This window comes from Phalacrocorax carbo, chromosome 11 (assembly GCF_963921805.1).
Source record: "Phalacrocorax carbo chromosome 11, bPhaCar2.1, whole genome shotgun sequence".
NCBI classification, from domain to species: domain Eukaryota; kingdom Metazoa; phylum Chordata; class Aves; order Suliformes; family Phalacrocoracidae; genus Phalacrocorax; species Phalacrocorax carbo.
The window spans coordinates 10,158,216-10,280,957 of record NC_087523.1 but is presented as its reverse complement, the minus strand read 5'-3'; the positions used below and the strand labels follow the sequence as shown (position 1 = coordinate 10,280,957).

Here is a 122,742-nt window from a genome sequence, read left to right as displayed (position 1 = left end):
AAAGCAATGCTGAACTCGGCCACTAACATGATGCTAATGCTTTTAAATGTAACAACATTAGCCATAGACATGGCAGAATTGATTTATCAGGCGCAGGGAAAGCTGCTGTATGCTTGGGGGGTTTTTTTGTCTGCCTTTAGCAATTTGCTGCGTGCATGTTCAGGAAAATGTTGGAAAATGGCCACTCTTAAGACTTGATTCAAAGTGAACTTGCGAGTGTAAGTGAATGCTAAGCTGCTGTCTTCCGAAGCAAACTTGCATGCTGTATTTTTACTGTTATATCAAGCAATGCAAATTTATGTGTATTGTTAATGTCTGTTTCTGTGTTTTTTCTCTCTAGTTACATGTGTATATATACGATAGATACCTTGTTTGTTTGAGAACTGCTTATAAGCGCACAGCCTCATTTTATGAATGTGGGAACAAACCAGAAGGCTGTAGGGAGCTGTTGGCTAGGTCAGAGGAATTGGTACTGGAGTCGTGGTTCCAGGTTCTTTATGCTAATGGCTGTAGCTGCTACTTCTGCTTTCCCAGTGTTTTGCTAATAGCATTGGCCTGCTGCCGAGATGCTGTGGAGGCTTTTCAGTTTGTGTGATTAGAAACTGGTCATTTTTTCCTGTATGTGCTTTAGTGACAGTACCGCAGGTTTCCGTGTGGAAATCTGATCAGAAAACGATGCTAAGTAAATGGAGCACGAAAAACTAGCCAAGTGTTAAGTACAGAAGAACAGACAAAAGGCCATTCAGAAAAGGACCTGAATACTTGTTTAAGCCTGCGGGTAAATTTTTCTTTAACTGCAGTAAGTGACGAGGGTATGCTTAGAGTTGTGGAGATAAATTTGTGCTTCCAATAACTGTAACTGGTTTGACTTCTATAGGGTTCATGCATAAATTTAAGCATATCCTTAAGTACTCTCCTGAATAAAGGCTGTCACGTTACGGCGATTATCAGAGCAGCTTGTTACAGAATCACACAATACTCGAGGTTCAGGGAGACCTCTGGAGATCTAGTCCATGCCCTGCTCAACCGGGGTCAGAGCAAGTTGCACAGGACCATGTCCAGCTGGGCTTTTAGTATCTCTAGGGATGCAGTCCCTGGACACTCTGCAGTTTCCCTGTCCCAGTGTTTGGGCCTCATAGTGTTTTCCTGTTGTCTTTCAGTCTTCCACTTACTTCCTCAGGTTGCGTATCTAAATGTCCCAAGCCATTTCTGTCTTTTTAGTCCTACTGGGCTTTGCATAGGTGAATTTGTGTCTAAGTTGTTCTGTTCTTCAGCAGGCTCTGTTTTCATGGAAATAACTGCTAAATGGTCTCACACAAAGCCGGGGTCAGTGTTGATCGGTGTCTTTAACAGTCACTTCATTTTCATCTCTGGCTTTTAGTTGTTTTTAGCCTTAAGGCTTAGATTCATGGAAAGACCTTGTGCAATATTTTCTCAAACTCAGCACTGCTGGAGTTTCCTCTAAACCGTTGTCAGTTCAAAGGTTCAACAGCTGGGGTCCTCCTGAACTCTTGCGGTGTGTACCTGCTCGGGAAAAACTTCTAAAAGTTATTACAAATTCAGTATGTTCTTATTGAGGTTACACTTCGTTCTGAACCTTAGTATCTACAGTGCTACTCTCTACTTTGATTTGCTTTGGGGAAATTTGTGAAAGGTGGATTTTGAGACTGTGGTGGTGTTTTTTCCCCAGATTACATGATGAGCTGGTAGGTTTTATGCTTCTACCCACAGTGATTTTTCTAGTACTGGAGGTGAGCACAGTGTCAAACGTTCTGTATTCCCTAGTGTGTGTACTGTAGCTGCTGGGGTTGTCTGAGGAGGACAACCAAAAATGGGTAATAGTACTCTAGTTCTGTCATCTGCCACAGGAGTAGGTAAACTTCTTACTTGCCACGAATGATGTCAGTGTATTCCCAGTTATTATTTGGCTTCCTACTTCTCTTCTATAACAGAAACAAGTAATAATCGATGAGTGAATGTGTTCATTTACTTAAATTGAAATTTGTTTTTCTTTTTTCTCATAGTAAACCACTGGGTATTTGTGCTTAAAGCAGTCAAGCTTAGAAAAAATGTCATTTCAAATGAGAAAGGCTAATTCAGAGCAGAAACAGACCTTAGACCTGTTGTACTTTGAAGGAAGAAAAACCCTCAGGAACACTCCTATCAAATGTTGCTGGGTGTTTAAAATCATTAAGATTAGGTGGGCTTTTTTCTTAACTCAAAAGATATGTCAGCCGATAGGCGGAGGTGCTTTTGGATCTCATTGTGATAGACAAAATTAATCGGGCACTGGACTGGAAGTTAGTGGTTGCCTGAGGAGCAATGATCATGGCCTGAATAGATTCGGTGTGAAACAGCCAGTAACCTTGACAGCTGATGCTTCAGAATGGGTACTCTGCTTAAGCTGAGGAAAACCACAAAGAAAATTGATCATGGGAGCAAAGCTGTTATCGAAATGGAATCTTTGCTCGGGTCTGTCCTGCCATTGCTGCTCTCTGGGCATCTTTGCTCATTTGGACCTTTCCTGATACTCAAATTCTATTCTTAAACAAGAAAAGCTTTTAAACAAAACACAACATTTTCAATTTTTGGTGCACCTGGCTGTTGCGTGTAATCATAAATAAATTTGTGTGATGTAGGATACAGTCTGAAGAGGCCAACCACACGAGGTGCTGGGCTAATTCAAAGCACTGAACAACTTTTAAGTCAGGTACAGACGCAGACAACAGGCTGGTGTTCTTCTATTCCATCATCTGGTTTTGAAACCAGATTTTTTAATGACGAAAGACCATTAACCTTTGGCTCCAATGCCAACCCAGGGAATTCTTAAAAGACTTTCAGAATCCAGGTAGCATTTGACAGTCCCTCTGTAATGTGAATTTAACGTCAGGCAATAGCAGGCTATCTCCTCTAAGCTAACCTTTGATTTTCTTGATTAAGAATCTAATCCATGAATCTGTTTTCACAAGTGTGAAAAGCCTTTAGTTACATTACCCGGCTCAGTGGGGCTTGTGCTCGACACTTGGGTGCCTTGAGAATAACATCTGCCCAACACATCCTGAAGAACCAAAGCATGTTGTCATCTGTGAAGCATGAAAGATCATGGGCAAAAAATAAAGCCACATCAGTGCTGTCGGCAGGTGGAGTTAACCTCATCAGAACTCCTCATGTGAGAACAGCCATCTTGTGAGACATGGGTGGGAGCTGCTGTCACACCTGCAAAAGTGCTCTGCTTTAGTTTAGGACAGTCAGTTCTGCTGATGCCACTGAAGCTAGGGACATTTTTGTCTCTGGAAGGAGAGATGGCTGCCTGCAAGAATTCACTGCACTGCCATGCATAGGAAAACCCCAACCAGCCATCACTGTTCTACCTCTGAGGAAAGATGTGGAAAGCTTGGGAGGGTAGTGGGGGTGCTAGCCAAGATTTAATTCCTGCATGTGGAAAAGTGGCTCAGCAGTGACGTGGAGCTCCAGAATAAATATGCATTAGAGCTTCTTTTAGGCCAGACCACGTAGCACCTGTTCTGCCTACAGTTCCCTCAGTGATTAGCAGGCTTCCGAATACTGTGATAGAACCAGGTCCCTAAATCAACCAGTTCTTCATGCCTACTTGACCTCTCTTACTTCGGGGCTTGGCCAAACATTTGCCTGGTCTTCAAGGTGAAGACAAAGCATTGACCTGGCAGGGAAGAGCTCTGTAATGGATCTAGTGTAATACAGACATCCTGGAGGGTCACATTTACACACGGCATTCAGAAAACAGAATTGGAAAGGCCCAGACCGCTCCCCAGGCTGCCACGGGCACAACCTCAACTGCTGGTGTATGTGTTCCTGCACAAGGAGCAGGAGATCCACACAGTTGCCCTTGTAGCTCCTTGCTTTTGCTGTCTGGAAACGGATATTCAGGAGCAGTAACACAGTTCAGAAATTTTGAAAAGGTGAGAGGTTCTTACATTGGCCTGATTTAAGTGAAGTACTTCATCCTGTAGAGCATATTGCGAAATAGATTTATTTGAACGATGGTGACCCCTTCGCACTGTTTTCCAGTTAGCCTAGCGTATCTGTGCAAGGAAACAAACACCAAGGAGATTTTACCACTTTTTTTCTTCTGCCTTTTCACACAGACTTGCCCTGTAAAATACTGGGCTGAAAGCAGGCAGCAACAGCATTTTGACCTCAAGTGGGATATCCAGCAGTTGTGTATATCCTCCTCTTAATTGCCGTTGTCTTTGAGCTAGAGAGATGCTCATGGGAGTTGTGTGAGATCTTAATAATCCTCATGTGTGGCAGTTACTGTAAATGATCGTTAAAGGCTTCAAGCAGAGGAAGATAAATAGGGGAGTACTCATAAGCTGGATTCTGCTTTATTACTGTACAGCTCCACTTCTTAAGCCAAACCCTGTTTTTCATACCATCGCTCCCATCTGCTTAGCTGTAATCCAGGATGCAGAAAAGAGAGCCAACACAAAGAGCGTTTCTAGCAGTTCAAAGGAGGTGATCTTTCCCCTCTGCTCAGTGCGCAGTGCTGGGTTCCCCAGTGCGAGGGAGAAATGGATATACTGGAGAGAGTCCAGCAAAGGGCTGTGCAGATGATTAAGAGCTTGGAGCATCTGATGCATGGGGAGAGCCTGAGGGAGCTGGGGCTGTTGAGCTTGGAAAAGAGGTGGCTCAGGGGGATCTTATCCATGTGTATAAATTCCTGACGGAGTAAAGACAACCGATGCAGACTCTTCTCGGTGGTATCCAGCAGAAAGACAGGAGGCGATGGGCACAACTGAAATATAGGAAATCCCATTTAAACCTAAGAAACAGCGGGGTTTGGTTTGGTTTGGGTTTTTTCCTGTCAGGCTGGTCAAACACTATAACAGACCCAAACCTCTGCCCCTGAAGTGTTCCCTGGTGGGCTCAATTTACCACAAGTCGTTCTCTTTCTGGAAAACATGCATCTTTGTAACACTCTGCTCCCTAGGGCTGGGGATGTACCCTGCATGGACAGTGAGACAGCCGAGGCAGGGCAGTTGCTGCTGCGTATGACTGTGTTTGTGAAGAACTGGTGTAGGCAGCAGCTCTGCAGTAGCTGTTGGTGCCCTCCGCTTGTACGGTGAGCCCAGCAGGTTCCCGCTGACCCGCACCAGCAGCCATGTCTTGACCCCCTCTCCTCCACCATCAGGGTGTACAGAATACGTGAAGTGGTTAGGGAAGATTTTATCTCTGTCGGTTCTCTGTGGCAGAAGAAAAAAAAATTCTCATAAGAAAAATTAAGAAGGGGGAATTTAGAGACATACTGGAGTAGCTGTCCATCTAATTTGTAGTTCTGTACCTGAAAATAGTTAACACCAGGTGTTTCAGAAGCAGCATGTCTTTCGGTTTCATTTGCTTAAATCACATTTTATGACAAGGTATCTTATTTTCCAGGAACTAAACCTTGGGAGACCTTTGATTTGTTGTACTTCCACAAAATAGAAAAATCTGGTGGCCACTGGGCCATTATCGTCTCTTTAAGGCTTGTAGTGAAGCTAAGGACAGCATGGCACATCAAAGGGATTCACCATTACTGGTGTACTTCTTAGTACTACTTTGCTGGCCCTTGGTGCGAGGAGGATTTAGCCATGGTCCCTGCAGGCCCTTGAATGCCCTTCGATGGCGGTGGGTGCTGGTGGGAGCTCGCAGGCCCCAGCAGCAGCCGCGGCCACTGCGCTGCCGTGACTCCCACCCACGGGAGCTGAGGCGGGTGAGCGCAGGCAGCGCAGCGGCGTGTGCTCTGCTGAGGGCTGGTGCCCTTCTGGGAAAGGCCGTGTTGGGCTTGGCATTCCTCCCGCCTCCGGGGAGCCGTGCCCACGCAATCCTGGGCAAGTCAGCAGAGGGCAGCCCTTCAACAGCAAGGACTTCGTAGCCCTGAGTTCGGCATCGGTTCCCTGCTGCACAGCTGGAGCATGCTCCCTCCACTGGCATGGAGAAGCCAACGAGTAGCTGCGCATTGAGTCCCATGGACCTCTAGGAGCAAGTGAGGCGAGCCAGCGGGCAGGACCGGCGGCGCATCGGGGTTAACAGCGGCAGCTGTGGAGTCCGAACGGCTGCTCCTGCCATATCCAGCCTTGCGCGGTGTTTGTAACTCTTCTGCTGCCACAGCCGGACTCTGCGCGCGCCAGAAGTGCTGGCTGGCTGCGTGTATAGCTAAGGAACAAAGTCTAATCACATTAGATTTCATACTGATTTCTATATACTAAAAACTAGGATTTTCCTTGCTTTGACAGGAGGCATGATCTGTACTAAAAGCATTGCTTAAGGAGTTCTTCACTTGTGGACCTGGAGCAGTCTGTGTTTTGGCATTGTTATATAGGTAAGTGTTTTTCTGGGATAGGCCCATTTGCAGGTGATAAAAAGACCCACAGATAAGCAGTGAAGGCAGTGCAAAACAGAGTATTATTCTCTAATGATATTAAGGGCCTTTTATCTTGCATGGCTTGTGAGAAATGAAATCCTAAACCTGCCACTAACCCAACTCCTTTGGGAAGTTTTCGGAGCTGGTCCAGGAGTACCCTACATATGGTTCCAGACCTTATATCAGGATCAGCTGCAGACTGATAACGTTAGCCAGAAAAAATGGATTCTTCCTTAATGCATCCTCTACGCTATAGTGGTACTGGTGAGTGGGAAGGATTCCACCAACAGTCTAATACAATGTCCCCTGCAAATTTTTTTTTCTTGTAGTCTGTCCTGTCACCAGATCAGGGGAGGAGGTGGCAGGAGAGCTGTTTTGCCCATGTTGGCCACACCTTCCAGTGTGTTTCTTCACTGGTCATTGCAAGCTGGTGCTGCTGCTCACCCTCTGATCAGCCAGGCAGGCGTGGATGCCCCGATGGCTGGGGAAGCAAACCCCAGATGGTCTGAAGGCTGGAATGGATGTGGTTAAGAATTTAACATTCCAGAAAGTCGTCTGAAGATGCGTATGTCTCCTTTTGCAGTTACCTTGGGTTGCCTGGCTTTGCTGTTTTCTCTGGGAAAATTAAGATTTCAGGGGTGAAAAGATTGTCTGTAGTGTGGCATCATCCCTCCCTTCCTTTCAAATCTCTTCCTTGGCTTTGGGCTGAAGTAACCTGAACAGCTCTTCACCCACACCCTGATATTGTGGGTTTTCACCATCAACACACGTAATGCAAAACAGTGAAATTTCCAGTTTTTTCTAGTGTCTTGTCATTAATTCCATGCTTGCTGTAGGATGGTTCAGGTTTTTTGAAGTTGACAGCCAAAGTCAAAAGCTGCTACAGGCTGGGAGCTTTGGATCAGCCAAGAGTTCCCTTTTGCCTGTGAACTCCATGTTGTTTCAGCAGATCCACTTTTCTTTTGTTGATTTCACTGAATTGATATTTGTTTTATTGAAGTTTCCTGTTGGGTGGGTCATAAAGCCTGGCCAGTAGCAAAGCGCGTTTCTACTGAATTTGATTCTTTCCTCAGAAAGAGGAATTCCCTGTCTGAACTTGATAAGCAGAGTGTGACAGACAAAGGAAGCGTGAAGAGCTGCCTGTCCTAAAGACAGCCTGCGGCACAGATTCTTTCTTTCTTCAGAGAATCTGGTGTTCATTGCTGTTGCTGGGCTTCCCATAAATGCATGTGCCTGGGAAAAGGGCAGTGAATCCATCAGCTGTAGCCTATCAGCTGGAGAGCCTGGTGCTCGGGGGTCTTGGTTGAATCTGCTAAAGGCAAAAGAGAATCTGCAGTTATGTTTATGTTTTGGAAAGGCCTGGGATTGAAATGACATCAGGGACCTCAAGGCTGTAGCCTCAACAAAGAGGTGAAAGCGTTAGCACAGCTGAGTCTGTGAGTTCCCCACTGAACTAGAAAGATTGGTTATCTGAGGCAGTGCAATTCCTCAGCACCTCAGCATGTTCTTGGGTGCCTTTCTTATGCAGATGAACCATTACTGGCCTTTCTTCCCCGTGAAAAAGGAGACGAAAGCCACAATCCTTGCAGCCTTGGGCTTGTCTTGTCACAGTGGTGCTGTTGTCTTGCCTTAATACTCTTTGTGCTTGAGATTCTTATTCTGATGTTTAGACTTCCTGAGAGGGAGCCGCAGCTTTTCTGCATGTTGTTTTCATGTGATGTGTCCTTCCCATTGCTTCTATTTTCCTTTTTTTTTTTTTTCATGCTTAGCTCCAAAAAAACAGCGTCACTGTTCACTGGTCTTCCATGGCTGCTTAGGTCAGTTGAGTGGGATGCTGATGGGCAGCTGCTCGGGTGCAGCCCCTTGCTGGCACCAAACCAAGCTCATAACCTTAGTAGCAACTTTTTGCTTCTGACTGGATAAACGGGGGTGGGTGCTCTAGCGGCGATTTTATGTCTTGTCAAGTGACCTGTCACCACACTCTTCTCCTCAACCCCTTGGCAAACACTCCAGCTCTTGGAGCTGTTCCTAATGTTGCAAACTGAAGGCAGAAACGGCACCGCCGTAAGCGCCGGCCTCTGTTCGTTGGTGGTGTGCTGGCTTGCACTCTCCTGCAGTGCCCGGCCTGTTGCGAGGAGCCGCAGGGGCCAGGGGCTCTCTCCAGCCGGCAGGACGAACGGGGCTACCCCGCTCAGTGACAAGCATCGTGTGTTACCTGTCCTCTCGCGCCCAGGAGAATGAACCTGGTGATTTTACTTACCAGTATAGTCGTAGCCCGGCTCATCGCAGTGCCGTTGCTGGGCTGTATGGTGTGACGATTTGAAGTGGTTGGTAAAACCTCTGCAAGAATGTGCATGGGTGCGGGGATAAGGAAGTGAGCCTCAGAGCGCTGCAGCTGGAATTGTGCGTCACAACCATTTTTTTGCTTCTTAATTTAGACAGAATTGGAAAAGCTTTGTGTTTGTGAAAATGCTAATTCTCCAGCTCATAAACTCTTTTTTCCCTGTCCCTCATCTAATAGAGATTTGCTAATTAACAATAAACCTTTAGATTTGGTTTGCCTCTGGTGTAAAATATCAAAGCCATGTTTAATATGAAGGGGTATCTGCTGCCTCTTCAGTGAACTGCTAAAAAGCAGAACAATAACTGGCTTGCATGCTTTAGAAGTCACAAATAACATTTTGAATGGTTTGGATCATAATAGCTGTATTCATTGCCCCCCACAGATTGGCTCTCGTAATCGAAACAATTTCTCTATATGTTGTGTGACTTACGGCATGCCTGTAATTCCAATGAAGTCCTTGTAGATAGTATTTAATCAGCCGTATGCCACAACGTGCGTAATGCCTTAAGAGTACGACTACAGGGCAACTCTACCCAATTCAGTATCTTGCTGCGAAGACACAGCACAGAATAAAATAAGTAAAAAAGATTAAAGCCTTACTTTTCAATGTGCAAAACAGGAACGATAGATGGCTCTACTTTTATTATCATTTCAAAATCAGCATCCTTCAAAACAGTGCACCATGACAAAGTAACAGGACTAGGAATTAACCAGTCCTGAAGAACCTTCCTTCTTGCTTTTGCAGCCGGCCGGGCACATGGGATCACGGCCTCTATAATGAAAGCGCTTTCGTACAGCAGACCCTATCGGCTGGAGATGCTCAGTAGTAAGACCTTGCCTTGGCTCCAGCTCAGCCGTGCAGGGACGCGCCGTGGGCAAAGCTGGGCGGCGACCATCCCCCCCCAAACGGCCGGTGCCCCACTGGGCACGCTGGGGCCGCTGTGAGCGGTGTCCGTAAGTTCGGCGCGCCCCTGCTGGGCCGACGGGAGCTGCGCCCCCCGCAGCCGGGGCGGGCGTGCGGCCCGGAGGGGGAGCGGGGCGGCCGGGCCCGGGGCGGCACCTGCTGCGGGGACAAAGCGGGGCCGGGCCGGGGGCCGGGGCGGGCCGAGCGGGGCCCCTCCCCGGCCCGGCCCCGCCCCGCCGCGCCCGCCGGCAGGGAGTGCTACCCGCCGCTGGGCTCGGCTCGCCTGGGCTCGGCTCGCCTGGGCTCGGCTCGCCTGGGCTCGGCTCGCTTGGGCTCGGCTCGGCGCGGCCCCGCAGCGGTGGGCGCGGGCCATGTCGCCATGTCGGAAGTGAGGAAGTTCACGAAGCGGCTCAGCAAGCCGGGCACGGCCGCCGAGCTGCGGCAGAGCGTCTCGGAGGCGGTGCGCAGCTCCTTCGTCCTGGTGAGCGCGGCGGGGATCGCGGGGCGCCGCGGCCGGGAGCCCCTCCTGGCCCGGCCCGGCGGGGCCGCGGGCGGCCGGCGGGGAGACGCCCGGCGGCGGCTGGGGAAGGGGCAGAGGCGGGCAGGGGACGCGCGGAGCGGGGGAAGAGGAAGAGGAAGGGGCTGGGCAGGGGCTGGAGAAGGGGGGCAGAGCTGGGGATGCGCTGGGCACGGCCGGGCGGGGGCCGGGGAGCGCTGGGTGAGGGGTGGGCAGGGCGCAGAGGCAAAATCTCCTCCGCGGGTTCCCCTCCGGATGTGTTGTGTCACGGCATCCCGCCTTCCACCCCGCTTGGCACCTGCCGTCGCCGCGCCCGCCCGAGCGCGGCTCAGGCGTGAGGATCGCAGGGAGCCGGTGCTGTCACCGCCTGGGTTAGCTGGCGCTTGTGTGGTGGGAGCAGGAATCACTGAGGATCTGTCTGTGCCGGGCATCGAGCAAACGTGGCGGAGCTCACCCCGCATAGGGTGCGGGCGGCGGAAAACTGGCAAATAAATAGGGCAGGACTGAAGGGCACGGCCTGGCAAGGTGGGACAGAGGCACGGGCAGCGGCATAGACCAGGAATCCGGTGTATCCCGGGAGTCACGCTCAAACGTCTGGGGCGAAAGTTGCGTGCTCTGGCAGATGCGTTTCATCCCTGCGTGTGGGATGCTGCAGCAGGTTGTCTTTGTTGTGTTTGCAGCTGTGCAAACGTTAGCTGCTGTACCCTGGGTGGATGCTGGGGTCAGTCCAGAGCTTCCCTGGGCTTTGTTGGATGTATTTCACTGTTGCTCATTGAATTACTCTAGCGTGTAATCAACTTTGACCTTGACTTTGATGGAAGGTTAGTCAATGGGATATGCGGAAAGTGCAGTGCAAGTTCAGTGAATAATTCCTGTTAGTTCTCTACTGTCAGATTAAATGGCATGTGCTGTTAAATAAATGGAGGCTTTTAAACAGTTCTTTTAAAAACAGAGTTTTCTTGTAAACTTCCTGATTTCTAAAGCTGAAAAAAGCCATGATGATAATCCAGTCTGATTTCCTAGTGCCATGGCTGTTGCTTCCAACGTGCAGTTGTTCAGGGATCCTTACAGGCTCCCACGTGATTTGCTTTCCCTTTTTCATCAACAATACATCGGGACAAATGCTTTGTGGAAGCTGATGGAACCTCTCATTAAAAATGAAATTGTTTGTATAGGACCTGAAGAGCTTGGTATCCTACAGGCAAATGGTTCCTTGGTGCCTGTGCCAGGTGCCTTCTGTCAAAAAGGGAAGGAATGGGTGGGACTGCAGATGAAAATAAATAAAACCTTGACAGCAACCCAAAGGAGGCGGCAAGGTCCAGCATCCTTCAGCAGCTGCTCTCTTTCTGAACCTCTCTAGGGTTTCATTGTCCACACCATCCCTGCCAACTTCTTCCTCTTTCTGACAGGCAAATCCCCCAGAGCTGCTGTGCTGCTTAGGGTGTTTGCAGCCAAGCGCCGGAGGAGGCTGAGGGCAGGTGTCTCTGAGTCCTGGGTCTTGGCAGAGTTTCCTGCTTTTGACAGTTCAGCAGCAAGGGATAAATCCCAGCACTTCTGCACCACTAGGAAGAGCCGTAAGACACTGCAGTGTTGAGGGAGTGAGGAAGGAGGTGGCATAAGCTTATAGGACCATCTCAGATGGCCCTTTGGCCACCCTCAGTGATGAAGGATGAGGTTTGTGCTTTCCACATTGCTCTAAGAAAAAGGTGGTTCCTCTCCATCTACCAGGTCATCGTCCTTTTGAGGAAGGGATGTCTATGTGCTGGTGTGCTGGCTGTTGGGAGGGTGGAGAGGGCACTGGGGAAATGACGGCGGGGAGTGGTGGGGAGAGGTGGAGACTGAAAAGCCATAGTTTCTGATCCTGCTCCCATGGTAAGGCTCAGCCTTGGTGCTGCTGAGCATGGTGTGACCGCATCCTGTCTGTTCCCTCCTTGCCGTGGGTAGAGTGGGGGAGACCAAAGGCCCTGGCATCAGGTGTGTGCCAGCAGGCTGCAGTCCCAGCTCTGCCTCACCCTGGGGCAGTGCCGAGCTCCCCGGTGCCCCTGGGAGGCAGGGGGTGGTCATTGAGTACAGGGGGAGCAGGGGCTGGTGCTCAGGAAGTGGATGGAGCAGGCTGGCAGCATGCGGTGTGTTGGGAGCTGGGGTGTTCTGGCAGTGTGAAGCAGACTGGAGTGGCACTAGGGACCTTGCTCAGCAGGACCCCATCCCCTTCATGCAGCCTGGACACAGCAGGTGATGATAAGTCAATAAAAGTATGTGACTAGTTTAATATTCCCCAAGACCCTGGGGACACCCTGCTCGTCCCTCGGTGATCCTGTCAGGTACCTTGTCTGTGTGCTTGCCTTGCAATCGTAACTGAAACCACGGGTATCTGTGGTGGTGAGCATGGGTGAGATGAAGGGGTGGGGAGCAGAGCTAATGCTGTGGGTACCAGAGCACGCTACTCCAGCAGCAGGAGCAGTGGGCACTATAGGGTTCTTTCAATGTGTAGATTGAGCTCGGCATTTGGGGCATTCAAGGCACTCCCTCAAGACAAGGAACTGTCTGGAGTAAGAAGCCATTTGTGGTCAGTGAATGAAATACTAGTAAATGAAAACGTCTCAGTGAGAAAAGCCTTTAACGTCATGGAAGTGGTCAGCTTGTACGGAGCCATAATTTGTGCGTTAAAGGAGACGCATCTCCAGCCAGGAGTGCTGTGCTCTTGAACAGCCAGCCTGAGCAAGCGTGATGTCTGGTATGATGCAGCTCCAAACTGCTCTCCTGCAGGTGCAGTGAAGCATATGTCATTTTATTTCTGTTCCTGGTTTTCCATTTATGCTTGTCTAGCACCAGGAGAATATTTACACTTCTCTTTAGTTTGCAAAGCTGGAGTAAAGTTGGTGGGAGTTTGGTTGGTGACTTCTGGCAGGGCTTTGCTCCTTCGTGCTTGTGAAAGGGAAGCGTTAGATACGGTGGTGGTCGGACATCAGCGGCACAGGGGGTACCTGTGTCCCACCCATTGCCCTTTGAACCAGCTGCTAGGATGCAGTCAGTGCTGCTCCTGTCATGGTATGAATGGAGCTGTAGCAGCGAAAGCAAGCATGGTCTGCGGAGGGGAGCTCAGAGGTACTTCAGTCCCTGTGGATGGGGAAGGATGGCTTTCACTTGGGGCTGTTTTGTTTCCTCTTACTGCACTGGCGTTCACAGTGTCCCGGCTGTTGTCTGGCCTTGCATCATGTTCACAGATGGGCTCTGTGAGGGAGGTCTTGGCGAGGAAAAAGAGTTCAGCGGGAATCCCTTGAAAGCATGCACAGCCCTGCGGAGCAGAGTTGGGAGCACCGGGGTTGCCGCAGGCAGAGAACCCTGGTTCTCTTTGCGCACTTTTCTCTGCTAAGCTGTAGGACAGATTGTATCAGTTTCAGCTTTGAATGGTCCCTGATGTGTGCTCCTGGTTATAACTCATGGACCGAGTTTTGGCAGAATAACTGATAAACAAGGTCACTGTTTAAATAAACAGACAAATTCAGCAAAAATATTAAGTTGACAGGTGGGATAAATGATACTCTAAAAGATGAAGGAAAGTTTTTAAATCAGGTTAAAGAGAGGAACAGTCAAAGCCTAAGTGTGATAACTTAAACAATTCTTAACAAGAGTTCATCTGCAGCTTAAACCTTGGGGCACCAACAGTAAAATACTGTGTTAGAAGTGCAACTTCAGAGCCAGAGTGCAAAGTGCTGATGATACCTGGGAGAAACATCTAGGCTAGACCTCAAGGAGAGCAGCCAGGGACCTTTGGCAGTGGATAGGCATGGGTGATTTTGGCTCAGACCTTCAGAGCAATTTCCCTCCTCCCATCCTCTCCACGTGCAGGATGTTGCTGAGTATTAACAGGGAAGTTACGCGGCAAGGCAGGAGACGCCCGCACCGAGATGCTGGCCAGCGTGGGACCTGGGCAGCCGCGGGAGCCTGAGGCGGAGCTCAGGCCTTGCCAGCAGGATGCACACACATGCTCTGCTGTGCGGTCCCTGGTGTCTGGTGCAGGTGCCTGTGCACCTCTCCTTCACCCCATCTTTGCTTTCCCCCAGAAAGTGTTGTGGGGCATTGTAGAGTTCAGCAGTTCAAGAGCGCACGTGCGTGTGAATGGGATCTGTAATCTTGGGCCTTGTGGCACTGCCAGGAAAATAGAAAAGGCTCTTCGTTCTGCCTCAGGACCTGAATCAGTTGCACATGGTCACTCGTTTCCCTGTGTGGATGTAAGGCCAAGGCTGAGCCTCCCTGTGCCTCCCCTCTCTTTGGGAGCGATGTGCCTGGCAGCGGCCGGGCCCCGGCAAGGAGAGGGCTGTCTTAAGCCTGTTGCAAGTTTTCCAAAGGTGTCATTATCTGTGTCATGATAGAGAAATAAAATGTGTGGGAGACATGAGATCAGAGGGGCGAGCAGTTGACAAAACCCAGACAGTCCATTTTCCCACAGTGCTGCCCAAACGAGTCATCTGGTGGCAATTTTAAGTCTCCCACAATTACTCTGATTTTCTTTAGATCATTTCTATACAGATTAACTAAAGATACATTTACTGCTTCACCATAGAGATTTACAAAGGATTCAGACCCAGAGCATCTTATCTGAGAAGGAGCAACTGCAAAGGATTTGCCCGCATTGAGTGCCAGCCAGCCCAGTGGTGCATCCCCGGGCACCCCAAGGTACAGCTTGGTGGCACCCAGGCACGCTCACATCTCCTGGCCACACATCTGCCAGCACATGAACTCCCAGCAGTTACGGTGTGGGAGAACCTCTGCCTGCAAACAGCTGCATCGATTCCTGCCATACAGAGGTATTCAAACCGAGTGTCTGCTCTCCTGTGTTATGTGGTGCTGTGGGATGTGCTCCCTGAAACCTCGTGGTGAGATGGCGGGCAGCATGCCAGGAGAAGATGGGTTTTGTTTGATCCTGGCTGGGCTGGGCTTGTATGGGTGGCTCAGTTTCAGGCAGATGCAAAAAAGATGAAAAGCTCCTTAATGGTGATATTAAGAAGATTTTGACTGGAAGCAAAAAGGCATTTTGTTCTTTCTGTGGTTTCTTTTCAGCTTAAACTATATTATTAGTGTCTGAATTTATGCTCATGCTGAGGAAATCAGCTTTCTGCATAGAATCCGTTTTAATAAGCTAAATTCACTTTGATCAGTGTGAAGACTTTATATGTATCGTTTGTAAGTGATCTTGGTGCTCAAGAGAGACACAGAATATATTCATGTTCCCCCTCGGGTGTAGTCAATACGCTGTGTTTGCATAATTTACATAGAAAAGGAGACATATATGAGACATGGGAGGAAATTCTGCCCCTGCGTAAGTGGGTGGGAGTTTTGCTGTTGGTTCAGCCAGGGCAGGTTTTGCCTGCTGCGGCAGGGTGCCTTCGGAGTCAGCCAGGGCAGCTCGCTCGAGTGACTTCTGTGGAAGTGCTTACAGAGAAATTATTGCTCACAGGGGCTTCTTCAAGAAAACACTTTAATACATTCTTAAAGTTAATCACATGCTTTCCTGAACTGGGGCTCGTGTGCTGTAAGGGGCTGAATTTAGCTCAGCGCTGGCTGAGTGCTGTGGCACGGCCCTGGGCAGCATGCGCTGTGGACGTGGCCTGGCTTGCTCCTGCCTGAGCACACACTGGTTGTGCAGTGGATGAAGGGCACCGTTTTATGGAGAGGAGCAAGGCCCCAGGTACGCTGTGCAGCTGTCTGGGGCCACTTAGCAAATCTCTGGCATGTCTCCTACTGACCCAGTCCAGAACAGATGAAGCAACACCTTGCTCCCCCATGCATGCCTGTGCGCTGAGGGGTGGGTACTATAGCATAAGCTGTAGTCAATGCATCCATTTCTTGAGGTTTTTGGAGGCTACAAAAGGTTTTTTATGGGCGCTAAATCTTACCCTTCCCAAGGCATCATTTCAATATACGTGTCCTTCTGCCCGTTATGGGAAAGCTCTGGGAAGAGAGGAAAGCATCCAGCCCTTACATGCGTGTGCATATACCTCTTATCACATTTTGCTAGCCACACGGTCGGGGTTTTAGCACTTGCTGGGCAAGGCTGAGCGTGGTTTGTTCTGTGCCAGGGACAGCGTCATGAAAATGCAGGTGTCCCTGCATTGACAGCATCTGCCCCAACCCGCCACCGTCAATGCAGTGAAATGTTTAGAACAGATGGTTCTTGTTGGTGCCTGCAGCTAATGCCAGCAATGCAGTTGGGGATTTGGTGCTCTCAAAATCCAGTTTGGGCTTTGTTTCAGCCTATTCTGGTATCTGGAGATATTTGCAGAGACCCCACCCCAGGACCGGGAGTTTTTAGCCTGGACTCCCTGCTATAGTGCATATTGTAGCACCATTTTATATATGCAGCTTGGTGGCTCGTACAGCATTTCACTTAGCCCTTTGCACGCTGATTTATTATCTCTAATGGTGCAAAATTACACAAAGCTTTTGACATTTCTGTGGCCTGAGAATGCAAGTCACAGTCACACACAGCAGCTGAACAGCAGCCAGGCTTGGGGCACACGTGTGCTTTGGCATCCCTGGTTAATTGGCCTCCTCACTCCTGTTCTGTCCAAGGAAGAAAAAGGTAGTTTCATACGCCTTTGTGGGTATTGCTGTCATCTCAGAAATGCTGGAGTATGTTTCCCTGCCACCATGTCCCTCCATCCCTTTCATTCCCTTAAAAACTACAAATCAAAGCTCTCCATTGCTGGCTCCTCTTTCCTTCAGCACATCCCTGACTTATCTTTACAGCTTTTTCCTGCCTCCTGCTGCTTCTCTAATGGGGTCAGGTCTGCTCGTTCCTGACCCCTTCCTCACCCCTCTCTCCTTTCTTGCTGAAATGCAATTTTTTCTCTCCCCTATTAATATCCCCTGCCATGGGGCGGTCCCTGGGGAGCCTCTGCAGCTGGAAGGAGACCCTGCCTGTTTTGTTCCACAGCGCTCCCTGCTCCATCGTCCTGCTCCTGGCTCTGTACCAGGTGACATCCCCACCACAGCCCGCTCCCTTCATCCCCGGGGCAGGGACACTGCACGGGTGCAGCCAGACAGACAACACCGCTCCTGTGCAGTATTAGGACCTGGTCATGTCAAAGTGCCGTACGTTGCTCTCTGTAACAGCCACCACGTTTTGGCGGTGGTCAGGAGCCCGAGACGTGGGTTGGAGCTGCGCTGCAGTGTCTGTGTGGGGCAGGGCACGTCTCCCAGCAGGTCTGGAGATAGCCATGGCTCAGGATGGCGGCTGGCCCTGCGCCTGCCCGGGCTCTGCCAGCCTGCCAAGCCTGCCGCTCTGTGGCTCAGCTCTCGGGGACACAAGGTTAGCTGGAGCCAGGACTTGAGGAAAGCATGTCAGCTGGAAGGGGGTGGAGGAGCACAGGGAGATGAGAGGCTTGGCAGGGTCTGGGTTTGTGATAGAGGCAGGTAGAAAAGGCACAGTCAGGAGAGAAAAAAGGAGCCTCCATCTCTTGGAGGGAGATGATGGTACTGGCAGGGTGGACTGAATGCCCACAAAGCTGGTTTTTGGGAGGCAAACCCAGCTGCCAACAGACAGCCTCTTTCTGTCGCAGTTTGGGGGTCCAGGAAAATTGGGTTCCAGTCAGACAGGTTTCCCTCGGAGTTCTGCCTTTTCCTCGGTGCCTGGGGAGCCCTCAGCACTCCCTTGTCCCTTTGCATAATGCTGGAGCTTGTGTGGAGGTCATCATCTGGGGGAAACTTTGAGGTGCTTCTGTCAAACAGCAGCATTTGGTCTGCGGGTGGGTTGAAGCGCTGCAGAGCCCGTCCACAGGCCCTCCTGCGTTTGCAGGGGAGAAAAGGGTTTAACTTTACGGCCGTCTGCAGCCATCTGCACCTGCACCTGATACCTGCAGCCTGAGGACGAGAGCATAGATGGGGGCTGAAGCAAACAACTTCCTGAGCTAGTTAAGCCGCTGCTGACATCTCTGGGGTTTGACTTCACTGCTGGGGGTGTTTGCTGAATTGCTAAGGCAACCCAAAACCATCTCGCGACTTCCTGCTCTGTTTTTCCCCCGTGTTGTATATGGGCTTGGGCAAGTTGCTTCACTGTTGCTTGGCTCAGTTTGTGCCCCAGCAAAGCTGAGGAGCGTTTCGCCTGCTCGCCTTCAGGGAGGGGCTGTGCAGTTGGCTTGGCCTGCACACAAGTGGTTTCTTGAGTGAAAAACAAGAGTTTTTAAGAGCAGGCAGGAAAGGGAGGGGTTCTGCTTACGTGCAATTAATTGCTTTAAGATGTTCTGAAGCTGGCTATTCTGGAACTGGATGCTAAATATAAAACTGATACTACATAAATAAATTATGAAATACCAGTGACATCTGAAAAGCACTTTGGGATGCTACAGTTAAGAACTTATATAAATAACATGTATTATTGTTGTTGTAATTACTGTTTTCCTTTTTTAGCATGCCTGTGCTTACAGAATGTTTTGAGAAGTCATATCTGGCAGAAATTCAGCTGTCCTGTAGAAACCAGTACCCTTTTGCCAATTTCTATTAATGTTGTTATTTTCAGAGGAGAAAATCAAAGCAGTGCCATGTTTCCATATCTCTCATACTCTGCGGCAGATGCTCAGCTGGATGCAGGTGCAGCTCTGCTGACATAGAGCTACGCCGACCCCTCCCTCTGCTCCTCGTGCAGAAGGGCTGGATTTGAGCCAGGCTGTACCTGTGCAGGCAGGGACACGCGAGACTTCAGGTGGTGTGTCTGGGGCTGGAGATGCCATAGCAGTCTGTGCTGAGCTCTCAGTGGTGCCTCTTGCACAGGAGCAGCGGGTGATCCTGAGGAAGGTCAGGGCACAGGGTCAAGGGTACCGAAAGCGATGTCAGATGCTTGCCCTACCTCTGCAGCATTAGGGCTGGATCACCTCGAGTGTGTGCTTATGCCAGAGCTGGGGCCATGCCCCAGCTACCGCTCGCCTCTGATGGTGCTTTTCTTATTGACCCTGCGCTTGTTCAGGGAGACCTTATTTTCAGAGGCGACATGTGAAGGTGAAGTGCCCATGGGCTGGAGCGGCAGCGCTGCCTCGCAGCCTGGGCCACTCGCAGGCTGGCTGTGAGCTCCCGCTGCTTCAGTGCAGCACAGCCTCTTTCTGACGGCTGTTCCCTTCGCTTAAGTGATCGTGCAAGAATCTCAAGCCTTCAGGAGAAGACAGCATTCATCACCCTCATTTCAAAATGTGATCTGCTAAAGGCTCTAAAGTGTGGAGTCCACTTCTCCTAATAAGTGGAAGGGAAATGAAAAGCCATATGTTGATTATCCCGACTTCCTGTCATTTCCAAGCCAGTTTGAAGATGTTTCAAGGCCTGACTTAGTTTTATTTGCCAGCCCTAAGCAGTAATGACAGGTAAATGTGTGTATGTCTACACTGACATCAACTTTTTGACTATTCCTTCAAGCCTTCTCCCAAGCCGGTGTCTTGCACTGGTGCTGCACCACTCTCAGAGACAGCGCTGATAATGGCCAACACTTGTTTTGTCACTAGAGAATTGGGTGTTAAATTGAAAAAGGAAACATCCAAGTTGCAAAACACCCGGAACCTGGTCTGCCCTTCTTAGTGCTTAGTGAGATTCTGCTGCCACCCAGGGCCATCGAGGCAGGAGGAGAGAGGTGTGGCTTGATGAGATGCTTTTGCACAGGACTTGAGCGGGGTGGATGGAAGTGCAGGAGAGAGGGTAGGCTCTTGCTTAGTGCTTTCGGATGGAAAGCGTGAGTCATTTTCACTGCAAGTGTTTTCTTGCAGGGTGCCAGAACTGCGCACCCATCCTCCCCTTCCCCGCCACATGACTTTTTTTTTTATCTGAGAGATCCTGTCAGAGGCAGCCATCTCCATTTAACATGGAGCAGGAGGAAAGAGGGGTACAACAGCCTCGTACTGTGTTTCAGAGCTGGAGCGTGGCACAGACTGGCACATAACTCCTGCATGGAGATGGGACCATGGGGGCTCTCACCCAGACCCCTATCTAATGAGACCCTGGAAATGATGTACTTGCAGCTGTGTCTCCTGCTGTCCAGCCGCTGGGCTCCCTTAGCCCTGTGTACCCACTTCTGGGTGTAAAAGAGACAAAGCAAGTCCTGCAGCTTGTTCTGGGAGTGCTGGAAGAGAGAGTCTGCTAGCCTGGACCAGAGCTGGGGAAACATTTCTTTACAGGGTATAGGATGAGCACTGCAGGGGAAAAAGGAGATGCTGCGGTATCCTGCTGAAGGCATCACCTAACAACTCCTCGGGGAGCCCACACTGCCCGAACGAGAATCTGTTTGGTGCTGGGAGAGGAGAGCCCTCAGAGAGCTGGTGTGCCGCAGATCTGCTCCTGTGTGTTGGTCTGGCCCATGTAAGCCTGTGTCCTGCTTTCTTCTTTCTGCTCTGGGCCACAGAGTATCCACACGCATCCATGTGCTGCGAGCATCCGTGTAAGGCAGTGCTGCCAGCTTTGCTCTGGGTTGCAGCTTTTGGGTGAGCAGGCAGTGGGGCGCAGGATGGACTGCCCTGCCTGTTGGGCAGGCACATTGGAGCTGTCAGGAATGGTGCTGTTTCAGAGGTTGCTGGCCTGCTGCCTGTGGGAGGGCTGTGCAGAGCATTGCTCTGAGCCATGTTGGCACCCAATCTCACCCCGTCAGGCCCCTTTTTCTCACCTCATCCTTCTTCCCTTCCTGGTTGCCCACAGGGCTCCTCTCTGCAGTGCACGCCTATTCCGCCATCCACTCTTGGCCTCCCTGTCCCCATCTCCCACCTCTCACAGCTGCACAGCCCCAGCCTTTCCACAAGCCCCGCTTCCTATGACATTGTCTCTGGGCTTACCTGCCTCCAGCACAACCCCATCCTCACTGAGCAAAACCTGCATCCCACATCCCACCTGTCCCTGCACCACCTTGGACCAGTTCCTGACACCCTCTCCCTGCTTTTCCTGATCCTCCTCCTTCTCAGAAGGTTTTCCTCCCTTGGCTTTTCACAAAATGCTCAGTGTGTTTGCACGTCCATCCTGCAGCCCGGGCAGATGTTTCCCCTGTGGTCTCAAGCTCAGTGTTTTTGTCCCTTCAGCTGAGCCAGGATTCCTGTCTGGGCATTCCTCTTGTGTTTTTAAACTTCATTCTCTCTGGCCAGTATAAAAATAGTTTTGGCCTGCTCATACCTAGGTTTATTGACTATTTTTCATCCTTGTGGTTTTATCATAGCCCATCGCTGCATCTTCCCCTGGGCCCTGACGTTACATCCAGCTGGGTGCTGGGTTCGCAGCAGGCTCGTGGGCACAAGCCCTGTCACTTGGTGAAGGCTACTCCACTGCCTCCCTTCTGATTTCCTCCCAAAATGTGGCTTTGTTGAGAAGCCCACAAACCTTGGCAGCAGCAAGGCTGCGTCGTGCTGTGGCTGCTGCCATGTGTGCTGACTCACACTGGCTCCCTGTTTGCCCTCCCTGCCCCGTTTCTGTTTCCACCTCTGCCCTCTCTCCTGTGCTTTGATTGCAAAGTCTTTGGGGCAGAGACTTTATTCTGGCTTTGCCCAGGGTTATGGTGGTTCCAGGCACTGGAGCGCCAAGCTCAGTGTTTCCCACTTCTCATTGTTCTTTCTTATACCCAGGTTCCTGGAATGATGAATTATGTGTGAATCTCAGCTTTTTTTTTTTTAAATTAAGCCTTCCTGCAAGCTTGAATTAGAGCGTGTAAATGGTATCAGACAGCAGTGCAGGAACTGGGGGCAGAAAAAGTGAAGAGTCACAAACGTGCTGTTTTTTAAAAAAAAAAAAAAAGGTATTGAAGACCACACAATTTGAGAGAGCCCTGACCTGAGATCTTTGAATCCCTGGCTTTGGAAAGCCTTTTCTATGGGTAGAAATTCCTTAGTTCCATGTGCCCATACAGGTTGCCAAGTGAATTTTCTCAGTTCCCAGGCACCATTTAAGTTCTCCCATGCACTGTCAGGTTTCATGAACAAAATAAAAAATGGGGAGCTCTCTTCGCTGGCTGCGAGGTGTCTTCGCATCTCCAGATAGAGCATTGCGGTAGGAAGTGATCCCTCTCTGTCCTGGGCTGTTGCCAGCCTTGGCATTGATGTGACCGTGACTAGTATGTCCAAAGGGTAGTTGTATGCTTCCTTTTTTTGCCCCCCTTTAGTTTTTAATCAAGACCCCAGACTGACTTTGCCTCCTATTTTCTGTGTATATCACCCACTTGGTCCTTTGGGATTTGTTTAAAATTCAGGCTTTGCCAGGCTTTCCACATAAGTGTATTACAGGTTTGTGAGGCAGCAAATAGGCTGAAAAATGCTCTCTAAATTTCGGGGAAGAGTTGTACGGCCTGAGGCAATACATCTATATATACATGTGGTCGGTGCTATTTCCTCTTCTTTCTTTAGCTAAAGAAGCATCGCTTTTAATATTCGGATCACTCGTGTCTCTCTAGCTGCTTTGTGAGTGTGGATGCATGTGCTGGGTAGAGCCTCATTTCTGAGGAAGTGAGAAAACACCAAGTCCCGGGAGCTGCCAAACCCACAAGTCTTTCAGTGGAAGGCACGGAGGAAGCATTGCACGGCTGGCTGCGCCAGGCAGGGATGGAGCAGCGTGTGTGTGTGTGTGTGCTGGCTGTTAGTGCCGTGAGAAGCAGAAGTCGAGCATGGTGCAGCTCTTGTGCTGGGCTGGCGGTTGCTCTGGGCTTGGCTTCCGCAACGGGAAACGTGCGCTGGTAGCCGCCATGGAGCTTGTGTCAATGCAAAGGGACGAGCAAATGGGTTAAAGCAGAGCCAGACCAGCCGGGCTTGCCATTTTCTCTGGATTATCATTTTAAATGAGAGTCAGCCTGAAAGGAATGAAAATACAAAAATTTTCTTACAGTTTTCCTTTGGCCGCTGTTTTGAAAAAATCCTCAAATGAAACATTTTTCCTTGACTTTCTGTACATTTACATCAGTCGGATCATACCTGTTGTCATTCTGCAAGAAAAGGATCTCAGAAAAACATTAATCATATACTTGTAACAAAAACATTAGCACGTTTGTATGGTATACACATGCAGGACACCAGAGATGGGTGGCTGCTGGTTTTCAGGCAATAGAAGTTTAGAATAGAAATGGCCTTGCCTGTACTTCCCCACATGGATATCTCCAGCTGTCGTTGTGAACCTTTGTTCACAGCAAGCAAACATAAGAAATTTTATAAGCTTTGCAAATGGATACAGAAAGGTGACAATCTAACTTCCGACTTCTTAAGATTTTTCCCTCTTCGTTAATGGGTAATTCCCTTGCTAAACCTTTCCTTCAAACTCTCTCTGGTGGTTTCTCTCCAGCGGGGGTTTGTGCTCACGCTGGCAGAGGGTGTTGGGCAAGCAGGGCACTGAGGAGGCCTCCCCTTTACTTGGGGTTTTCCTTGTGCCAGGCTCCCTGTGCTCACGCTTGGCCAAAGGCAGAGCCTTGCGTTGGTGTTTGTGGGCATGTTTCTGTTGAAGTAATTTCATTGAATTTCCTGTTAAAATGCCAGCCAACTTGCTTGTTGGTGGAGAGTCAATACTCTAATAGATAGGCTGTTGTTTTGCCTGTGCTGTTGTCCAAGGGGAGCCTCGTGACTCAGCCTGGATGGGGGCTCGAGCACGGCAGACAACCCTCTTCCTCGTGCTCCACATGACCCTGTGCTCAGGGGAGCGGAGGGACAGAAAGAGCAATGTGTGTTTTGGGGAACGGCCTGGTGCGTGGGCCTTGAACCAGTGATTTTTTTTAAGAGAGGTGAATAGGCATATCCGGGACGGTACGCTGCTCTCCTGTTGTTTTTGTTTAAAATCATATTTATCTTTTTTCCCCCTGTGACGTGTTTCCTACGGGTCTTGATTTTTATCCCAGCACAGTGGGTTGCAGTGTGCTTTGGACTGGGAACGCTCGCGGTGCTGCAACCGCGGGGGCCGTGGGAGAAGGCAGCTCACCCCCACCTGCCCACAGTGTTGTGCAACAGGTCGGAGGAACCCGAGGAGCATCACAGCGCACCCGTTTGCCTACCGTGGGTAAATAGCTGCTGCGTGTATGCCAGAGACAGGATTGCTTTGACAGCACTGCACATCTTTTCCTGCAGGAATGGGTTGATTTTGTTGCTGGGCTGGCAGCACTTCATTGTACTTGGATATTGGCTTTCCCTGTGGAGGAATTTGCGGTTTCTAAGACTCTAATTGCTTTAGTGTAATAGTTTTTCCTCTGCTTTCATAATGACTTCGGTGAGTGCCATCTGCTGTTGTGACAGCACTGGGCAGTGCAAGGCTGAGCTCTGGACCCTGGGAGGTGTGTGCTTTAACCAAGCTCATCAGAAAAACTAAGACTTTCAAATCTGATTTTCAGGGCCTAAATTTTTTTCTCCAGCCCTGTTGGGACATTGGGTGTCAGGGTAGGCCAAAGGGTGAACAATATTTGCAACAGCTCCCTCCTTATTCTGCAGGTCTGTTTGTGGGGACACGGGCATGCCTGGCCCTGCTGGGCAGCCAGCATGGTTTGGGATGGATGGAGGAGTCTCTGCTTCCTCGATGGCAGGCAGGGAACAGGCCACATCCTTTTGTGAGCAGTGCTTTGCTTGCAAACAGCTTGACCTACATCTTTTAGCTTCACTTTAGAAACGTTGCTGTGGTTCGTGTTGTGGCCTGTGACAGCCTGGCTGCATCGTGCTGGGTGCGAGCATGGCCGGCGTAACGCGGTGCCGTGCGGGCCACGGAGGGCTGCTGTGTGCTGAAACAGGGAAACCGCACAGCCTGGCTAAGGAGAGCTCTTGGGACTGCAGTTCTAACAGCCCCAGAGGAGAACTGTCTGTCTGCGGGTGCTGCAAAGCCCACCTGGGTGGCAGCTCTCTGCAGCCCTGCGGGCGCACATCCCTCACCTCCTGGAACTCCCTGGGTCATTGGCCCCACGCCCTCGGCCTCAGCATGGCTCACAGAATGCAGATCAGAGCACCAGCCTGCACAACACCTTTCATCCAATATCACTAAATCCACAAGAGTGGAAGTGCTGTAGTGAATTATTTTAAGGAGCTTTCTCATATCTGCGGTGGGCAGCGCTGTCCAGGTTTTGAAGACTGTCATGTGAGGGTGTGGGGACCTTTTCAGTCCTTACGCTTTAATTATCATCAAATCCCAGGAGGGTCACTGCCAGGGCTTTGTCTTGCTGGTCATCAGAGATGTCAAAGTTAGAAAAGAAATGTTATCAAAACCCCAACTTTTAAAAAGAACAACTTTAGAAACAGAGTCCCAGTTTCAGGACCATTTTGCAAAATAAAAGAGCACTAAAAATATTGTGTAATTGGAACAGTCGAGTTCTGCATACCCAAAGCCACTATATAATGCCATAGCGATGTGAAAGGCTCTTAGAGGGAATCTAATTTACTGTTACAGCTGCTGCCAGGGTGAGGTGAGACACAGAGTTGGTCTAAGCAGTGCTGAGGCTCATAGTGCTCCTCTAACCAGCTTACGCTGCTGAGTTTTGCTGGAATTGCTGCGGTAATTAGCAGCAAGAAAGTAAATTGGACAGGTCAGTAGAAGGACATACGCCTGGTCTATAGGGTTCTGCCTTGTCTCATGATGTGGCTGAGCTTTGGGAACGCCATGGGAGAGCAACTCATGAATGCCCTGTTAATTCTCATTAATTTGCTAAGGTTGGAAAATTTTCAGAAGTGTGTAGTGTTATCCTGAAATAAGACCAGTGTTTCAGATGATTAACCAAATTCAATTAAGCATTTAAAGAGCACGAGACTAACTGAGAGAAAATGGGTTCCTTTTCTCTGTCTACCTGTTGGGTTTTTAGGACTCCTATTTTTGAGATGATCTCTTTCTTTCTTATGAGATTTCAGTGCACCTCGGGCCCTGGATGCAGGAGCAAGAGGTGCTCCACGTGCGGTGAGGCTGGCAGCTCACAGCACTGGGGCTGGCAGCGTTCACCACCCCATGCCCCAAACCCCCCATGGCCGGGGGAACTGGGCAGCAGCGCCCAGCCATGCTGGCACACGGTGTGGGCTCGCTGCTGAGTGACCTTTTTTTCCCCCACCGGTAATCTGGTGGGCTTCTCCCGCAATGGCTGCAGGGCTTCTGCTAGTGCTGACACTGAGGCTTGCGAGGTTTCTCTCGGGACTGTGCAAACAGCGAAGCAAAGTTTCCAGAGAGCGATTAAGAGGGGACTGCTTTAGATATCTGAGTTAATCCATGCTGGATTCCTGCAGCATAGAAAAGAGACATTCTGAACACAAAACTGTCTGGAGCAGGAGGTGTATTTTCCCTAGCCAAGAGCGAGAGCTTTGTGGACAGCCAGAAGCACAGCAGGGTGGTAGTGCTGAAATTGCTCCGCCCAGAGGCTTGCATGGGACCCAGGCGTCGCTTACATTAGTAAAACAGGCCTTAATCGCACATAGGCTCTGTGTTGTCCTCCATCAGAGAGATGCTGGAATGTCATTCTGCTGCTGGTTTGCAGGCCTGGGAAACACGGCATGAAAGGTACCTGCCTTGCATTTCTGAAGTGCTGTGGGGAAAGGCTTTCATCTCGGTTTTGCTTTCTGGATGTATTAAAAGCTTACCAGTTTTGCACCTGGGACAAAGGAATGGCCTCTGCTCCGTGGGGCTGGTCCTTTGGGTGAGAGAAGCCAGAGGCAGCCTAAGAGAGGCAACCGCCTTTGCTGCGCCAGCCCGATGGACCATCCAGGTCTGCTCCAGACTCTGGATTTTTATTCTCTTTTTACCATGTACCAGAGTAGGGCAAAAAAAGGAAGGAAATTATTTTTTCAATTCTTTGATTTTTTTTTTAAAGGTGCTGGTGTATGAGAAGATATCACCATACAAACATTTTCTGCAACGTTTCATAAAAATATTAAAACAAGATTAAAATATGACCATCCGCAAATAGCTCTTGCCTGGTGCCGTTACCCCCTCTTGTGACAACTGCCTCCCCAGAGTCCCAGCTCCTCTTCAATGCAGGAGAATGCTCAGCTGTCGCTAAAGCAAAACCCTGGCTCACGTTTGCTGCAAAGGGCTTGAAAACGTTCCTTAATGCATCCCAGAGACTCTGGAGCTAAAGGCACGGGACAGAAACCCTTTGGCTATGACTGTTTTTGGAAGGGCAATATGGATTTCTTGGCTTATCTCACACCTCCTAGGCAATACTGGGCTGTTTGGACGCTTGGTGGTGCAGCAGTTCACCCCATGGTGTCACATTGTGCTGAGCTTTTGATCCTCATTTTGGAATAATTTTCTCATGCTACAGGTTTTGTTGTCTTCAGCGAGAGACCTTGTGCCGATCTCATTTTTAACTCAGGGAGCATGCTACATGCAACACCATTCAGCTGGGGGGTGAAGTTTGCTGCTGATGGGGAAGCATCCAGCGTTCCTCTTCTGAGGGTGGAGAGCCCAAACACACCAACATGCAAGGGTGTTATCACCAGGGACACATGCCATCTAGGCATCACGAGGCTGCTGGAAGGGTTTCGTAAGCGCTGTTCGTGGCACAGCCAGGCATCAACAGCCTTTTTGACTTAAAACAGTGCTAAGTTGCTGTATCCAAATTTGCTTCCTCTTTTATTATGACCATTCACACACAGAGTCATGGGTTTGCTTTTGGTGTGAAGTTTTAATTTTCACAACTGCAGTGCTAAGTGCCTGGCTCTTGCTTATAAAATCTGAAGTCTGGGGCTGGGCAGCTGAGATGATGTTTTCCTACATCAGAAGTTTGTAGTTTTTCTCATATTTTTTTAAGTTCTGATTTCTGGACTTGTAACACGGACAAAAGTACTGCAATAGCCGACATAATGGCATTCTCCTAATAGTTTTTACTCATGACTCCAGGGATGTTGGAGAAGTTCATTTCGCTTCCCAGAAATGTAAGTCAGAGGAAAACCAGGCCCCAGATTTTTCCAGCCTTCAGCTGTGGCTGAGGTGTGATTTATGGAGAGGGCTTTCCTGCCTTTCCAGAGGGATGCTGCTCTTCCTTCCACGGGGCGAGATTCCTGCGCTGGAGGTCATAGTTTGCTCTGATCTCACCAGCAGCGTGTTTCCGGAGAGAGCACAACTCTCATCAGCTCCTCTAGCAAAACCATCTTCAAGATGAGTGGAGCCAGTGTGGGAGGCCTTATTTCTTCTGAGCTGTACGGGCGAGCTGCTCGTACGTAAAGACGCTGAAGCTTGCAGCTGTTAAAGCTGTGGGCTGTCCAGGATTTCTTGCTCCATTAAGAAATTAGAGACTGTGCTTGGACCAGAGTAGCACAGTGCTTTGTTTCTTCCCATAGCTTATTACCAGGAAGAAATAAATTAACCCCTCATTTCCCTCTCTGCAAAACATGCACATTGGTGTTTACCTGTGTCTCGTGAGTATCAGTGCTGAATTCATGAGCAGTCCATTGGTAACACAGTTTGAAACTGTCACACTAAATTAAACACAATATGTTGGTTATTTAGTACATATTATGTATGTAAATTTTATAATCTTCTATTTTTCCTGCAGGAAAAAACCAAAGTGGTTGAACCCTTGGACTATGAGAACGTGATCCTTCAACGCAAAGTTCAGATCTACAGTGATCCCCTCCGGGACCTGCTGATATTTCCCATCGAAGATGTATCTGTGAGTTTGTGCTGGCTGTTTCCCATGTTTGAGTCTCACTCATCTCCAGTGCTGCTTACCTTGGAAAATTTCCACTGTTAACCACATGTTAATTTTGGCTGCATTACTGACACACAAAACCAAGATGACCCCCTGGCGATTTGGGCCCACCACATTTATTTAAAGCAAGTGTCAAGCCCTGAAGACCCAGTTTGCACCAAAATCATGTTCTCCTTTTCCCTGCAGATCTCAGTCATCAGTCGACAGAGGAGGACTGTCCAGTCTACAGTGCCAGAAGACGCTCTAAAGAAAGCTCAGAGTCTCTTTGTCAAAGAGGTAGGGGCAAAGGCCGCACAACGCCTGCCTTCAGCACTTTCTCGCTTAGGCAAGATGCTCTGCTGTAGCTTCTGGTCTGCAAGGCTGCAGATCACTTAGCTTTTCCTGCGTGGGAAGCACCGGTCACTGGCAGACTGGCCACATGAGAGAGTTCTCGCATGTGCCTCTTGTGTGGTGCTTCTCTCCAGTGAGTTTCGTACGCAGCAAGACAAGGCCTGTGGGCCTTGCACCGCTTGCCCGAGCGGCAGGGTTCGGGGTGTGCAGCAGGGCAGGGGGTGGGCTGCACAGCCTCCCCGCAGCATCCTGAGTGCCACGGGCTTGTTCTGTAAAGTGCCCCTTTCTAGGACCATTCCCTCCAAGTGCAGTGAAGCTAAATGCCAAGCAACGGTTGATGTCAAGTTAGAGGCACTACATTTCCGAGGGCAGAAAATGGGAGCTTTCTGGAAAACAGTCCCCTCCCAAGTCACTACTTTTTTTTTAAAGCCTTGGAGCAATGTAAATATAAAATCAGTAGCTGCATGGCAGGCCAGGTGCTATGTGATTTTGTCTCTGTGCTGGAAAGGTTCCTTATGAAATTCTGTACTGCAATGCAAAACAAGTGAGGCAGCTTGTTCAGACCCTTTCTACTTGTGCTTACCTCACCCAGCAGCCTGTAGCCTTTCAGACTTGTGCAAGGTTTTGTTCTGCTTGGCCTAGCTTTCAAAGAGCTGTATTGTTTTCCTTTCAGTGCATTAAAACCTACAGCTCAGACTGGCACGTGGTAAACTACAAGTATGAGGAATACTCAGGAGACTTCCGGATGTTGCCCTGGTAAGCGCCGCGCTCCCTTGGAATACTAATGCCTGGTCACAGGACTGGGGCTTGGTCAGGCTTAGGAGAAACAGGAAAAACCACCCTTTTCCCTGATGCCTGTCCCATGAGCAGCGTACGGTGCAGAGGTTTGTCACTCTGAAGATTAGAGAGCCAGGGGTTTGTGTTATCACACCGTTGTCGCTCAGCTGCCTCAGGGAGATGCTGACAGTATTGCCGACGTGGGTCGTTACTTCGCATCCTGTCCACCAGCGTGCAAACAGCCCCCTCCATCTGGGATGAGGGCGGACTGCAGTCTGGGCATGTGGCAGGATAAATAGCGTTGGCAGTGCTCATCCTGAATCAGGAGCCTTGTTGTCCCCTGGGCTGGTGTTCCCTGCGTGCTAGGCACAGTGTTCCCATGCTGAGCAGAACCTCTTTGTGCCCCCTGTCACTGAGATGTTGCTTTACAACTTCAGTCCGGTGGCGTAGTATGGCTATTAAGGCTGGCAGTGCTGGAGAGTTACGTGCTCTGAAGTGCTGGGCTGTGCCAGTGATTCCAGTCCCAAAGCTAATCAGGTTTTTCAGACAGGCGTATACGTCTTGGATTTCTGCTGGATTGTTATTTTCTCAGTGGTGGCGCCTGCTCTGCCCTCACTCCCCATGCTCTGTGCATGTCTAGACCACTGTTCTAGCTGTGCGCTGGCAGCTTGTTAAATGCTTTCTCTTGTTAATTGGCTGAAGTAGGTCTGTTGTGAAGATATTGCAGGGAAGTGAAGCAGCAATGGGACAACACTGTTGATCAAATTATATTAAAATTTGTGAATAACCTTGCAGTTAGATGTGGCTTCTTTTTTAGCAAGATGGAAGATAGACTGGCCTGCTGCATCTCTGTGTTGCATAGACGCAAGTCTGCAAAAACTCTGCAGAATTAGACAGCTAACATGGAGAAAGCTAATTATGTACCTCTTGTGCTTCATTTCTTTGAAATGCACTCATCAGAAGTTAGTTTTTGCTGGCTGTAGGTCCCTTGAAATCTGTCTTCTGCACGAGGACAGTTCTGCTGTGCTCTGTAGTCTGCAGTTTGGCTGTTGCTTCTGGATCCAGCACCAGCTGCTGGCTCGGAGGACGCTTGTTTCCCAGTCATTAAAAATGAAAATGTGTTGTGATTTCAGCAAATCCTTTAGGCCAGACAAGATTCCAAGCCATGTGTTTGAAATTGATGAAGACTTCGAAAAGGATGAGGTAAGGAAAATTATTCTTTTTTTTTTTTTACATATTCCGCTCTAAAATCTGTTAAAAAGCAGAATTCACAAAGCAAAGTCAGAATTCAGTTCCCAGGAATGGTTTCCTGGTGAGATGCATCATACTGTGAAGATAGGACCAAAACTGAGACAGTGATTTATTTCAAGGTATGACAGGATAATCTCTTGGACCTAAGGGTCTCCTGAATTATCTGGAAGATTAGCCATAATATTTCTCATGGCTTTTTCCCTTGAAACAGTGCAGCAGCAGAAGGAGAAAAGAACAAAAAAAAGGAAAAGAAAGAGGAAAAAAGGGAGCCAAACATTTACCAAGTAAAACTCTTCATGTCCAGAATTAAAAATGGGCAATTTGTTTTTCAACTACACCATGATGCCAGGGTCCTCCTTTTAAAAAGTTCTGTGCTCTGCCTCAAAACCTGCAATTCTTAATCGGTCACTTCTATCCGTAATATGCACGGTGTGTCAGTGCTGCCCTGTATATACTGTGCGAATGTTCAGAGGTGTTTCCTTCCTCTGGAAGTTGCCAGGTTTGTGCTCACCTGGTTGCAGGGAAGATTTGCAGCCCTGGAGCTCTTCCCTGGGGGTGAGCTGGGGACTCTGACAGTTGGGACATCTCAAACCTGGTGGTTGTTTTGGATGATGCAGGTGCCGTGCTTCCCTGTGCATAAAGCCTTTTCTACAAAAGGGAGGGGTAGCGTTTTTTCTGTCTCAGGTTCCATGTGAAGCTTAATCCACACCTGTGACATTAAGAAGTTTTAGTTTTCCATGGGAAGAGTTTAGCTGAACGGTTTGAAATCGCATGGCACCAAGATGCTGCTGGCGAGAGGCTTACAGGGGAAAAGGGAAGTTTCTTGCAGAGCTGAAGATTTGAAGGGGCTGTTTCATGCATGTTTCTCACAATTGCTGTGTATGTCCCAGCACACCTCAAGTCTGGACTGGGATGGCTTCTTTGTAAATGGAAGTGTATTTCCAAGTTTGGCCTCAATTTTTTCTGGCTGTGTTTTTGGTTTGCATTACATCGTTAAGTTGAACTGTTTCCTCTGTAATAATATCTAATTTGGCCTGGAGACAGAGCTGTGCACTATGTTATAAGCATGCCTCTGAAAAAAATAAAAGGGCAAAAATATCCTACAAAAATCTGGAGACCTTTTTTCTTCTGGTCAGTGTCCCAAATACTCAAACAAGTGAAGTTGCTAAGGTTGGCTGCGGAAGAGTATTCCCAGTGCTTTGGCGGACATTTTGGCATTTATCTCATCTGGCATGGCCATATCTAAAGGATTCTGTTACAGTTTCCTGATGGAGCATTTACATTAGAATTATGTAATGGAAATTGAAGTAAAAGAAATCTCTTGATAAAAAAAGACGAACCGTTATAAAGGAGAAATCATGGGTTGTTTTATGCAAGGAAATAAAGCATTAGGCAATTTACTTTGTCATTGGAATTTTGACAAGAGCGAAAACCTGCTATTTGGGATGCAGGAGATTATATAAACCAGTCTCTTCATAGCTCACCAGCAGACAGTCCAGGTCCGCCTGTGCTGCTGAGTCACTGGAAGTCCCAGAGCACCTTTTTTTCACCAGCCTGGAATCTCATTTCCCTCCCTCCGCCATGGAGGTCTCAGTTAGGTAGGGATGGATGGCCGTCCTCCCTTTCTGGGACCGGGGGACAGGAGCAAAGATGGGAATCCCAGCTGGTAGGCCAAGAACAGCCTGCTGGGGTCACCTGAAACTTTTTGTTTTGATAAACTTGAAACCTGTCGGTTACATTTCAGCTACTGGGCTTCGGTGGGTTTTGCCTGAATTTAAAATGGAGAGTGGATTTATACAAAAGGAAATGACAAAATAAGTCTGGTGTTCTGCATTTTGCAACTTTCTGAACAGAGCATTTTGAAAATTTCCTTCGTCCACAGGTTTTTGAAATACTGCCTAAGAACTGACATGCATTTCCTCATTGCAAAACTGCTATGCAGCCCTATCAGCGTAGATGTAATCTTTCTTGTTTAGAGGTGACCCAAACTAGCCTGTTTTGCCTCTTTCTTAGACAGAGATAACCCTGATTTTTTTTGTGATAACACTGTACGTGTTACATGTATGTTCTGCATTGCTGTAGTTAAACCTGTATTGCCCGCCAGGGCGTCCAAGGGGAATTTTGTGTGGGAGGCAGTTCACCTGACCTCCTCTTTTTCTCTTTTTCTCGCTTTCAGGATTCCTCGTCCCTGTGCTCCCAGAAGGGTGGTGTGATAAAGCAAGGCTGGCTGCACAAAGCAAATGTAAATAGCACGATCACTGTTACCATGAAGGTGAGTTTGATCCAGTGTTATGTTAATCGTGGACGAGGCATGAGGTTAAGTTCAGACCACATCTCTAAAGCTAGCGGGAGTGCAATGGGTGAGTTTGGATGGGCATCCATCCCTCTCGTAGAGTGTCCTAAGGTGGACTGGAAAACCCAGTCTGGTAACAGCTTTTGACCCTTCCCTCCCCAGAATATAAGACCGATGCACTTCATATCACAGCAGGCAAGCTGAACAAAAAGGCGAAGCATGTAAACCAAGATTGTTTTCTGAATCAGCAGCTGAGGCCCAGAAGAGGAAGGCAATTTAAATAACTGAAACAGCTGCCTTGCAAAGAAGACTTTCTGAATTGATAGTTTCCTTGCTGGTAGGAAATATGTATGGAGCCCAGCTTTAAATTGAAATGACAAGCCTTTACGTTAAAAGCAGGGGTGATATCGTTGAGGAGATGGAGCAGTACTGACTTAGAAGCAACAGCTGCATTATCTCCTGTTCTCTGCTGTATGTAATCCTGTGTGACATTGCTTAGATTTTGCAATGGAGGTTTTTAATAGTTCCACCACCGGTTTTTGCTGTGGCAATGAGCCTGTCTGTTCCACCAAGCAGCTGCCTTGTTACAGCATAGAGAGAATATTAGGGAGTTATGCTCAACTGTGCAGCTGAAGGATGGCTTCAGTGAGGCTGCTTTATAAGGATATTAATAAATCTCAAAAAGCTTACTTGTTCTGAGGCTTGATTCAATATGTTTTCACGAGAAATGGAACAGGACTGTTCATAGGGCTAATTTTAATTTGTGTTTTAAAATGACTACTCATGAGCTTAAAGGTGATAGACAGAACAGGGTTTTCTGATCCTTTGCTTTTCTGAGCAGCAAGGTTGAAGCCATTTCTGCTTCTGTAACTTCTGGAGGAGGTATCATACATGCTCCAAGCAGTTAGTTGGGTCTGTTCTCAACTGAGCTTCTTGTGGTACTGTTGGCCTCAGTGCCCAGCACCTCAGACCCACCTTCAGAGATGTTATCCGAACTACACTGGCTTCAATTCAGTTAATAAGACCCACAAAGTCTCTTGTGAAACTCAGATATCAAAGTACGGAAAATCAGCAGCCATTTTCTGAGCTGGTCCTGGCCACTTCTGTGTCTTACAAAACACCTCCTAAGGTATGTGTGAGAAATCTGAGGACTTTGAAAGTCTTCAGCCTTATAGCCTCTTTGAGAGGCTGCCATGCTATTCCAGAAGCAGATGCACTCATCTTTTGGGTGCTGGTTCTTTCATTGCTGTGATGTGCTGAGCCGTTGGTACCTCACACTGTTGCTAAGCATGTGCAGAGTGTATTTTGTGGAGAGCCAGCCCATGAACAAACTGTAATTAGGCTACAGCTGCCAACCTTCATTTCAGAGTAACCTTTCCTTTGCAGAGAACTTCTCTGGTTTGACCCAGCTCTCTTGCTGACTGTTTCGCAATGTGTCGGTGTGCTGCGCTACAACCACGGTGTCAGGATTTTCTCTCTTTCTTTTATCTCTGCCCAGATGGACTTCCCCAGTTCTCTAGCCATCCCTCTGCAATTGCAGTGCTCACCAACAGCGTCTGTAGAGGATGTTCCCTCTGCTCCTAGGTTTATATTATTTATTTCAAATGATCATAGTCTTCTGACTTCTTCCTGACAGCAGTGCTTACAAGGGGGGGAAGATCACGGGAATAGTGTTTGCTGCTTGCTTCTGCTTTTCCTTTTGAACAGAATTCAGAAGATGCAAATGGTTTAGCATGAAATCCCACACCCATGAGGGATATCAAACCTTGTAATATGGTAGAGAGAGAATTATCATGGGTTTCTGTAGCATCCACTGCCAAAGTTTGAGAGATTGATTCAGTGAAGTGCTAAATCAGTGTTTTAAGCTGGCTTAATCTTAGCATACTTAGATTTCCATGTATTTTTATGCTTTGTTGAACTAAGGTTTAGTTAAACCTTTAAAGCTTAAAGCTTGACACCCCCTGGAGCATATCTACAGCTAACTACTCATTTAAATGATGCCAAAGGTTACCTTTCAGAGGGCTTAGGTTACCGTTCAGAGCACGATGCCTCCTTCTAGTTCTGTGCAAGTGAAGGTTTTATTGAGCATGTGCTAGTGTCAGTAACGATGGGAGCAGGAAATTACTAGTAGTCTCCTATCTGGGATGAAAAATTCTGTGTTTATTTGTAAATCTTCCAGATATACAGAATGGTGGAAATACTCACAGTGCCGCTTCCCAGGCTTCCTTTGTAATTCTCCTAACACAGATATCCAGGAACTGTGAAATAAACCCTGCTCCTTACAGACCTGACAGCATATGGTGCTACCATAATTGCTGCCAAAATGTTCTTCTGAACTATAGTCTAGTGCCTTTTGGCTGGCAAGCATGAAGGAAGATGTTCTGAGATACTGGAGAGCTTTTGTTCATAAAAATCAGTAGCTTGAACATAGAAACACTTCTCCCAAACTTACTGCTTTTTGAAGTGAAAATTGAACACTAAGCCAAAGCCTTCTCATGAAAATAAGTTTGTATATTAACAGAAAACCAAATAAAGAAGTTGAATGGATTACAGTGCCCCTTGGCTTGTGTTTGAGTGCTAGGAATTTCCATGTCTGTTCCAAAGTCTTCCAGAGAATTGCTTTGTAATTCTAAATGAGGTCTTTATCAAAAAGGCTCTGGAAATACCTGCTCTAGGGTGGGATGATGTGCTGATCTGAATTTATCATGCTGCATTACTTCGTAAAGATAAATGAGGCTGGAGCCAGCTGAGAGGCGAGCTGGAAGCCCTGGGGCTTTGCTTTAGATGGGCGAACTTAAAATAACAACAAGGACATTAAAATTAAAAATGATGATGAAATCTCTCTTCATAAAAACAAGTCATACTCAAAGGAGTGAATCTGCAACACTCCAGGGTCATCAGTGTTTCTTTTTACAGTATCGTCTCAATAGCAGGAGGGCAGATATCGAAACCGTGGCTGTGGTTTGTAATATACAAGAGAGTGAATACTTGCACGAGTAAGACTTTGTACTTTTGCAGGTATTCAAGAGGAGGTATTTTTACTTGTCACAACTCACAGATGGCTCCTATATTCTTAATTCCTACAAAGATGAGAAAATTTCAAAAGAATCCAAAGGCTGTATTTTCTTGGACGCTTGTAATGACGTTGTTCAGGTAGGTGTGCTTTCTGCATGGCTGTACACGGGCTTACGCATTGCTAGCTCCGAGACAGACACGCTCTCCGCTGGTCTGTACCATCGAGGGGTAAAGGCATGGATTTACAAACTAACCCAGGGCTGGTTTGCTCTGTCAGCTAATCTGTTTAAAAAGGCAGGCAAGGCATTTCATGAGGGTGCTATACTTTTGGCCAGGAAGACAGCAAGTGGAAGAACTGCTGTCAGATTAAAATGGAAGCATTTCATCGTTACCTCATCTGCTGTCTCCCTGCTCTGTCCATCTTCTTTACCTGGTTATTGTAGGTCAGGTCCCTTCCAAGACACCCTAAGGGTTGAAGCCAGTAAGTAATTGCTGTGACTTAGTCTTGAGCACCTTCCTCCTCTGTTTGCTGCTCACACCAGCTTCTTGTTTCTTAACTTAGGTACCAATAGGTCTATGCAAACATGCAGCCCTTTGGGACTTAGCACCTGCAAAGGGCTCGTAAGGTTTTAGGAGCAGGTATTTGTACAGGGCTTAAACCTGGCTTTGCTTTGTTATGCTGAGAGTGAAGCGCAGCAGTGGATTGCTGCTGTGCCTTCTGCCGTTGCTGTCCCTGCAGAAGCTTCAAGCACCGAGAGTGGTGGAGCTGATAGAAGGCATCTTAAATTACTCTTGGTGGTTTGTTTCAGCATGGATGACTCAGAGCTGTGCATTTCTGTTTATCCTTCTGAACACAGTAAAAGCAGTAATGCACACAACTCAGTGATGTACAGGATGTACTTCCCAAGCTGCATCAGATTTGCCTTGGCTTCTGTTGGAAAGTGCTGTGTACAGGCCGGAAGAGCCCAGAAAAATTGCATTGAACCACTTGCTTTTAAGATGGATGCCTCTAAGTGTCCTGGAGTGCAACATTACTTACTGTGTCAGACAAATCCAGTTCCTGGCTTCTCTTGGGTGAATATTAAAGGTCTAACTACATAAGAAGGAGCTTGCTTCTGCTCCTCAGTGCAATGTCTGTGGTTCAGTCTGGTTTTCTTCCACTGTCAGAGTAGCTGGCAACCATGGGGTCATATACTGCTTGATTGCAGCTGAGAAGCCTGTTCAGGACATTAGTTGGGAGAGTCCCTTGGGAGGCAGTCCCGAAGGGCAAAGGGGTCCGGGAAGGCTGGTCTTTCTTCAAGAACAAAGCTTAAAGGCGCAGGAGCAGGCTGTCCCCAAGCGCCACAAGACGAACCAGCAGGGAAGGCAACCGGCCTGGCTGAACAGGGAGCTTTTGCTGGTACTGAGGAAAAAAAGGAGAGGTTATCACTTTTGGAAGAAGGGACAGGCAACTCAAGAAGAGTACAGAGACTTCGTTAGGTCACGCAGAGAGAAAATTAGAAAGGCAAAAGCCCAGCTAGGACTCAGTCTGGCCACTGTTGTAAGGGATAACAAAAAGTGTTTTTACAAATATGTCAACAAAAAGAGACCAAGGAGAATCTCCATCCTTTATTGGATGCAGGGGGGAACATTGCCACCAAGGATGAGGAAAAGGCTGAGGTACTAAATGCCTTCATTGTCTCAGTCTTTAATAGTCAGACCAGTTATCCCTGGGGTATTCAGCCCCCTTGAGCTGGAAGACAGGGGCAGAATGAACCCCCCATAATCCAAGAGGAAGCAGTTTATGACCTGCAGCTCCACCTGGACACTCACAAGTCTATGGGGCCGGATGGGATCCACCCGAGAGTAATGAGGGGGATGGTGGAGGAGCTCGCCAAACCACTCTCCATCATTTACCAGCAGTCCTGGTTAACAGGGGAGGTCCCAGATAACTGCAGGCTTGCCGATGGGTTGCCCATCTACAAGAAGGGCCGGAAGGAAGATCTGGGGAACTACAGGCCAGTCAGCCTGACCTCGGTCCCGGGGAAGATTATGGGGTGGTTCATCTAGAGTGAGCTCACCAGGCACGTGCAGGACAACCGGGGGATCAGGCCCAGCCAGCACGGCTTCACAAAAGGCAGGTGCTGCCTGAGCAACCTGATCTCCTTCTATGACAGGGTGACCCGCCTAGTGGGTGAAGGAAAGGCTATGGATGTTGTCTGCCTGGACTTCAGTAAAGCCTTTGACACTGTCTCCCACAGCATCCTCATGGCTCAGACAGGTGTACTCTTTGCTGGGTAAAAAACTGGCTGGATGGCCGAGCCCAGAGAGTTGTGGTGAAGGGAGCTGGATCCAGTTGGCGGCCAGTCACGAGCGGGGTTGCCCAAGGCTCAGTTTTGGGGCCAGTCTTGTTTAATAACTTTATCAACGATCTGGATGAGGGTATCGAGTGCACCCTCAGTAAGCTTGCAGACGACACCAAGTTGGGCAGGAGTGTTGATCTGCTTGAGGGCAGGAAGGCTCTGCAGAGGGACCTGGACAGGCTGGATCGATGGGCCGAGGCCAATCATATAGGGTTTAACAAGGCCAAGTGCCAAGTCCTGCACTTGGGTCACAACAACCCAACACAACGCTCCAGGCCTCGGGCAGAGTGGCTGGAGAGCTGCCTGGCAGAGAAGGCCCTGGGGGTGTTGGCTGACAGCCGGCTGGGCATGAGCCAGCAGCGCCCAGGTGGCCAAGGAGGCCACCAGCCCCCGGGCTTGTGTCAGCACTGGTGTGGCCAGCAGGAGCAGGGCAGCAATCGTGCCCCTGTGCTCAGCACTGTGAGGCTGCGCCTCGAATATTGTGTTCAGTTTTGGGCCCCTCAGGACAAGGAGGACATTGAGGTGCTGGAGCGTGTCCAGAGAAGGACAGTGAAGCTGGTGAAGGGTCTGGAGAGCAGGTCTTACAAGGAGCAGCTGATGGAGCTGTGGGGGTTTAGCGTGGAGAAGATGAGGCTGAGGGGAGACCTTATCGCTTATTGCTCTCTACAACTACCTGAAAGGAGGCTGTAGTGAGGTGGGTGTTGGTCTCTTCTCCCAAGTTACTAGACAGAACAAGATGAAACAGCTTCAGGCTGCATCAGAGGAGGTTTAGATTGGATATTAGGAAAAATTTCTTAAGGGAAGGAGTGGTCAGGCGTTGGAACAGGCTGCGCAGAGCGGTGGTGGAGTCCCCATCCCTGGGGGTGTTCAAAAAACACAGATGTTGCACTTCAGGAGATGGTTTAGGAGGCCTGGGGGTGTTGGCTGACGGTTGGACTTGATGATCTTAGAGGTCTTTTCCAACCTTAATGATTCTGTGATTCTATAATTCTCTTCTATGATTACTGCAGGAGAGGTGCTGTGTCAAGGAGGGTGCTTATGTCGTATTTCATGGTATTTCAGTTCAGGATGCTTTCACAGATAGGAGCCTTACAGTGCATACTGTGCTGAGTCATTGAGAAAAATGTAATACAAATCTTTCTCTTTCTTCTTTGTTCAGTGTCCTAAAATGCGCCGTTATGCATTTGAACTCAAGACAATAGACAAGTACAGCCACTATCTTGCAGCTGAGACTGAGCAGGAGATGGAAGAGTGGCTGGTAACTCTGAGAAAGATCATTCAGAGCAATACTGAGAGTTTGGGGCAAGAGAAGAAAGATACTGTGGAATCTGTGCAAGGTCAGTTTATAAACAAACACCTACCTTCACCCTTCTCCAGGAGGATGCAAGCAGTGTGCCTGGAAAAGTGTATACTTTTCTTTCTGGATTAATAGCAAGAATTGTGGCTGACACATGATATCGTGCAAAAGGGCTTGGTATAATGTAGGCAATAGTTGAAGGAATAAAAGTGGAGGGAAACGTGACCCTTCCTCCGGGTGGGAAAATCCATGGCAAGGTTTCAAGACTCCTGGAAAATTGGCTCTGTGCTGAAGTTCTGCTTTGGAGAGACCTAGCTGGTGTAATAGTACACTCTGGTACTAGTAATGTATGGAAAAATCTTACTCCTGAGGAATGGAAAAGTCTCCATAAACTGTTTCTGTGCTCTTGTAAGGAAATATTGCAGGATGCTTTCTGGCAGAGTGGTGCTCCTGCAGTTGTTTTGAAATCTGGTTTTTGTGTCCTTGCAGATGATGAATCAAGCATGCAGGGAAAATCGGAGAACATCCTGGAGAGCCTGGAGAGGAGCATGCATCCAGAGCTGATGAAGGTATTGTGTTTGCAGAGATGGCTCTCCCAGCCCAAAGCTAGTTCTCTCCACCATGTCTATAAAAGGGGTTTTCCACTTTCTGTGTCTTCAGCTCTGGGGCAGCTGGGCAGGCACCAAGTGGTGCTGGGGTCTCTGTTATCTCATCTGCCTGTCCCTTAGATGGAGCTCCATGGTGCTCACCTCCAAGTGTGAGGCCCTGAAGGAAGAACCAGGCCTAGAGTGAATTAAGGGCTGTTGTGGTCAGTACTGCTCATTCCTGCTCAGCAGGGGTGACCATACTGGCCAAGGGACAGTTAGGCGGCAACCGCCTCCTATATGTTCCAGAGTGTGCTTGTCTACTTCTGCCTGCTTTCTCGTTTGGCAGAGAAACATGGCTTTGCTGACGTTGCACCATGTTGGTTACTACAGCTGAGAAATTTTGCATTGTCTCATGTATCACAAAGGGAACCTGGAAAATATTTATTTTGTTTTGCTTCCATTCTTTGCCTATAATGAATGTTTGCCTCTGTGTGGCAGGCAGTAATATCAATGCTTTCCTTTGTCCTAGTACGGAAGAGAAACAGATCAGCTGAACAAACTGAGTAGGAATGATGGAAGACAAAACCTCTTTTCTTTTGACCCAGAAGTCCAGGTAAACATTCCCATGTTTGTGAATGTGAGGTTTTGCTCTCTGTAAAAGCTCCCTTGGTGTTGTGCCTCTGCTGTTCCCTTGTGTGGCCACAGTGTTCACCTGCAGAAGCAGTGTGTTTTTCAGTGGGTTGGAAAACAGAAGTGCAGCCCGTGTCCCTGTCAGTGAGAGCTGAACAAGATGCCAATGCCCAGGTGATAACTCAAATAGAGGGGAGACTCACAGCAGCCCCACACATGGGCTCCCTCCAGCTTTGCTGGCTTCTGTATGATGCGTCTCGATGTTGCTGGATTTCAGACCCATCATCTGGGCCTCTGGGAGGTTCTCATGGTTGCAGAGCCATAGAAGTGGTATTGCAAGGACACCTGCAACACTGCGTGGGCTCAGCACGTCTGGAGTAGGGAGCGGTGGTGTTAAAGACTATGACAGGGGTTTACCGGGAGAGCCTCAGTCTTCAGGGAGTTTTCAAATGTAGGGGACATACAAACAGAAAAAAACAACATATGATGTTCTAATGCATTGGAGTAGGGTTTCATTGACCCTTGGCTTGTTTTTTTCTTGGCTTTGACATCTTTGCTGAGCTCTCTGTCAAGGTCCAGGTTTGGGATTTCAGTGGAACGAGCTGCAATTGTTAACACAGTTCTAGAGAATTGTTCCAAGTTATTTCAGTTTCTGGTTCTCTTGGCATGCTTTGGCTTGTTCACACCTGTGAAAAAGATCATTCTGGTTTAACAAGGAAGTGTAATTAGTCTTTAAAGGGTTTAGTTGTACAAAATGAGCTTTTCTCTTGGCACTTCTTTAAGGTCTTTAACAAGAAGATAAGCATCCAGGAGGTTGGGGGTTTTTCTTGGTTTTTTTAAAGAGAAGCTTTGAGAAGTTTCCTATATTCTATCCAGATAATAAAAATCAAAATATTATTCAGTACAGAGCATCTGAGATCTATTTTTTTATCTAATCAAATGGTTAGGCTGAATTCGCTGCCCGCCCTCTATACCCAGAGCTCTTCATTCTGGCGTGGGTCAGTCAGCTCTGCTATAAGTCACTGCCACAGTCAGTGCTGGTGTGTACGTGCGTGCTTGTATGCCTGGTGCTAACGGAACTGGGAGCAGGAACATATACCTGCAATGTACTTTCCTCATTGAAAGGAGATAGGGGAAACAATGGGAAGTTTCCCAGGATCAGATTAACAATTGCAGCCTATTTTGCTGAATTACTTGATCATGAGATATCAGTGCCCTAAGTTTGGCATGCAATTTCTGCAGGATTTGAGGGGGAAAAGCGAACAGGGCTGCCAGGTTGTCACTGAGAGGTATGCTGGTATTTAGGAGTGTTTGGCAGCTCCGTGTCCCCAGTGCCCAGTATGACGGGTATGGCGAAGGCCGAGGGTCCTTATCTGGCTGATGGTATTTTGGTCGCGTACATGTCTGCTCTTGGGAAGGGCAGATGTCGAGGCACAGAATAGGCATGGGTGTTCTGGCTTAGGAAGGAGGTGATTATAATTGAGACTGGATTTCCCAGCCTTCTCTGCAGACAGTCTTTGTTGTTTCTAACCACACCGGTTATTGCTGTGCATCTAGAAATGCCTTCCAGTTTGAGATTATGTTCATGACCCAAATGGCGAGTGCCTTCTCTCTATTTCAGGCACAGGGACCATCTTTTAAACTAGTTAAATATTCAAAGAGGAAGATACTTTTCTGAGTGTAACAACGGCTTATGTTCCACTTTCTTCCCCAAGCTCTAAATGGTGTTTGGGAAGATCCCCAGGGTTACAGCAAAGCAGGAAGGAACTGAGATCATACTGAGGTTTAGTTTTCTGTGCTCTACAAACCAGATTGCTAAAAATTGATACATCCCCGTGAATTCATGTCTTGAACACATTTGTGTAACATCACCAAATGGCACTCATTTGTGAATGTCTTGTACCTTTCGTACCACTTTAAAAAAAAAATTGGTTAAGATAGCATTGGCTGTAATGTGATCCCTTAACATTATTCAGGAGGTTATTTTCTTTTTTAATGACACCAGATTTGTTTGTTTGCTGTCTAGAGGCTAGACTTCTCGGGGATCGAGCCAGATGTGAAGCCGTTTGAGGAAAAGTGCAGCAGGCGCTTCATGGTGTGCTGCCAGGACTTTTCCCTCAACCTCCTCGCTCAGCTCAGCGACAGGTCGGAAGGAGGACCCACCAACGTAAGGGGAGCTCTGACATCTGCTGCTTTGTCTTCTTTCTCCTCACTGGCAAGAAAAACCCTCAGCAGATTCATCTGGGTGGATAAAAACATCCTATTTTGCCGTGTTGTCCAATGATGCCTGGGCAGGCAGTGGCTGCTGGCCGAGGGTCATTGCAGGATTTGTCTGCCTTGGTATTTTGGTGTTCCAAAAACATGTTTGGGGACCGGGTCTGTCCCAGCATGCCTCAGCCTGCCAGAAACGGGGACTGCTGGGAAACCAGTGGTTCAGAGGCATAGGGAATAGAGACTGTGTGTCTGTCATGTTCTGGGTACCTGTGAAAGTCCTGTGGGTAAATGATTAAGCTCCATCTCCAGACTACTCACTGCTGTGTGTTATTTCATTTCCCCTAATGGCAAGGGGTTTCCCTGTTCTGAAACTTTCTTCTGACTCCCAACCTGACTGTATTCACAGCCACTTTATTATATGCATTATATCATGCTGAAATTGTGCCTTAGCCTAAAAAGGTCTTTCTTGTATTTTTCTGAGCCTCTGATGTCTGTACACAGCTATTACATCTCTCCTCAGCCTTTGTTCCGCCAGGCTGAACAGACCAGGCTCCTCCAGTCTTTTTTCCCAAAACAACATCCCTGTTATTGTGTCCTGCATTTGCTCTGGCCAGAGTCAAGCCTTTATGCAAGGGTGCCACAGCAGCAGGTAGTATTACAGCAGAGGCAGTTGCACTGGCACTGACCAGTGTCTGCTGAAGGTACTTTGTCTGATGCCTGTTAGAACTGCAAAGGCTTTTTTGTGATGGTTTCATGTTGGCAGCTCGCAGCTAGTACACCAGGCTCATTCTCCTTGGTGACTACCAGCAGATGAATGCATCACTGAGAGCAGAGATTCTTGTTATTCATCCTTATCATAGAATCATGAAGGTTGGAAAAGACCTCTAAGATCATCAAGTCCAACCATCAACTCAACACTACCATGACTCCTACACCATGTCCCACAGTGCCACGTCTACGCATTTTTGAAGACCCCCAGGGATGGAGACTCCACCACCTCTCTGGACAGCCTGTTCCAATGCCTGACCACTCATGCCCAGCCGGCTGTCAGCCAGCACCCCCAGGCCTTCTCTGCCGGCACTTTCCAGCCCCTCTGCCCCAGGCCTGAAGCGTTGTGTGGGGTTGGTGTGACCCAAGTGCAGGACCCGGCACTTGGCCTTGTTAAACCCCATACAACTGACCTCGGCCCATTGATCCAGCTTGCCCAGGTCCCTCTGCAGTTTATCATAATAAGGATAATAATATCTTTAATCAGGCCCAGAGTCAGACCTAATCAGCATATTTTTAGTATTGATGTAATGCCTCCAAGTTATGTTGTAATGTCTTGGACACATTACGGTTTTATTTTCAGGCCTTCACTTTTATCTTTACGTGGATGCCTGCCTGCTAGGATTCATATATTAAAAAAACATGGAATTGTTGCCACTTGCCTTGTGCTTTCAAGGTCAATAGCTACAAACAAGTTGGCAGATTTTGTGCATGCAGTTCCTCGGTAGTGTTAGCCTTGTATTTGAGCTCTCCTGACTAAGAGAGCTAACTTTGCTCCTGTGACACCTGGCGTAGAGCAGCTGAGGAACATTCTGAGTGTCTTGCAGAGCTGACTGGCTTTGGACAATAAGTGAAGTGGTCTTTAGCATGTGAACATAAACTCTCCTAAGCTGATTTCTTTCTCATTGCAAAGGATAAACAGCTCTAACTGATGGACTGGGGTCATCTTTTCTTCCTAACTTCATAGTTGATAATTATATAAGAAACCCTATGGATTTCATTCTTTATAGTTCAGTAATGGTTTAAAGTAGCTTTGTTCAAATCGACTAGATCAAAGTGCAAGAAGATACAGAAAAAAAATGGGTTTATATATTTATAAAGCAAATAAACATGGATTGTCTGTAAGAATTCTGTAAAATGCTGGTGTACAAAACTAAAGGAATGAACAGATGCAGAAGGCAAACCTGGCAGGGAAGGCAATGCACGTGAATACTCTTGAGCCTGTACCATGCATTTTTTTGACATGTATATTCAATCAAATTTCCAGGTTGAGCCCTTTTTCCTAAGCTTGGCATTATTTGACCTGAAAAATAATTGCAAGATTTCAGCTGACTTCCACGTGGACTTGAACCCTCCGTCTGTCCGTGACATGCTGCTGGATAGCTCTGCGTCCGGAGCAGAGGGCACCAAGGGACGTTCACCAGGCGAGAGCCTTGTGCACGGAGTCCCCGAGTCTTGCCTGCACTACATAAAACGGGTGAGAAGAACTGACTTTCTCCTCTCATTCTGTATCTCCGTTGAAGCCGTGGCTGTTCAGTAGCATTGCGGTGTGTTGTTATCCACTATGTGGACATGCAGAAGTCAGCTTTTTCCCTTGAGCTGTGGGGTTTTGTTGTGTTTTGGCCAGTGTCTCAAGCTGATTACCACTTTGGGCTCCCTGGCAGCATTAAGCAAAGCACCAGGTAGAGTTTTTCATGGCTTGACCATGCTCAAGCTGTGTGAGCCCCCATGGCCCATCCACAGCAGCAACCAGAGCAGGGTCTGTGTGGGTGTGAGAGGGGACAGCAAGATGAATGGGGCCAAACCCAGAAGTGCGGGTAGGGTGTCCTGCTCTCTGACAGTGTGTCTGTTGCAGGGGGTTTTCTCCGTGACTGACCCACACGTGGAGATCTTCCTGGTGGCCCGCGTGGAGAAGGTGCTGCAGGGCAGCATTACGCACTGTGCAGAGCCGTACATGAAAAACTCGGACCCAGGGAAGGTATTAGATGGGGCCGTGAGAGTATTTGCTTAGTGATGCTGTCTGCTGCAGCAGGGAGTGGTGTGGTCTGAAACATGGGCTGTTTCTGCTGCTCTTTAGCTGCTTTCTGGCAAATATTGGTCGTCTTCCATTCTGCTACTTGCACTGTTCCCAGGCTGGCATCAGCTGGACTGTCCTGGGAGGATGGGTTCCTTCCCCTGGAACGAGGCAGAGGATATTTAGAAAGGTCCAAGCAGTTGGGGCAGGGGGACCTTTCCCTGTTATACTTCAACAAAGCAAAGCAAAAAAGTGGGACAGTTCATCCCCAGAGGAAGGGGCTACACTTCTACATGGTGCTACACACAGTGTCTTGGACTGGTCCTGGCTCACAGTGGCTGGGAACAGCATTGTTTTAGTAGCAGCAGAACACGGACATCACCCTTTATTCTGCTCACCCTGCCTCTGTCCTGCTCCTTGCAGAGTGCCATGTTTATATGAGGGAACTTATGCGAAGGGCGATCATTGGTCCTGGTCCTGCTGGCATCAGTCTCTGCATGCCAGGTGGAGCTGATGCTGCCTTGCTGCAGCCAGTCAAAATTAGTCCCTGGAAAATCAGTGTATGGAAAACCTGGTACGTGATGACATTCCCTCGGCACGCTCTGTAAACCTGTACAGGATGAGCCAATTACAGTCAGTGTTGGAAAGTAACTGTTAAAACCCTTTGGAAAATAAAATTCTAACACCCTGACACTTTAATGCAGAATCAAGAGGAGTTTTAATAGGACCGTACCCACAACATGTTTGCTATTGCTTTGCAAAAGTAATAAATGTGTGCGGTGTCAAGTGACTGGGATGTCTATTGACTGCTTCAGCGACTGTTGTGCTGTGTGCCTGGGGAGCTGTGCATTGTGGAATACAGTGTCTTCTCCCTGGAGAAGAGCTCTTTACTTCTTTTCCAGAGCAGAGTGGAAGCCGTGGCACACGCTAACCTCTCTTGTGTTTTGCAGACTGCCCAGAAGGTCCATAAGGTGGCCAAGCAGGTGTGCAGCCGTCTGGGGCAGTACAGGATGCCCTTCGGCTGGGCTGCCAGGTTAGTCACCTAAGACTGCGCTTTGGCCTTGGCGGGAGCTGCTGCTGGGAGTTATCTGGGACACGATCCGGCCAAGTGGGCAAAGGGCCAGGGGACTGAAGTCAGTGAAGTTGCAGCCGAGGGCAGAATCTGGCTCCAATTCCCAGGATAGAATCGGGGTTGGCCTGAAATGCTCTATCTCGAATTAGAAACAAAATATTAAAAAGTAAACAGTGCTGGGAAGACAGTAACCTTCCTGCTGACCTGTAGCTACTGCTATCAGGGCAAGACATTCCTGGGGATGAATTACTCCATCCCGCAATACCGCAGGAATTGGTGCAGAAATTCCCTCCAGGCACCAGCCATTGCCAGGGTAGGATGAGTTTGGAGGGCCTCCTGGCCTGATGGTGGCAATCAGCTGGAGTTTCTCTCCCACGTTAGACTCTGCTTTAGTTAATGTTCTTGGGAATGACTGAAAGGAGCGATCCCTTTCCCTTGCTGTTCTTTTACTGGAACTGATAAAGTACATCAGTGCTACCTCCCTTAAATCTCACTTCAGAGGAAGGCCTAAAGGCCAGTTCATCCTTCTGCCACTGCCTCCTATTGCTAAATAGCTGTTTGGTGCTGACGAAAGGGATAGTAATGACATGGAAACACCAGACGACTGTCACAGTGGGCTGGGATTTGGTGGTACACAGCTTGCAATGTGTATTCCTAGAATAGAATAGCATAGCATAGACCTGGATTTTCCTGTGACACTGGCTGCTCAGCTTCAAGATGGTATTTCTGGGAGGCAGCTCGCTCCTCAGAGCCAGTGCACAGCCTGCACAGTGCCTCAGCCCTCTTTCAAGTAGTGCTTCAGCCTAATGGTGGGTTCTGTGTGGGCATTGGCTTTGACAGGCCTCAGATTTGTTCCTGCTGGGTAAAGAGTTGGATTTGGAGATGAAGGAGTTGAGGGGCCGACAGCCTGGTGTGGGGACCTGTGTTGCTCTGCATCCCTGGAATGGTTTCCCTGTGGGTTTCAGAGGAAGTTGTTTGCACAGAAAGGGAGTCTGGATGCTTTGACGTTCCTTCTGTACACAGACACCCCCAGCCTTTATACTCAGGGGCAAAAATACTGGTATTCTGCCGGAGCAAAGTCCTGTCTCCTGCTCTGGATTCGGGAAGAAGCTGATGTATGCCCTGAGACTGGTCTTTGTTGCACACTCCTTTCCTAGGAGGATTTCCATGCTCTGACCCCATGTGCAACCAGGAAGATACTTTACCACTTGGTGTTAGTGGGAGGGGGTTGAAGGGTGTTGGTGATTGTAGACCAGGCTTGGAGCTGGGCTGGGTGCGTACTTCTCACCTGGCTGGAGAGAAGGGAAATGGGTGATGTCGCATACAATTCTGTGTGACATGGTGGACTGTAGTCTGTGTGGGGTCTAAGCACCATGTGAGGATGGGAGGGTGATGAGGAGGTCTGGCAGAGTTCAGAGCAGTCACAGGCCAGTGAACCTCGCACCTGATAAACTTCCCTTCAGCCTGACATGTCAAAGACCTCAGTGTCTGCATATTTACCAACATTTAAGAAATGTGTCTCTTCTTCTCTGCAGACCAGTGTTCAAAGACTCCCAGGGCACTCTTGATGCTGAAGGAAAATTCTCACCTCTGTACAAGCAAGACAGCAGCAAACTCTCAAATGAAGATATGCTGAAGCTTTTAGCAGAGTATAAGAAGTAAGTGTAAGAGACTGGTGCAGAGGCTGAGCGGGCTTTTTAATATACATTTTTAATCAGTTATGCGTAAGCATGAGATGACGATTTCTAAAATACTCAGAGAATATTAAAAAGCCCTGCTGATGTGTTCAATACCTGAGTTTTCAATGTTCACGCTCTTGTTCTTTTCTCCCTAATGCAGACCAGAGAAGACAAAACTACAGGTCATTCCAGCCCAGTTAAATATCGTCATCAAAGACATCCCACTAGACTTCACAAGTAAGGATCTTGGATCTTAAAATAAATGCTGATGGCTCTAGCCTCAGGAGTTAACGCTTCTGTGGGGAGTTTTGTTGTTTCAATAACAAGAGTATCTCAGGGCTGCAATGAGTAATTCAGTATAGCCCCTGACTCGTAAGTCTTTCTGATAGATTCTGTGGAGGGATGTGGTCCAAGTACAGAGGTTTACCCAAGGGGTGCATCTGCTTTGCAGTTTGGCCATCACATCCTAAAACTAAAGGAAGCCACCTGCCTGCTTTTGTTGTTATGATTACACCATTCTCATATAACATTTTTGGTCTGTAACACCAGAGGGCTTCACAAACATGGTCAGTGTGATGCTTCGCTTTGCGTCTAAAGAAACCGACGCAAAGAAGGGACTTGTGATGTGTTCAGTGTCACTCCACGGGCCTTTGGCAGCTCCTACTGCAGGTTCTGCAGTCCTGTCCGCTGTCCAAAAGGCTTTTTTACTGGACTTTTTTTCTGTTCTTTGAAAGACCATCACTTGAGATAAACTCTCCCTCATGGTGGATGTGAGTCTCTGTTAATTAGGCAGGGCTTATGCACTGGTATTTGGAGACAACGTAACCCTCAAACATCTTTCCATAGCAAAGAGTGGAAAAGGTCTGACGCACTTTGGGATGTCAGTCTCAAGTCATCGTCTCAGTAGACTGTCTGCTTCAGTCAGGTGATGTTTGCGTGATTTATAAAACAGTAACTTAATGGCTCAAATTCCTGGAAGTCTCAAGGTGCAGGCCCTGGGCAGAGCAGCCATCTCTGTCCAGACATGGGTAGATCACAAGACCCTTTGAGTTTGCCCAGAGCTACAGGAAAGTGCCATTTCTGCAGTTCCACTGGCAAGGAGAGCAGAGCCTCATAGTGCCTGTGCATTTGTCTTTTCTCAGTATTGCTAATGCATTTGGGGACCATAGATGTTGCATGATAAAGGGGAGCTGCTGCCTGGTCAACAAACACAACCCTGTGATGTGAAGAGAACTGGATGCTCAAGAGCAATGGCAGAGTTACAGACCCATTAATTTCCTTTCACATGAGCTGTACTTCCCATGTTTGTGGGGTGTGCACTTAACCAAGTTTTCCTTCTCTTCTAGATTGTGTCACAGCTTCTTATATTCCTATAAAGCCTTTTGAGAAAAGCTGTGAGGACATTGCAGTTGAAGTGGAGGAGCTTGTCCCAGAAGTTGCAAAATACTGTTATCCCTTCACTGTCTACAAAAACCACCTCTACGTCTACCCCGTGCATTTGAAGTATGAGAACCAGAAGGTGTTTGCAAAGGTGAGCAACCTGGAGAGCAGGCTGCAACCAGACGTGGCATGGTCTGGGGTGATGCTGCTGACCTGTGGCAACAGCTCATCCTCCTGTTCTCCCTCATTTCAGGCAAGGAATATTGCTGTCTGTGTGGAGTTCAGGGACTCAGATGAACCTGATGCCAGGCCGTTAAAGGTGGGTACCTGTTATTTCTAGGGACCTGAGGCTCACTGCTGTGTACTGTGTGGCAGCAGCCTGAGCAGGACAATAAGAAAGCACTGAGTTTCCATGCTGTTTTAATTTGGCGGCTGATTTAGGGTGGCAGCAACCCTGATTCCAGCTCTTCATTTCTGTTTTCAGTGTATATATGGCAAACCCGGAGGCCATCTCCTGACCACAAATGCATATGCCGCCGTGCTGCATCACAACCAGAGTCCAGAGTTCTACGACGAGGTAAAAATGAAATGGTGGGAAATAACAGATTTTCCTGGATACTGTGAAGCTAAGGGGCTTTTCAGGATATCTCTTTTTCCAGGGCTGGGTGAAATACAGGTAAAAATAACTGTCAGCCCTTTGCGTCAGTAGAACGGCATCGCAAAGCCAGAGACTTTGTCAATTTTTAATGGCACTTTGTTTTTTGCTGTCTTTACTGTCATGCTTTGTGCTCTTCAGTCACACACCCACATTAATAAGTAATGTGCAAATTTGATGAAAATGTTAGCCAGGAGTTATTTAAAATGGGTAAGAATGTGTCTTGTGTAACTGCATACAACATAGCATTTGAGAAATAAAATAGAACATAAAATATTACTCCACAATTAAAAATACAGTCTTATCTATCATGATATCATTTTAGATTAAAATTGAGCTTCCAATTCACCTCCATCAAAAGCATCATTTGCTTTTCACCTTCTATCATGTCAGCTGTGAAATTAATACAAAGGCAACATCGAAAAAACAGGACACCGTTGAAACTCAAGGTACGTTCACTGCTTAAATTACTTCTGTTGGAGTGTAAGAACCCAAGATAAAATGAATGAAGGGACATGAAAAAATATTTGATTAAAATACTAGCCTATCTGAATTTTCTTTTTTGAAAGCAACCTGATACAAATTGTAGGTCTAAACTGAAATAAAGCTCAATGTTTTTAGTGTATGCTAAAGCTCAAGTTTTTGCTGCAATCTGACAGCTATTTCTGCGTGTTCTTGACTTGGTTTGTATGAATGGGCCTACTGTCAGTCGAGTCACCAACAAAAACTTGATGCGAGATCAGGGCCTCAGGGCCTGATCCTGCCAACACTAGGCATGTGTAAGAGACTGAGCACACCCAGGTCACACCAACTGGGATGCTTCTCCATTCAGCCAGTCCTCGGGCAACTAAAGGACCCGTGTCATGATGCACAAGACTCACAAGCCATTTCTGCCCCTCCAACCCGCTCCTGATCTTGGTTGAGCTGTGTCTGAATTCCGTTCACCAAATCACCGGGTAAAACATGCTTTAACTAGGCTGATGTGGTCGATCTCAGCCTTGTTGAAGCTGATTGCACAACTGCAAGTTGGATTTTCTCAGGGTGAGACAGCTTCTTTTGGAGCTTGAGCTAAACATGTATCACTGTGTGTCTGCTAACTCTGGTCCACTGGTTGCCTCCTCAGTGGGATACGCCTGGGTCCCGTTGCTGAAGGATGGACGGATTGTCACCCTGGAGCGGCACTTGCCAGTCTCATCCAACCTTCCACCTGGCTACCTGGGTCTCGGAGACACAGAGTCGCGAAGGGTAGGGAGGACATGTAAAATGGACTTAGACATAAAGGGAAGAGGAAAGCCGAGCTTTTGTTACCACTTGTAGTTCTGGGCTTCTGTTGGTGCTCTGCTCAGCTGGAAGGATCCCTACTGCAGGGCAGCCCCCAAAGCTTAAGGCCCTTAGGGGTGGGAGGCAGGACGCTTTTAATTCCACTTTCTGTGGTTATATAGGTTGCAGAGAATATTTTTGTGGCAGGACCTGGACTGGGCTTTTGCAGATGGTCCAGAGCAGAATAGTGGGCACATGCTCTGTAGGCATGTTCTCGCAGGGACCCCTCTGCCCTGCTGTGGCTGCGGTCATGTCACTGGTGTTTGTGCTGGGCAGGGGAACCTGTTCTTCCACCCCAAACCATACCTTCTGACCAAGTGTCTGCACAGAGCCACCTTCTCACCACAGTCAGAAACCAAGTACTTCAGTGTTGTTTGTTTGCAGCAGCCCAGCATGGATGCGAAGTGGGTGGATGGAGCAAAGCCACTGTTTAAAATCAGAATCCATTTGGACTCAACCATTTACACCCAGGTAAGTCAAGCACCTTGTTCTTAAAGACTTTCGACACAAATGCAGAGGAAGCGATTGCAGTATCTCGATGACTGCTATGCTGTAGGTGCTGTGTTTGCAGAGCAGCACTGAGATGCTTCTGTAGCAGCAGGTCTGGGATTACTTGCAGGGCTCTGCTCCTTTGTCCAGGTGTGATGACACAGTTGGGTGAGCGAATGAGCCTAGGGAGAAGCTGATTTTTCTTGGCTAATTGCACTGTAACTGGCAGGACCGAGGAAACATTTGAGCAAATGCACTGCTTTAACGATGCAAAAGAAAGAAGAACTGGTGGAAATGGGAGATTCCCAAAATCCTCAATTTAGAGTTTAAAATCCCCAGATTAGGGTTTAAAAAAAAAACAGTTTTATGACAACAGAAGACGTGAGAAAACAAGAGCCCTGACTTCCCCCTGAAACCAGTTCAGGCTGTTTTACCTAGTCCTCCTGTGTTCTGCCATCTTACGACAGTGATGGACTTTCCCAGGCTTCATGTGATGTGCAGCAAAGATCCCCAGCATATGCTCTGGGGCACCTCCTGTCAGCTCACAGGGAAGCGCCCTTGACAGGGATTGCTGTCCTGTGCTGGATGTAATCAGCTGCATTTACATTCACAGCAACTCGCTTTCAGCATCATCTAAACCTGTTCTAGGGTCTTACTGATTCTGTGCAGCACTGGGAGCAGCACGGTAGTTCCACTCTGCACCAAATTACATTCCCAGGTGCTTCTCAAAGTTAAATAATCCAGTAATTAAATTTAACCTTGAAGGAGGAGGGAGAGGAATGGAAAAGCATGGGAAGGAGAGTCTGCGTCAAATGAACAGTAGGAGGTCAGTGAGACAGATGGTGAGGCAGTCTCAGAGTCGCAGCTGGGAGAGGACTCCCACTTCTCCAGGCCAGTGCTGGACAGCGATTGGGGCTTGGAGTAGTGAAGCCACAGAATTTTAACACTGCTAGCAGTTTTGTTCTTAATCTCGAGATTAGTTGGGAGCCAGGGGATGGGCAGTGGCTGGGTACCTTGGAAAAGGCAGGGAGCAGAACTGTAGTCCTGGGAGATGGCAGCTGGGGACCATGAGTGCTGCTGGTAGTGACATGGGGCTTGCTAGGGATGTGGCGCACTGCCACAGGGTGTAAGCTGCAGAGTAGGGGTTGACAAATATTGAGGCTGCTACACTGAACTTGTTTTTTTTTTCTCTTCCAGGACATGCACTTGCACAAATTCTTCCAGTACTGCCAGGTGGTTCAGGCAGGAGCTAAGGAAGTCCCAGGAGAGCTTGTTAAATACCTAAAGGTGAAGGGTGCCTGTTGGTGGGCTTTGTTTGTGTTTTTACAGACCATCGGTAAATACCCAGAGCCCTGCTCTGTAGGAACACGCGCTGGCTGCAGCACTGGGTCGGTGCACTGTGCAAGTTCCTTACCTCTGCTTACTGACACAAGTGTCTGTGTGCTGCTTCCCACTGCCTTTCACAGCAGATAAAATAAGTAGTCAGCATCGCTCTGCCATGCTCGTGGCAAACCCTCCTCCTGGTGTGCTCACACACCCTCCCCTGCTGCCCTAGATCTCTGATTCAAACTTTAAACTGTAGCACAATTCCTTGTTTTCAGGTATTTATCCATTCAAAACAGGAAATTTTTTTTCAGGCTGAAAAAAGATCTGTGAGATTATCAATTAGTTAAATTTTACAACCGATGACCTGTGATCCAGCTTTTTGGCAGTTGCTGCAGCATGAATAAGGGCCTCAGAGCAGGTCCAGCAAAGGCTTCTGCGGGGAATATATTTCTTGGCTGTTACTGTCCTTGTTTCCTTCCATAACTGCCTGTTTTTGAGAGTGCTGCCTTAGCAACAGCTCTGCTTCTAGTGGTGGGGATTTATCATCACAAAGTTACTGGGTGTGTTTCAGATAACATATAAATATTTTAAGAAATAGAAATAATGGCAGGTTTTGAAGCCAAGCACTAAACAAACAGTTGCTTTGTAAGTGAGCATTTCATCAAGGGTCACTGGGTAGGTCCCAGCGACCTTGCTGCTGCCTGCAGTCGGAGAGACATTTACATGCTAAGCCCAGGTGAGGGCTTCTTACCACCGATACCTCAGTAATTTCAGTGATTTAATTAACTAGATACAGATTTAAGAACCTTTTGTTAGATTTTCAGGTTTGAAAACTGAAAATGAGATGCACTGTCTTTCCTAGACTCATGTCATGAGATTCAGGCAAAAGAGGTCTACGAGGTGGGTGGGAAGTGTATGTACCAGATGATCTTGACCTTCACTGAGTCACTTCAATCCCATTTCTGATAGCAAGCTATGCTCTTTGGAGAAAAGTCTCACTGCAAGTCATTGGGCATCAGGTTTCCGTGCTCCAAAGGCGTTTGTGAAAATGGGGCTTAGTCACTCCAAAAAACTGTCACAATGATGAGAAGAATTAGGAGCAAATCTTCAGCCTTAAATTCTGGGTTATTGGGGTCAAACCATAGCACGTGACCTCTAAGTAAGTCATAGCTGCCTGGGCACATCTGAGAGGAGGATTAATACCTGCCATGAGTGATTCATGTTGCTCCCCGAGGGCATGCAGCTGGGATCTGTCAGCTGGAAGGCAGGCAGTACACACTGCTATGGGTCCAAGTTCTGCTGTCCTCTGGCAGGCTGAAGCCCACACCCTGAAGCATTTGCTAATGCCTGTCCTATTGCCACAGAAATGTCTGTGGACTATAAATATTTAACATCTGCAAAATGTTGAACTAAAAGTGTCTGTGTTTTGAACATTTGTTTTAGTGTTTGCACGCCATGGAGATCCAAGTAATGATTCAGTTTCTACCTGTAATTCTTGTGCAACTATTTAGAGTCCTTACAAATGTGACCCAGGAAGATGAAGTAGCTGTCAACTGCACCATGTGAGTGTCTGGTAAACCATCCAGGTTTTTTCGTTAGAAACGCAAAGCCACAAACTACAGTGCAAAGCAGGGTGTGGTTTCCCAAATACAAGGTGCTAAGTGACAGCATTGGCTGTGCCCTGCTGCTTGCTCCCATACTCTTCTCCTGGCGCGTCTGGGTGGCATGGGGCAGTGCAGGGCCCTTGTCCTGGGAGCTGCGTGGGGAAAATGTGGTATTTTAAAGGTATTCCTGGTTTGTTTCTCAAAAGAAAAAAGGTTTGCTGGTGGGGATGGCTCTGGGAGCCAACTTACTCTTGGGTACTCTGGGGTGTTGAAAGCCTCCAGAGCCCTCAGGCACGTCCCAGCTTCAGGGAGCAGACGCAGTTTCCCCACGGGAACAATGCCCTGGTCTCATCTCCTGTGTCAGAAGTATTGCTAAAAATCCCCTGGAGCTGGCTGTGTTACGGTGCAGAAGTAGCAGCTCCATCTGCCTTGGCTCAGAATATACGGCCAGAAGCCGTTGGGTTGTTTAGCGATCTCTGCCATGCCTGCAACCCCCAGAGGGCAGCACCGACTAGGGCCTGGTCCCCGCAGAAAGTTTCTGCTGCATGCAGGCTTGTGCAGAGCTCAAAGGGAAGAAAAGGTGCTAACGCACCTTTCCTGCCTAGCTCTGGCCACGACACCCCTAATCTGACGGATGCATTAAAACATCCATCTTCTTCCTGTGGTGGTTCTTCTGTGAAGGGCTGCAGTGCAAAGGGGGATGCTGGATGCCACTCCATGGAGATCCTCCTCTGACTCCAGGGGGTACCATGCATCCATGTAGCAATTGCATCTCATTCCCATGAAACTGGAGGTTGGAGGCTGAGCCCTGATCCCCCAGAGATGCGGGACCCATTGCAACCACAGTCCTGCCCCATGTAGTGCGGGTTGTGGGAATTACTTCTGTGCGGAGCACTGTAATCCCACTCAGCTTGAATCACCAGAGGGCAAGGACAGGGGAACAAGTGACCCCAGATACCTGCTGGGTGACCAGCTCCTACTTTCACTTCCAGAGATTTTTTCAGAGCTTGGCCTGATGCCTTCCAGTTTGTCAATAGCCTTCTGTTTACTGACAGCTGTTTTCTCATCCAGACTTTCAGAGTGGAATTTAAAACCTGCTTTATCTGATAAATGGCTTGTAAACTCCTCCCTGTGGTTTGGCCTGTGGGCTCTGTGACAATGTGCAATAGTTTGTTATTCCCTCTGGCTGGGACTGGAATGTAAATCCCCAGTGTTGGCTGGAGAAACCAGGCACTTGTTGCATTCATCAGCTGCCTAGAGTGCTTCCAGAAGGCTGGCATCGTCTCCAGGGTCTGCCTATCCCCAGTGAACTGCAAGGCAACAGCTCAGAAACAATTCAGTGCATGTAACAAAGAGCCTAGGATGTAAGTTCAGTTAAAAAGACCCTTCAAGAATGAATAAATTCAGGGGATGCAGGAAGGTATCAAAGTATAACAATGATGGAGAATATTTTCACCACTTCTCAGCAGAGATTTCTGTGGGGGTTTTGTGTTTATTTTGCAAACTTGAAGTAGTGGTGTAGTTGTTCATTCTCACTTGTATTATCATTAGGAAAGGGCTCTCAGTGAGGACAGACTCAACACGATACAGTTCATGAACAGGTGCAGTGTGGATGAATCTGTAGAGTGCACAGGAGGGGCAAACGGGCTTGCTCTGCATATAGCAGGTCCATAGATACAGCCAAAGAGAACTGGGTGCAGAGGAGATTAACTTAGCATTTTTCTTCAACTTACATAACACCTGCGTATTGTTCAGGTGCCTAATGCTCACTGCAACATGAATTTAGTTTGGCATGCACAGAGGCCAAAGAATAGGCTATGTCCCCCGCAGAGAAATGCTCCACCTTACCGCCTTGTGCAGGGAGCATCAAGCATTGAAGGCACCTGGGCTGGGCAACATCTGGTCCAGCACCAAAGCGGAGAAGAGGCTTTGGCCACCTCAGCTCTGAGTGCACTGTTGAGGGGCTGGGCTGTGGCAAGGGTGTGCGGCCACAGGAGCTGTGAGAGGGGTGCTGGCCTGCCAGTTCTGACTCTCCGCAAATCAGGCTCAGCCAGCGGTGAGGCATTTGAGGTTGAGCGGGATAGGGCACAGATGGTGTCTGCTTTCATGAGCTGGAGGAACTCACCCTCACATTGCATGCTGAACACAAACCACATTTCTCCCCAGGGTTCTTCTGCACATCGTGTCCAAGTGCCACGAAGAAGGTCTAGACCACTACTTGCGCTCCTTTATAAAGGTCAGTCATGACACACCGCTCTGCAAAACTCCCTGCTGGGAGCGGGCACACTGCTGACGCTGTCCCTCTTGCCTCAGTACGTCTTTCGAGCTGAGAAACCCAGCGTCACACAGGCGAAGACGACCCATGAAATCCTGGTCCTTTCCATGGCCGCAATCCTGAAGCAGTCAGCAGATTTTCTAGCCATCAATAAGCTACTCAAGGTGAAGTATTGGCAGTACTTGGCTGCCAAGGGTGGAAGGGAGGAAAAGGGGGTCTTTTATAAAACCCAACACTTTCATCTATCCAAACCCACCACAGGAGCAAAGCTACCTCGCTCCCTCGTCCTCAAGGTTCTCCCCTTAAAACAGAGATGAATTCTTACAGGGAACCTGGCTGTGTTAAGGCTTATGGCAATGCACAGCAAAGTGCTTTTCATTTGCCAGTTTTACCTATTTTCTTCATGCCATGCATGAGGCGTGACTCACGGGAGGCAGACTGAGTCTCTGGGCCTTTGCAGGGCTTTCGTCCCAAACTCTGCTGGCTCCTTGCAGGGTGCATTGGGGCACAGAGGGGACGGAGCTGTTCCCACCCCAAGGCTGGCAGGACTCCTTCAGGTAGCAAAGGCACCCATGCCAAGCCAGCTGTGCAAGCACAGCCGTGCTTACAAAATGCCATTTGAGTGTGAGCTCTCCCTCCCCTCCCACACTGCTGCTTCCCCACATAATCAAACATGTTCCATCCTGCTGAGAAAAATAATAGTATTCTTTATTCATTCTAGTACTCGTGGTTTTTCTTTGAAGCACTGGCAAAGTCAATGGCAATGTACTTACTGGAAGAAAACAAAATCAAGGTAAAAGTAAATTTGTTCAATGCCACATTATGGAGCCATCACAAACAAACTCTCCTCCAAAAGTTGTTCTGAAAAACTATGTAACTCATTGTTTAAAATGACCCTGACAAGCTGAACAGCTAGCCAGATATTTCCTTTTTTTTCCACTTTACTTTGCCCTTCTTCCCCTTTTCACTCTCAATGGCAATTTAAAAATCCCAAGCCTCCTTATGGCTCGTGCAGCCTCCTTTCCTGTTACCAGTTACTGCAGTTTCAGCCACTGCTTTCTTTGTGACAATGTTTTATTGGGAAGCAACATAAACAAATGCTAAAGGGACCCTGTGCCTCTCCCCAGCTGCTCGCTTGCAGCACTGAGTGTATGATGTGCTTTTGGTTTCAGCTGCCCAGAGGTCAGCGGTTCCCCGACTCCTACCAGCACGCCCTGCATTCGTTGCTGCTCGCCATCATTCCTCATGTGACCATTCGCTATAACGAAATCCCCGAAGAGTCTAGGAATGTCAACTATAGCTTGGCTAACTTCCTGAAGGTCAGCAGTTTCTTTCCTTCTCCCAGGCTTTTGTCAGGAAAAAAAAAACCAAAACCAAAAACTAAAACCCAACACCAATTAGAAATAAGCAGCAAGCAAACAAATGTTTGTATTTTATCATCTCTTTGGTTTCTTAAATGATGAAAACTCTGAAGGGGATAAGCTTTCCTAAGAAAGAAACTTTCTCTTTCCAAGAGAGACCATGATACTCTATACATTTTTTAGGGCTTTCATTCATGCCTAGCAACTATTTAAAACCTGAGAGGAAATATGTGTGCTCTCTCTTTAAATATTTCTGTTGAACGCTGGGGACTTGAGTGAGGTCATCCAAATAATTTCAGAGAAACAGGGTTGAGTACATTTTGGAAAGTCAGCAGCAGCCTAGAGGATCAAATCTGGCTGCTGGCAAGATGGGAGTATGGAGATGATTTAGGATGATTGCTTTTATTTTTAATGATTGGTGACATGTTGCTATTTTTTCTCCAGCGTTGTTTGACTTTTATGGACAGAGGATTTGTTTTTAACTTGATAAATGATTACATTTCTGGATTCAGCCCAAAAGACCCAAAGGTAAGCTTTTCTTGAAAGGTGGTTTGCAGTTGTACGTATCTATGTCAGTCAAAGCACTGTAATGATTATTTTGTATGACTCTTGGAGGCCTTTTAGACACTGTTCCTGCAGAGTCTTCTGGAGGCCTTCTCTTTGTCTGGGTTGAGAGCCTGTATGCAGCTAAGATTTAAAGCAATGCAGAGTCAGAACTAAAGGAGACATTGGTTAACAGTCTGGATGAAAAAGGTAGAGAAGTCCCAAGTGACAGCTGCCTGCATTGACACTTAGGGAGAACAACACAGAAATTTGCCAGTTATTACTGAGTTTCACCAAATGCTGTTTAGATTCCCCAATCCTTGTGCAACAAACTGAAAACATGGTTTGTGTTTGTCTTGGGTTTTTTTTTTGCAGCTGCTGGTTGAATACAAGTTTGAATTTCTTCAAACCATTTGCAATCATGAGCACTACATTCCTCTAAACTTACCAATGACCTTTTCCAAACCCAAGCTGCAAAGAGTTCAAGGTATGTCCTTTCTCAAGAGAGTGGCTAGAGAGCTATAATTTATTACTCTTGATGGCTTCTGACCAGATGGAATTTGGTTTGGTGGCAAGGAAATTTATGTCCTGGTCAGCCTGATTTACATTAACCTCAGGAAAAGGTGCTGTTCTTGGCAGGTTTATATCATTTTGCTCCAGAAAGGTATGCAATCAGTCTTTTCAGTATTTCCTATATTTAAGTTCGCATGGGACTAAAAATATCTGAAAGAAACTGCCCCTATTTCAGTAAATACAGAAATTGTGCAAGTGTAATCCTTTGTTCCCACAAGTGTCAGCATCCCCTGAGAAGCAGGGTGTCTCACTGATCAGTGCTGTAGAGAATGGAGATACAGGAGAACACATTGAATTCGCTGCTCCACTGCTAGTTCTCTTGGTGGCCTTAAAAAGATGATTCAGGTTACCTTCTGCTTTCATTTTGAACAAGAGTATAGCAGTGCACAGTGCATTCAAGCTTGTACTCAAACCTGGGCTGAAGGCAGCCAGCAGAGAACTTGAGCCCATGCCAATCCTTAGCCCGTACCAAGGCCATACGTATCCAGGCTGCTCTTGCCATCACACTGTGTCCCCTTTGGTCCTGATGCTGCTCAGCACAGGGCAGCTGGGGTTTGCAAGGGTCTGAGCTGAGGCACTGTGCAAGTGTGGGTAGCTGTACTACCACTGACAGTGCAGACACACAGTGCTGAGCCAGCAGCGTGCCTCACCAGCTTCCTAAGATTGCTATAGGCATAACCTCATTCTCACTGGATCCTGATTTCTCATCTCTGCTAGATAAATACAGTAAAGACTGCCAGGTCTGGGTGCTAATAGCCTGGCAAGATAAGTACTGGAGAGGAAAGTGAGGTTTGGGGTTCCCCTGTGTGAAAGCCCGGTGGATTTATTCTGATGCAGGTGGGGGGATCTTTATTTGTGCCTCAGGGTGCAGCCATACAAATCCCAACATAGTTCCCTTTACATACAGGTAGCAGAAGCAGCAGAAACTGTCAAGTTTCCCTTATTTTGGTATGTTTCTGGCTGCTCAGAGCTTTATGGACCGGCTGCTAAATCTTACACTTACATCAGTTTGGCTACTTGCCTGGCATAGTTTAACAAAGTGCGCTGCTAGAAATGGCTGAGAAAGAGAAAAACACACAACCGCAGAGCCTCCCCACTGCTTATTAGCGGCACGATAACATAACGATGCTCTTTCTTGGTTAACATTCCCCTTTGCATTTGTGATGGTTAAACTGAAAAGCTGTAAGAGCAGCTTACCTTTCCTCCTCTTTTACTGTGACTAGGACCTACCAGTTGAGGTTTTATTTTTAAGACATATATTTTAAGAGTGGTAGCAATTGTCATTCACACACATCTCTTGACAGTAGAGCAGCCTGTCCTCAGGTAGCAGAAGTGCCTTTGCAGTGGTGCCTGTCCTCTGCCTGCCATGGTAGAGGCACGTAGTGATGCATCTCCACTGCAAACTGGTCTGTTTTTATGCACAGACCTGTGATTACAGGGGACAGTGGGCTCAGAGGTGGGGAGGTATGATGTGCACATCACCAAGGAGATATCCTCTGGCATGCCTCACCTCTTTATCAGCTTACTTGAATTAAGAGAGGTGATGTGCCCAGCCTCCTACTACTCTGTTTCTGGGAAAAGAAGGAATACTCCCCCCGAAAGGTGGATAAAGAGGACTTCTACAGCAGAAGCTGGCGCAGATGGGCCTGCAGGCAGAGCACATCCCTGTGATCACATGCTGTTGAGTTGCAGTGTTGTGTCTTGGAGCAGTTCCTCTGAAACATCTCAACAAATAAGGCTGGTTGCTGGTCTGCATCCTTGCTGCCTTGCCTGGGGGACTTGCATGTTTCATCAGCCAGAGCAAACCCCTGAGCCTGTCCTTACAACCAGCAGCACAGAATTGTTTTTGCAATCTTGTGATAGCAAAGAACCCAAGAGATTGACAGAAGCTGGGAGTTAAGCAGTAGCCTTACAAATAATGTTAAAATGTGACATACTGTCCTGTTTCTCCAAGGTTTAGAGCATTACTTATTCCTGTTTATTTTTCCTGTCTTTTTACTTGTCCCTTTTCTTTTTTGCACATGAATTAGATTTTTTTTCATTTGCTGTGGAACGGTTCACTTCAGTAGGTAGGTCCAGCTGGGATCACTGAATCCTCTAATGCCAAATTAAACACACAGCTTTTTTGCTGCTTGCATCCAACTAATGAAGTAACCATGATGTGTGACACTTAGGCGTTTGCTAACATGACTAACAGCGAAAGCTAGACAATGCTCCAGATTGCTTTCTCCTTCCTCTGAATCAGACTTCCATGAACCAGTAGATGCTACTTATGAATCAATGAACTTAAAAATATCTTTTGCAGCCACAGAACTGTTGGAACCCTTTGGCGGGGATTTTCAAAGCTGTGTGTATGCACCCTGCCTTGCCACAGGAAAACATTCACACCTGTGGGGTTTTAAAAAAAAGGCTGAGCTGAGCAGACAGCGTTTGTTGTACCCTTTGGGCGAGAAATGCACAGCTTTGGGGTTATCCCTCTGGGAGGCTTAGTGTCATAATGCAACAGTCAAATGGTGCCTGTCGCGGCTCTGATTAGGCATATGGGTTGCCTGACAGAGATAACAGTGTCAGGGCAAGGTCACTTGTAGCAGCTCCAGTGCACACGCACCCTGCGCTGAAATCTGTGTCTCTCTGCTGCGTTATCCAGGCAAGTTAGTGAAAATTATGCCTTACCCTTGTAGCAGCCAATCCTTTGATCACAGTTTATATAACCTGAATCTATGTGAGATGCAGGGTACAAATTAAGTTAACCAAGGTGATTAGGTACTGAGCTCCCTTCCTCCTGGCAGTCAGTGCAGCTTTTAAGGAGCCGTGTTCAATGTCTGCTGGTGGGAAGCTAAGAGAGTCTCACAGTTTCTGGCAAGCAGCTGCCTGGAACCCTGCCCTGCCTCCCCGGTCCTTGCAGTGGGGCTGGAAAGCCCAGCTGTGTAAACTGGTGGAGGATGCAGTAGTGGTCACATGGCACCGTGTCCTTGTTTGCATCCCTCATCCCAGCAGGAGTATTTGCCTTTTCTCCGCTCTCTGGCCTGGTGAGAGGAATGCGGATTTCACGGAGGATGTGGAACACGCTGCAGAGATGGCGCTGCTAGGGCTGGGCGACTGTGATAAACGCGCCATCTCCACTGCCTGTTACCACCCTCGTAGCTGCTCTGTGGAGATTAGCACCCCACTGCCTGGGTGTTTGGGGGATTTACAGGATCACCCCCAGTCAGAAGCAAAGCAGCCCCCAGGCAGTAAATCCATGCTGTCGTTCCCCGTTTCATCCATCTCCGACTCTGCAAATTACTCTTTGGAGTGCTAAGCTTTGCAAAGCATCACGTGCAGAAATCCTTCATGTAGCTGCTGATGAAATGGTGAGGGCTGAAATTAATGATTAGCCTGAACTGGAAGATGCCAAGTTCTTTGATGTGAATTAACTCAGTGGTGGAGAAAACTGTTCAGGCTTTAATAAAAGATTGGTGCACTGTAGGAGAGAGAGCAATAAACTGTACTTGTGGACTGTTTTGGCATACATGACTGTTTTGTCTTGCTCTGAACAGATCCTTGGAATACTTCCCTTAACCATTGCCTTGCTGTTTCTTTCAGATGTAAATCTTGAATACAGTTTAACTGATGAGTATTGCAGGCATCATTTCCTGGTGGGGATGCTTCTCAGAGAAGCCTCTGTTGCCCTGCAGGACAACTATGATATCAGATATATGGCCATCTCAGTCTTAAAGAATCTCTTGATAAAGCATGCCTTCGACAACAGATACCAGCACAAGGTCAGGCATATTTTGTTGGCTTTTAAAAGTAATATTCATTAGTTTTATGAAAAAACACACGTCAGAGTTTTAGATCTTGCATGGTGCACTAAGGATATTCTCTTTAATTTTTAGGGAACTGTTGTAAGTAACTGATAGCTATGGCATTGCAGTAATAGCTCTGAGAAGTTATTTAGGAAAACAAACAATGCAGTCAGATAACTGCAGCACTCTTATTCAGGCTGAGTATTTGGATAATAAAGCCCTGAGCCATTAAGGAACTTGAGAGAATTGTTAGCCAAGAGGCTGTTCAACAAAATCAAGCAACGTCAGTGTTGTTCTGGTCTTGGGCTTAAATGAATATCCTGCATTAATATATGATAATTAGGAAACAGGACTGATCTCTGTTACAAGTCAGCTGCATGTTTTACTAATTAGTGAATCAGAGGTGAGAGAGAGGATCTGTAGATTCTCATGAGATGCTGGATTTCTGCTGGGTTCTTTTCAGCTTTCTTCAGCCAGAGGCTCAGCATGTGGTATTGCTGAAAGAGCATGGAGATGGGCTTGTTTTCTTTCTTGATGATGAGTAAGAACTGACCTGCTGACCCATATGTCCTTGAAAGTACTGAGCTACCTGTGCAGACACTATCTGTCCTTGCTCTAGACTGAAAACATGACTCTGTGTAGAGTTTAGAGTTTAGCTCTTCATATTGCTCCTATTGTGCCGCATTCCTGGGTTTTATCTGGGAATGTGGATAGCCTCCTGGGCACGAAGGGTGGGAGAAATGACCTGAATGTGCTCAGTGCTCCTGCCCTCTGCATGGACCCAGAACCAGCTCCTCTCCTTTCTCTGCCTGTTTGGAAGGGCCGAGTGGGAGGTTGGCTTTCTTTTGTCTGCAGTGAGGATCCCTGGGGACTTGCACAGCCTGGAAACAAAACCTACAGCCCATGGTAGTTTGCAAGACTTGATATTTCAGGAGAGATTTGCCAGCTCTCTGCCAAGACTGGGTCAGAGGCAGCTTGTTTCTGCTCTTCTGGGTGCCTGAAAACCCTCACACTAACTCGGGAGCTGTTTGTGCCCTTGGCGTGCAGCACTGTCCCTGCCTCCTCAAAAACACCGTCTTAAAATTGTACCACTTGTTCTTTTATGTGTGTTATGCTCCGGGCTGCGCGACCAGGAAGCTGCTGGAGCCAGGGCAGGCTGCTCCATTGGTGTCCCGAGACAGGAGCAAGAAAATCCCATCACAGGCAGGACAAGCTGAGCGTGGCAGGGTCTGTTGCTGCAGTTTCACTCTGGCCAGGGAAACCGCGGCTCCATCAGTAGCCGAGAGAGGGTTTTCTCGACCCATGGGCATTTTCAAGATTTCTTTTATCTTTTGTCACACTGAATCAGAAGAAAAAAATTAGCATCCTGTATCAGTCAAAACATGCCATTCAATTCACAAGCCTTAAATGTCTTTTTTTCATTTTTAATCCTTCTGTCAAGTCCAGAATAATAAATTTCTAACAAAAATAATTGGATGTAAGTGAGCCCTGCATTTAGAAAATGTCAACCAGACCATTTTTTATCTGTATTGCTTAATCCAAATTAATCTTTTCCTACAAACTGTTTTAACCAGAGTTCCTCCATTTGTTATGGAGAATTTCTGACTGGAAGCAATAGACAGCACCAGGCGAGGAGCAAATGTTTTTATTTCATTACTCCTGGGTGTGGCACTTGAAAATCAAGCCATTTGAGTGAAGTGCCAGTTAAATCCCGGATTTCCTAACTCTTTAGTTTGTGACACATCCTGTATGACTGGGAATGTTGTTCAGTCCCCAAAGTCCCTGAGTGCCCCAAGCTTGCTGCTAGAAGGCTAATACCTACCTGGAAGCTCGGGAAGTGGAGACGAGAAGCCAAACCAACCCATGTCCTTAGATACCATATACAGTGTTGAAATATATATGTGTGTGCGTGTGTGTTTTGGCTCAAGAGTTTCCCTTTTCCACTCCATTGAAAGCCTGGGCTCTTACATACATTTTTCTCCTTGTCTTTTTTCAGAACCAGCAGGCAAAAATAGCCCAGCTCTACCTGCCGCTGTTTGAGCTGCTCCTGGAGAACCTCCACCGAGTGGCCAGCCGCGAGGCACTCTACTCCTGCACGGCCACCTCCAGCCCCGTAAGTAAAGCCCAGTGATGCCTCTTTGCCCTCCTCCGCAGTCTTCCTCTCCCCACAAACCCACGGTGCGACCTCCACTGCCTGCAGCTAGGCTCAGCTTTAGAAATAACCATACCACGCTTGTTTCTTTTAATTTGGCTTTTCCTGTGATTTTGTTCTGTCTGTAGCACTGCGTACAATGTCTCTGCCCTTTTGCCTGCTATCGTTTAACATATTTCTTTACAGTATGCATAGTGCTATGAGGTGAGGTAAGTCCCTCCAAGTGTAATGAGTTGCAACAGGACTCGGCCTCGGAGACTCCAGCAGCTGTTCTGGGGAGTTGCCTGTCTGCCTGAGGGTGGTGTGTGGTTCCCAGGCAGGCTTAGCCTTGCAGACTAGACTTTCCTCCTTGTTTGGGGCAAAACAACAACAAAAACAGATATTTGAGAAAAACAATTCAAAATTTCTACTCAAATTATGAAAAGCAAGAGAGAAAAAACTGCTATGACTTACTTTAATATGTTCTGCTATTCTTTGTACTCCTCCCCCAGTCATTTGTCTTCTTGTTATGGAAGTAAGGAAATAATTTTTCTTTTTAATCTGCACTTTAAAAGCTGCTCTAATTTGTGTTTTTTAATTTCATTATTCTCTTCCATTGGTCTCAAAAACCTTATATCAATTTACAGGCATCCAGGGATGAATTCATGTGCAGCTTTGCATCCCCCTCAAATAGATCCAGCCTGATTGCAGACAAAGATCCAGGTAAACTGATTTTTCTAAACTTTAACTTTCTCTTTTATTTTGAACATAACTATTACCAGCCCCCAAAACCAAAAACCCATTACCCAAACCCTGAAATAGTCACAAGCCAAAAGACCACTTGGAATTTGTATGCTTCTCCCCGGACATGGTGTCGCCCCAGCTTGCCCGTTCCAGGTTAATCAGCTTTCAACACGGGCTTTGGCAAGCCCCGTCTGTGCTGTCCGAAACGCATCCTCCACTCACTGTCCATGATGCGCTGAGAAGTGCCGGTGCAAAGGGGTTAATTGTGGGGTTTGGTCTTTTTTCAGCCTGCGGAGCAGCACTTCCAAATGGCCATGCAATAAAGCGAGAGGACTCGAAAGGATCCCTGAACTCAGAGGGGGCAGCTGCTTCCCCGGATCAGAGTGAAAATGTAACGTATCTGGGATTAGAAAGAACGGTGCTCACTGCACCAGTCTGTGGGCTGTGTTAAATAAGGGGGAGGGAAAAGGAGTTCCCCGTGGTAACACTCTCAAAAGCCAGCTTATAAATATCTCTGTTTGGAAACAAATAGATTCATGTTTAACAGAGATCAGACTCATGGGTCTGGTATGCTTTTCCTCTTCAAACATCTCTGAGCCAAAAATACAGCTGTTGACAAATTACTTACGAAAGATGAAAGGCAAAATCCATGGGGAAAATCTCTGCTCCCATGGTGCATTTATCCATACTCGGATGTGCTCCCTGTGTGTGGATGAGTTTGAGCCTGGACAGTGCCTAGTGCACAATGCTGGGAACTGATTTCCACACATGGCTGGGAGGCTAAGCACCGTGATGTGAGATTGCCAGTGACAGCAGACTTCAGAGAAGATGAGGTGTTTGTAGGAAAATCAGCCCAGGCTAATAACCACAGCCCCAAACTTGCAGAAGGTGACCACGGTCACACCATAAAAGCTCAGACATCCTTGTTGGCAGATTGCACGCATGGAGATCAGGTAGTTGTGCAAACTAGCCCCTGGTTTTCCTCAAGGCGCTTTCCAGACATCTTGGGTTGGCAGGAATCATTGATGCATCTTTAAAAACTTTGGCCCTTACAACAAGGAAGGCAAAGATTGTCTGGGTTCCCGCTGGCTGTGTCCTGACATGCTATGGGGAGGTGGGGCCTTTCAAGCTCCCCCACATGAATCACGAAGCTACAAGACCAAGTATAGCCAAATACTTGGCTATCAAACTGTTCATATTCAGCAAAGCTCTGAGCATATGCTTCAACCCTGCTGGCAGGGTTTGCAGAAAGTGGTGCTGCTTGCAGCTCAGCTCTTCCCCACAGCTAGACATCCTCTTATGTGTCCTTGCAGGTATGTTTTTCAGAGTTGTTGAAAACAGCTTTTCTGTTAGGGAATGCAATATCCACAAAACTAAGTAAAACCAATGTTGCACAGAGGAGTGCAGCTTTAACGCTGCTCTGCACAGGTGGGCATATTGCTTATCGCCTGTTCCCCTGGAGCGAGTTGTGTGCTGGCTTGATAGTTTGGCATGGTCAGCAGCAAAGTTTTGGCTCTAGCACTGTATCTCCAGCTCTAAACTGAATGTTTAATACTGTTTTATTATGACTCACATCCACAGCTTGTCCCAGAATAAACAACAATAACATCTGTGGATAACTCTCCAAACATGTGAGGCACAGCTTTAAAAGAAGCGTCCTGCTTAGAGCTTAATCGAGTCCATTTGTTGGAGGATATGGCTAGGGCAAGCACAGAGAATGCAAAAAAAAAAATGGGTAAGGCTCTAGAAGTTGTGTTTCCCACCACATAGGGCTCAAACCTTTCCCACACAGACTGAGCCACCAGCAGGATTTCACTTGTCTTTGCCTAAGTCACTAAGTAGGAGGAAAAACAAGAGACACTTCCAAAAAATCAGAGGGTGGGGAAAAAATCTCTTTACTTAAGATGAAATTTCCTGTTTTTTTAAATAACTGACATTTTATTTTAAAGTATGCATTTTTAACAGAAAGTTAGATTCTTGCTTTAAACTGTGGCAGCTAATGAACTATTTTGTTTGATAAGAACTGACTTCAGAAATGTCCGGGAGGTTAGATCTGCAGAGAGCAGGGGAAGTGAAAGCAGGGCTGCCATGCGCTTTGCTGGATAAGCCATCATTCTCTGCTCAGACTCTTCTTTTTTTCTGGGCAGAGAAGCATTTGGCCACGTGTCCAGGATTTCCAGACTGCTCATCACTGAGCAACACCAAAGGATGATGTGTCTCCAAAGCATGGTGCTGTGGGGGTGCATATGGAGGGGCACAGGGGGGATGCTGGCACATCTGTATGTGCCAGGTTTGCTGTGCCCACGCTGCATGGAATCTAGCCCTGCGCTCCGCTTGGGCACAGCCCAGGCACCCAGGGCCACTGGCCTCCATGTCACACCTGTGTCCCATTAGATCCGCAGGAGCTCCACGAGGAGCAGCATGTCGCACTGCAGCCGGCTGGACCAGTTTGAGATCCGGACACTCCTGATGTGCTACCTCTACATTGTGAAGATGATCTCTGAAGGTTAGTGGCCCTTGCTCAATGGGGGGCAGCCAGAAAAACAAGAGACCATCACTGGCAGTTTTGGTCCATAAGGTCCCCCTTAATTTTTATTAAATCTCAGTGCACTGGTTTTGTGTTTTGGTTTTTTTTTGTTTTGTTTTGTTTTTCTTTCAGATACTCTTCTAACTTACTGGAACAAATTTTCCCCCCAAGAGCTGATCAATGTCCTTGTGCTTCTGGAGTGAGTATCGTGAGGCTGCAATTCAAACAGTGCACCTTTGTGCAGGCAACATTTGCCAAGAAAACATGACTACGGTGTGCCTCGCAGGGTGCACGTGGTCCTGTGCAGCTCTAGAGGTGTCTGGCCAGGTTGTAATGAAATCCTCTTCCTCCCTCTGAGGAGAAACAGGTGGATATCGTGGGAGCACAGCCAAGTGGCAGTGCACTGTGCTCGGTCCAGTCCGTGCAGAGGGTGTCCCATCACCCGCGGGTGAGCAGGGCTCACAGCACAGCCCCCACCATAACCAGCACAACCTCTGCTTTGCAATGGGTTTGGTCGAACAGATGGGTGAAGAGACAGGGGTCTGCCATAGGGTTTGGAAACTGAGGATGTGAGGTCAAGTGACTTGTAAATACAGACCCAAACCCTCATGCACAGAGGAGTGTGTCTGCAGACAGGACAGGGGAGATTTAAAATGTGCTGGATCGTTCCTGATCTGCAGGATCTGTAACAGATACATATTTTATTTTCCTTCTAGGGTGTGTTTATTTCACTTCAGATATGTGGGGAAGAGAAATATTGCCAGGTACTGTATTCTTCTGTCCAGCGCCAGGGTGGGGGAGCCATCCTGATGCTCCCTGACGCAGCTGAGGCAGGCAGGGAGTGTGCACGCCCACACTGGGCAAACCCAAGCAGGCAAGAAGCCTGCAGGGCCAGGACTCTGCTCAGTGCCATGCCGCTGGCAGAGTCCCCTCTGGCAGAGCCCCCTCATCTTAGCACCCTGCCCCTTCCCTCCCCTCCAGCTCCTGCATGAGACCCCCAGGCGCTCCTGGCTGCCCGCGCAGGTTGGCAGCATCCCCCGCAGTCGGCTGCAGGTGAGACATGAGTCACAGCTGCATCTCTGCTCCCTGAGCAGCAGCACTGCTGTTTCATTAGCTCTAGGGCCATCTGGCGCAGGCGAGACCTGGGTAGCCTGGTTGGTCCCAGTGGGATTGTCTGGGATAAACCAGATTAGTGTGTTGGAAGGAGGCCAGGACTCCATCCCGGTGCCTCATGTGTAATCTTGTAGTGGTGTGGCCACTGCTGCTCGTCCAAGCCCGCAGTCTTTGCTTCCCCTTGCAGGGTGCATGATGCCTGGTTATCCAAGCACACGGGGGCCGATAGGAAATCCCAGACGATGCCAGCGCTCCGCAGCAGAGCCGGAGGGATGCAGGTGCGACTCCAGCATCTGGGCAGCTTGGAGACCTCCTTCACGCTCAACCACAGTATGTACAGCAGAGTGAGATGGGACTGTGGTGTATTAGCCTGCTGAAAACTGCAGGTAGCCATTTTCCACTTGCTGCTTGTTGCTTCAGGGTATTCAGACTTTGCAGAATTACAGTGGTCACCGCTCCTCCCTGCAACATTCCTAGATTGGTGAGGGTGACATTTAAGCTAGCCCCTTAAAAATCACCCCTGGGACTTAGGACTTGCATGGCTTTTTCCTCTCACCTGTCTTGGCTCAGCTGCTTGGCTGAGTGTGTGTGCAGGTGGCACCTTGGTTTGGGTAGCGAGCAGGGCAGGCAGGAGAGCTGGCCCGCACAGAGACCTGGGCTGGGATCTGCTCTAAGCCTCTCCACGTGGGTGAGTTTTGCCCAGTTGAAGCACCTTGCCATTTTCCCTCTGCAGATACAACTTGGACGTCTCGTTCTCTGTCTGGCTTTAAAGACAGGGAGATTAAAGGGCAGTAACTGTCACTGGTTTTCTCAGTTGGCATCAGGCTGAGGCAGCTTCTCAGAATGGAGCTGGCAAATTCAGCATCTTGCTGTTCTTACCTCATTCCCAAACCCAGTGAAGTGCAAGGGGAGAACCTTATCTATCTCAGCATTTATATCCTGTGGGAGCTGGACACTGTTTCCTCCTGATTTGCTTTCTGTCCACAGATGCAGGCACCTCAGAAGCAGATATTGTACACCAGGCGTTACTAGAGGGCAATATTGCGACAGAAGTGTGCCTGACAGTCCTGGACACCATCTCTTTTTTCACTCAGAGTTTCAAGGTCAGCATTGAAATCAAAAGTGTTGTAGAAAATTGTGCTGTTTCTGCATGCACGCTGATTTTGGTCATCCATTCTCCTAGAGTGGCAGATTATGGAAGGGTTTACAAAAGCAAATAATTTGCAGTTTGTTTATTTTCTGAAACGCTGAGTGTTTCACAAGGTCTCAGAGTAATTACGCGCTTATGCAATCTTGCAATTTTTCAAAACTGCAACACCAGAGAAAATGATATTGTTGGCATACCATGAGTGTAGGCGTTACAAAAATAGAATAAGAGGAAATGTACATCATATAGAAAGGAGGGACTAGAGTAAAGGGAAATGAAGGTCTAGCATTCTTAGAACAGTTACTGCTCTCTACCATAAATTACCTAGAAGTGAGGCCCAGATCTCTTTGAATTGCTGAACATGAATGTCTCTGGGGCTGAGGCATTCCAGCTGTGGTTACCAGTTCAGATAGGGCCAGTGCCACTGGTCGAAGTCTTCTCCATATACCAATACACACTCCCAGCAGTCATTGCCATCTACAAGAATCAAAGCCTCTGTGGTGAAGCGAACCCCAGGCTGGCACTAAAATTCTGAAACACTGTTCCAGTAAAGCTCTTCCTTCAAGTGTGGTTGGAGGAGTCCTGTTCATAGCAATGTGTCTTCCATAATGTCACAAGAACAACTCTGGATTTCAGAATAAGCACATTGAAGATTTCCTTTTTCTATGTACTGAACGGTCATCATATCCGCTGTTTGATATGCTGTGCTCTTTTTTGTTACAGAACAAAAAAAAAACCCATCCTGGTACATACGTTAAATTATTCCATAGAAGTCTGGCAACAGCAGAAGGATTTAGATGCAAGAGTTAAAACTTGCTTGACTTTCTTAGTTGCCTCTTTTTGAATATGGCTGAACCACAAAACAATGTGATTTTCAAACCACAGGATAGACTGGATTTCCTTCCGCTTTAATGGACTTCTGCTTTGCTTTTATGGTCACACAGTGTTACCGCACAGAAGTGTGCTCTATACTGCAGTAAAAGTGCTGATGCTGTTCTTACTGATGGAGCAAATGAGTTCAGTTTAAAAGTATGGATGCTAAACTTACCCTGCTACAAGATGTGTATAGGATGTCAAAAGACAAATCTGAGCCAGCCTAAGGATTGCTTGGCCTGCCAGTGAGATGGGAACTATTGATCTCCTATCAGTATGGGATATCCACATCCTTGCTGGGTGGCCATGATGCACCAGGCTTCCTGCACAGCGGCTGCAAGGATGACAGCAGGCACAGGCAAGATAACTTTGACACCAAACTGTATTGACCCTCTGCAAGTAATTCCATTTTGCCGTATCTCCAGAAGGTGTAAACTGTCAAAACTCTGCAGAAGACAAGGGAAGTGTACTGACTGACTACAGCTACAAATCTGTCCAGCGAAAAGATGTGATAGTCTTTTCCCCCACCCTCTTTTGGGCTGCAAATGAAACATTTGCCAAGTCAGAGAAACAGAAAAACCAGTGTGATAGTTATGTTGGTACAGCCTGGTTCATTTAAAATAACTCTAGGCAACCAGTGAAATTTGTACAGATTATTGAGTTAGGTTTTGGAATTAGTGATGCAAAAATGATAAAATATTTCTGTTTTATTCTCTGCTATAAAAATAGCCTCTGACCAGCTAGTGTAAGTTTGTACCGGTTGTCACATTTAGTGGTTACATGTTTACTGAAGGCCCTGTTCCTTATCTGGCTTAAGAATTTATGTGATTAATTATGCAGAATTATCTCTGTCATTTCCAGCTTCAGGCACAACATTTCTGCAAAACAAATTTTCTCATTGCTTTCCAGACCCAGCTTTTAAGCAACGATGGCCACAATCCACTCATGAAGAAGGTTTTTGATATTCATCTGGCTTTTCTTAAAAATGGGCAGTCAGAAGCAGCTCTTAAGCATGTGTTTGCCTCTCTGAGAGCTTTCATTAGCAAGGTGGGTAGTACATGAGTCCAAAACTGCAGGAGCATTTGCATAGGTATGTCAGAAAAGACCAGTACACTTAAACTTCTGTTAAACTGATACTTTGTGCTGTTTGGAGATGTGTTTTCTAAAACAACTTCTTCACTGATTTAAAAACCAGCCCAGGCTAAGTTATGTATTTCAACATTTATTGTTTGTTTGTTGGGCATCAGGAGACAAAAGGAGAAATCGCGAGGAATTCCCTCACTTGCCTCGGTCATAAATCTGCTGTTAAAGATTGGAGTTTGTTTGACCAAAAGCTGGTGCTTCTTGAATCTTTGCCCCAAAGTCAGTAATACTTGTACTGACAAGCTGCTCATCTTCCACTGCCTTTGAAAGAAGGTAGTACTTGCTGAACCTCTTTTTACACTTTTCTGAGCCCCCATACATAGCGAGGCTGTTTAATCCCCTGAGCTCAAGCAGCGTCAAAGCCGTGGCTAACTACGTGAGAGGTGACTGATGCTGTTGCTAATGTTTCCCTTCATGCTTGTCAAAACCTGCCGCTTCTCCTAAGTACATTTTCAAGACCAGATGTACATGCAAACTCCAGGAGGTCTCCAGGAGGCCTTGCGCTAGTTGCCACGCAAAGTTTTATTATAGAAAGAGACTGCTAAACTGTTTTTCAAAGGTGGAAAAAGTCTGTGCTGTGTACATTTTACTATAACCCCACAGAAAAGCTAAGAGCTAGTATGAGTATGTCTGGGGCTGAATTTTTGTCCTAAGCAAACACATGAGAAGCAGAAAATGCAGAAGTCTTGCTAGCTACCTTTCTGGCTCCAGACAGCGTGGTCTCCTACAAGATATTTTTCCAAGTGGCTTCTTAAAGCCTGCTGGATTGGCACCAGGCACCTGCAGGAATCACTCGGTTTTTCTACAGGCTCCAGTACATGTTTATTGCTTTACCTTTCTTTTGAGTTTTCTGCTTGCCTGTGATCTGCTTAGCCTTGAGATCCATCCTGCTGCAGATCTGCACACACCTGCTCAGATGCAGTCTCTTTGCACATCTCTTCCCCTTACTAGTCGAAAGTTTGTTAAGCCAGAAATATTTGGTTTGTGCCTATAGCAAATAAAAGACCTTCCTTGCCTCCCTGGCAAATTTTCTGTGGTTGTTTAAATGCAAGGCCAAATCTGCACACCTGCTCAATGTGATCTCACCATCAGCCTTCAAAACCTGGAGCCCTTTGGGGGTTCCACACTTGCTTTCCAAAATGCCGATTGCAACAACACAGGCTGAATTCTTGGCTGCTGCAAGGACAGGGTCATTTTCTTGGATTTATGCCAGCCTGAATCCACTCTAAATTCGGCATCATGCGTCTTGAAAGATATGAAAGATCTATTTCAGTTAATTTCTCACATTTCCCCTATCACAGTGTTGCTTCTGTAAAAGTAAGATATAAGCCCAGCAGATGGTATCTATAAGGAAGTGTTTTCTTTGCCGACTCCATAACCACGTGAGTCCCAAACTTCCTTTTAAGTCCCCTGAAGGGCTTTTCTAAAGTCCAAAGTGACGATAAAATAACCAAGGGAGTCACTGCATTTCATGGCAAGTGCAAGGATGGCATGTTTTCCTCTGAGTCTGTTTTGAAATATGAAAGCTGCGCTGCTTTGTTTTGGGCTGCATATCACTGTTAGCTATAAATTAGCATTAACTTTGAGAAAAGCAAAAGTGAGTTAGGCTTTCGTGCAGCTAGAATGGACAATTTTTCATTTTTATGGCCTTCTGTAGCTAATAATTGCAATGAAAAGAATCCTACTCTTATCCAGGGTCACAGCAAATGGTTCCTGGAGGGGAAGAAACTGCATCCCAAAATCTGTCTTCAAAATAGATTGCTTTCTGCATTAAATTTGGTTACTTGATAGGCAAAAGACTTACAAGAAAAAGTAATGTCACAAGCAAGCAAAGAACAAACAAGTTCTATAATTGTTTGCATGTTTTGTTTTGGTTGTAGAATGAATCCCACTTGCATGCATGTGCGCTGGGAATTTGGGAAGAAAGCTGTCTCTGTTTTACCAGCTGGGAAGAAGCAACAAAAGCTAGTTTGCTCTTGTTCTATACTCTAGCTTTTCTTAACAACTAAATCCTTCTTTTCAGAGCATCGCTTACAGATACATACATAAACACACGCTTGGGAATGGTCCTGAAATTAAAGGTTATGAAGGAAAACATGCACAGAGGAGGGGGCTGAGATAATTTGCGATGCGTTAAAGCGCAGCTCAGACATGTGCATGTGAGAGTGGTGGAAACCCCATGCAGCTGCCCGCTCTGTGCCTGCCTGTCTCTCGGTGCAGTGACACTAGCGGAGCATGTTGGAGGCATCACAAATCCCAGGCCCTGAAGGACTAGGGCAGCAGAGCCTTCCTGCAGCAGCCGATTTGGGAACCTTGTCCTTGTCTGTTAGCAATTCCCCCTGACCATGTCAAGCTGTGCTTTCCCTCCCCATTAGCGCTCTCAGAATGCAGCATCGTTACAGCTTCCCATGCAGTTGCGAAGGGTACTTGGCATGGCCTGCCTGCCGCTGTGGCTGCCCTGCCCTCACGTCCCTTTTGTGCCGAGGCCTCTCTGGGAGCTGCTTGCTGCATTGACTCCTGCTCTGGCCCTTCATGTTAGGGCTGGATCAGAAATGTGCTCCTCCAGCACACGTAGTCGTCGCCACGTGCTGTTTCGTAGCTCTTCACCACTTGTGTTCTGCTAGCTGGAGAGACGCAGGCAGCACCTGGCCAGATCTCCAGCAGGCATACACCCTTGGGTCTGCTGCCCCGAACCTGGCACTGGGAGCGACTGCATCGGCTTGGGCTTGGTCTCCAGAAAGAGCTGTGCAGGGATGCATGTTCCCTATGAACAGGGCACATGTTTTCCTCCAGAGCTGGTGCAGTGTGGAGGGGAGCACACAGGGAGGGATCTTGGGCTTCTGCAGCAGATTCTCAGGCACAGTTTTCCTCTCTAGCATCGGGTTGGAAATATCTGAAAAGCCTCTGCAGGGAAGCAGTGGTCCCTGCTGAGTGCAAGTGCCAGCCGTGTCTTCTTGGGTGCCGGTGTGCTGCCTATGCGCCGCCTGTGCGTGCCCAATCGCACATTGCTGTGGCCAGCTCTGGGCTAAACCCAGTTGTGCGCATGAGCCCATCTCGCTGTGGGAGAAGGATTGCATTACAACAGGCAGCAATTACTTTATGGCTCCTTTCAGAGTGCACACATGATCTTCTTGGCCCCATATTACTATGATGTTTATTTGCTTCTTCTCTTTCTCCCATTTTTTTTCTGAAAATATTTTTGGCGAGAGGCAGTGAACGCCAACTATTTGGTCAGTGTCTTCATTCTGCCTTGTAACCTGTGTGGCTCAGTGTAATCCCAACACTGTAGTCTTGCTAGCCACAGCTCCCAGATTCCTGTTTTGAGACCCTTTCCCCAGCACGTCAAGGTGGTAGCCACAACAGCACCTACAAGCTTTTCTGAATCATACATACTTAATGCAAGGAGTAGATAGTCACAGTAATAGTTCCAGGCTCTGAGTTGGAGGATGCGAGTGAATATTCTGACAGTATTTACTGTCATCTCCCATGGGGAGAAGGTGGTGGGGCAGATAGAAGTGGCTCATGGACCACGTCCCATGAGGACCATTGGGTCTTGAATGAAATGAGCATATCTTTCCTCTAAACAGATAAAAAACATGGTTGTCTCTGTTGCCTCGTTGTGCCAGGAAATTGCCTGGGCTGGTCCCCGGCTGCAGCAGAGGGAGCAGAGTGCTGCTGTGCAAGGCCCAAACAGCCTCCACTCCCTCCGGGAGGTGTTGGCATCTCCAGCCAAGTCCCTGCGGTGGCTGCGGAGGTGGCTGCCTGCCAGCACGAAACCCTTCCTTGTTCTGCTTCCCTGTGCCCAGCCCACTGCGGCCGGGGTGGAAGGAAGCTGTGTGGTGCCCCCTCCCCACCAGCCACCACTCGTGACCACAGCCAGATGGACGCGTGCTGGCAGTCCCCGCTCCAGCAAGCCCTGCGTGGAGGCTGCTGTCCGCCGGGGCAGGGCACCGCTGCAGCCATCTGCTTTTCAGGCACGGCTGAGCTTGCCCCTGCAGATGTGCTTGGAAATAGGTGTTTGGTAAGGTGATAGACGTGTTACGGCAGTACAGAGTGCTGATCTTCTTCTGTTTTTCTTCACCCTGCTGCAAGTCTCTGAGCCCTGTTACTAGCCAAGGTAGCTCACGCTGCAGTTTGGCTTGATCCTGCTGCTCCCTGGGGCCATCTCCATCTCAGGGCCAGGGCAGGTCACTGTGTATTTTAGGCTCTCTGGGACAAGCGAGTCTTTTGTTTGCATTCCTGAGGGCAAACGTGATTTTAGGCTTTTTCTGGGAGACATGCAGAAGTAGCTGTGTGAGCATTGCAGGTCATGTTTCCTAGCAAGGTTGGAATTCTGGGTGGGCTCCAGCGGATTTTTTGATGTCCCAGATGGCAGCCTTTGGTGGGAATGTCCATGGGACCTCTCCTCTATGCTCCGCTGCTGGTGTTTATGGCTTTTGTAAGAACATAAAATTGTCTAATTTGGTGAGAATTTGCCAACAACCCCAAAAGTTGTTGGGGGAGGGGATGGACATACACAGTCACATCACCAAAAAGTGTGACAGCAAAGTTCACGTTGCTCTAGGTAATGTGGTTAAAAATAGGCCCCAAATTCATTCCCACAAATGCTTTCAGGCTCAGAACTCTGGCAGAAGTTTTACTGAGGCTGTCCAGACTGGAGCCCAGTGTGTTGCCCATGCCCCTGCCCATCTGAGCCCTGTGGGTGTAATTTAGTGGTGCATTTTCTAATATTTGCATGCCTCTTGTGAAGTTTCCATCAGCATTTTTCAAGGGAAGGGTGAACATGTGCGCTGCTCTCTGCTACGAGATCCTGAAGTGTTGCACTTCCAAGGTGTCCTCCACGAGGAACGAAGCCTCAGCTCTTCTGTATCTCCTGATGAGAAATAACTTTGAGTTCACCAAAAGGAGAACGTTTCTGAGAACACATCTTCAGGTCAGTGTCTTGGGAAAAGCTAGAGAGCAGGATGTCTCAGATTTAATGAACGGGTATATCAATACAACTATGTCACCTCATACCTACAGAGTATCTTGCTGTTGTTATACGGGCAAAAATCCTCTTGATTTCCAGGCTTTGCCTAATGCCTGTTTGCAGTGATTGGCCCAGGGCCCTTTGGGTAAAATACACGGCCATCAGGTACTCCAAGCTGTTGAGTTTTTGGAATTGCAGACACAAGACCCACCTCTGCCCCAGCAGCTGGATGTGATGGGGTGAAAAGGACAGCAAGAAGAGCTGCCTTTGAGGCAGGAGAAGGGACTTTCCTGGAGCTGCTTTTGCAGTATTGCTTCTTTGAAGCAAATTTAGATATCTATTGGGGCAGATGTATACCGTTTGGGTTGTAATGAATGACGGAAGAAGCTAACTAACGTACAAACAGGCATTTGTATTACAATTGTTAATTCTGTGAACTTGCTGTTCAGCAAAGCCATTTGGTCCTCTGGGAAGTATTTGTCCTTGGAAGATGTGACAGCAAAGCCACAAAAACAACTGTTGCTTACATTGTGGGAAAGACAAGATGTTTCCCTATGATCATTTTATGTAACTGTGACAGTAAAACTCCTCTATTAGGGCTTGTTTGAATAAAGCCCCTGCCCTGTCCCAACAGATAATAATTGCGGTGAGCCAGTTAATAGCAGATGTGGCACTCAGCGGTGGGACAAGATTTCAGGACTCCTTGCTCATCATTAACAACTTTGCAAACAGTGACAGGCCTATGAAGGTAAGTTGGAGATGTTAAATCACATCATGTGCTATCAGCCATTAATGCAAGACTGGAGATCCACTCAAGGAAATCATGTTTAAGGGTAAGGCTGATGATTGGAACTATGATTTATAAGCTCATAGTGGGCTGTGTTTGCTCAGTAAACAAGTATTGTGCCAACAGCAGTAGGGCCAGCTGCACGGGCAGATCATGCTCCATCTGTGAGGCCTCACGCCAAGAGATGGGCGCTCTGCAATTCAGGTTATGCTTTGTAAAGTGTGCTGCTTGCAAGGGTGTCCAAAGAGGTTTCCAAAATCTTACAGCTTTGAGAGGAATGACAGGGAGGTTCTGGTATTTCTGTTGCTTGAAGGCAATAATTAGCAGGAATTAATTTTCATTAATTAAGTGTCAGTAATATTAAGAAAGCACTCTTTCATGGAGATTGATGGTTGTATTTCTTTGGAAAAATATTGTCTCTCTTTGCACTAGAATTGGGAAGAACAGCTTCTACCCAACCCATTTAACAATATATCATCACTGCAGCTTGCTCCACTGCACACAGTGTAGCTGCCAAGGTAGGATAGAGGAAAATGGGAAGCGTTTTTGCAGTTCTGTGGTTATCCTGTGACCTAAAAGTGGAACGGGAACCTCAGTTAGGTGTTGAATTGTGCTATAACAAAGTTAGAGTTAGGATATACTGGGCAAAAACCTCAGTTCTCTTCTGTACACAGGTGTTCATAAGGGTTTCTCCGAGCCATACTTTGCTGCTCATATTTTACATCATGAGACCATCCTATATAAATACATTAACTGGATCTAAAGTGTAAGAGTACAAGAGAGGTTTCAGTGCCCTGGAGAGGATGCTGTGCACAGCCACAGAGGTAGCTAGGGACCAGGTGCCCAAGAAGAGGGAGCGTGACCAAGGCGCGTCATGGAGGAGAGGAAGCTGGGGGAGGGGGCCTAACTGCTGCTTTCCACACCCGAAAGTGGGGTTATAGAGAGGAGGAGGTCAGGCTCTTCTCAGAGGTGTGGATTTGCAGGACAAGAGGCAATGGGCACAAGTTGCTGCAAGGGAAATTTCAACTTTACTTGAAGAAAAAATTATCTCCCAAGAACATGGTGCAGCCCTGGCACAGGGCCCAGAAAGGAGGTGGGATTTCTGTCCTTAGAGATTATAAAACTTGGGCAGACAAGCCTTGCTCTAACTTGGGATCTAACATGATGACCCTGCTCTGAGCAGGGGATCAGGCTGGAGCGTGAGTTTCTTTATTACATTCCTGTGGTGGGAAGCTCTACAAATGCCTTTGGTGCTTTAGGAATTGAAGAATGACCACATCAGAGACTAACAAGCCGGATGTTGAATCCCATTAAAAATACTTCAGGCATGGTTTACAGTCCCATCCTGGGACAGTTGCATGCACGGAGCACTTCTGTCTTGCTCTCACACCAGCCCCTCAGGATGCCGAAGTACCTGCCTTACTGTAGCATGGGAACAGCCAACGTGGCATCCTGCGCATGACCAGGAGAGACTGGCCCTGTGCATGCCCAGATTGAAATGCCTTTAACTGCATTTGAAATACTGTACACTGTATGCAGTTTGATAAGTAAAAGCTAGTTAGTCTTATCTCCTATGTTCTGAGCGTTTCCAGATTGGCAGTAAGTGGAGCGTTGGCTGAAAGGGAGCAACGGTCTTTCTTTGGCAAAGCCTGGAACACCTTTTATTTCTGTATTTGGTTCTAATTTGATTTATTTTGTGTCAGGCAACTGCTTTTCCTTCCGAAGTCAAAGATTTGACAAAGAGAATCCGTACAGTGCTTATGGCTACCGCCCAAATGAAAGAACATGAAAAGGATCCAGAAATGTTGATAGATCTACAGTACAGTTTAGCCAAATCTTATGCAAGTACCCCAGAGCTCCGCAAAACGTGGCTGGACAGTATGGCAAAGATACATGTGAAAAACGGAGACTTTTCAGAGGTAATTAAGATAATTAAAAACATGGTGCACAACAAGACCGATGTACAGATGACATTTTAATTTTCCCTTTGTACTTTTGCAGGCAGCCATGTGTTATGTTCACGTAGCAGCCCTCGTTGCAGAGTTCCTGCACCGGAAAAGTAAGTGTGTGCTATTTGGGAGGCACAAGGATGACAATGCAGTGATGGGTTTTGTGAGGGATCAGAATCTTTTTAAAGACAGGTTTCTCTTGATTTGGTAAATTATTATTTTAGACACAAGCTAAAAGGAAAAAAAAGTTAATGCAGTGGATAAAGCTAGAAGATAAGTATTTTTTTAAGAAAGGAATCCAATTCTTCATACACAGGCATTTACTAGGCTGGTCAGGTCTGCTTAGGCAGTCATGTTGGCACGTTGCTGAGTGAAATAAGAACAGACACATCATGTCTCGGTTTAAATGTTCAGTTGTATTTTACATTAAGAAATGTGCTCACAGGGGAAGCCCATGTTAAAAACTGGCTGTCAATATTTTCTTCAGAAGTATCACTATAGGCAGTACAGAAAACTATAGAATAAAGCAGTCAAAATTCGGTCAAAAAATGAGACTAAAGCCTAACTATACAAATATGTAAAAACAATCAAAAAAAGAGAGTGTTGTGGTTTAATGCAAAACAGGAAGGAAAGACAGACACGTGTTCTCAAGTAATACCACTTTGCAGGTTTTCTTTTAAAAATATATTCCACAGTTGATATATGGACCCCATTTCTCATTTTCATGTAAGGGAGTAATTGTGGAAATGGACACTTAACATTTCAGAAAGTTAAGGCTGCATAAAAGCTGATCACAAGACCTTTCCAGCCAAGGCAGTGCGTAAGTCCCTTGCTCAGGGGCTTGGAGCCCCTCCAAATTCTGTACTTTGTGTTGGCTAAAGTGGGAAGAATCAGGACTTGGTTTTCTGATATGTATATACATTTCACATGGCTGCAGAGGGAAGAGTATTGAAAGTCGGCAATTCTGTATTTGTACCCTGGAGGCTGCTTACCACAATGGGTAGTAACGGAGAACTGAAAAAGAGGAGGAACAAATCCAAAGGAATATCAAGTGAATGCATTAATTTATCTCTGTCACTGGCAGTCTTTACATATACGTAGGCTGGAAAGGGTTCAATAAAGGCTAAACTACTCAAAGTTTTGGAGTACGTAACTGTGCTTTCTGCTAGGAGTGTACAATCCTGTTCACTTACCACCCAGCTCTCCAGCATCCAGCAATAGCTCTCTTCTTGCATCTTCTGTGCAAAGATATACCCGTGTCCTTCTCTCCTGACTTTCAGTTGGTTGCGGCCAGTTAGGTTGGTCAAAGATGACTTCTAGAGAGCACACGGGGAAATCTGTTGTGCTTAGTGTTAGTTGCATACTAGGAATGACTCCCCTGGCAAATGGCTGGGGAGGTTCTGATGTGTTCAGTCTCACATAGCAAATCAGTAGCAAAAATGGGAGTCAGGTCCCCTGCTACTTGTAAGACTTCGCTGTGAGCTGGACTGCTTCCCTGGCCATTAAAGCGTGATGCATTTGAGATGTGTTATTCCACAAATCCGTTTGCTTTTGCCTGCTTCAGAACTCTTCCCCAGTGGATGCACTGCCTTCAGGAAAATCACTCCCAACATTGATGAAGAAGGTGCAATGAAGGAAGATGGTGGGATGATGGATGTACATTACAGTGAGGTGAGGTCATGTAATATAGACTGCAGGGTATTTGATGGCTGAATAGGATTTAGTTTTAGACTTTGTTCACGTGAGCTCTAACAAATTATAGTTGTGCACTGGCATCTGTAAGTAAGACTGTTCCACAGCAATTTCCCAAGAGAAATCTGCATTGAAGGATTTTCTGTGTACAATTCAGATAGGTAAAACTGGTATAAGTTCTTGGTTCCTTTGAAAGGCTTTTCTAGCACTGAGACTGAAAAAGCTACACCACAATGTTTGCCTGCCATGTTATGCAAATGCTAATTCTGCCAGCACAGGGCACCGCAGCGAGGTATTTCCAAGGAGGGACAGAATACAAGTCAAGCTCTGCCAAGTGAGAGGTCAGTTTAAGTTCCCCTTGAGTTAGGGCTGTGCTGTAGAGCACCACGTTAGCAGAACAATCCAGAAACCATAGCAGGGCACTGGGGAAGTGGGTAGATCCTCCCGTGAGTCATAAAGTCTCACAATTACTCCTGCACCATCCCTGTACTACTGTGCTGGGTGAGCCACGTGGCTGAGCAAGGTGGCCCTTCAGCCCAGCTGCCCAACTGCCCATTCATCAAGACTAGGCTTGAGGATCCTTAGCATCATATCCCACTGCTACTGCACACATTTTCCTTGGACGTGTTTCTTAGGCATGTACCTATGACTTCTAGTGCTGTCGTCGCCATACCCTTCCAGAGTTTTGGCATTCTCCTGGGGAGAGGTAGCTAAATAACCAAGATGTGCTTACATACTTGCTGGCTATTGTGATTTATTAAGAATGAATGAACTTTTAAAAATTAATTTGTCTTCCTTTCCCCCCCCCCCCCCCCCCCCCCCCCCCCCAATTTAGAATACCTTTGGAAAGGCCAGGAACACACAAGGTTTAAACTTATGTAACTGTGGCTGCTTATACTAGGACCTGCTAAAGTATCTGAAGGTAAAATGGTTTTATTTTCTACCTTTGACTGTTATTAACAAGACCCACTTGGTTGCTCTCGTAGGAAGTCCTGGTGGAGCTGCTGGAGCAATGTATAGATGGCCTGTGGAAAGCAGAGCGTTATGAAACAATTTCTGAAGTTTCCAAACTGATCATTCCTATTTATGAAAAGCGGCGTGAATTTGAGGTAGGTATTTTGAACTAGTTTGCATATATCAGGTAATTTTCTAGACCGCTAAGAAAAAAACAGGAGGCTTTTTTATTTTTTAAGTTATGAGTTATCGAATTGGTGGTCAGTTAAGCACACACTGTCTTCATTGCTGGTCATTGAACAAATTAGTGAAAGCAGTGGTCTACAGGGTAATTATTAAAGCTAAAGACACAGAAGACTCATATTTAGTGAATAATTCTCACCTTCCTTCCCCTAAAATAAAGCTGTCATCATATCATATGCTCATCAAAGCCAGATTCTTTTTAAGACTTCAGCATTTTAAGGGTTCAAAGCAGTGTGAGAACTGTTCAAAGAAAGGACTAGATCTGCAGGTAACTCGGTGGCAAGTGGAGAGGAAGGAAGGAAGCTGTTAGCAGCCCTCCGCCTTGCTCCTTCCCAACACCTGCTGTGACCTGTGCTTCGCTGAGGCTGTTGCTCAAATGCTGAATAGCACTCCTCTTTCCCTCCCATGACACCCTCCACATCAGGACAGTATCCATCTATATAACTGAAGCTAGGGGAAGCCTTGATGTATTTTTTCATCATAAAGCAGTTTTTTATCAAAAAGGAATATCTGAGTAAAATAGTGCAAGCTGCTCTACCTGTAAAGGCTTAGTCAGGGAACATGGTGAGAGAGCAGGCTCAGCCTTCTCTCTAAGCATAGTGGGGTTGTCAAAGTCTGTGTGCCTTTCAGGCCTGAAGCTAAGCATGTGCTTAAGGCTGAGGTTTTTCAAAGAAAACTGGATGAGTTCAACCCCCTTAGAAATTCAAGTTTGAATTCTCCAAAGGATTGTGTTCAGGTATCTCAGTAGCTTCCAGTGTTAAGCTAGAATTTCCTGCTTGCAAAATTCTGCTTTAATGATGTCAAGATCTGATTTCCAGAAACTTACGCAGCTGTACAGAACACTTCATGGAGCGTATGCTAAGATACTGGAAGTAATGCACACAAGGAAGAGGCTTCTTGGAACCTTTTTCAAAGTGGCCTTTTATGGGCAAGTAAGTATATACACTGGCTCTCCAGCTACCCCTCACTGGCCATCCTGGCCCCGAACGCCGCTGCTCTGTCAGACCTGAACCTGAAAAGCCTGCTAGCTCCTCTGGTGCAGCCAGTGGCGCATCTACGTGAGCTTTCAGTACAGCACTCTTGTGGTGAGGGTTTGTGTCTCTCTCCAGGAGTACCTGATTTATTATAAAGTTTATGATTCTGCCAGTGGGCTTCTCATAAAATGACTCAGCAGTTAGGAAATGGTTTAGTGGGTTCAGAAAACACTGGGATTCTTTTGTAATTATAGCTATTACAAGTTACACAAGCACAATTTAGCCTGTACAGTGTATAACCAGTAACAGTATATAACCATAGTATATAAACAGTAGTAGTAACAGATATTTTTGTCTACAAGCAATTGCTGCTCCCTTCTAGATATTAGTGGAGTAGAAGGTTATAGGAGAAGCTGGAGGCAAAATATGTATCAGTGTTGGTTACATACTTGTGGAGATAGATAGTGGATTTTGTTAGCTGAGATAGCTAGAAAAATGGACAAGATCTGGGGCTCAGGGTCCCAAGAAGGAGCATGATCTGATCTTATATCTGATGAAGTCTTCTGAGCCTGAAAGCAGTTGTGTTTTTATTTTTTTTCCTCCAGCTATAGCATCTAATCTAATAAAGTGTGTATTCTCATCTCCCTTGTGTCTCTGAACTATTTGCTTCTGCTTGTGGAGCCATAACCGTGGGGGAGATGCAGGACACCTCTTTAGAAAATCCTATGTAAATTACATTAGCCCTGCCTTTCCTCGTTCTTTCTTTTAGAGGACACGATGAAAACACCTGAAACCATCTTGGGTTTGTACCTTTGGACACCACTGTCATTGCATGCACCGCGTATCGGAGCATTGACTTCTGCTGCAGCAAACAGACATTTTATTTTTGTCCTCATCTTTAAAAGTAAAGAGTAAATACGGTTACGTAAAAAGTAAATAAGGTTAGCAATAGAGAAAAGGAAATAACTGCTAACTTAGTTTTCTAGAAGCTGTAGAAATAACTGGAATAGCCCCAAAAATTAAGCTATGTAACATATCATCCTGACAACCAATACTTGATCCAGTTTTGCACTTTAAAGCTTTGCTGGCTTTATATGCCAGCTACACAAATATAGTTTTAACACTGTCACAACCTCTGACTGGAACAGCTTGCCAAAGCAGGAAGCTTTCATGCTGTTTCCATTATAAGGAGGACTGGTGATGCAGGCACGACCTTTAATGCAATGTTGTCTCTATTTACAGCAAATACACCAAGTTCCACTTCCCTGAATACAAGAGGAATCAAAGTAGAGGAAACCCATTTCTTTATTTATCACTTGAAGTCCCTTTCAGCCTACACAAAATCATTCCCTTCAGACTGTTCATGCGGCTCTGCTGTCAGGGCTTCCTCACCTTCTGGGTCTTTCTGCTCCTTCTTTATGCCTTGTTTTTGTGGGTTTTTTCTCCTACTTGCCTCTTTCCAACCTTCCAAAAGATCAACCACTAGCCAAACCCATCTTCCACATTGTTTAGATTTCTCACTGGTCATACTCAAGCTTTTGTGTTCAGCAATGATGTGATTGTTGAGGAATTTTATGATTTTTTACACAATTTTTGAAGGAACCTATTAAACAGGCCAAGGTCAGTAAGACTTTATGCAAGCTATAGCTTTCTAAACCTTCTTCACTTTCTGAAATGTTAGTAGACAGTTGCTTTTAAAGTAGTAAATATAAAGTTTTCCAAGTGAAGAAAGCCAGCTATTCCTCTTTACTTGTTTGTGATTAATGCTAGACATTCTTCGAAGAAGAAGATGGGAAGGAATACATCTATAAGGAACCGAAGCTGACCGGCCTCTCAGAAATCTCCTTCAGACTTCTTAAACTTTATGGAGAAAAATTTGGGTCAGAGACTGTAAAAATTATCCAGGATTCTAACAAGGTAGGGTTAAATTGCATGAACAAGCTAATGAAATGCTATTAGCAGTGAATGTCAGGGCCACATACTAGAGACTGCGCTGATGAGCGTGACAAAAATTTCGATTGTATTCTACTACTATTCAGGGCCTGGGGCTGCACTGATCTAAGTGCTGTGCAAATGGAGCACAGAAGGATGAGCTGTGCTCTGCGGAGCTGAAGGTGGGAGGTGACAGAGCATCCCTTCCTTCTGCCAGGAGGAATGGCGGAGTGAGCCCTGCTTCTGCCCTCTTACAAGGGCCTTGCTTCCAATTGCCCCTTGCATCCTCATGCTCCTGTGGGGACATGTTGCACAGCTTGACAAGTTTCGATGTCGATGTAGCTCCTAGGTGGAAATAAATTAATTGGGAATTACAAATGGGGAATTGCAGTCCACATCTGACTGAGCCCTGTTGTTGGGAGGCGTTAGGAACCAGCACAGGGGAGCAGATGATTGGAAGCAGAGTTACTTGTTGATTTGACACTACAAGTGTAAAAGAAAATTTTTGTGCCCTTACAGCCATAGCTCCTTCCTTTTCCTATTGAATACCCATTTATGTTCCCTGCAAGGGCTATTCACAGTCTTAGGTTGTAACTGTGGATATGTCTGTGTTACTAAAGACAATACTGGTGATCCCAAAGTTTGCTTTGTGCAAGCCTGCAGATTTGCATGCCACAGCACAGTGCTGCATGAACACTGGCTCTTGGCCTGGAAGCAATATGGTCATATAAGAAGGACTAAGTAGCTCAGTCATGTTGCTGCACTGATGGATAAGGTGACATGACTACCTGCTCCAGATGCAGCTTGTTTGGCCCCGGATGAGGTATTTCTTGTGCAACACCTCATTGTCTTGTGTGTCTGCCAGAGGACGGTCGGACATCACAACTGAGGTCAAAGGGAGTGCTTTGGGTGTCATTCACCTGCCTGCAGTGGGGCTGGGTCAGCAGGGGATCAGTTTAAATCAGTTTCCAGTAGATAAATTAATTTATGATTGGTTAATTTATTAGCCTTTGCTCTTCTAGTGAGTAACTCTCTTATTTCACAGGTCAACATTAAAGACCTTGATCCTAAGTATGCCCATATTCAAGTGACTTATGTGAAGCCCTATTTTGAAGAGAAAGAAATGTCTGAAAGAAAGACTGAATTTGAAAGAAATCATAACATCAACAGATTTGTATTTGAAACTCCTTACACTTTATCTGGAAAAAAGCATGGCAGTGTAGAAGAACAATGTAAAAAAAGGACCATTCTAACTAGTAAGTACAAGCGTCTGAACATGACAATATGTATCAGCAACTATTTTTAGACTATTTTAGCTCATAAAAATATCGCAAAATACTAAGAAATTCTCTCAGCTACTTAGTCAGAACTGTGATACAATATTCTGGTTGGGAGGAGGAATTGACTTTATATTTCTGTTTGCAAATTTCTACAAATTAATAAATTGTGCTGGCAAGTTTTAGCCTTGTTTGGGATTTCACACACACTGAGTAAAATCCTGAGGGCAAGGATCTGCCTGTATATGTTCTATGAAGAGTACTCCTATTTGCTGCATGACTTTTCAATTTATAAACTTTCTTTGCTGTTTCTGGTAGCTTTGAACTCCTTCCCTTATGTAAAGAAGAGAATTCCAGTCAATTATGAACATCAGGTTAATTTAAAGCCAATTGATGTCGCTACTGATGAAATAAAAGACAAGACAGCAGAGCTGCAGAAACTCTGCTCTGCTGCTGATGTTGACATGATCCAGCTGCAACTCAAATTGCAAGGCTGTGTTTCTGTGCAGGTGAGGCTTGATATCCGTTCAAAATTACATTTATATTCACCTCTCCAGAGTGAGTCATCTTTTCATGACACAACACATTTACTTTCCAGAAATCATTAACTACCTCGTTCGCAGCACTGCAGCCATCAACCTGCCAGCACAGCTTGCCCTGCCACGTACATTAGGTGGCTCATGGTAATAAGCATTTTGTCCAGTGGTGTTTACAGTGTCAAGTCCAAGTGTAACTGCACATTAGTTGGCCACGGGTGAATGCTGAAATATACTTAATTCTTGAAGATTGTTCTGTATCAGGCACAAATACCCTTTTTGTAAGCCTGACTTCTCAAGCCGGATGAATGACCTTAAGACTCAGACCACACTGCTTTTCCAAACAGAAATAAGAGGGAAGTGCGAGGAAACAGGTTGTATCTCCGTTTATCTTTTGGTCTTCAAAAACCTAGATAGAAAAACTAATACTCAACTTTTGAAAGTTCAGGTGCCTCTGGTGACATTAGTAATGCAGAGTTGGTGGCATTCAAATAATATGCTAATGTTGGTCTGGTTTGGTTTGGGTTTTTTGTTTTGGTTTTTAAATTTTATTCCCTTCACAACTGCCTTTAGCAACTCAACAGAAGGTCTAGCATAAATGATTTCTCACTTCTTTGGTTCTAGGTTAATGCTGGTCCCTTGGCCTACGCCAGAGCTTTCCTAAGTGACAGCCAGTCCAGCAAATATCCTGCTAAGAAAGTGAATGAGTTAAAGGAAATGTTCAGGTAGGATTTCTAATGTAATAAAAACTAGCTAGCTGGCTGGAATGTGGTACCTGCTTTGCTTATATTTTTGTCTGTCTCCAAAATCGGCAGATGTTGAATGCTTACATGTGCTATAAAAAGATGCAGGCCTCACAGGGCTGTGGGTGCGCAGGCATATGAAAAAAGCCAATGTAACTATATATGTCAAGAGTTCCCAAGCTGTCATCTACATGGGGAGATTTGCTTGAACGCCTGCTTCAACAGTTTGTGTGGGTATTTGAGAATATTACGTGAAGAAAGTATGTTTGAAAACCAGAGGTCTGACAGTTTTGTGTTCAGGGATCTTTCATGTTATGCATTGTTTCCCAGTCTTCCCAAAGGGATTTTTTACTAGATAATGATGAACTTGAAATACTTTAAAACAAATCCTTTGCCAGTTTATGGAGCATCGTCGTTCTTGTTTCGGTTGCTAATTTTTGAAACTATGGGACTTGCACAGGTGTTTTTCTAACTCCTGTCCTGTAGGGAAGGTTTTACCTCCCACTTTCAAGTGTTCCTTAAGATGTAATCAGGCAGCTCCTGCTTCACCTCAGGATGAGTGCCGTGCTATTTTCTGGACCTCCTGGGAGCAACCAGTTGCCCACCAGCTCCTGCGTTTATTATTGGGTGCTGGTGACTTCCATTTCGCCCATCGGTCACTGTATGGAGGAGGCAGCATTTGGGCTAATCCTATTTTCCTTCAGTGTACTGAGTAACCTTGCAAACTGTGGGAAAAGGGGAAAAATCCCTGCAAACCTGCCACATGTGGATGCAGAACAGAAGGAAGGCTGTTTTACTTTCCAGCCTTGCAGGGCAGCTAGGACAAACGCAATCTCTATTTCATGCAAAAATCCCAGAAAATCCCAGTTGTGCATGTATTTTCATTATAGTCTATAAAAAAAGGAGAAATATGCATGTGAAATGAAGCAAAGAAAATGAGTAGCAGTAACCAAGAAAACAGTATTACAGGTCCCCATGTTAGAAATTTCTTTCTGGAGGGTGTGTCTGCTGTTAGCAACTTGACCTCTCATGCATACATGCTACATTACATACATCCAGATGCGTCATGCCCTGTACGATTTTATTTCCCCTCTGTGCCTGACCGTGGCCTCTGCTTTGTGCCCCTATGTGCAGCTGGTTGGGCTTATCCGGGATCTGCAGGCTGTGTGTGGTCCTGCAGGTTGGGGTGAAGGTGTGAGGCCACGGTGCTGCACTGCGGGTGCACACATCCCACCTACCGAGGATCCCAGCTCGAAGGAGCTCCAGCAGAAGGCCCAATACCTGTGTTGCAGTCCCTCCCCACTGCCTGACCGACTGTGTCAGGGATGCTCCTAGAATGTGACTTGTCCCAAACATTGGAGAAAACGGAGGGGAAAAAAAAAGAGATTTGCCTGTTTGTTTGTTTGCTTTGGTAGAAGACTGGGCTATTGTAATGCCCAAAGTTCATTCCTTTCCTCCCCAGGAAGTTTATACAAGCCTGTGGAATTGCTCTGGAGCTCAACGAGCGACTCATTAAGGAAGATCAAGTGGAGTACCACGAGGGGCTAAAATCAAACTTTCGGGATATGGTGAAAGAACTTTCTGACATCATCCACGAACAGGCACGTACTGCATGTCGGGAGGCAACAGAGGTGGTTCTCTGTGCTTGAAAACTAGCTGTTGCTAAAAACTGACTGAAAACTAACTGAAAACTTTGCCACTCTTCATGTTATTTAGCTAAACATGAAAAGGCGAGTAACTGAACACGAACAGTAAAAGATACACTTGGTGGATTCCTAAAACCGGTTTCTGTTGATTGAAAGTCTCAGCCTGGTGTTGGTACACAGTGAGCTTCAGGGCGGAGTCTTCGCTGACACATACTATTAGTTTCCTGGCTGTGGTCATCAGAAATCCTGTGCCATGTTTTGCCTCATTTTTTCTACATTGTAAGAATCCTGTGATAAGTCACAGGTCAAAATTCTCTGCCAAAATTTCCATTTCCTCAGTTATATCTAGCTTAAGTTCCTTTTTTTTCTTACTATTTTTCATTAAAGGATGTTTGTTTTCTTTTAATTTTGGCCTAATGCCAACATGCTATTTATATGCATTGTTAAAATATTTGTGCTAAATTATCTATGTTTTAATGTTTTCTTGGATCTTTCTAGGCAAATACATTTAAATAGTAGCATCAGAGAAGTGAGAGATTCAAAGAACGGTTGCACTTCTACCTAGTGTCATGCTGTGAAATTAGATGAAAACTGGCTTTCTGAAGTAATCTCCGTACCTCTGCTCTTTAGTTTTGCCTCCATCATGGCAAAAGAAGGATCATTGTAGATTTATAGTATCAAGCACTTAAAATGAATGGTACAGACTGCATTGGGATTCATAGCACTTGAAATTTAGAAGAATGTTTTCAGAATCTCTGTTATTCAATGTACAGTCCATGTGTGACTATTAATTAAAAATGCAACATTTTAAATCACTAAAAATATATAGGCAAATTCCACAATAAGGTGAGCAGTTGTTCAAACTACTGAAGAAATGTGCAAGTAGCAAAATAATACAACTGCACCAGGCTGCTATTTGTAAGTTAGGTTTATTTACAATAAAATCATGCTTACAGGAATCAAACACAGTCTTGTTATGGAAGAGTACAGCATCATTTCAGGGAAACAGTCTCACGATAGGGCTGAATTTTGTTTTAGGGAGTATAAGGGAGGATCCATTTGAGAAGAGGCAGCTGCTGCATCCCTCTTGCTTTTGTTAGATTTCCCTGCTATTCTGCTCGTGACCATTTTCTTAGTGTGCAAACTACTAATTTTGCATGTTCGGCACACTCATTTTTTTTCATGTACATTAGCTACCACGTATACCCCACTGCTGAATTTTGCTCAGAGATGTTCGTTCATTTGAGTTGCCACCTGCTTACTCTAAGCTGTTTGCAAGTAAACCTTTCCAAGACATTTAATTTGCATGCAGCTGCTGGAACTTTTGTGGTTTCTGAATTCTGCAATAGTCAAATCAAAACCAAATAACTCAGTTCTGCACCATCGCAGTACTATAGTTAAGTCTATCTTAGAACAAAGAAGCATTGTTAAAACACACTCCCTATTTTCCCGATAGATTTACAAATCCACTGTCATGTTGTCTTTGGTTAATGGGCAAAATATTACAGCAATTGAAATGTCAAAGTGAAGGGCTTACTGGGAAGGATATACTTTTCACTTTCTCCTTGTATTAGATCAAAAGGCAGCTTAAAAGATCATGTTTACGAGCACGGTTCTTTATGGTTGTACAACATTCTGTAGATAGCTGCTGATTTGAACTTTGTATTGCCATCAAGCGACCTAAGTATCTAACAAATGAAACTTAATGGAGCACGTTTTCCTTTTCTGGGAAATTACTCAGTTAAACATAAAAAGTATATTACATTAATTTAGGGTTCTCGTTGCTAATAACGTATCCTTTTCTAAATATTGTCAGCATCCCAAAACAATGCAGGCAGTGCACTTAGTCTGAGATGGCAGTGCAGATGAGTAGCTCACTGGGTTAACCTGTGACTTATTTACAGATCTTTTGCTAGGGAAATGTAAACACAAAACATTGATAAACTGCAGCTGAACAGGTACAGGAAGCCTCGGAGAGTGGCAGAAAACTGGATGTCCAGAAACCGTTTCTGATGGCCAATTATCTCGGTTTCAGTAATGTAAATTCAGGCTAACTAACTTGTTGACTGGTGAACCACAGGGTGAAAAAGTAATACACAGTCAGCTCTAGAGCAGCTCTACCAGTCCAGTTAGATCCTGTGCTGCAAGACCATTCTTCAGGTTATAAAGTACAAAATTTTGCCGCACAGCGCAGATGTAGTGGGTGTTTGCTGTATTTAGCTGCAGGTAACTCCCTGTGCTTACAAAAAAAAAAAAAAATTAGAATTCTGTTACTGCTAAGATATAATAAAAAATTGTATACAGAGAATTGTTTCTTTCCTATACTGGATAGTTGTAACTAAAAATGGCTGAGTAATACACAGAACAGCGTATATATGAATGCTACAGAAATTGCTGAATTACTCTTCTTTCTCATTTCTTTGTTACGCTGCCTTTGCGAAACAGCTTTGAAGACAAGGTTGGACATCTCTTTTGCATACCTTTTTAAGCAGCTTGATTATAATAACGATCTGAAACTTACTGAATTTGTGATCATTTTGTTTCGTCTAGATCTACCATGAAGATCCAATGCATTCGCCATGGATGCATGACTCCCTGCATGTCTTCTGTGCAATCAGCGGAACATCTGGTGATGGAAGTTACTGTTCACTCAGACCCACTGCTGAAATATAAACATATCAGTCATATTTTACAGAGCTTTCTCAGGAATACTTTGAACTGTACAAATGATGTTTGAAAAATCCACGATGAGCAAAGATTCAATTTTTTTTTTTCCAAAAAGTTGCCATGCTTTCAAACAGGGTGCTTGCTTATTTTGCTGAGCAACATTGAAAGTGCCTGGACATTGCACCACTGTGTTTGTTTCCTACTTTTTTCTTTTTTAAGCTAAATGTATAACAGGACATGGAAAGGCAGTTACCTAAATTTGTATTGAATTGTTGAACTATGAATTGAAATGATAACGGTACTATGTAAAGTTGTACATGGAATATAATAAAATGTGAAACTACTTTGTAAATAGAAGGAGCATAAAGTATGTAGAACTTAGCATTATATTTGCTGCTACAGGCTTTGTTGGACAGGGAACATGAAGGAGAAATGGTAGTCACTAGTAAAAGACCCCCCTCTTCTAAAAAGTGGCTAGGGGTCCAGATGCCCCTGTTGCGCTCAGACAATGAGAGTAAACTTGCCCTCGTCTGGAATACTAAAACCTAAGTCAGAAATCACAATTTTCATACATCCTCTGAGCAGATAATTCTAAAGTAACCTCCATGAGAGCTGAGATTACTATAGCTGATTTCAATTTTGGCTAACCTTTTGTGGCTGCAGGAGGATGGATTGTACTCACTGAAAACAACCTGAGAGATTTGTCATTTGATACAAGTTTTTTTCTATTTACCACTCATGGTCTCACACAAATATAAACTCTGAGGACACCTTAAATTGGGTTGGGAATTCTAAAGTGCTTTAATACCTTTCAGAAAAATCCTAATAATCTGTAAGATGTGTTAAAAAAATGCAGCACATGAAAATAGCTCATACAAAATTTAGGGGTTTTATTTAACATCATATGACATGCATGTTCCCTCCTGTTAAACAGATGTTTTCTGAAAGCCCGTTAGATGGAGAAAATGTATTTTCCAGAATTCTTTTATTCCTCCTTCTAACATTCGTGTTTTTCAAAACCCCATCAATTGTAAATATGGTTCCAGTAGTTCATATGGGAAGGGTGGGGTTTTTTAAGGATATGTAAGGAAACGCCATAATAAAAGGACTCCAGCTGGGTAGGTAGCTTGGCTATAATGTCTATAAAATGTTAAGCTTTTAATTTCTGTAACAAAAATTATCATCAAATAGTAATGGGACCACATTTCAAAATGTTTCTTATGCATGATTCTAAATATATAAAATTGTGTTCTGAGAAAATAATGTTGTGATCCATAAATTCACCCATTAGCTGTTGCAAGCAAAATACAGATGTGCCTATGTAACAGACCACATTTCTGCTTGTATGTGCTTTTATGCCAGGCAGGCTCTAAATTTAGCTTAACAGAAAGAGGAAGAGACACATGCTTAAATGTGGTTAGTACCTTATTGATTTTCACCTTTCAACAAACAATATTTAAAGGCAGATAGGGAGAGTTTTCCAAATTGCTTTACTGAAAGGTGATGAAGCTGTTTACTAGTGGATACATTACAAGATATTTTGGAGCTAGTTAATCTCTAGACACCAGTACTAAAGGCATGTCTTGAATACAGTCAGCAATGATGAGAGGTTGACGTCCAAAAGCTCTTGCACTATAGCTCTTTTACATACAACAGCTAACCTACTAGTTCTCCTGGAATTTCGGTGTAATTCTTGTTCATGTTTTTTGATGTCTTTGGTGTTCTGAAGTAACTTTGGTGGCTGAATTTTCAATTGCTATTCCTTATTTTTCCTGGAATTACGCTGAAATTCTTATTCATATCTTTGTATGTCTTTAATGGTCCAAGATGAATTTTCATCTGAACTTCTCAATTTATTGTTGGTTTTGGATTTGTCCTGTCATTTCAGTTTAATATACTCGAAAGCTGTCTCAGTCATTCAGCCAAAAAAGTATTTAATACCAGTCCAGTTAGAATATATAGTCATTACAGTTCAGAATACATGCTTATATGCAGCTTTGATGAATAACAAAAATGATCATGCCCTAAGGATTTGCTTTCTGTCCTGCAGGTAAATAATTCAACTGGATTCTAACAGAAAGATCTCAAAGGAAAATTTGTCCTTTTTAGAGGGGCTATAAAAGACTGGTAACAAACCAGTTTTTCTTTACATTTTCACCAATCTAGAAACAATGGGCAGTGGCCATTACATCTTTTACAGCTGTATCTGGACAACGGTGCCAAGAAGGTGTTCACATTTTCTCTTCCCATCCTTTTCCTACATAATTGTCCCAGTTTAAAGAAGTCCTCCAGATTTTTTTCTTACATTTGGCTCAAATAGCTTAATTCACAGATCTGTCGGGGGAATGTACTATGTATATGCCTGTTTTATGTAGCTGGTACTTACATTGGGTACTTCCTATTTGCTGCCTTTTTTGGAAGAATATAAATGTTTATTGTTCATTAACACTTTTTTTTTTCATATACCGCCTAAGTATCGGTGGGAGTTTTTTGGCCTGTAAAAATTATAGACATATTTCAAATTACAACCTGGCACACACTCATTCTATGTATCAATATAGCTACATATACATATCTTATATGTACACCTCTAATTACTTTTGCTGCAAGCCTGCTATATAACACACCAAGTCTTCAGAAGGGATGCATTGGTAATTTTGCATAAAAGGAGAAGAAATAGGACACAGTATCTGTCCATGAGGATTAAGAGCAGTTGGCTACTCTCATAATCAGGGCTGTTTTGGATAATGGTATGTCTTAAAGCCAGATTGTTCACAAACACAACATATAAAGCAACATAGGGTCTCCCAGCACTTTAGGTACAAAAATATGCTTTTAGAGATTTATACATCCTCATAGAGTAAACAAAGTGTAAACTCTCTTCTTTGACTTACTGCTTTCCTCTCTGCAGAGAGATTGGAAAGCAGCATTTTAAGACAAATAACTTGAGTTGCATTTCTTTTGAAATGTAACATGGGTTCTAAAAAATCTGAAACCCAGAATTTACTGCAGCCAAGGATATATTTCTACGTGCTATTCAATGTTATAAATTTTTTCTGACAACAGAAATTTTCATGGGATAGGCCAAGAAATGGAAAACCATGGATGTGAGAACAGCTGTTGTTATGTGTTTATTTTGTTTCAGAAGCCTTTTGAACATATACCACATGGTATTTTGATATAGAATAAGAGTATACATAAGCATAATGGCTTTTATTTCAAAGTAGATAAAATACGTTCGTTCTCCCTTCTTTTAGCAACAGGGTCCCATGGAATTTACAGCAGGCTTCAGAATACTCCTGCAATCTGATGGGACACAGCCCAAAAATGACTAGAGGAAAACATGAGTGGAAATTATAGCCTCGGAAGTCTCATACAAATTAAACCACACCTTGCTCAGGCTACCCGCTTTAGAAGAATAGCATGTGTCTAGGGTGTTTCATTTGAGGTTCACTGAGCTGAGTTCTTCTAATTAAACAAAGGTTCTTACTGGATTTAGGAATACTGTATATAGCTAATTATTATGCAACCACAGACTGTCGTACTTAACCTTTAAATAATATGCTGTGTCAAGCAGTGGTGAACCAATTATGATACGCACATAGTATTTCAGCAATATTCTGGATGTAATTTACTCTTTTCATGTAAATTTAACACCTGCTACTACATATTCATAACAGAAGTGATTTTATTGTGCATGTTGTATATATGTGTGTTGTACAAGCCCTGTTTAACCTTCTGTGTGTGACAGACTGGTACATCCCATTTGCCTCAGTTGTTAACCGATGTACCCGTGACACCGAGTAATACACAATGCTGCTCCAGAGCTTTCCAAGACCAGCGATGCTGTATCGCTCTCTTTATTCTCATATTCTTTTTCTTGAAGAATCAATAATTTTGAGAAGAAGCCAGGGCAAAAATCACATTTCAGTCGATACAGATAAAAGAGAGATTATGCCAGGTCAAAATAAAAGACTACAAAACCAGGAAAAATAAGTGTTGCAATAAACATGGTTTGCTTAGGGTTTTTCTTCCCTTCACAGAACAGGGTGAGTGGTCTGAAGCTAATACCTGGGTGAGATTCATGGGACTAAAACCTAGTCAAATGAGCTATTGCCTCTGCTGCCTCTAAAGAAGATTACTGTAGTAAATCTCCAAATACATGTACACCAAATGAAACTGTTAACACTAAATTTTCAGCAGCAAGTTGAGGATGTTGATTCAGTAATACTGAAAGAGCAAATATACCACATATCCAGCTCAGAGGATCCCCAAAACACGATTTGTCAGGAAACATGAGCAGGCATACAAATGCACACAAAGTTATAAATGGAAATAAGGTGTGAATCACCAGCAAGGAAATGCCCCAGCACATCACCCAATTTTCCTAAAGAATATTCAGTAAGTTTATGGTCAGGTTTTTGCTCTGTTTTGTAAGTCCAATTTTCAAACCCAGGCTTTTGCTCTTTGGAAACATATTTACTGTCATTCTTCTCCAACTCAGCTTAAATGGCTAGTATACTGATATATATCCCAAGCTCAGGCAGTTGTATTGGTTATTACAAGACGTAATGGAAGTCAGGTATAACTACTGTTATTTACCTCATCAGCAGATAAAGGACAAGCAGCTTTTTCTACTGCTGTCTTCTACCGCTGAGGCTTCCTGTATGGGGCTCTTGCAAGCCTTGACCGAGCAGCTGTAGAACCAGACTCATGCCCTGCCTCCCTTGATGGGTAAAGGAGTTACTCCCTTGGTGAATAAATAGAAGAATTAAATAGACCTTGGTATTTAGGGAACCGTGAGCAGAAAACTTGATGCATGGACTTGCAGTAGCAATTTGTTGGAGACGGATAGCATTTTCGCACAAGCATACTTGGTTCCACATCTACCCAAAAGTGCTGTTCAGAGGACATCGTTTTTATTCCGCATAATTTCTGATTTCCGGTGATGCTTGGGCAGCAGCTCGGAGAGAACTTGCAGAGAACATAGCCGTTTTGAACACACATATCACAAAACCCTAGACGTCCCCCAGAGAACACTGAGGTCAAAAAGGAGAGGCCCCATGAGTCAGACCAGGCTTTTTTCAGCTCACAATTTTGGATTCTTGTGCCTCAGATCCAGCTGTGTTCTAATTGAGCCCTTTTTTGAACTGACCCCAGCCACCTTATGAAGAGCCTATGATTATGTCGGTTGAGACCTGAAGTATTGACAGAAGCACTTGCAAGATCAGAAATTAAAAAGGAGGAATCTCACCATCGGTGTGGGGCAACTGAGGACCCTTCTGCTCCCAAAAGGGACAATTCCCCACAGCCCCGTGCCACTAATTATCTCTGCCTCTTGTTGGACCTGGTAATCATTCAGCCACACAGCATCATTTGTTAGCATTAGGGAGCATGTAGAGAAAAAAAAAGTTGATTGTGTTTTTTTAACACATAGGCAAACTCGCTGCACAAGCCCACAATCAGTAGCTTTGGTTGCGTGGGTGGACATGGCAGGAACACATGGCTAAGGGCAGAGCACCAGCACGATCATCAATCAGCTTATGCCAAGCATGAAGCCATACCCCAAGTACTTATTTAACAGATCATTCTCCAGATACCTCAGGTGTGTCTATATGAGTTCCAGTCACTACATTGCAGGCGTATTGACTAACAAGAACATGAGCAAGCATGAGATTTGCAACAGAGAGATGTAGGGCAGGACTCAATGAGCTTGAGAAACGGGAAGTCGGGGTAGGTGGCAGGGATCAAAGGCTTTGGCAGGAGTTCTGATTGCCGCGCATCGGGATGAGAAAATGGCAACGACGGGAGTCCTCAGGGAGGAGGGAGAGAGCCGGGGAAATGCATTTCAGCTGCCTCTGACAGGCAGGTAGCCAAAACTTTGCGGACCACTGGATGTCTGCTTCGCATTGGCTCTCCCAGGAGAAAGGGTAGACAAAACAGAAAGAAGCAAGGAAGGAAAAGATTAGCAAGGACACAAAGCAGAGAGAGGTTGCTGTATCTTGGATCAGCTTGACTCTACAAAGGTCATCACTAGCAGGCATAGTCCGTGCCATAGGTAGTCACGCTGCCTGATCGCAGTCACGCAGCTTAAATGTTCCACGTCCCGAAACTTTAAGCCTCAATTTTTATTTGATTCCAACTGCAGGCCCTTGGGCACTTTCTAACAGCAACTAGGAAATTTGCTAAATCCTCTTCTTTTCCCAGGAGTATAAAAACAAACAAGCAGAAAAGAAAAAAAACAAAACGTCATTAACACAGGATATTCCCCACCCTATCATAAAAAGATCCACTTCCCTTTTTCTAAAAGGAGTGTCTTAAAAAGCAGATGAAGTCTTGCAAAACTCCTTGAAGAGCTGCGTAAATATTGAAGCCTTCTGTTGGCTTACGAATAAGTAATTTTCACTAATGAATTTTAGTTTGTCTTGAAACTTAGCCAAAGTCTCCTCTCTGCTGGATCTGTACTATTTTTAGAATATCTGTATTTGGGTGGCAACCAGAAGCAAGCTTGTTAGCTACCACAAAAATCGAGCTCAGAAGAAAAAGCCTTATCCCAAACCTTTTCTTATCCAGAAATACATCAAAATATCACTTGCTTGTTGCTTCTGTGAGGATTTGTGAAAAACTACATGCCGTGTCACACCCGTAAAAGTGAGAGCAAAACTGCAAGTGACCATATCATGTTTGGAAGGGGCCGAAGCAGAGGGCGTTTGGGGAAGTTTGTAGAAGGAAGAATGTGTAGCAGCAGATCAGAAGAAGAAGGATATGCGTTTGTAGTACAGATGGGAACCGTAGAAGTGATCTGAATTTGCAGAAGAGATTTTGGAAAGAGGAGTTCTGCCAGGGGGATTGAATAACTACGTTTAACACCAGGAGAACTAGTCGGGGATGTGCTAACATAGTTGCTTTCCTGGTGGGAGGACAGGAATGTCCCGGGCACGTTTCAGCAGTAGTGGGAACAGAGCGCAGATCTGCTTCTAAAAGAAAACGTCTTTGACTTCAGAACAAGCTCTTTCAGAGTTTGTGGCCGTGCCGAGGTGCAGTGCGAGCGGAGCTGCTGCCGGTGGGGGCCGCGGGGGAGCGCGGGGCGTGCGCCGGGCGTGGCGCGGCGGCTGCGGAGGGCGTGCGGGCAGCGCTGGGGCCGGGCGGGGGGCGGCGGGGCCGGGCGGGGGCGGGGGGGCTCGGGGAGCGCCCCGGGAGGCGCGGAGGGCTCCGGCGGAAAGAACAGCGGTGCGGGAAGCAGCGGTGGCCAGCGGGGAGCGGGAGGAAGGCAGGAGCCGGTGCGACAAGGGGTGGCGACAGAGGGAGGAGAGCGGGGGCAGCGTGGGGACGGGGGATGTCGCGGGAGGCTCCCGTGGCAGCCGGAGGGGGGGGGGGGGGTGGCGGCCCAGCCCCGCGGGGCCTGCCCCTGCCCCTCCCCAACGCCGGGCAGCCCTGGGGCGGGGGGCGGCGGCGCCGGGAGCCGGGGGCCCAGCCCCGGGGCGGGGCGGGGGCGGTGCTGCCCAGGTGCGGGGGCCGGACCGCCGCCGCTCCCCGCTCGGCTCGGGTTACCTGGGCGGGCCGCGGCGCGGCACTTCTCGTCTGGCCCGGCCCCCGCGACGGGAAGTGGGAGCGAGGGGCCGCGCTCGGGCAGCCGGGACGCCGGAGCTCCGCAGCCGCCCGGAGCCCCGCAGCCGCCCGGGGACATGGAGCCTCCCGGAGCCTTGCTGCGGTACCGGCTTCTCCTCGCCGTCTGCTGGGTGGTCGCCGCGGGGACGGCGGCAGGTAGGAGCGGGAAGGGGAGCGGGACGGCGGCGGGCTGCGAGCCCCGGGCCGGGCTGGCCCCGCTCCGCTCCGGGCGCTGGCCGCCGCGCCGTGGCTGCCGGCCGGGGCCGGGGCCGGGGCCGGGGCCGGGGCCGCGACACCCGGGGGGAGCCGCCGCGGGGGCCTCCCCGTGCGTGGCGCGGGCGGCCGGGGGAGCCGCGCTGCCCGCTCGGCCGCGGGCTCCGGCCGGGTGCGTTCGCCTGTTTGAGCCAAATGCTTTCAATTTTTGGTAGAAGAGGGCCGAAGCGCGTCGGCTGCGTGCGAGAGCGGTGCCGGCAGCGTCCCTGCCCCTTGCCGGGCGGAGGAACGGCGGTGGTTAAAAATCTGCTTTTCTCTCGCTGGAAGGCAGCGTTTGACAGCGTCAGCAGAAGTCTTTAAAGGTCTCTTTTCGGTTCCCGAGACCGTCTCTGCGTTAAAACCGAGGCAGAAGCCCCCCGCCCTCGGCTCGGAGCGCGGAGGCAGCCGCGGGCGCTGCGGGGCCGGTGCGGGAGCGCCGAGCGCCGGCCGCGTCCCCTGCGGTGCCCTTTGGCCGCTGCCTTCGCCGTTACTTTTCGTTTCCCCGCTTTTGGAAGCGGGAGCGCTTCGTCGCAGGAAAGGTGCGCGTGTGCCGGAGGGGGATTCAGCGGGAACGGGGCTCGACGGCGTCTTAGTTCAGGCTTTGCTAACGTGATGCAAAAATACAGTTGCAAACGCCGGAGAATTATTTTTCAACTGGCTACGATTCATTTTATAACTAACCTTAAGAAAATACAGCAGGACAAAATACACTTAACAAACACTTTACGATGCCTGATGCAAAGTATTTGTTGATGTTTCCACAGTATCGCTTTTGGAAATAAAATGGGTTTTATGCAGGATTGCCTCAGCTAATCTCTGTTAGTTCCTGCTGCACTTTATTTTCCTAGAAGCATCGCTGTCGTTTTGTTTTTTAAGAGTGAGATAATGTCTTTCATAGTTGGTCTTCGAGTTGTCCTGCTAATTGCTGGAGCAATGAGATTTTAATAACACAATTATTAGACTGTATTTTATACAACAAAAATATGAGACTGGCCAAGCCTATGAATAAAAGTAATTCTCCAGCTGAATATAACATTAAAGCACAAGCTTCAGAATTGTATAGGCTACTCAAAAGCCTACTAGATGTAAGCTTTTTATGCTAATATGATTTATTAATTTATTTCTAAACCTCAAATAGTTGCAGTTCTTTGTGAGGTTAGAAATCTGCAAGCTTAAGCACAATTACTTCTAATCAAACCTAAAAGGAAACATGTAGACATTCAGAATGGCAATCGGGTGTCACTATTTTTTTAAATGGTTTGTGGCTTTTGTAGGTAGCAGAAAGCGTGATCATGAAAAGACAGAATACTTGCAGCTGTGTAGTCTTGTTGAATAAATATATATGTGTAATTTTTTTAACGTGATCTAAAGGACTCGGTATTTGTCAAGCCCCCAGTGCTGTTCTAAAGCCTGTCATAGGTTTTTGTTAGTGGAACAGGTAATAGGCAAAGATGTTCTGGCTAGGCTCAGATTTCTCAGAGGAGATCTACATGCAGACACACAGATGGTGATAATGTCTGACCTCTACCACTGCCTGTCCTGTAACTATGCAAAGGTGTGAGAAAGCTCCAGGAGTTGGATGAATTTCCTTAAAGCTTTGGCAGCTCGGGCTCTTAGGAAGTGTAAGATAATGGTGTCATGGACGCTTTGAGCAGATTTCTTGCTGAAAGAAGCTGTTTTGCCTTTCCATCTGCCCTCTTCCTTGCGCTGGCAGAAGGAAATGGGGCTGCACTGTGACCTGAATGGGAAAACTGATATTGGTGGAATTATTATTTCCTTTCCCCCAAATGTTGGAGGGGTTTAAGCCTGGTTTTCTGGGACGAGCAAGTTTCCTGGGATGAGCAAGACCTGCAGCCGGAGTTGATACCAGTTTGAGGTGTTTGTGACTACTGCGTAACAAGGGTACTTTCTTTCCACAGACAAATAGGTGGTGGTGCCTCAGTGTTGATACCTGTAGATACCCTTGAGAAGCAGTCTCATTTGGCCTCTTATTTAACATCTCCTAATAATACACATTAGACTATCCCTTAAAAAAAAAACCAAAACCAAAATTCACTTTCATTTTCTTAGGGAATTACCAGTTGGTCACTTTTTCCCTAGAGTTGGAGTCTGACACATACTTTTTTTCTTACAGTTTTATTTTTTCTGTGATATTTCCCTTCTTTGTTTTCTAATACAACCTTCAAGCTGTGTGACTGGATATTGAGTAGCCTGTGAATCGGTGCACAAGAGTAAGGAAGGGTCAATGCACAAATGGATTTATCCCAGCAACTGTCTCTGAGTCATGGCTCTTCCTCTTTGTCTTTCTTGCTTTTGGGGAGGTGAAAAAAATATACCGCTCAAGTGCGTCAGCAGTAAATTACTATTTATCCCACATTGGTTTTGCTCACTGTGCCAGAGCATAGCATTAAAAGTTTAATAGGTGAGTAATTGAAAAAGCATTGTGGTTTCTTTGTTGTTTTTTAACATTTTCGGTTTTGCTTGGATTGGGCTCAATTGTGGTTGTAACATACAGCTGTTGCCTGCAAGATGTAATTGCTTGTCGCCTTGAAGTTTTCTCTCTAAAACTGCATTGATGGATATTTTGGGGTAGAATGAAGTGTTAATTGCTCCACAAAACGTATATGCTATTTTACTAAAGATTCAGCGTGCATGATGTGAGCTTACAGCAGAAAAGACCTGAGAGATGAGGCTCATGTTCCCTCCACAAGCATTACTTTCATTATCACAGCCACTACACTGCTGCATGCTGCAGTTTCGTAAAAACTACTTTTCAAAAATTTTTGTGTGCGCATTTCTTAAAATCATTTAAACGATTGACAGACTGAGCCAACAGGAATAGTAGAAACAATTTAGTGGGAGTAGCTTATCTGATAGCAAATACGAGCTGATGAAATTGAGAAGTCATTTGTGTTCTTTCCTGTTGGAGAGTTAAAAACCCGTCAGTATTACTAGTGGTAAAATGTGGACCAAGAGGATTGTTACACTGGTAACTTCTTTCCTTTAGGAGAAAAAGCTCCTCCACCTCCATCCAACCTGCACTACTCGCTTATCCAAATCTGCACCCTGAACTGGACGTGGAACCCCCCCGAGAATGTCAGCAGTGGCTGCGACTTGAAGTATTCCAGTGACATCAAGATTGATAATGTCACTCAGGACAAAAGAGTAAGTGCGCTCTGCTATGCTCTGGTAAATGTCTTGATGTGATAAAATTGTGTGTGTGTAAGTGCACATATATATATATAAAATGTATATATAAATATATAGAAATATAGTTTTAATGTAGCCTTTAATGCTTGTTCTGGGATGAAAACCTCAAAAATGAGTCTTACCAGCATGTGGGATCCTCAGATCGGAAAAATCTGTCTGTCGCTCTCTGATAATTGAGCTGCTACCGATAACACAGAAGTACCATAACAATAACGTGAAAAGACTTGTTTCAGGCTTTGCTTATGCAGCTTTCTCGCAAAAACAAAACATATACAGGGCAGTCTACATCCTTGAGATTTAAATGGGAATTTGCAAAGGCTAATCTCCTTCACTTTGAGCTCAATTTAAGAAAGAAAGAGGCATGCACGTTATCCTTGGTGTAGCTGTGATTTGGCAGCAGAGTCTTTTGGAGGTAATGCCAAGTATTAACGTATTCCCACATTTGCCCTGTCTCTGCGCTTACAGTTATTCATGAGGGTTATGTTATGAAGATGACATGGAACACATGTTCCCTGGAACAGAAATTGCAAAACTTCTTTATTTTGGGCTTTTGTTTTTATGCCTGTGGTAGATGGTTTGCAGCCCAGATGTCATCCTTGGTGTGGATTAACAACTGTTTGGTCAGGACTGAGAGCAGCATTGCAGCGTTACTGAAGGGGCTGTAGGACGAATATTTTTACAATTTATTGCCTGTAAGGTAACATGCTGTCAGTCCAGAATTCCAAACCGTCAGAATTTGAAGGCTGTGGCGTTGGCCAAAATAGCAGTGACTGCTATTTTGGATATGGTTAAAACTGATATGATGCCTCTTGAAACAGTCCTTCATTGTTGAGCCCTATTACCTTTTTATGGCCTGATGTTTACAATGCCTTTTGATGGTTACTACTGTGCTTTTCTGACAGCTCCAGGATATCCTGAAATTGAAGTAAGACTGTGGTTTCGCAATCAGCTGAGCTGATTTAATGGCGTAACACTGCTAAAAGGGTGATATTTCATTTTTGACGCCTCTTTCTCTAATGATCTTCATTGGACCTTTAGATAAGCCAGTTGATGAACTTGCTAACTCAGCAGAAACCTGTTTACCTCTTCTGATGCGTTCATTAACAAATTAATGAGTTGAAAGTCTGCTTGGTTAACCAGCTGAATGAGTTCGTGGAAGGGCCTAATGTGTTGGGGTCAGTAGCTGTAAAAGAGCAGTGGGACAGCAGTTTCACATGACAGGGTGAACCAGACTGCATACCACCTTTCTGCATCTTTTTGCATTGCAGCTGGTAGAACCTACTCTGTTCATCGCTGTCTGATTTCCCTGCCCTTTCAATAGTGTCAATGTATTTTTTTTTTTTAATGCACCAGTGGTTACACCATTCTTTGCTCATAACATAGATTTGGCTTTTTTTCATGTCCTGTTTCCAGTTAAGTAAAAGACATCCCCCTAGCCCAGTAAAAGACGCTCAAGAAAGCATACAAGAAAAGGGTGAGCCTTTTTTTCACACAAACAGGTACTCTCTTCTGAAAATGGAAGCTCATGGACTGCTTGGGCCTGATGTATCCACACCAACTGTTCCCACTGCTTTTTGGGGACATCTTCAGATGTTCTTTCTTCTGTTCTTCGCACACACACAGAAAGATGAAGATTAGATCTGTAAACTCCTGTCTGTTAGCTGTGTTATAAACATGCTTGTTTTGCATTATCCATGGAGGCTTACTGTAGGATCATTTTCCCCCATGTTATAGTCGTTTCTTCATCTCTGTATGGCCATTGCTCATGTCTACAGGTCACTGGAGTAGTCGTTTTCCTTCAGTGAGTTCCGAATGTGCCTGATGAGCAAAAACAAAAGCTAAGTGATGCTGAGGCCTCCTGTGTTGTCAGACGCTTATTTCATTTGGCTTTGAGTTGCAGCCTTTCTGAGGGGCTGTAATGTATTCTTCTGTTAATAGTATTTCCCCTGTGTCTGATATGGTACACCAAATGTTCTGGTTCTCTTTCTGACCCCACCTAAACCCAGGAATGGAGTAAGAGTCGCTTCCGTGTGACTGATATGTTCCTGAACAGGGAAATGAGTTTCGGAGTGAGAAGTGAATGCGAGTACAACGCCACCAGCAGTTACAGCAAATGGGTGGAGACCACTCTTCTGCCAAAAGGTAACGCGTGCAGCAGCCAGACCTGAGGCAGACGTGCCCGTCTTGGCCTGAGGAGACATGGCCTTGTTTTCTGTCCCGTTTTAACAAAATACTGTAGAAATATATCATAGAGAAATAGGGAGATACCCGACACAAGGGCTAGCTCAGTTGATAGAGCTCAGACAGGACAATTATACTACATTTAAACACAGCTGGAGCCTTCTGATGTTTAAAACCTCATGGGCAAGCTTGTAAAATTTAAATGCCCTTCCAAGGCAGTGATATGATTCCTGTTATTCCTCTTGTCCCTGCCGTGCTGTGATTGTGGGATAAGAGATAACTTAGGTTGTATTAAGCCTGCTGACTTCATGACTAACATCTAAGTCAGTTTATTTTGTATCTTTCTGTACAAGCATAAGTCCCTAAAATAACCCTACATTTGTAAATGTTAGAGGGATGAATCTAGCAAATTTTAACAGCTTGATGAATAAACAACTTAAATAGGGTTCTCTTTTTTCAAACGAGGTGACTGGGATCCATGAAGTTGTGCATAGCAAAATGAATAGAAAAAAAATATTTTTTGTTTCTTGACACTCTTGACATAAGGGGTCCATAGCAGAATTGTTAGGACGCAGACTTTAAGCAATAATGTATTCTGCTGGATGCTGAAAGGTAGGAGGTATAGCAAGGAAATAGAGCCTTTTGCCTTGAGTAGGAAAAGCCTGTTTAACCCAGGAGCATGACTCCATGTGGATAAAAACCAGGTGTGGACAGGAGAGGCTGAGGCCTTATTAGGCTTGTCTGCATGTCTGTCAAAAGGTATTCTGGAAAATCAGGGAAGCAGACCATTAGGACAATGCATACTAAACAGGTTGGGGCTTTTAAAAGTCTACTTGCAGATAAAATATTTTTAAATACTTCTTGGAATAGGAAAACCAGTTTCATTTTCCTATACTCGTAGACAGTTGCTACTCTGAGGAGAACGCAAGCTTGGGAGTAGAGGGTAGTTTGAGGTTTGCTATCAGTAGAAGTCTGGAGTGTTGATAAACTTAACTTTTTTTTTTTAGTTCCTGGAGACATTGCAACTTGTTAAAAGGAAAAGATATCTAATGTGCAGCAATATGATAATACAGTATAAGTAACTTGTACTATACAAAAATGCAAGATTAAATATGAAAGACTTTATTCCATAATTGCTTTCCCTCAGAGATACTTTGATGTCTCTATTCACAATTGCTATGTACTCGTTTGTATTTATGTTCTGAAATTTGGGTTTTCAATATGTTGAAGAAGTTGAATGTCTAGAGGTTTATGGGTCTTAATTAAAAGTAAACTTACCCCAGGGTTGCATTTTTCCATATTTAAGATCTGCAGGTATTTCCATATTCAGAATACTGAGAAACTAATATTGTAGCTGGAGAAGATACTGTAATTAAATGCTGCCTATTTTTAACATTGATGGCTGTAATAACTATAACAAAGCTAAGTGCTTTCCCTATAACTGCCTATAAATATAGCTCCTTTTTAAAGTATCTGTAGTTGAACAGAAAAAAATATTTTCCTGACTCAACCCCTTGTCCTTAGCATTAGATAACTCTAAGTAGTACCTCAGACATGGTGAAAACTGAGATTCCCTGTTATTAGCTTGCATTTAGAAGTCACCCTGCTGAGATGTCAGCTATTGCAAGCAATAAACAACTGGGGTTCATCGCTGGCTATGCTGAGGCGGGCGGTGCTGGCTGAGAGGTAACCCATCTTTGCCTTCCAGGCAGCTCCAGTTACATAAAAAGGGATGTTTTCCTTCTGGAAGCTGGGGAGAAGACTTCGCTGGTGAAATAAATCTTAAGAGGCCTTTCCAACTTGCCTTGCAGGTATTCCAGGTACTGCTGCTGTTGACCTGAGCTGTATTTGGCACAACTTGGAGTACATGGCTTGTACGTGGTATGCTGGGGAGAATGCAAGCAGTGTTACCAATTACACGTTGTTTTACTGGTTCGTATGAACTTTTTATTCCCAAATCTAATGTGCTTTAGTCCTAATCTTCAGTTTTACATTACACGATTTACCTGTCTGCTTCCTGCTGCTTCAGAAGATCCCAGGGCATTGTGTACAAGTTATTGCTGGGTCTTGTCCAACAGAAAACTTCACTGGTGAAGGGTCAAGAGGTTGCTGTTGCTGAGTGTTTTCGGCAAGCTGATGTAACTATTATGTGAACCACTGGCTGCTTCTGAGCCCATTTTAAAATAACTGTTGCTTTCTAATTTTTTCTAAATGTGGATTCAAAGAGGGAAGAATTATGAACTGAACTAGACCAATATATTAATTGTGTTCTTTGCAGCCCAACAAACACGGGCCGTTTAAGTCAGCGCTACTGTATGTGTCAGCTCTTAAATGACTGGAAAATGGTATGAAAATGTTAATAACACTTAGCAGTAGTTTTGTTTGTATCTTCTATGTCATAAATAACCAATTCACCTTGAAGGTTATGGAGAACATCTTTTTATCATCATCCACGCTTGCCAGCTGTCTGCCATAAATAGACTCTTGTTCCAAAGGAGCAGAATGGTGGAGTGAGCAAAAACTTGGCAGCAAGATCTGCGCATGCTAATCTGTGCATACTTCTGCATGTTGATGGGGCTTGTGAAATGCCAGATTGCATTAACTTCTGTAGAAATATTGAAGTTTTCTTTCTGAAAGCCCCTTGTTGTAGTTTTAAATGAGCTTTCTCTCTTATCTGAACTAAGTAAACAGACTTTTTCCTCTTCCTGTCCAGTGGCAGTCCTGCAGGCTAACCGTTTGATTTAAGGCATTTTGACAGCAAACGGCAGAAAACTTGCTACTTTAGTTAAATGTGGGGAGGACTGTTTTCTAAACTGCTACTCAAAGAAATTTTTTCTTTATTACAAGAACAGTACCAATGAGATGTTGAAGACCTGAATTTCTGGGTAAATAGATACTTACTGGAATAATGCTCTAATTAGAGCTCTACATCTTCAACTCACTCTTTCTTTTTAATGAAAGATGTAGCTGCAGTGACAAGTGTTTTGATTCATGCTGCTTAGAAAGAAAAATACTTCTTTCTAGTTTTAAAGTTGAAAGCTAAAGAAACACTTGATTTATGGACTGAAAGATACATTTTCCATAATGCAGGTGAGGTTTTGGTTGTGTGTCTGAGGTTTTTCGTCTTAATTTGGGTTTTTTTTCCTCAGAAATAACTGAACAATGGTGTGAAAAATTATTGCTTAGCTCCATTTCGTATTCTTCTTCACTGATACTTTCCTCTAAAACCGTATCTTTTCATCCAAAGTGGACGTGAATGTGACATTAGCTTAGAACAAACATGTCTAGTCAGTGCACAGGAACACTTGCTGAAACAGAGGCTTAGGAGGGCAGGTTGGTGCCGTCTGCTCTGAATGCCTCCCATCTTCATCAGATCAGGGTGGAGAGGTGAGAAGAGTGGATAAAGAAGGGGTCTGTCCTGAAAACAGGGCAGACAGTTTTTGGCTTGCCAAGCTCCAATATATTGTGATGTGAAGTAGGAGAATGTCACTCCTATTGTGCTCCTGAATCATAGAATTATTGGAAAAGGTTGGAAAAGACCCTTAAGATCGAGTCCAACCACTAACCTATCACTGCCAAGTCCACCACTAAACCATATCCTCACACACCACATCTACCCTTCTTTTAAATACCTCCAGGGATGGTGACTCCACCACCTCCCTGGGCAGCCTGTTCCAATGGTTGACAGCCCTTTTGGTGAAGAAGTTTTTCCTAATATCCAACCTAAACTTCCCCTGGTGCAGCTTGATGGAATGAAGCTCTGTATCATTTTTAAATACATAATCAGTTTTCTTGGGAGGAAGAGCTGCTGGCATATTTTCACTGGGACTTCCGGAGCAAAGCGAAGCAAGGAAGAAGGCTGTCATAGCTTATCTGTTACGGGAAGTAGGTACTGACATTTTGAAAAGCAGGTGCAGGCAATAGGTGAAACCTGGCAGTCTCAGGCAAGAGCTGCGATGCCCGTGGCATAGCTAAAGATTAATCAGCTCATTCTGTTACAGAAGTGAAATTCTGTTGATGGGAAGTGACCCAAATTAGTTTACTTTCCAAATATTTTTTTCCTTGACGTTGTTTTCCCATGTAGAAAATGTGAACCAAAGCTGAAAGCAGCTGTTATATCTGGTGCTTGGATGTAAAGCGAAGCTGCCTCTCTTTCTACTTGACACTCTACAAAAACAATATTCTTGCTAAAGCTTGAACTAAATGAGAAGCTTCTTACTTTGCTTAGGTTTACTTTTGTATATGCTGCAGCACAGATTTAATGCAAGATCAGTTGTTAGAATTGGTAACAGGTTTAAGAACAAGCCTGCCTCTTGCTGTCCTATTCTTCTGAAGTTTTAAAAAACATTTTTATTCCTATAGGTTTGATGGTTTGAAAAACAGTGAGAAGTGCAGCAACTATTCTGTGCACGGAAGAACTTTCAGATGCACTTTCAATCTTAGCTTCCCAAAAGGCACCAGTACTTACCCACCTATAAGTATTTTGGTTAGAGATGGTTCTGAAGAAATTAGGCCTCTGTGTACAAGTAAAAATCCTACCACCCTTGGTAAGTTTAACACCACATTATAAAAAATTATTTTAAAAAATAAGTTTGCTAGTATATCATTGTGTTTGAGAAGCTTGCACTTCTAAGCTGTGGGTGAGACAACAAGATTATTGTGCTCCCTTCTGTTGATCTTTGATTTGGAAATTATATAGACAGGGTTTGTTTCTTTGGGGGTAGAAGGGTCACTTTTCACTCATTTTTACTCTTATTCTTCAGTTGTTTTTATTCTTGCTTGACTTTTTGGTGTTAACTTTTTCCTTGTTCTGTTCCTAAACTGGTATAAGTGTAATATTATGCAATACAGGACTTGAACAACTTTTGTAAGCGGTGAAATATACTTTTTAACTAATTCTTCCATTTTGCATTTCAGTAAAACCTGCTACACCAAGACGAGTTACACTGTCAAAGACTAATGGTGAAATACGTGTAGAATGGAGTGGACCAGACACCTTTCCAGAAAAGTGTTTATTTTATGAAGTTGAATATCACAATGGTGATTTGCACAACACTCAGACAATTCAAGTAATTTTTAATTACTTACAGTTAACTGATTTTTTTTCTATGTGCCTTTTATAATTTGTGTTGATATACACAGTACATCAACTATGTGCTGTTTAAAAATGAAAAATTATATATGCTGCATGCGCGCAGGTCTGGTGCACTAGCTGGGAGTGTTGTGTGGACATAAGATTTTTCTCCCGTACAGTAGGTTTCTGGTAGTAATATCTCTACAGCGCAATTCATACAAGTCTTCTGAATCCTTGCCATCACTCGCTATGGCAAAGCAGTAAGTCTGATAAAGAAGTATACACTAAATAAACAACACCTATCAGGAAATACACTGCAGTGCATGTACCCGTTTGCTTCTTAGTGATACGGGACTTTGCTCTGCTGCTGTTGGGTTTTCCTGTCGTTGGTCAGCACTCGGTCAGATAACTGCCTTGTCTTTGAATGGCATGTCTTGCTAACCATACAGTAAAATTAATTGTGTGGGCACACAAGAATGCAGAATGTTATACAGAAAAGCAAGGGGATAAAAAGACTGAGGATGGGGGGGAAGAAAAAGGTGTGTGCTCTTAGACACGCTGATTTTAATGTACGTATAAAAAGTATTGACTTTGGTGTCTGGATATACTCATGCCTGTATCTGCATAGCCAAACTGGCTGTACTGTTTGATCAGAATGGTAAACAACATGATAAATTTAAAAGTAAGGTGGCAGTCTTCTCCTGTGGAGCTTACTTAGTTATTTGTCCTACCCCAAATTTAGCAAGCTCAAATAATATCGAAATTCCTCAGGGAACTGGCATTTTGGATCAAAAGTAAGTGATGTTTGATCCCAGTCAGTGTGTTTGCGTGCCTCTGTAGAGGCATTGCAGAGGACTTCTGCATGGTCAAAGCTGGATCAGCATTGCTGCCCTGACAGAGAGGGGAAGGCTGCATAAATCACAGATGTTTCTCAAAAAAAAAAAAGGCACTGTTCCAGACACTGAGTCTTAGTTTAATCATAAATGCCAAATGCTGGGTGATAAGTGTAGCAGTGCATAAGTAAATCTTAGCTTTGGAATCTCTATTTAGGCAGTCTGTGCTGGTTAAATGCTACTATGTCCTTTTTTATGAAGTTCAGTACTCACAAAAAGATCTTCCATCAGAACATTCAGAATATATTATTGCACAATGAAAATAGGCTTGTAAATGACTAAGAATACATTGGTAATTGAACAAGGCAAATTACCTGTTCTTTTCACCTTAGGTTGAAAAAAATTATACGTCAATTCCTAGCATTGATCCTAATAGCAAGTACATCTTCAAAGTGAGAGCAAAACCAAAGCCTGACTGTTACAGCAGCGAGCTCTGTAGCGACTGGAGCGAAGAAAAGAGTATTGGTGAGAGCTACTGTTCCTGCAATCTGTTGCACTTGATTCTTCATCTGTAAGGCTTCTAGTCTAATACCTTTTGCCTGCTAAGTAAATGGGCGTCGAAGATCATCTGCCTGTGTCTGTTTAATTTTAGGTGAAAAGAGGGCGCAGGAGAGTTCGAGTCTTTCAGCAGTGCCATCGGTTACTGCCTGTACTGCTGTACGTGTCGATGGGTTGCCACCTGTGTAGCTGTGTGATAACCCCTGTCCAGTGCTCTCAGTTTTTCAGCCCTGAGTCTCCTGGTTTTAATCTTCTTGCCGAGTGTGTCCATACTATAGTATCATTCTTTGAAAAACGAGTCCTTGCCTACAAAAGTTCTAGTATATTTAAAAAACCTTCCGTCTATGAATTAATCAACTTGTTGTCATTATTCCTAAAAAGCCTCCCAAAACATCCCTGAGTTTCTACAATTTTTGTTTTCCAGGTGAGAAGACGGACTCTACGTTCTATTTTGTTTTAATAATCACCATTCCATTAATAGTAGCAGTATCTACAATAATTCTACTAGTTTACCTAAAAAGGTAAATTACGCTCTCCCATTATTTACAGTCCAGTAATTCTGACTGGTCTTTGACTTGAGTTACAATTGATCTCTCTTCCAGGTAACTGTCCGTGATGTGGCATGTTTCAGTAGCAGCTGTTTTATCCATAACATTCATTGCATCACAAAAATAGCGGCACCGTTGCGCGGCAGTCATTAGCATTAGGTTTATAGACCATATACGTGCCCTGGCAGCCCTTGGCTAACTTTGTTTATGTACGCTCACCATTAGATTCTTATTGCACAGCTGTTGCATCCCCTCTCTTTAAACAATGAAGTCCAAACTCAAAACTAAGCTTATATAATATATTTAACCAGACTTTTAAAAAAGTATACTTTTGCTGCTGTCTTTGTCAACAGTGAAAGTTATTTAGAATCTGTCTGTGTGAGCAGTCGCGTTTCCTTTTGCTTTGGGGAGTAAAAATTGGGCTACAGTGGCAGAGAATAAAAGCTGGCCAGTGATGCCGAAGCTGACTCCACAAATTTTCTTGACTGTACCCAAGTATGATATTGAAATTATGACTTTTAGATTAATATATCTGTCATCTAAAGCTTTTCTATTTAATTTTCTGAAGGCTGAAGATATTAATCCTTCCACCAATTCCGGACCCTAGAGAAATTCTTAAGCGCATGTTTGGAGAGCAGAATGAGGATTCCCAGGTTAGTAAGAAGCTGTTAGGCCAACTAATCTATTGAAGTGGAATCTGTAGGCTTCCAATTTTCTTCACCCTAATACCTAGGTCTATCTTAAAACCAACTGTATATAAGTAAGTATATTGTATGAAGATTAAGTATTTACAATAGTAGGAGTTGTTCAGAAATAATTATCCAAAGCTGAGAGGGACTTACCCCCCCTCAAATTTCATATACTTTTCTAGATACATTAGCAGAATTGTGATATTCTGTTATTTCACAGACTCGTAGTCCCTTAAATGTGTTTTGGGTTGGTTTGGGGGTTGGGCTTTTTAGACGGGGATTTTCGGGGGGGGGGGGGGGGGGCAGGGGGCGCGGGTGTTGGTTTTGGGTTTTTTTTTCCCTGTTTGTTGGGGGTTTTTGGGGGGTTTTGGGGTGTGTTTTGGTTTTGGGGGGGGGTTTGGTTATTTGCAACTCCTTTACACTGCTTCTCCTGAACATTCAGGTCTTTCTCTACTAGTTGCTCATATTTATGATGCTGAATAAAGCTATTCATATTTGACTTCCAGAAACTTATATTTTTAGCACTTTCACATTTATCACAGTCAGTTAGCTATGAATTAAATCAGGACATTTAGCCTCTTATTGGCAAAAGAACAAAACTAACTATTGCTGCTTCAAGCTCTGGTTGATGAAGGATTTGCTGTGGGGCCTTATTTCAGAAATAATAAACATAATACTGATTATGGAAACTCTTACTTCTAAACAAATCTAACTCAGTATCCCTTTATAAAAATCTTAAGGGGAGTACGCTGACATGCCCTACTTCAGACCTGGACATGAGGCAATGTATGTTGTTCTCTGAACACAGTTGTTGCACGGAAGGGACCTCCTGACTCACTGTGGCATCTCAAAATTGATGCCATTTGTGAAACTTTTGTAGAGGATAACGACTATCTGGGTGTCTGGTGCTGCATGTGCATTGGGTGTTCTCAGCTGCACGGGAGTTGGAAGCATAGCTGACTTACTTTAAAAAAGTCTCCTTTTGTGGCCTCCCAATTGCAAATGGAGTCAGTACAAAATCCAGTATTCCTTTTTTCCACAGAGATGTTCTGAGTTCACCTAATAGTAAACCAGAACTATGTGGAAAGCATGGATCTGGCCTCCTAGTTGACTACCTTTTAGATAAATATTTCAGCATATATTTCTCATTATGGCACTAAGAAGGGACTTTTGGCCTTGAGGATCATAATTATGGTAGCTGTTACATTTTGTTGTGCTTTGAAGTGCTTTGTTGCTGCCCCAGGTAACACCATGTTCTTGCCTCTGAGTATTAGCTTGATCTCTTGATCTTGATCTTCTCTATGTGCTCAGGCTCTCAGTGAGAACTCTACTAAACCTATATCCTCTCTTCTCCATCCTCCTGCCTGAGCTTCACCTGTTAGCTGTAGTTGGAAGCACCCTTAAGATGGGGGCCAACCTTCAGTTCTTCCTTGCCTCCAGAGAGGACAACTCTCCTGTGAACCAGGCCTAAGCCATGACCCTAATAAGCACAACTTGTTGCCCAAGTGCCTTGGATTTTTTGCCACAATATAGGCTGTATGTTGTGAACCAGGTCTGTCTTATGGGGCTAAAAAACCAATGCTCACCATGAAGAAGCACAGTTAAACATGTTGTTCTTCTCTTTCAGAGCTGCGCAAAGGATGATTCTGTGAATGCTTATGACAGGTTACTTAAGGAAGAAGAAATTCATTCTTTAATTTTAACAGAAGCTCCAGCGTGTGCTATTTCTGAAAAAGAAAACCGATAAACTGTGCTTTACCAGTGAAAGATGAGGAAACTTTCATTCCTGCTCCTGTACCTTAGGTGACAATGTAGATGTGAAGAGGCCTGCAAGACATTCACCAACTTTTACCTTACTGAGTCCTTTCTGAGCCTTACTTCTCTGATGCTCAGAAGATCCATCACTAACAGTGGCCGTTCCTCCATCTCTGCTGGAGATACTCATCTTGGATCATTCAAGATGAGTGTGTACATAACTTTCATCTGACTGCATTGCAGCATCTTTTGTTCTGGCTCCAGCCAGCTCTGCCCCATTATTTGTCATTTGCACTTGTGTTTGTGCCTCACATTAGACTGTAAATGAGTGTTTGGAGCAAGCACTGTGACTTCTCTGAAGTATTTGGCTCAATTTTGCAGCAGGTGAGATGAGGCTTGTTTACAGTAGATGGCTCATTAGTGCTACTACGTGGAACTGCTGCCAGGTAGGCTGCCAGAGCATGGACTGTTTGTGGATGCCTGTTTTGTGTCCTCCAGGGCAGGGCACTTCCCAGAGGGCATTTATGGACTGACCTTCTTGTGCTTCTGGTTGATGTGCATCAGCCTTGGCCTGGTCAAACCCCATAAAAGAGGATTGTTTTTCTTTAAAAATGTGTATGAAAAGCCTCTCTGCTTTCCAGCTGGTTTTGAGACTATTCATAGATAAGACTTAGGTTTTTTTATCCTTTCAAGTGCCTGTCCTCAGATGCCTTCCCTTCATGGACTTCTTGGGTTAATTATACTTTGTTTAAAATGATAAATAGAATTTTTTACTTGTGTTGTGCAGTGGCAGATAACTGTATTGAATCTCATGAGACTGTGATTCTACTTTGGCTGTATTGGCCTGAAAACACCTGATTTTTGGAAGCTAAGTCATCCTGAGTGTCCAGCAAAATTACCAGGATGGGTGCATGAGTCTAAGGAGCTGTGGTCAAATTGATTTGCAGGTGCTAAACCACTGAAACTGAATTAATTGAAAGCCTTCAGGACCCATCCTTACTGCTGACCTGATGGATTTGGGGGAAGAGGGGGTGACAACCTTGACCTGCTTTCTAAGGGATAAGCTTTATTCTTCCTATACCCATGAGGCTGTGATTTTAGCCTCCCCTCTAGGAGCTTGGCAATTTAAAACAAAGTGCTGATTTGACTTTAAAAAAACGCAAAGCTTTTTTCTGTATTTTACTGCAGCAGCTGACTTTTTTTTTATAAGTCATGAACTGATTTGTTTGTTTTTCTGACGGTTTTGTTTTGAGGTTGCCTTACCCAGCAAAGCTCAACAGCCGTTTTCTGGTACAGCTGTGACATTGCTCTGCTCTGAGTTCTGAGCATTAGTTTCTTCCCTGTGCTGCAAGGGTGTTAACAGCAGTGTACCTGGGCTGTGCTGGAGGCAGAAAGCAAAGTGGTAGGGAGAAAGGGATCCACGCAAGCTGGTTGTGGGTAGTGTTCAGGATTTTCTTGCTCTTCCCAGCTAAGTGCAGACACATTAGTCGTTGAAACAGACAGTCTTAGCAGACTGGGAAGAGATCTGAGAAGTTTGCAAACTCTATAGTCACTAACCTTTTAAAGTTCAGCCATGTCCTCAAACTCAATTCAAATAACTGAAATGCTATATTCATAGACTATATTGTTCTACAATAAGTAGAACTAACGGAGCTTGCTTTTTGGCTACAAATTTACATCCTTTACCCTCTTATATATACCCCCCTTCTCTTAATAAATCCAATTCTTTCCCCAGTCCCCACTGAGCCTCTTAAACATAGTTTCCTCCACATCTCTTATCTACTTCTTGTTACTGGTAGTAGAAAGGGGAGGAGAAATGTAGAACTATCAGACCCCATATTAGCTTAAATCTTTTGCTTTCAATCAGGCTAAAGAAAAAGAAGACATTCTAAAAATTGGTTAGTGAGACAAAGCAAGAATAAAGCCTCAGGGATTTCAGTGAGAGAAGACAAAACTCAGGTTACACAAAGCCAGCTAGCAGCACTATTTGATGTTCCAGAGGTAAAGGAATAGCATGGAGTAAAGGGTAGTTAAATTCCTGTGCCAACTTGACTCCCTCTCCCCTGCAACGTTCCTATCATTATAGTGATACAAATATTTCTCAAATCTACCTCATCTAGAAGTTGCTCATTGTAGACCACTAGACAGAAGTGTATGATTTCAAGGTGAGTAAGCATAAGAGTATAATATAAAGCTTTGTGGCTTTCAGTATAGCAATCTAGGAAGATGATCCTTGGTACTTTACCCTAAATTCTTTCAACTTTTGTTTTGGTGTTTATGATAAAGCCGAAGCTTATTTGCTTGAAAAAAAAAAAAGAAAACAAAACCCAAACAAACAAACCTCCCCCCCCCAAAACTCATAAAGCCAAAGGAGTGCAAAAAACAGATGGAAGGCACGAGGCCAAAAAGAGCACTGAAATGCAGAGGGTGGTTTAGATCACTATACAGAAATGTCTGGGTAATTCTTTGTTTCACAAATAATAGTAATTGACACACTTCCTAATGGAGGAATTTCTCGAGCCTGTGTGTTGGCATGTAAAGTAAGTGTCTGAGTATATTTTCATCTTTCATGTGTCTTGTTTATGGTTAGGGGTTTTTTAGCTTGAAATTTTCAAAGTTTTGCTATCATTTGTTCTTCGTTGCAGTTACTTGATCTGTAAGTTTGTTTAAAGAATGAATAAATATGTTTGAATGTTTTTCAGTACAATTGCATGGCATTTCATTCTTGGGTTGAGGGATAAACTGAGACAGAAGAGATGGCAGTGGTTTAATGAGAAACATGTTTGAGGCATGCAGAACCCAGAGAAGAAAAACTGAGTGTTGCTTTGCCCTCTTCCCTTTCAGAAGCAAACTCAGCCCACACAATCAGTGGGGAATGGTACAACTGTGACTTCTTTGGCTGGTGAAATGAAACTGAGATGGAGCTGTGCACAAGACTTGTGCTCTCACCCCACGTGTACTCAGTGCCATGCTATTTTCTTACATCGGCTTGGTTTTTTTCATAATACTGTAAAGATTAATAAGCTCTTTGACTGGAATTTGACTGAGGTTGCTGTAGCCTTACCAAATGTAGCTCTGACACCTTATGTCTGTTAGCTGCTGAAGTCATCAAAAATGCCAGGTTGCTAAACTGATGGAAGCTGTTACCTAGTTGCTTAGACCCAAGTGTGTTCAAGTGCCAGCTAAACGTGTTAACAATGGCTTCTTTGAAAGATTCAGAGAAAGCATACTTTGTTCCCTTCAGTTCAGTGAGCAGATCATGCAAAATTAAGGAGTAAACTGTGGAGTTAAAAAGCAAGTTAAAAATATTTTTGGTTTACAGTTTTTGTGCCAATAATGATTTTAATTACTACCTGTAAGTGACCTTTTCATATTTTAATACATTATGTTAAATAATTCGAGTTTCTGTATTTGGCATGCTAGAAAAATTAAATATTTCTTTTTTGTGTGTGAATTTGAATTTCTTTCAATTAAGGAATACCATGACATAGTTGGATAGCTTTAAAGGATTCGATAGATGAACACACCAAATTGTAAGCCATGGTGTTTCAATGATTATTAGGTAGAACTGTTCACAGCTTGGGTATTTCCATTCACTGGAAAGTATTCAATAAACTTAGTTCTGAGTTGGAACTTCAAATATTCAGAATTTCCCCTGGAAAGGAAATGTTGATTTTTTTGTGTTTAAAAAAAAAAAAAAAAGAAACTTCTGGGGTTTTTTTCTCCTCACCTAAGCAAGAGGGGGAGGTAGGTGAGTGGAAGTCCAGGTATGGTCAGGGCTGTGCAGAAACCTCCCTCCCTTCTCACCCCACTACATGGTCAGGCAGCAGCTGAGATTTTCAGGTCGAGGAATGGGCATGGTGGAGCTGGGAGGAGCAGATCTGCCTTATCTGATCTTATTCAAGGTTCATCAACATGATTCTCAAATGCTTCAGTTTTACTCTATTTGCAAAAAATGTTTTATGGGAGCAAACCCCCCTTGATTGTTTTGCCAGATGTAGAAATGTGGCTTCTAGATAATACTTAAAATCCAAATAGCAAAACCAGATTAAAATCTATTTGGATGAGCTGCCTGCTAGCTGTGTTGAATCATGGTGAAAGTAGGAGACTTGAGATCAGTTTGTAACTAAATCCCCACTATCACCACAGCAAAGCAATATGGGTTTGGGTGGGAGGCACAGGAGAGATATGAACTTTCTTTCAGGTCCGGAAACTCTGCCTCAGGTTTGTAGCATGTGAGAGCCTGAAAGCTTGCTGACGACTTTTGGGGGGTTTTTTGGCTCTCTCTTTTCCAGCTATGTTAGTTCAGTTAATGAAATCCTTTCTCTTTGCTTGTTAACCTTGTGTTGTTTATCTCTAAAGTATCCTTTGTACAGCTGTACTCTGGTAATTGCCAAGTGGTCTTCTGAAGGTAATAACTTAGTGGGGAAAGAAGATTGCTGTTGTCACTGCAGAGCTGTAAAACAGCCAGTGTATTCTAGTAATACACTCTGCTCCTCGCTTTGCTTTTGCCAAAGTACTGCAATTATTTTGATGACTCTTGCACAAAGCATCTACAAAGACATGCTTTCCAGTTAACCAGTACTTTCAGTAATCATACTCTTAGCTTATTACATTAGAGTTTTCCTCTATTTAATTTGGCTCAAACTGCTAAAATGGACTTGGCGAAGAGCATGATGAGATTGAAAGCTTAGTGAGAATGAAGTTTTGCTAAGCTGAGGTACTGTCACCTTTCGGAACCTGGTCAAAATTTACTACGCTAGATCAAAAGTTAGGAGCAGTTTGAACCAGGAGTTAAACTAATGTCTCACTTTATAAGTAGAGCTGGCTCTACGTGTTCTGTGCTTAAAAAAATAATAATTTAAAAATCCTGGAACCAAACAAACGAACAAACAAAAAAAAAAACAGGAAAAACAACAAAACAAAAAACCAAACCAACTGAATGTGCTTCGTGCTAGGAACAAATTGGTGTGTGCAGTGGGCATCCTTTCCTGTCGATCTAATGAAAGATCGATTAGATCCCATGCTATCAGCAGTTGCTGCCTCGGAGCTCTCTGCACATGTACAGTGTAATACAGTAAAGTCTGAAACACCAGAAATGAGGCATTTGTTAAGGCGCTTAGCTATGCCGTTTCCACTTCTCCTGAACATGTTTTAATGTAGCAAGTTGAAACAAAATCCATTGTTTCTTTGGTGTTTTTTTTGACAATGGCAGTGACAGCACCAAAATTAGTGTGCGTCTGTCTGGTTTGCCTGTTGGAGCCTTTCTCCCTCCTGCACTTCAAAGCCTCTTAGCAGCGCTAGTTTCCTTCCTTCACACAAAATGTCAATGTAGAAACTTCAGAAATGCCAGGTAGGTACTCTTAAAAGGTATGAAACTGCTCAGTCCTTCAAATGTCAAAGTCAGCTACACAGAAAGTTGTTCGGGGTATGGCTAGTTTTAACTTCACATGCCATCATGTTCTAGGCGAATACTCAACTGTAGCTAACCCTGACTAGATCGGCAGGTACTAAGGCAGAACCATTAGCTGACATTTTTCCACAGCTGATTTTCACAGAACTTTTATTGCCTACAAGACTTTGTCTCACGTTTTCCTAGGGGGAATAAAAGGTAGAAAGCTGGTAACACACCAGTCAGAGAGAAGGGTATCTGCCTTTCTGT

General features: G+C 45.6%; 2 protein-coding genes across 6 annotated transcripts; both read left to right on the top strand.

Annotated features, from left to right (window-relative positions):
* Positions 1 to 9,863: 9,863 nt before the first annotated feature.
* On the top strand, positions 9,864 to 96,835 carry DOCK11 (dedicator of cytokinesis 11). 5 transcript variants are annotated; one of them, XM_064462982.1, is made up of 55 exons: positions 9,864 to 10,111; positions 28,587 to 28,703; positions 28,929 to 29,018; positions 29,746 to 29,828; positions 30,983 to 31,052; positions 33,277 to 33,372; positions 36,412 to 36,546; positions 39,910 to 40,087; positions 40,537 to 40,616; positions 41,164 to 41,247; positions 43,291 to 43,431; positions 45,514 to 45,723; positions 46,102 to 46,224; positions 47,211 to 47,293; positions 48,868 to 48,990; positions 49,172 to 49,248; positions 50,358 to 50,542; positions 50,645 to 50,710; positions 50,876 to 50,968; positions 51,372 to 51,495; positions 52,170 to 52,291; positions 52,754 to 52,837; positions 54,053 to 54,142; positions 55,625 to 55,743; positions 57,952 to 58,021; positions 58,099 to 58,224; positions 58,782 to 58,853; positions 59,233 to 59,379; positions 59,866 to 59,949; positions 60,340 to 60,451; positions 62,568 to 62,606; positions 64,123 to 64,301; positions 66,322 to 66,438; positions 67,104 to 67,179; positions 67,488 to 67,591; positions 69,595 to 69,706; positions 69,860 to 69,926; positions 70,444 to 70,491; positions 70,709 to 70,780; positions 71,028 to 71,170; positions 71,828 to 71,943; positions 73,770 to 73,907; positions 78,754 to 78,936; positions 79,607 to 79,720; positions 81,463 to 81,678; positions 81,761 to 81,818; positions 83,273 to 83,379; positions 84,387 to 84,509; positions 85,416 to 85,529; positions 87,342 to 87,488; positions 88,549 to 88,759; positions 89,099 to 89,289; positions 89,941 to 90,041; positions 91,522 to 91,660; positions 94,256 to 96,835. In XM_064462982.1, the coding sequence occupies exons 1-55, from the start codon at positions 10,010 to 10,012 to the stop codon at positions 94,376 to 94,378; spliced, it is 6,324 nt and encodes a 2,107-aa protein (XP_064319052.1). In that variant the 5' UTR covers positions 9,864 to 10,009; the 3' UTR covers positions 94,379 to 96,835. The 5 variants fall into 5 exon arrangements, with proteins under 5 accessions (XP_064319052.1, XP_064319051.1, XP_064319053.1 ...); XM_064462981.1 differs by having other exon boundaries at positions 9,865 to 10,111; positions 52,751 to 52,837; XM_064462983.1 differs by lacking the exon at positions 62,568 to 62,606 and having other exon boundaries at positions 9,865 to 10,111; positions 52,751 to 52,837.
* A 5,133-nt stretch (positions 96,836 to 101,968) lies between these two features.
* On the top strand, positions 101,969 to 119,776 carry IL13RA1 (interleukin 13 receptor subunit alpha 1). Its single transcript, XM_064462980.1, has 10 exons — positions 101,969 to 102,136; positions 105,240 to 105,397; positions 107,449 to 107,584; positions 109,435 to 109,555; positions 111,986 to 112,170; positions 112,541 to 112,692; positions 113,923 to 114,055; positions 114,513 to 114,609; positions 115,205 to 115,289; positions 116,953 to 119,776. The coding sequence occupies exons 1-10, from the start codon at positions 102,058 to 102,060 to the stop codon at positions 117,070 to 117,072; spliced, it is 1,266 nt and encodes a 421-aa protein (XP_064319050.1). The 5' UTR covers positions 101,969 to 102,057; the 3' UTR covers positions 117,073 to 119,776.
* Positions 119,777 to 122,742: the final 2,966 nt, after the last annotated feature.

Excerpts from the sequence above, each read along its gene's own strand:
- IL13RA1 (XM_064462980.1), top strand. The coding sequence starts at position 102,058 with ATGGAGCCTCCCGGAGCCTTGCTGCGGTACCGGCTTCTCCTCGCCGTC. Across the intron at positions 109,556-111,985 it reads AATTACACGTTGTTTTACTG|GTTTGATGGTTTGAAAAACA; the intron begins GTTCGTATGAAC and ends TTATTCCTATAG. Across the intron at positions 114,610-115,204 it reads CTACTAGTTTACCTAAAAAG|GCTGAAGATATTAATCCTTC; the intron begins GTAAATTACGCT and ends AATTTTCTGAAG.
- DOCK11 (XM_064462981.1), top strand. The coding sequence starts at position 10,010 with ATGTCGGAAGTGAGGAAGTTCACGAAGCGGCTCAGCAAGCCGGGCACG. Across the intron at positions 52,292-52,750 it reads GAGACACAGAGTCGCGAAGG|CAGCCCAGCATGGATGCGAA; the intron begins GTAGGGAGGACA and ends GTTTGTTTGCAG. Across the intron at positions 60,452-62,567 it reads CAAGCTGCAAAGAGTTCAAG|ATTTTTTTTCATTTGCTGTG; the intron begins GTATGTCCTTTC and ends CACATGAATTAG.